This window comes from Agelaius phoeniceus, chromosome W (genome assembly GCF_051311805.1).
Source record: "Agelaius phoeniceus isolate bAgePho1 chromosome W, bAgePho1.hap1, whole genome shotgun sequence".
NCBI lineage: Eukaryota > Metazoa > Chordata > Aves > Passeriformes > Icteridae > Agelaius > Agelaius phoeniceus.
Genome location: NC_135301.1, coordinates 4,451,355 through 4,595,533, shown reverse-complemented (window position 1 = coordinate 4,595,533; position 144,179 = coordinate 4,451,355). Strand labels below are relative to the sequence as shown.

General features: G+C 42.7%; 2 protein-coding genes across 2 annotated transcripts in view; both read right to left on the bottom strand.

Annotated features, from left to right (window-relative positions):
• LOC129133652 (transportin-1-like) overlaps positions 1-20,121 on the bottom strand; it is a 23,092-nt gene extending 2,971 nt beyond the window's left edge. The window contains exons 1-14 of the mRNA XM_077193152.1: positions 20,110-20,121; positions 19,335-19,515; positions 15,749-15,901; positions 14,372-14,597; positions 13,260-13,431; positions 11,766-11,852; positions 10,903-11,010; positions 10,523-10,681; positions 10,339-10,426; positions 9,345-9,443; positions 9,039-9,134; positions 6,179-6,254; positions 5,293-5,392; positions 3,769-3,843 (exon numbers count right to left, since the gene is read on the bottom strand). Coding sequence (XP_077049267.1) covers positions 3,769-3,843; positions 5,293-5,392; positions 6,179-6,254; positions 9,039-9,134; positions 9,345-9,443; positions 10,339-10,426; positions 10,523-10,681; positions 10,903-11,010; positions 11,766-11,852; positions 13,260-13,431; positions 14,372-14,597; positions 15,749-15,901; positions 19,335-19,515; positions 20,110-20,121 — 1,632 coding nt within the window. The remainder of the gene's footprint in view (positions 1-3,768; positions 3,844-5,292; positions 5,393-6,178; positions 6,255-9,038; positions 9,135-9,344; positions 9,444-10,338; positions 10,427-10,522; positions 10,682-10,902; positions 11,011-11,765; positions 11,853-13,259; positions 13,432-14,371; positions 14,598-15,748; positions 15,902-19,334; positions 19,516-20,109) is intronic.
• Positions 20,122-40,109: 19,988 nt separating this feature from the next.
• On the bottom strand, positions 40,110-97,640 carry LOC143696582 (transportin-1-like). Its single transcript, XM_077193163.1, has 5 exons — positions 97,536-97,640; positions 94,548-94,623; positions 86,827-86,976; positions 40,799-40,905; positions 40,110-40,247 (listed from the first exon to the last, which is right to left on the bottom strand). Exons 1-5 carry the CDS (start codon positions 97,638-97,640, stop codon positions 40,110-40,112), a joined length of 576 nt encoding a protein of 191 aa, XP_077049278.1.
• Positions 97,641-144,179: the final 46,539 nt, after the last annotated feature.

Genomic DNA, 144,179 nt, shown 5'->3' with positions numbered 1-144,179 from the left:
TGAATCTCATGAAATTCAACAAGTCCAAGTCACATTGCCCATGGGAATCACATGAGGTTTAATAAGAACAAGTGCTGGTGCTACACCTGGGTCAGGTCAACCCTTGGTATCAACACAGGCTGGGGGATGAACAGATTGAGAGCAGCCCTGCTAAGAAGGACTTGGGGGTGCTTTAGGATGAGAGGCTGGACATGAGCTGGCAATGTGTGCTTGCAGCACAAAAAGCAAATTGTATTCTGGGCTACATTAAGAGGTGTGAAAAGCAGGTCAAGGTTAGGGATTCTGCCCCTCTGCTCTGGTGAGACCCCACCTGGAGTATTGCATCCAACTCTGGGGTCCCTGGCACAGAAAGGACATGGACCTGTTGGAGCGAGTTCAGAGGAGACCATCAGGATGATGAGAGGGATGGAGCACCTGTCCTACAAAGACATGCTGAGAGAGTTGGGGTTGTTCAGCCTGAAAAAGAGAAGGCTTTTGGGTGACCTAATTGCAGCCTTCTGGTACCTGAAGAAAGATGGAGAGGAACTTCATACAAGTTGTGTTTGTGGACAAAAAGCATGACATGACTCAGCAATATGCACGTGCAGCCCAGATACCAACTGCATCCTGGGCTACATCCAAAGCAGAATGGCCAGCAGATGGAGAGAGGGGATTCTCCCCTTCTATTTCGCTCTCCTGAGACCCCACCTGAGTATTGCATGTAGCTCTGGGGTCCTCAACACAAGGAAGATGTCTACCTGTTTGAGTGAGTCCAGAGGAAGCCACTAAGCTGATCAGAGGGCTGGAGGCCCTCTTCTATGAAGACAGGCTGAGAGAGTTGGGGTTGTTCAGCCTGGAGAAGTGAAGGCTTCAAGGAGACCTTAGAGCACCTTCCAGTACCTAAAGGGGGCTTATAAGAGCTGGGGAGGGACTTTTCACAAGGGCATGGAGTGATAGGACAAGGGGGAATGACTTCAAATTGAAAGAGGGCAGGTTTAGATTAGATGCTGTGAAGGTGGTGAGACACTGGAACAGGTTGCCCAGAGAGGCTGAGAACTCCTTATCCCTGGAGGTGTTCAAGGCCAGGTTGGATGGAGCACTGAGCAACCCTGTCTAGTGAAAGGTGTTTCTAGCAGTGGCAGTGGATTGGAACTAGATGATCTTAAAGGTCCCTTCCAACACAAACCTTTTTGTGATTCTATGATTCTAATGTCTTTCTTAAAGGAAAAAACCCCAACATTTCAGTTAAGGGTGACATATACAATATCGCTACGCACACAGATTAGCATAAAGTATATAAATATATATTTTATATAAATTTAAATTTACATATGTGTGCGTATGTAGTTTTAATGACTATGGTGACAGCCTAGAGTTAGGCTGAACATTTTGTCAATTGATACAGTTTATATGTTAAGATTACTGCGTTCACATTCATTTTTTTAAACCTATATGTTCTGGGAGGAAAGCTGAGCCAGAACCACCACCAGCATTTGACAGAATGAATGCCTGTCAATTTCTTGCAAAAAACAAAAGTATCCTGTGAGAGCTGTGTTTTTTCCATGGAACCTGTAGAAAAACTGTTACTAAAAAGGAAGCTATTAAAATCTTTTGTGTTTTGAAAGAACAGAGATCCACAACATAAGAGGGGGGAAAAAAAATCAAATCTACAGGTTTCAGTCTGGACCCTCCAATGTAATAAATTAACTGAAGGCTACAAAAATTGAATGACACTGTCAAAAAGGTCTTAGTATTTTAGCTCCTCTTAATAGAAAATAATGCGGTCTCTAAAGTTTTGTTTTGTTTTTCTTTTCTAAACTCAAAGGTACATAATTGTGGAACAGTCTATCATGAAAACATCCTCACAAAAAAAGCAATGTCAAAGTTAAAGCTCATGATACTGAGTTCACCCTCAACACAACTTTCTCAAGCAGAGCTGTTTTTAAACAGCATGTAGCAATAATATTACAGTGTCACAAGTTAATTTACTGCTTTTCTCCCTGAAAGAGACCTTCCACAGATTCACCTCTCTTTCCTAACCCAAAGAGTCTGATTTGGCAGCTGCCAAGAAGCTACCAAAAAAAAATCGAAGAATGTTCAGGTACAACAAAAGGAGCACTTTTAAAAAAATATCTTACAGGACAATTTTAGCAATTGAGCTTCAGTTACAGTATTCAGATATCTTGCTTTTATAAAACATGATACAATTAGGGTATATATCAGATCTCAACACTGGCAGCTCATGCACCTTTGCTCTTGGAAGGAGTATTTTCTCTCTTAGCTCTAGTGCTCCAAAACCAACAAACCAACCAACCCATCCCCCCAAAACCCAAACGCTATCCACTATCAAGAGAAAGACCTTGGGGGACTACAAAATTTTTTTCTCATTATTTCTAAAAGGCATAATTATCATTGGAAAATATGTAACTGGACTACAATAATCATGTATTCAACTAACAAAAACTCATTCCAATGAGGAAGCAATCTAAAAAAATTGTATGCCATCACTTGAAGAAAGCTTTGTCTCTGTCCTTGCTTGGCAAAAACCACAAAAAATACACTTTAAAAAGCAAGGATGTCTTTATGCCAAGTGACCAAGAAACACTGTGTCTACTTTGAATGCATTAGCTCCCACGTGGATATCCTGGAAAGAATCTGAAAAAGAGGAGCATAGCTTATTGAAGTAAGTATTGAATGCTGAAGGAGCAGGACAGAAACATGTACTGAAACTGCTTTGGACAACCATCACAGACAGCATTCTTGACTTTCTTTTAAGCTTGTATTTCTTGTTTCCTTATGCTGATGCTAGAATACTCAGAGCCATGCATTTCCTGACCTTGATATTCCTTTGAAGCTTCTCAGATATTTGGTCTCCTAACGAGGACAGTGAGATTTTTTTGTCTTTGATACTCAAGACAGGATTCCAATGTTCTAGTTCATTCTGATGCACACACTTGGCATTACTTGAAGAGGAAGTGCCAATATTGGCCCATAATTCAAGTATGTACTTAGAAATATGTTCCATTTTATCTTTAAGAGGACCATTAACTTTTGAACATACATCCTTCCTAAAACTAGAGATTTCACTTTACAACATACAAGAAAAACCACACTACTGAACAATAACAGTATCTGTGCATGAAACTGAAATAAGTTTATTTTGTTCTGGTTTTTAACTGAAGACACTAGTGCATAAACACAGTATATTATTTTCTGTCTCTGTGTGTGTTTTGTTTATTTCATACAAGGCAAACAGTCCTTTTGATTAAATTCTATTGACACTTTGTCTAGGGATGCATTCTTGGCTATATCTGTACATAAGTTTCTTGAAGACTTGCTTATCCAAGAGGAACTCTGAGGAGGGTTAAGCAGTCCCAAAAATTTATTTTCATCTGGAGCAAGATAAACAGATCAGGATACTACTGGAAGATTTTCCATTTTCAATTTTCTAGATATTAAAAAAAAAAAAATTCTTGGGGGGATGGGTCTTAAACTATACAGATCTCATTTTCTAGAAAATAAAAAAAAGGGGAAAAAAAGTTTTCTATGTGGTATAAAACCCACTGTTCTTCCAAATGCAGCCAAAACATAGTAGGCTGGACATTATAAAAATATAGGTTAAAAAAAAATCAGATTTTTTTAATGTTTTGTTTGAAAGTTTATGACTTTGCAAGAAAGCCTTCATGACCACAAATACAGTAAGTGTTAATAATGGAAATAAAAAACAAGAAAAAAAAAGGATCCAAAAATAACTACAGTTCAGATATACTGTCATACTAGAAACATTACCTTACAGAACATGTCTCGGAGATCATCTTTTGGGTTAATCCACGATGCAACAGCATCACAAAAAAAAATAAAGTCCTATAAGATTAAACAATCACATAGGTTAGGAACCTCACATTTATAGGTCTGAAAACAATGTCCAATGTTTGTTCTATGAACTATGCAGGGTATCTGATCCTAACTCACAACTGCTTTTAGTTTTATGCCTTTATTTTCTAGTTAATTCAGACAATAATGGTAAGCTATTGTATGTTTAAGTATATGGAAATAGAAATAGCTGAGTGTAGGAATACCTTTGTTTCATAGGATTTTTTATTAAATTAAACCACAGTTAAAAACACCCCAAACCAACAAACAAACACCTCTTCCCTCCCCCACACCACACTTGTCTAACTAATCCTTTCAGTACACATTATAAGTTTGAGAACCAATCATCTCAATAACAATCAACAAACTTGGGATCACACTTGCAACTTACTCTCATGTATTTTCAGTTGGGAAAAAAGCTGTTGTATTTTTTTAAGCAGAGACAGAAGTTGTTTCTGGGATACACAGAATGTGTACATGTTCAAAACTAAAGCCACCCCAAAATCACTATTTTGCTTTATCTCTGACTATACCATTAAACATCAGTCTTAATGATTAAATTGATAATGCATGTTTTTGGATAGGAACTGAGGATAACAACTACATAGGAGGAGAGCTTGGATAATGAAGAGAGTCCTTAATTGCTCCCTCCATTTAAACTGTGTGAAAGAACAAACAGACAACAGAAGAGGAAAATGCTAAGTACAAGATAAGGGATACGTGAAATGAACTGAAAAATTCAAAACAAGATTAAGGTTCAATTCTTGCATTTCAGGGAGAAGGATTCCAGGCAGAGGAGAGGGAAATTCACCTTTATTTTCCCCTTAGAAAATATTACCTTCATACAGCTTTACCTTGGAACTGCACAGACTAAAGAGCAAATCATATTCTAGAGATGTACAATTTATTTTAAAGGGATGCATCTTCCTTGTCATGTTGACTATTTAAGCAATATATCCAAAGCTGAAAGAGAATCTTCCCTGACCCAGTTTTAAGAATGAAGAGGTGGCTATTGTTTTTGTTTTGTTTCTTTTTTTAAAAGCCTAGATTGTATCTGAAAAACAGGTTTCAATATGTCAGCTTTTGTCTTGTATTTTCATACATATCATCAACATAAAAAAGACTGGTAGAAGTATCAGAATACAGTTAATCCAAGTTCATTATTGACATATTCCTTGTAAGTAAAAGACAAAAATGAATTTAACAATGCTGTCTTCCTTTCCATAAGTGATAATTACTGAAGCAGAAATCCTGAAGTATCATGATATGTATAATTTGAAATATAAACATTTTGGTCTCCTTGATGCCTAAAAAGAAGTTACAGCACATACTACTGGGAATTGACTTCAAGCTAAATATTTTTCATACTCCGTATACAGCTTTCACTAAATTTCACATGAGCAAAGAAAAAAGAAGTTAAGATCTATTTATGTATCTTACTTGGACTACTCCACTGGGGTTGACTGAGATCATGGTACATATCCCACGGAATGCTGAATCCTTTTCCTCATTGTCTCTTATGTTTCGCAGAGAAGTGCACCTAGTAAGTTGGAGAGCAAAACTTAACTAATTCTATTACTTTTTGATTCAATCAAGTCAGGACTAGATGACAGCATTTGATGGAATAAGTCACACTGATAAGATTATCTGAAACACTATTTTGAACACTTAGAAAGTTACTTGTTGCACACAGTATTTACTAGTATATTCCCATTAGGTATCATCTACAGAATCTTGCTTTCCTGTTGTACTATATAGTTAGAAAGTGTGACCTGTATTCCATTAAATACAAAAGAAACACATATAAAAATAATTATAATTATAGAAACGATCATTATTAGAAGCAGAACATATAATACTATTGCAATATGAATTGTCAGATATCACTTAAAGAACAATTATTTAACCTTTACAGCATCAAGCAAGCTATTTTATACATAACAAGTATAGAAATAGATTACTTACAGCAATTCAAGCCTCAGACTGAATTTTAAGTAAAGTAATGCACAGTTTAAATTTTAGAGTATTTGCATGCATTGTATTATCATTCTCGTGGATTTTAAAATGCTCTTTCATAGTCAAGCTTTAACACGCAAGCATGTGACAATCTTATCCCATGCATAAATTAGTCGTTAGCCACAACATAAAGAATACATGACAGTGCTACTAAAAACTCACAAACCTGATAGGACAAGATTAGTCACATGGTTGGCAATGATTAAGGATTGAGATTTTGTAACCAACTGAAAATATATCTAAAAGTGAGATAGAAGAAAGAAAGAAAGTGAAGAAAAATGAATTAAAAAAATTTTTGAATAATACACACCAGGGTCTTATAAACTGCTGTAGCATGGGGGCCACCTCTTGAGGACAAACGTAACCAAGACGACCAATTGTTATTGCTAAGGTAATGCAATCACGGTTATACATCACCAAACGCCAACCAAGACATGAGCAAATGAGGGGGGAGGAGAAAAAATAAAGAAAAAACAACAAATAACTCAGAAACAGAAGCCAACAGAATCTGTATATGATAGTAAACATAAGATTTCACCAGTGCTGTTTATTACAACCCCTTGAATAAGAGGCAGCAACATATATGGTATAGTCTCCAGGGTAAAAGAAAAATTAAAGAAGTAAATGAGAGAACACCAAAAAACACAATTTGAAATACAAAGGCTTTCTGATGTAAGTAGTCATTCTGCTCTCTTCAGAATCACCTCTTACAGTAAATTTACCTACTATACACTTCAAAGTTTTTAATAAAAAGTACTATTATGGATACTATTGATAGAAAGGAATTAACCATTTTTGGTTTTAGTATCAAGTAGTCCTAAATATTTTATTTTTTCAATATTTAGAATTCAAGATTTTGATAGGCCTACTATCAGTAAAAATACATTTATAAACACTTTTACATGGAATACATTGTGGTCTATCTAATAAACACTAAATAGATTAAACACTCTCAAAGAGACCCAAATATTTGCTTTCTTCATAATCTTGTAGGAAAATTAAAGTGGTTGCTAGTTCATAGCAAGTGACTGGATAAAATTAATTTTTTAATCCAAATATTTTTCCTGTTTAGAAAAACTTCCTCATAAAAGTTGTATAATAATCTGACTTTTGATACAAAAGCATAAAGACAAAAAAAAGTAAAACTGCTTCTCTGAATGATTAGGTATTGTGGTCCTTTGTTCTGAGGGCCAGACTGAAGATAATATCATCATGAAAGTGTGTTTTAATGGTGTTTGCTCAACTCACAAAAGATTAATCTTCAGAAAAAAGAGAAGGTGGGAAATAATGTATCAGAATTACTTGAAGCAAAATACATGAATAATACTAAAATCCAGCAGATTTATATGAAGCAAAGAAACCTATGTTCAAGGGACATACTATGCAACACTAATTAACAGGCGTTTGTGAACAGTTTCATGAAACATGCAATAAAGCAGATGATGCTTTCTCCAGTAAAAGTTTAGTGTAGGATACACTAGCAGTTTTAAATGTACCCATTCCATGAAAGCTACATGTCGCTGGTAATGTACTATTTTGCCCAGACATTATTGATTTCAAATTTTCAGCAGATCTAACACAAAACTGCATTTGAAGTGATACTTTCAAATGAAAGTGCACTTTTATCTGTAAATTCTCACAGCTAGAGTCTGTATGAGGAATAGTAATTTTTGTCAAAGGGTAACTTTTGGCATGTACTCATTATTTTCTATGCAACTATTTTACTTAAGCTGATCTCATATGTTTCCATAACAGAAATGTTTTCATAGCTCATTGCATAACAACCTACAATAGAAAACATTAATACTCTTGCACATACCAATGGCATGTAGTACAATATCCCACAAGAAACTTATCATTATACCACACTCAACATTTATTTACAGCTTTGCATCTGCATTTAAAGTAACTATTAAGATACTAAAAAAAGTCAGTGTTTGGATGCCTAAAAAAATTCTCTGCCAGTGATGGAAGCAAACTTTTAGGTACTGGATGTTTCTCAGATACAGATATTACATATCCATCAATACAGACAAAGGGGCTTGGGGGCAAGGGGTAAGAAAATTTATTTTGCTATACTATTCCATGGTGCATTTCATAACAAGCAATTAGAATGAAAATTATCTTTTCAAAAAGCAGTACCTATAATATGCCAGACAACTAGGCAATTTTTCCTTCACATTCACCTTCCATACTAAATGAGGGGATGGGGTGTGGAGAATACTGAAGGAAAAATATGCATAGAAAGAAATCCCAATTTATCTCATACTTAGCTCAAGCCCAAATGTAACGAGCACTGAATTTGCATAATTTTCAATTATGTTCAGTATAATGACTAAGCTATCATTTTTCTTACAAGACAGTTTTCAAACAGAAAAAAATCAAAATATTCTAAATTAGTAAAACAGTAAACCTGAAACTTGTTAAATTATTAATAAAGTTTTGCTGAAGTATGGAAGGTGTTCCTCATACCAGAACATGCCTTCTATAAATGCAAAAAACCAAGCCTCAGAAATTTCAGTTCAATAAGGCATTTGGGGACTGCTTCCAATTTGGAAGGCAAAGCAGATGTCCAGAACATAGAAACATACATGCCACTGTTAAGACTTCTTTTCAGAAATTTGACATTAAGTGACCAGGTAATAAAAATTATACATAATTTCAGTTATGTAGTGGTAAAACTGCCATCACAGATCTAGATTTTTGTGCATATTGCTACAAAGTAATGTTTTAAAAAAAGTGCATTATTGTAAATCCAAAGAGTTCATTATTTTTTATATATATGCCAATTACATTTGTTTCACACTAGACATGTACATACAGTACACATGAAAGGACATGCATATATTAAAATGAGTGTAAAGCCACTAAGTCTTTAAGTGTTACTGCATACATTTGTCATATTGTATACATAAATAAAATTGGAAGAATACTTTAATAGATGATAAATATAAAATGCTATAAAGGTGAGAAAGCAATAACTTTAATAATCTAGATATATGATAGATGTTTTTCTGCAAGACTGAGACTTGTAAGAGTTTCTCCAAAACAGTTGTTTTTGCTTATAAAAGCCAAAGATATAGCAATAAAATAAGTTCCATTCAATTTTTTAAAATCATTGTAGAAAAAAATTAATTCCCTTAAACATAAATTATTCAGTTTTTGGATACCTGTGTTCTCTAACAATGTCTTTGGAGTGTTGGGTCTGTTAATTATTTCTACAAGCTGGTGCAACACCATTGGAATATAATGCTGCATCTCTATTCCTGAAACAGCCAAAAAAAAAACATTCAGAAGAAAATGACCATTAATATATATAATATATTTAGATCTGGTACATTGAACTTACTGTCAAAGACAAGAATTTAAAACTGAATTTAAATTTTTAACATGAAAGCATCACTAGAAATGAAAAACAATCCACAACCCAAACAAACTATTCTAAATATGCGAATATTCAAAGAAAAAAATCTTACCCATTTGGATGGAGATTTCTCCAATTGCCCAGGTGGCATTGTTACACACAGAAATGAATTCAGGGTTTAGGTTTGTTCCCAAAATGGGCATGAAATCAGCTAGAAGGAACATTTTAAAATCTCATCACACAATACAAGCAACCATCTTGTTCTATTACTGTAAGATCACAAGGAGAGGGAGTTTAAAAAAATCATATAAGTGTATTTAAATTCTTGTAAAGCATTACACTTGAATTAACAAGAGCTGTATTTTTGCTATATATCAGATTAGTCTGGAAGATACAACCTAAGCAGATCAATGCAAATCCTTTCAAACTATGATTTAAAAATATTTCTAATAGATTTTACATTGATGTAACTCTAGAAACCTTTTTTAACCCTTCCCGGGAGTAGGGAAAGAAAAGCACACCCGGATAGCTATGTATTCAGCTGTGCTAAAAAAGAAAATTACCAAACACCTCTCCCCAAAACAAACACCCCCTTCAGCAACAAAAACAAAAAACCACCAAACACAACACCAAGCCCCCCAAAAAACCCCAACAGCCAACAACAATGAAGCCTAGAAAGCAAATCCCAGCTTTGATTAAAATGACAAATGTTATAATCTATCTTTGTGACTAATATTTCACTAAAATTAAAATTCCAAGCCTATCCAGGTATTCATAGATTCTAGTAGAGTAAAAATCCTACAAAGCAACTGTTCTAATTGAAGTGTAAGTACATCTGTTTTTCTGTATTCCAGCAAAACAGGAAGCATGTTACATAATAGAAATCAAGCAACAAGATGAATTTTTGCACTGTCTACAAAAAGAACAACACGTCTTAAAACACACAGTTTAAAGGAGAAAAGACTACAGACCCTTGCTGATAAAGGAAAACTAAAATCTACACCATGACAAGGTAACCCACAGAAAAGGGAACTTAACAATGGCTAAACCATCCTCCTATCAGTTTATAAAATAAATTAATTATTTAATATGCAAAAGAAACATACCGATGCAAGGCTTAACATGCTGAAAACATGCCTTTGTCAGATCACCTAACAATGCAAAAGAACTCTGCCGCACCTCAGGCATTTTATCCTAAAGAGAGGAAGAAAAAAAACCTGACAATTCTAGAAGTGTTTCTGATTCTCTTTAGAAAGAAAATTCTTGGATTAAACAGATTACTCATCTCACCTGCATACATTGGTACATTAGTGTCAGGATATTGCTGCAAGCCACTAGCTGTTCAATGTTGCCTCCAAGTCCTTCAGCTAAACCACTGAGTAAATCAAGAGCTACAATCATGAAATCTTTATCTGGAGCCTCATATTGGTCTGGCTGAGCATTGTGCAACTGCAACAAATAATTATGCATTTTCAAAATGAGTATTAGATTTTCTTAGGGGTATGCATAAAAGTAAAAACAATCAAACAATTAAGTTTCAGAACTGCAGCTTCATTTAAATATTCAATAATTAATACTACAAATCTCCCTGCAAACCCCTAACTTTACATAGTTAATACATTGGTTTAAGGAGATATTCTGAAAACATTGGAATAGCAATAGAAAAATACCATGGCTTGTGCAAGAGTCTTCTGCACCAGATTGACACAACGCTGGTACACAGGCTCACAGTATGGAAGAAATCCAGATTGCAAGGCAGTAGCAACTGATGACAGGCACTGAAATAAAATAAAGAAGAAGGAACAAAAGTGAGACACTTTCTTCACCTCCCCCAAGTACCCTTTACTTGTGTGTAGTAAATTAAAAGCATTTTAGGTATACTCACAAGTAACTGTTTAAGTAAAAACAACCTGGAAAGGTAGTACTGATTAGCTGAGCCAAGGCAACCATCAGCTAATTGTTATTCTCTCCTATGTATGTCAGTTGAGAAAATTTCTCAGGAGCAGCATCTTCTTCAAGGTGCCAAGACAGTTCATATGAAGACAATTACCATAATTCAGCTATCATTTTCACTAAACTTCACTATGCTGACAATGTACAAGCCCTAACATTACCCAAGAGTTATGAAACTAATTTCTCTAGAAGTGTTTTCCTGCTTCACACTTGGAAAGTACAGAGAACAGACTACATTGTCTGGTTCATACCTTCAGCCTGTTGGTAATTTTTTTAATTAAAGGACGGAAGGAAAGCAGGGAGAGAAGACAAGAACAACAGGGATGGAACAATTTTTTAAAAACAAAGAATCCCAAAGAAAACACCCAAGAATGGCAGGGAAAAAAATAATTCTAAAAGATTTCTGCTAAACTTAATAACATTTCCTCAGTTAAAAAAATTTCTCACTATTGTAATAATATTTTCTCCATAATGGGAAATACCTAACACTGACAGCATTTATAGTCACACTTCCTAGTAGGAACATCCTTAGTAGAAGAGGCAATTCCCAAAAGACACATACTCAAATTTTAACATTTACCTCCAATAAAGGGAAGAGATCTTTATCTTCATCTTTCAACATGTTCCACTTCTGGATTAATGGAGGCATTAGCATCTGAATATATTCCTGTTTAAGATGAAAATGCATCAGCTACTGAAGCATTTAATTGTATAGTAGTTTATTTCAAAGCTAGAAAATTTATATATTCTACTTTTTCAGGAAAAAAAAATATACTGCAATTCAACCTTTGTTGAAATATATAGTAGTTGAATATTAGAACTTAAATTTTATGTCTTAAGATTTTTTGCTGAGGCACATAAGTACCTTTGCAAAACAAATATTTTCCTCCAGGTTTGGCTTCAGTCTAGCAACTTTTAATAGCTGCCTGGGTTGTTACATATCTATAGGATTGACTCAGGGGCTACAGAAAATGTTTTTACCAGCAATACAATCTAGCTGTGCATCTGCCACCTGCTTTTCTCAATCATCTTCCATTGCCTTGATGCTTCAACTCTATCCCCAGAAGTTCCTGAAACCTGTTCCTCATTCAATTACTCATCCATGAAGAAAGTAATTTTCTATCCCTCCAGAAATGCGCACTTACCAATTCTGTATAAAATGTTGCATCTTCTCGGCCACTGCTGTCACAGTCACAAGGACATTAAGCAAGGCATCCCTGTAGTACTGTTGCTCCCAGAAAGTATCCAAAGAGACAACAGATGCTGCCAGCTAATGCTATGTCCAAAGATACAATATTTTAAGCAACTGAAGAAAGTACCACCATTACCAGGAGCTCCCATTTAGCTTCCTCCTGGTGCTGTCAGAAGTCTGGCTGGCCAGGGCCAGAGAGAGATTGGAAAATATGTCCTTTGACAGTGTGGAGTCTTGAATGGCAAATAAAATGCCATGGCAACAACCCAAATTGTTTTATTCTAGTTTGTCTATGTCATGTGAAACACTATAGAGAAATAAACCAAATTTCAACAGCATGCATGTGACATATATGTATATCCTATTAATGAACATGTATACGACAAAAACCCCACTACACTTGCCTGTGCTCTCTGTGATTTACTCAAAGGATTCTGTGATTTTAGATATAAAATGCACATCTATCCCACTCTTGGATAAAGCAATCTCTAATGATGATGTGCATTGATGCATTGGAAAGACACACAGAGCAGTTTAGCTATACTGAAAGTGGTTACCAATTTCTTTAAAATCCCATTTCATATCTATATATATATCTATATATATATATGTCCTTTGAGCTGAAAAATTCTGAGAGTAAGAAAAAGTCACAATAATGAAAAGTACATTTTGCAAGCCACCAAACACACAATTATTTATTCAAAATGGGGAGTATTTGTGTAGTGTGAAAATTACATACAGTCTATGTATATTACATGCAAATATTTATTATTATTGAATCCAAGATTTTTGTTTAAAAACATATAAAGCACACTACAAAAGCCACTCAACCAGTTTTTCAATATATGATGAGCGTTTCTACAGAACATAAAGTATACTCACAGGTTTATTTAGATGATGTCCTACAGAATCTGCTAGAGTTCCTATAGCATCATAAAGAATGAGCAGGTTTTTATGCTGATATTTACTAAATGCGAAGACCAAAGTGTCAAGTATATATGCAAGATAAGGAACAAGCTCTGTACAAGCCTCCTCTTCTAGAGTAGCAAAGGCACTGATGGACAAAAAAACCCACCCCAAATAGGTCAGTCAATAGCTTGTAAAAAACAAAACACGACCACCCCAAAATGCCCTAAACTACCCATTCCTGGTTAAACACAGAACTGTATTTAGTCTTTAAATTCATCCAAGGTATGTTTTTACAATGGTATTATTGAGACAAACTCAATCTATTTTGATTGAACACAAAGATTCAGCTCAAACTGTGATGAGCAAAATTAAAAAAAATTATGGTAAAAACCTTTTATGTATACATGTTACAGATCTAATCCTGCTTTATGAAGAAACTTTCTTGGCAGTCTGCTGTGCACTCCTCCCCTACACAAACTGACATGTAAAAGCTTTACTTGCTGAGCTTCCTGCACAAGTGGTATACCCATTCTATTAATGGTGTGTCCATTCTTTTTTTTTTTTTTTTAAATATCGGCAGACAAGGGACAGAAGGGAATCTTACCTCCAAGGATCTCCTTTCAAGAGAAAGGGAATATCCCTTGAAATAGTTGTAACCCAAATTTTTTGGTAATCCTGAGCTAAATATAAACATTGCTAATGCAATGATGGGATAGTTTTCCCGTATTGACCTTGCTCATAGGCCTATAAAAGCCAGATTCCTAGACAATGAAATTTCAAATATTGAAAATAAACAGGTGTGACATACAGATAATTTCTTTTTACAGCAATAGATTGTTTAGTTTGCTTTTCATATATTCTAAAAACAAACTGGACAAGAGAAAGACAAATTATCTGGTTTTGTTTTACCACAACTCAGTTGTGATGATTTCAGAAGAAGCCGAACCCACCCCAATTTAAAAGGAAAAAAAAAATACATTAGGAGCTAGAAATGGAGTTATAGAATAATCAATTAAGGCATTAAAATATTTTCCCATGAAAAAGCAGTGTCATGGATAGTACTTTTTGTTTAAGCTTTGGCTCACCTGCAGGCAGCTTCTTGTACTCTCTTGTTGCTATCCAGAATGCGCTTTAGCAACTCGGTCATTAATGGCTTCAAGTATGTGTCTGGGGGTTGACTAACTACCCAGTGTGCATAGCGACTAAGAGTCCAGCAAGTGATGGAGCGCACAAGAGCCTTTTTATTAGAGAGGCACTGAATAAGGTGAGGGATCAGCTCAGGAAGATATGGAATCATACCCTGCATGCAGCCTAGAAGGAAAAATATAGCTATTACAGTATGAGAATTAGAAAACATAATAGAGCTTTTTGTTATTTCCTAGAAGGGATATATTTTCTTCCTCTATCATGTAGTAATACATTTTGCCAATATACAAAGCAAGTCTACCTAATTTATGTTGTCCTAAAATGAAACCACACCATAAACAGTAATTAAAATCCTCAATCGAATTTACATTCATTCCAACTACATTTCTACTTCAGTGCTTCTCCAATCTCCATAAATTCTGCTTTATTAAAGGGAGTATAGCAAGAACATCCAAATAAAATTGGTTTACAAAGCTTGGAAGTCTTATGCCAGTCTACTCAGAGTGACCAAGACAACAAGCAGAGAAAGATTAGGCCTTGATAACTAATCACCATATCATTAAAAAAGATTTCTTTAAAAATTTAATTTTCTTCTTGTTTTCTCTTAATATAACACAAATACTGACCAACAATAAAAGCTGCACACTTCGAGTCAGCAAGGGCAGTAATATACTAAGATTTGCAAGAAGTACTAACTTTTACCTTGCTTGACTTGAAATCAAAACCAACAAAAATGCTTTCTAGATACAAAGAAAATATATGTTCACTAGGCACTGTAGGAAAAGATAGATAATCCAGGCATGGACCCAAACATATTCCTTCAATTTCCAAAACAGACAGAGATTATGGAAATATAGGCAAAAAGCCAAGACTGTAAGTAAATACAAAGAAATGGAAGTTAACGCATTTAAATCAGAAAGCCATCCATGAAAAGCAGCTCAGGGCACTGAAGTCGTGGGACTTGTCTTCTCCATTTCTGAAAACACTGAATGAAATGTAGATATTCCTGTTGTATCAAATCAAGGTAGTATTTAATGAGAGACCAAGAAATATATGCTACAGAGTTAAAAAGGGGAGGAATAAAAGAAATTATCTAAGTTTTTGAAGCCTCAAAAAAATGCACAGATTTGAAAATGAAAAATTAAACAAGTAACTGCAGTCATCAACCAGTAGATGTAGAGATTATTCACTTAAAAACAAAACCAAACAGCTAAGGATGCATACTTGCTTGCACAAGTAAATTCATCTAGAAGGAAACCCAGAACTGCTTTAGAACCAATAAAAATTCAGTAACCTGATATGCACTGTTGCCTTACCTTCAGCAATTGCTCCAAGAACAAGGATACCAGATTCTTTAACTACCCATTCATGATGGAAAAGCAATTCCTTCAAAAGGGGCAAGATGTGTGGCAGAAGTTCATCACGAAATACATTAGCCAGGACATCTAGAGCAGCAGCAGAACATTTCCCTGAGGGGAATTAACAATGTTAATCTTCTTATTATACAAGCAGTTGTAGTTAAAAAGTATGATCCTCATTTTAACTTCGAGCTGCCAGTGATGCCTTAAGTTCTTAAGTTTTATCTTTCATATTTTTCAGATTCTGTACTGCCTTAGTGTGTAACTCTGAACTTCATATTAAGTGTTAGCAAGTTCTCGTCACAGTTTAGTTAGACAAAACAATCCTTTTCCAGCCTGAGAACCAAGGACACCATTGCAGCTTCGGGCACAAAAAGCATAAACAATGGTGAATTGAAGAGAGCAAAGCAAGAGGATGGGACTTCATAACCTGAAGCTGTAATTGGACAATTAACCCAAATATAAATGAACCAAAACTTATAAAAGTGTGAAAACTCATGACTGGTCATCCCTCTTGTGACCATCTTAGGTGTAGCCCTGGCCAGGCTCTTGTACTGTGCCCAAGGTGTATCCATTATGGCCTTTTAATAAATACCTACTTTATTCTTTAACTCTGCCTAGTCTCTGTTCTAGGTCAGCCTCTTTAGGCATCACAAGGGTATCAGGAGGAAAGATACTTTAATTTCATTACAATACACAGGGATCCATTGTGCTCTGGTACAAAGCCATAGCTTTTAGGGAGCCATTTTTGCAGCATTTTTATAGCCACTAAAAGGACTTATACACTAGGGATATTAAAACACTCACTGACAGGTGATGTACTTTGGACCTGATTAGCATAAGAGATTTTGATAATCAGGATGCCTTGTCAAGAACAAACAGAGCAAGAAGATTGAATCAAGAGAGAAGATTGAATCAAGTTCTACAAACAAGAGATGTTGCAAAATGTATAAGTTTGTTTATATGATGATTAACCCAATCATTGTAGTAAAAAATTACTAGCCTTCCTAGAATAGTATATAAGCATATGTAGTCCACAATAAATTTGGATTCTGACCACCACCACTCAGTCTCCCTGCCTCTCTCCATCGCCAATAGACAGGAACCACACCATTATATCGCAACATTATATACACGACATAATTTCAGGATGGTGTAACACTACAAAAGAAGGAAGGTCTGTGACATGAATGCAACATACTGAAGCAATTAAGGAGAAATAGCCAAAAAATACTAGCAAGTGATTAAAAAGAAAATGTTTGACCATGACCTATGTCTCAAAGCAAAAAAAAGTCAAAATCATCAATCTCTAGAGACTGAAAGAAATTTACTGACTTTTGCTCTGAGCTAGCTCCTAATTCTGTGATGTACCTATACAAAGAACACTACTTTGAAATTTGTTTGAAAGTTTTTAAACTCATATTTTAGCACATAAAAGCTCATAAAAGAACAGCTTCAAAACATGATTCAAAAATCCTTACTCTGGTTTTCTGCTGTGGGGCTGACATGTCTAGAAAAATAATGCTAAGATGGATTTATAAAGAATGCTCATATTACAGAACTTATATAGTATTTTTTTCCAGCATATTATGATCTCAGTTCCTTGATTCAACTGAAACAAAAGTATATACAAAACGGGTAATCAGGCAAAATATACATAGCAAATGTAACATGCAAAATTCCTAAACTGGATCTAAACTACTAGTGGGCCCAAGCAAGACACAGACAGTTTTTCACTTGGGAGGTAGCAACTACTAGAACAGATAATAAATACAAAATTTTTTCTACTCTGCTTCTAGATGATGTCCAACAGGTTTGAATAAAACCAAACATGAGCCCTCAACTCAGAGCAGATCTCCACTAAAAAACAATAATAGACACCACAGACTCCCCAAGACCAGCACCTGCTGGTTCAGCTTAGACTGTTTTAGCTTTCTACTAGAGGAAAAAAAGGTGGACTCCCATATTTAATTACCAGGTCTCATTACTAACCAATGCTGCTGTGTCAGGCTGTGCTGACATTACCTCTCTGTTCAAATTGGAAGTCAAATATAGAACACTGGATAAGAAATAGGGCATACAATTCTGAAATTCAGATAATCCAAATTCTGTCAATTACAGATAACATATATCAAAACAGATTTCTTAACTGTTCTGTTCTCTCTCTTTCCTAGAGAGCTTTAGCTTCCTCATCTTCTTAACCAAAACTGTGGACCACACAGCACCCTGTCATTTCAGTTATGTTTTCCACGAAATATTGATTTAATTCTGCAATCTCTACACACAATGACTAAAAGAATAGCATTATGAATTTAAAACTATAAAAAAGATACTTTACAAAGGAAATTATATTTGTGCTTTTTGTCTTCTAAATTATAATAATAAAAACAACAGTATTATCAGTGTTAGTATTATTTTAAAATTTAGAAATGTCTCAAAATTGTTTGATCCATAAGCTTCAAGGCACATTCATCTGTACTACATCTGAACTACTGGTAATAATGGTCAGTAGTAGCATGTAGGTGGAAGAAAAAAAATCAAACACAAACCAGATATAGAGGGAAGACTGAACTAAAAGAAAGCATTATTAAGCTAACAACAATGTGTAAGATTGTATTGGATCTGGCTGAGCTGGAGTTCATTTCCCCATAGCAGCCCTCACAGCACTGTGCTTTGCATTTGGAGCTGGTAAAGTGTTGTTTACATACCAGTGTTTTGGTTACTGCTGAGCAGTGCTGACATAGCATCAGCACTGTCTCAACATTCCACCCCCCATCAGTAGGGTAGGGATGGGCAAGATCCTTGGAGGGGACACAGCCAGGCCAGATGACCCAAACTGACCCAAGGGATATCCCATACCATATGATGTCAGCTCAGATATAAAAGCTAAGGGAGGGAGGAGGAAGGGGATGGCATTCATTATTTATAATGTTTGCCTTCTGGAGCAACCCCTACAAGTGCTGAAGCCCTGCTTCCGGGAAGGTGCTGAACATCGGTCACTGATGGGAAGGAGAAAATAAACCTATTTTGCTTTCCTCTTTCTTTGTGAGCACATTAACTTTCACTTTTGCTTTAGTAAACTGCCTTATCTCAATCTACTAGTTGTTTTCAATTTTCTCTCCTCTGTCCAGCTGGTAAAGGGAGTGATAGAGTGGCTTGGCAGGCACCTGGCATGCAGCCAAGATCAACTCACCACAAAGACTTTTACTAAAGTAAACAGTAATACATGTTTTTTATTACCTTGTAGAATTAAAATTCAAACCCCAAAGCTTCTGTTGAATTGCATCTAGTAGATGTTTGCAGATCTATTGGCTATATTCAAAATATGTTTAGAGGTGGCTAGATTTTTCAATAGTTATATAGTCAAAACATCACCTGAAAGACTCCCCTCTGCCCAAAACATCAATTATATCAGCAGATAGTTCATTTTCTATTCAAAAGCAAAGCCTCAGTATTCTTATACAAAAACTCCTTTGTTTACTGTGGTTCTTGTATTATGCAAGTAGATATATTTTAAAACATTTTACACATTACTTTGACATACTTAAATTCCAGTCAGAAATAGTATCATCATCATCAAGATCATTGTCATCATCATCATCATCATCATCATCATCTTCAATACGATCTTCTTCATGTGGCTGAGCTACTGTCCGTGAACGATGAAAACGAGGTCTTATGTCCTGTTCACTATCTGGAATAGCTTCATCTTCTTCAACATCCCCCTGTCAAAAAATGTTTTATCAGATAAACCAGTGCAACCATATTGCTCAAGGAAGTTAAGAATGTAGTGCAAATTTTAGTTCAATATTTTATAAACGTGTGAAATTCACATCCCACTTGTGCTGCCTAGCTAACTAAAAATGCCATTGTTCCTGCATTGTGATACAGAATTTACCAGAAAAAATTCAGGAAAACAGAAGCAACAGAGGTAATCTCACAGAAAAGCACAAAGTACTCTTCTTGTTAAGAAATTACTCTTGATGGGAAGGAATTAGAAAGAAGAAGAGATAGAGAAATTCTAGTACACAGACACATTCTAAAATGTTGTGATGGAAAAAGCTGTGTAGTGCAAGCTAGAAGGGCATTAAAATTAATTCTGATAATTTCTTTATAGGCTGCTTTGCTGCAGTCATTCATGGGTAAAAGTATCCCAGCTCTGCCAAAATTTGGTGGAAGGGGAGAGGAGCAAAGCAGGAAAACCCACAGATTATTTTCCAACAAACATGGCAGCAGTTGTATTCAGTTTTTGGAACAGCACACCTTGCCCCAGAAAGCTAAATCTCCATTGAATAGATGGCAGACCAGATCTGCTCTACCAGCTCAACCATTCTGATTTACAAGTCAGAAGCTAACCAGATATTCTTACTGAGTATAAAAGAAAGGAATGCTTACCTTTAACAGAATAATATCAATCTCTGAATATTTCATACCATTTACCAGCACAGGTATCAGTCTACAAAGAAATATTGATACATGTCAAGAAGGAAGACCCTGGTAACTACAGGCCTGTCAGTCTCACTTCAGCACCTGATAAAATTATGGGGAAATTTATTCTGGGACTTATTGAAAAACACTTGAGAGACAACGCAGTCATTGGTCACAGCCAGCATGGGTTCATGAGAGGGAAGTCCTGCTTAACCAACTTAGTTTCCTTTTACAAGGTCACCCATCTAGATGACAAAGGGACACCAGTAGATGTGAGGATTTTTGGATTTTTAGCAAAGCTTTCAATACTGTTTCTCACAGTATCCTTCTGCACAAAATGTCCAGCACACAGCTAGAAAGGTTTATAATAGATTGAGTGAACAACTGGCTGACAAGTCAGGCTCAAAGGGTTATAGCAAATGGGGTCACATCAGACTGGCAACTGGTTATCCATATATTCCCCAGGGTTCAATTTTAGGGCCAGTGCTCTTTAATGTTTTTATAAATGATCTGGAAGCAGGAATCAAATGTACATTAAGTAAGTTTGCTGATGATACTGAAGTAGGAGGAGCTGTGGACTCCCTGGAGGCAGAAGCACCCTGCAGAGAGACAGACAAATGAGAGGGCTGGGCAATCACCAACCATATGGAGTTTCACAAAGAAAAGTGCCGGATTCTGCACCTGGGATGGGGCAACCCTGGATGTACAGACAAACAGGAGAACAAGAGACTGGAGAGCAGCACTACAGAAAGGGACCTGGGGGTTCTGGTCGATGGCAAGTTGAATGTGAGTCAGCAGTGCTCTGGCAGCCAGGAAGGCCAACCATATCCTAAGGTGCATCAGGCACAGCATCAACAGCTGGGCAAGGGAGGTGATTGTTCCACTCTGCTCTGCACTGGTGCAGCCTCACCTTGAGTGCTGTGTGCAGTTTTGGGCACCACAATATAAGAAAGATATAAAGCTATTAGAGAGCATCCAAAGAAGATGGTGAAGGGTGGCAAGGGCAAGACTAAGGAGGAGTGGGTGAGGTCACTTGGTCTGTTCAGCCTGGAGAAGAGAAGGCTGAGGGGTGACCTCATTGCAATCTACAACTTCCTCAACGGGGCCAGCGGAGGGGGAGGTGCTCATCTCCTCTGTCTAGTGACCAGTGACAGGACCCAAGGGTATGGAATGAAGCCACATCAGGGCAAGTTCAGATGGGACATTAGGAAAAGGTTCTTCACTGAGAGGGTGGTCAAGTCACTGGAACAAGCTCCCAAGAGAAGTGGTCATGGCACCAAGCCTGACAAGAGTTCAAGGAGCATCTGGACAACACTCTTAGTCATATGATTTAGTGTTAGATAGTCCTGCAAGCAGCAGGGAGTTGGATTTGATGATCCTTATGGGTCCCTTCCAACTTAAGAGATTCTATAATTATATGTCAAAATAACACATAAATAAAGCAAGCTGGTTTTCAGTTAGCTGGTCCATAATTTTGGCTGTAACCACATTTCCTCCCCCCAACAACAACAAAAGAAAACCAACACAAAAAACCCCAGACAAAAACTTAGCCTAATAACAAGTCAGCACCTTAACCATACTCCATTTCATGCAGTTCATTAATACTTTGTAATATGAAAAAGTGTTAGTTTCTAACTAGATGTAGCCAGATGGCACAATTGAGTTTTACACTTTAAAAATAGGATATTCTTCCACATGATGAAATCTATTTTGAAGTACCTTTCAGAAATTAAGTCAAAAGCTTTTAAGTAAGAATTCACACTTCCAAAATATGTTTGATAAACAAGTTAGTACGTTGGCTCTCCTGTATACCATTTGTCACTTCACTTACCTGTGGCTGAAAATTCTACCTCGCTACTCTTAAGGATGGGAGTCTAACTACATCGAGCCCTCCTATCCTTTTGTGATTACTTCAAGTATCACTTCTTAAGACAAGTCCCTGACTTTGCAGAGATCTTGACATTAGTCATCATTAGTCTTTATTAGAACTTTACTTAGTTATTAAACTGGTTATGGCCATGGGTCCCCAATGGTAATGTTGTATGGCAAAAAAAAAGGACTAGGGAAAAAAAAGTCAAGTATTTCACATATAAACACATTCACTACAAAAATTAATCCGTAAAAATAAATATATGTATTACATGCCAAATCAAGTGAATACTAAAATCACCATGGACTGACCAAGCAACAGCAACAGACTCAGTCTCTCTATATTCTGCAGCTGAGGAGTATTGTTTCTGAAGGTATTCAGACCAGCAATAATAGTCATGCATCTCAATGGCGATATGAACTAAACAAAAATTTCCCTCAAATTACAACTGGAACATGGCATTAACCTGTGTATAGGCACAGTGGCAAGAGGCAACCACACCACTGCTCTGTGGAGCAAGAGAGATTGATTTTAGTCATGAGGGCTTTGTGGTGGTGCATACCCCCCATCCTTGGGCCTGCCCTATGACCTCAGAAACTCCGGACAAATCTTGACTGAACCAGCTGAGCGGTGAAGCATCCCTTGACCGTACCACTTGGGCACTGAAGTGTCTCTGACTGTGCCAGGAGCTCTTGCATGATATAGGTGGGAACAACACTGACCATGACAGGAACATCATCTGACTGACCAAAGTGAAGAACAAGGATATGCAGTTATCCTTGTTAGCCTTGGTAAATAATTTACCTGATTCATAGCCCAAGTGAAGTGGTACCATTGTTACTGGACTTTCTAGGAAAAAAGCCCAGTAGTTACCAACTTGGGTCAGTGAGGCCCTTTGAGTTCTCCTGGACTGCAGTGGGCTGAGTCAGCACCTCCCTCTGAGTGAGGCCTCTCAGAGCTCGCAAACCCTCAAGTTTGTGATACTCAAAGGACCATCACTGATGATGAGGCCTAGGCTGATATTTCCCCCCCATTTCCATGCTCCTCCAGGTGCAACCCTTGCCTGTTGGGAAACGCAAAGGAAATAGACGTATTTCACTGAACCTAAGGGGAGTTTTTGATAGGTACATTTACACACATAGAAATAGGTGTAGACATGAGTTTACCTGTACATGTGTAAATTGATTATGGTATGAATGTTTTTTAGAGTGAATCTATAATTTAGTCACTGTTATAACTGTAATAAATCCTACTGAATAACTTTTCAAACATTAAATTAGTCAATGATTAAGTGCTGCTAAAGTCTTCTGCACCATTATATTTTGTATCCATATCCTTTGCACCCTTACCCCCTTTTGCATTCCTGGTCTCCATGCAAATCATTCTAAATTGATTCTAATCCAATTTTCCTATGTATGCTTCTTCTATGTAGTAATAGAGTGAGCCTTGCCATCAAACTCTGTAAAGTCACACTTTCACAAATACATATTAAAATTTGCTTTTTGCCAGTACCTTTGATGGTGAGTCTGAGAAGCTGAAACCACTTGTTCACAACAATTACCTTCTGAACTTTCAATGAAAGAACACTAAGTATTCAGATTAACACCCATTACTTGGCATTTCTGCAGCATACTTCATGAAGCATGCAGGAGGAATAAATTTTATAAAAAACCTACAGGAGCAAAATGGAACAAGATATTGAACAGGTTTCTAGAAGATCTTGTCCCACTTAATCTAATATAAAAATCCCCCTAAGGTTATAATCAAGTATTGTCAAATTTATATAGCTCCCTAATCAAAAAGACTTGCCAACAAACAAGTTGCTTTCAACAAAAATGACATTGAAAGATAAAAGATATGTAATGTTACTCTTATCTGTTTTACTAGAAATTTAAAAGCTTCTTAAAAAAAGCCCAAAAACCAAGGATGAAGCTGTTGTAATGTCAATGTTCATGTAGGACAGAAGAGGTTTACAATTTATACTGAGAAGGTGACTAGTATTAATATGTGTGTTGGGAAGGAGGTAGGTAGAATCAAGAACTGTGCTATCATTCTTTTGTATTTTTAGCTATAAGGAAAGGATTTAAGTAAAAACATTTTAAAACTGAAAAGTGATTTTTCGTAACATTGTTCTTCTCTTCTCAAATCCTATTCCTGTACTGCTACAGCAGCTGCTTTAATCTCCATTCTGTTTTCTAAATGCTTATGAAAAATGAAATTTGGAAAGTCCCTCCCTTTTTTTAAAAATTGCTTTACATCTAAAATGGTCATTTTTGCTGAAAATAATGCATCTCTTCTCTCCACACTTTCACTGGAAGAGCAGAATCACAGACAGAACTGCGTTAGCGTTTTCAAAAACCTTCCAAGCATATATCAAAAATTTGGTCTTCATTTACTGGGAACACTGAAGAATCTGTTTCCTATTGAAAAAGTCTTTAGTCTGGATATAGGTTATTAGCACAGTTGAAGACATGCAGATGTTCAAATCTCAAGCATGAGTGTTCAATTCCCGTTCAATCAAGGATCTACATTTTAAAGCTTATGATAATTTTTGAAACTTACAAAAAAGTTTTTTGAGCTTAAAAAACTACTGTCAGTCTGAAGAAGCATGAAAAACACATTATACATGCTTTCAAGCTTAAATTGCTCTGGCAATTGATATGAAATTGATTCCTAAATCTAAATGATCTTGTCATTTTGTTATGTCTTCATAAAGATGGGAAACCCCTGGCATGACTATTCACATAGAAGCATTGCACAGAAATGCTCACAATAGCAGTTGTCAAGAAAACATGTTCATGGTACACCAGATATTATAGGTAACGTCACATGGAAATGTTTGTTTAAGCTTAAGCACATGTTAGTATACCTTTGCCTCCATCTGATACTTAACAGGATGTTAGGCTTGAGATAAAGCACCAGTGACACAGTTTACGTTGCCTCAGGAGCCAAGTCTGAAATCCTCAAAAGTCTTTTCAGTGACCTCTGTGATACAGCCATTTTTAATATGTACAAGAACGAGCTAGAAGAAACTCCTCCCAAGCATACAGCAAGCTAGATACAGTCTCCAAAAGAGTAACCAGGAAAAAGTTAACTGAAGTTTAAGGATGACTATTTCAAAATGACTAGTTCTAATTCTTAATACTTACTTAGCAAGATGCCGACATAATACATCTTTACAAATTGGCTGTTCAGCCAAAGTCAGCCAAAACTCACAAGCCTCCAAAGCAACATTTTCATCTTGGTCCTGGGTCCTTTGAAGCATATACTACACAAAAAAAAACCACAATCTTGTATAAGTTTTAAGTGAAGAAGCTATCAACATTGCAAAGTGTGTTTGCAAAAATAAACTATGCACCCAGAGTAATTTTGTTTCTTTGGGGCAATGGGAAGAAACAGATATAAAAGACTACTTAAGGCTATAGTGAGAATAAGCTGAGACTTATTTCTCAATGCTAGATGATTCAGATTCTAAGTTTTTTCCCAGTTTAAGTGAGAACATTATTACCAAGAAACTATAGACAGAGACCCAAGATAATAAACAGTTTCCTGAGAATAGCGGGGGGATTTAAAAATTATTTTACCACTCCCCCCCTTCTCCTTTTGAATAAAAGAGTACAATTACACACTTAGTAAGATGGAAATACTTTTTATATCCAGTACCATAAAAAAGCCTCTCTTTCAAATATTGATTATCTGACAGGATGCAATTAAGTAGAACTCACAACAGGGGAAAAAAAAGTCTCACTTTTTCCAAGTATGAATGGTAATTCAGAGATTCAGTGTCAAATCTTTAAGCTTGCTGTTAAAATTTAAACCCCCTTAAAAAAAATTAAATACCTGCATAAGCAGAAAGGCTAAATACACCATGGCTACATCAGTTTCTTGTACATGACTTCCAAAGCAATTTAGAGAAAGTGCTTGCAACTTCCAAAACAGTAAGTTTTGCATTCTTCCATGCAGCTCATTTCTGAAACAGTTGGTCCTTCCACTCATTTTAGAAGCCTCATGGAAGTCCATGCAGCTACCTTTCATCACACATTGATTTAAAATGAAGAAAATAAATTCTTCAGAATACCATTTTGTTCTCAAAATTAAATAGAATGGGACAACTTATATTATCCTTATGCATTTCAGGGATGCAAGATTTGCAACAAACATCCCTTTCTACAGAACTGCATTCCTACAGGGCTGCATCCAAAGCAGCATGGGCAGAAGGTGGAGAGAGGGGATTCTCCCCTTCTATTCCGCTCTCTTGAGACCCCACCTGAAAAACTGTGTCCAGCACTGGGGTCCCAACACAAGAAAGACATGGACCTGTTGGAGCAAGCCCAGGGGAGGCCACAAAGATGCTCAGAGGGCTGGAGCTCCTCTTCTATGAAGACAGGCAGAGAGAGTTGGGGCTATTCAAACTGGAGAAGTGAAGGATTCGAGACCTTCTAGCACCTTCCAGTACTTAAAGGGGCTCCAAGAGAGCTCAAGAAGGACTTTTTACAAGGGCATAGAGTGATAAGAACAGGAGGAATGGTATTATGCTGAAGGAGGGTAGGTTTAGATTAGATATTTGGAAGAAATTCTTTACCTTGAGGGTGGTGAGGGCCTGGCACAGGTTTCCCAGAGAGGTTATAGACTCCTCTCCCCATTTCTGGCAGTGTTCAAGACCAGTCTGGATGGGGCTCCAACCAACCTGGTCTAGCAGAAGGTGTTCTTGCCCATGTGGGGGAGGTTGGAACTAGGTGATTTTTAAGGTTCTTTCCAATCCAAACCATTCTGTGATTCTATGAAATGCACTAAATTGCAAGTGTTTCCTAAAAGGTCATTATTGTGATTAAGAACTGATGGCAACAAAAATACTGCTCTATTCTGAGTTATGAACAGATTACAGCTTGGAAAATTTGAAAAATGTCCTATCCATTTGTCTGTAAACTGCATGCTGCTTCTCCCCCTGCTTCACCCTCTCTCTCTCTGGGCCTAGCTTAAAGCTACAAGACCCATTTCTGGGAAAGAGAACAGATGATGGGGATACCAGCATAATAAAGTCATCCCAGGACACCATTGCAAGCAAGGTTAATTAATACAACTGAAGTGATTTGGCATTTTTCCCCAGAGGGCTTGAAAATCAACACTTTTGTTGTATTCAGTTATTTGCCACAAAGACAAAACCAGAATGACAAAAAGTAATGTCTGTTTGAAGGTCACACTATCATTTCGTCTTTAAGCACATATTATAATATATGCTCCATGAAGTTAGATAGCAGTAGATGGAAAAGGCTACTTACACTCAGTGGTATAAGAGCCATATACAGTCTGGAAATCATAGAATGGTTTGGGTTGGTGTCCTGGTTTGAAAAGGAAGTGAGTTTTTTGGGATGCTATGGTCAAACCAATAGGTGCTCAGATTTGAATATTGGCACCTGGTGTGGCAACTGAGGACATGGATACGCCTCTGAGAACACGGGGGGTTAAAAGCAGAGAACTCCCAGGAAAACTTTCTCTTGGGTTCCATCTGTGAAAGAGGTCAGACCTCCCCTGCCCAGCTGCAGGCTGGGCGGGGGAGGGGAAGCCATGCGGCCCGGTGAGGTAGGCCGGGCCTTGGACAGAGAAGGGGTGTGAAGGCCCCTGCAGGATGGAAGAGTGGAGGAACACTGAGAGGCATCAGGCAGCCACGCCCCCCCCCCCCCCCACCAAGAGAGAGAGAGAGAGAGAGAGCTGGTGCCTGTGCTTGTGCCACCTTGAAATTTGATAGCACAGCCAGCTGAGAAGGAGAAGGGGGGGTGTGTCGAGAAGGTGCCCGGCAGGGCAGCCATGGGAGTTCTAGACAAGCAGAGCCTGAGATTTTTAACCCTTTTCTTGAATAATGGAAACGTTTCAAATGCTGATCCTCCTGGAGTTGAATGAGAAGAGAGATAGAGATGAGATAAGAGGAAATGGGCCACGAGAGAAATTGAGAAGAATCTTGGGTGGGAGGGATGATGGAGTGGCCTTTGGCTGGACTTTTCTTGTATAGCCATGGACAGAACCATTTTTCCTGTGACACAGAGACTGCATTTAGGGGGAGGCAATGGCTTGGAGCCAAGAGAGTGCAGTGATGTTATGTGAAGGAGTATGTGAGCAGAGATGACGGGTGAGGAGGGTGGTGGTGCCCTCGATCTTCAGGGAAGAAGAAGACCTCTCTTCTCAAGACCCCTCGGCCCCAGGGGGTGAATTTGGTGGGGACAGGTGTCCCAAAAGTGAGAGACTGTGCTTCTTTTTCGAACTGGGCAAAGCATCCTTAAAAGGGGAACCCTAGAAGCAGCTCTGGTCCATGTGCAGTGGTGAGAGCACTGTACATGGAAGGGAGATGTCATGATGGCAAATGTTCTCCAGGTGGTGCCACGTGTGACATGGAAACACAAGAGGTCTCAACTGTGTTTCCAGGGGAAGCCTATGGTACAAGAGGGACTCCTCTCTCTGTGATGAACTGAGAACTGATTATCTAATGGGGGTGATGGACTGAGAGTTGATGATCTGAGGGGTGGATGTATTGGAAATTTGGTGGGGGGAGGAGGAATGTTTTTTGGAAGGTTTTCATTCTGAGTTCTGTGTGCGTTTCTTTTTATACATAGTTGTAGGTTAATAAAGTTTTTCTTCTATATTCCTAAGTTGGATCCTGCTTTGCTCTAGTCCTAAACACATCTCACAGCAGACACCAGGGAGCATATATTTTCAAGGGGGCACTGGCATTGTGCCAGCATCAAACCACGACAGTTGGAAAGGACCATAAAGATTATCCAGTTCCAATCCACCACCATGGACAGAAACACCTTTCACTAGACCAGGTCGCTCAAAGCCCCATCTAACCTGGCCTTAAACACTTCCAGGGATGGGGCAGCCACAACATTGCTGGGCAACCTGTGCCAGGGCCTCATCACCCTCACAGGGAAGAATTTCTTTCTAATATCCAATCTAACCCTGTTCTCTAACAGTTTAAAACCATTGTCCCTTGTTCTGTCACTACACTCACTGATAGAATCCTTCCCCATATTTCTTGTAGGCCTCCATAGTAAAAACAGTGATACTAGTATCAAAGCAAAGTATGGGAAGAGTATTTGAAGGCTTTTAGGTTTTTTTAGCATTCTTGTGCCATACTTTAATGAGTACTTTTAATGATAAGCTAAAAAAGTGGCTTTAGGCAATGGAAATAGTTGCTTCCTGACAAAAAATTACAAAATAGCATAGGAACATTATTCAGAACTGGTTTGCATACTCTGTAACAGTGTTGTGTTAGTCTTGCTATGTCAAACCATCAAGAAAAGAATGATGCACAATGCATTAAGAAAAATTCTTTCAGCAGTAAAAGATGTCTATCTGAAAGCAACAGGATGCAAACAATCTTATTTCTTTAGCAACAAGCTGAGTTTCTGTGTTATAACTTCATATTATCAACACCCTTCAAGTAATCTCATTATGCATTGTAAAATAAAAAGTCAGGACTTCTATTAAAAAAGATCTTAGGCACCACATGCCTGGCTAAATATGCTATATGAATATACAAGTGCAATCTAATAACTGAAATCTATTAGGTCAGTCTACTTCTGATATATCCTGTTGTCATGTTCTCAGACAAAAGAAGGAGAAAAAAAAACCCACAGAGAAATACATATCTGCTTCTGATCACCTGGAAGTACATGCTCAAAAAACCCACAGAAATTGAAATTCAACCATCCCTGTTCCTCCAGGAACTTGGCAAAACAGTTAATATTAAACCTGTCTAGTTTAAAAGCATGACACTGGCCAAGACCTTCTGTCTTAGAATCACTACCAAATTATTAATATTCTTAACTACTTTAAATGTAATTCTCCATAAGCATAAAAAACCCTATCATGTGGATACCAGTTTCTTTCTTTTTAAGAATTCCTTCACTTTGAGCAGCCGCTATTAGAAGCATTCAACTTGGAGGTATTCAAGTTTCAAAAGGGCAAAACCAGACTCATTTGAATGAAAAATAGTCAGTTCTCAGATATTACACTGTCACATATTAATATGTGTGTATACAGAACTGGGCAAATCAGTAACAGTACACAATAGTCCCAAAACTGCGGAGGAAGGGGAGGAAGTCTGATCTTCAGAAAAAATTCACTACTGCTGTCTTTTGTAGAGGAGATGCCTAGTAATAGTTTTCCCAAAAAAAAAAAAAAAGGGATACAATGAGAATACAATCTTGGATCTTCTGGTTGCTGACATAATTTCTACCTGCAAAGTCCAGAAGTTCCTTACTGATTTGTTTGCTGACAACCCCAAGTTGTGTGGTGCGGTCGACACGCTGGAGGAAAGGAATGGCATCCAGAGGGACCTGTACAGGCTCAAGAGGTGGGTCTGTGCAAACTTCATAAAGTTCAACAAGGCCAAGTGCAAGGTCCTGCACCTGGTCAAGGCAATCCCAAGCACAAGTATAGGCTGGGCAGAGAATGCATTGGGAGCAGCCCTGCCGAGAAGGACTTGGGAACAGTAGTTGACAAGAAACTCAACATGAGCTAGCAATCTACACTCGCAGCCCAGAAACCAACTGTGTCCTAGGCTGCATCCAAAGCAGTGTGGCCAGCAGGTCAAGGGCGGGGAGGGGGGGGGTGGGTGTGTGTGGATTCTCCTCCTCTACTCCACTCTTGTGAATATAAGGAGGATGTGGAGCTGCTGGAGTAAGTCCAGCAGAGGCCATGAAGATGCTCAGAGGGCCTGAAGCACCTCTGCCATGAAGACAGACTGAGAGAGTTGGGAGTGTTCAGTCTGTTTCCAGTTCAGAAACCTGTTCAGAAAAGAAGGCAGATTATAGAGCACCTTCCAGTAATGGAAGAGGGGTTGGAACTAGATGATCTTTAAGGTTCCTTCCAACCCAAACCATTCTAGGATTCTATGATTGCAGGAGGGTGAAGAGTCAGAGAAGTTATCACTTATTGACAATATAAACTTCAAAGCTTTATTCTCTCTCTCTCCAAAAAAAAAAAAAACCAACCCCAAACCAGAACAAACAAACAAAAGAAAAAAAACTATCTCAAGTACCAACAAAGCCTACTTGTCCTGTGTTAGATGAGAAGATATGTGCCAGGCTTGGTGTCATGGAATTCCAGACAACACTAGACAAATACTACAAGTCACCTCAATTTTATGCCTCTCTAATGACTTTGTCCAGAAGCACAAAAAAAACCCAAACCTGCTTCATATTATCTGGACTTGGCACTTATGGAATTTGACACTGGATTATGACCCATTTGTTCTTATATGTGCATGAGAAATATTCTGATCTGTGTTCTATTTCCAGTCTAGCAAGTAGTGTATATAAAGGCTATCTAGAAACTGCCAGTGTTTCCCAGAAACATGGAAATTACAACTCAGTTGAGCAAACAAGTACCAGTTGATTGGTCTTCTGGTAGGCAAGTCTGCACTAATCTAGAATAATCAAGGAACTATCCAAGGACACCCACCTATAAAACTGAATGCAATGGCAGGCAGTTTTGTTAATAGCTCAAAGAGCATCTCAGATATTTAAAATTACATTCCTTATCCTTGCTGTGGCAAAAGAGCCAAAAAGGTGACAGCTTCACTGTGTAAACTGTAATAATATCAGCACCAGAAGGAAGATTTTTAACATGATCTCACTTGTAGTCAGGCAATGCCTGGCTGCTCCATGGTATAGCTGATCCTGGCCATTTCAGGATCAATTAATTTAAAGAAGAATGAAGAACTGCCATATGCACTGTCAAATACAATGTCATGTTGGCAATTAGCTAAAAAGAAACTTTTGCAACTTCAGTCTTGAAGGAAAATAAAGAGTAGGCAAGCACAAATGGAAAACAAAGAGTAAGCAAGCACAAAAATAACACACTTATTCTGATGTATGCTTTTAATTTGCTATTATTTCTGCAATTCCAAACATGTTTCAGCATACAATCAGAGAAATAAGACTCACCTCAACTATACTAATCATATGAGGAAGCAGGCGATCCATTCGAACTTCTAGCAACATTACCAGAGCACGACAAACATTTTTGCGTACTTCAGGCTCCTCATCACCAGCCAGTGCAAAAAGATTCTGTTGGAAAGTAATACCAGTAAAAAAGCCTCAATTCATCTAGTTCAACTTGTATTAAAATTTACATTATTGGAAAACCAAAGTATGCAAACATGTACTTCTGTACCATCCCACCCCACACTTCAGAAAACTGTATTATTTCCTAAAGACATGGTCTAGCAAATGAACTCTTCAGATTTTAATGAGTAATGTTACCCAGTGTTTTGGTCATGTGTACATTAGACACAAGAACAGTATTCCCTGATTTTTTTTTCCTTAAACATTAATTAAGTTCTGAAGCTAGAAAATGCCTTCAGAACATAACAGCAGCAAATAAAATACACCCTGGATAAGCCAAAATCTCATCCTTCTAATCCACATTCAGTAGTAGTATTCAGAGAGACCCATAATCTACTCAGTGACATGATGATCGCTGTACTGAACTCTCCATCACACATGACAGACTGCTGCCAGTACCTCTATGCAAGAAGAGTTTCCCGTATTTATTAAAAGAAAGCATTTTCAAAACACTATTTCCTTGGGCTGGGAGAGTTCTTAGACTAATTTAAGCATAAGCATGCAGAATGACTTTCAACCCATGGGGACTGAAGCTAGGAATGGGAAGCCATCAATGTGGAGTTTAGGGGTAGTGGAGGTTGTAAAACATCATTTAAAGCTCTTGATAAATTAGATATGTTATTCGACTTACCCCTCCAAGAAAATACGCACTCACCTCAATAAAAGAATCTATGTGCAACATAAGAGCTTGAGTTCTGCTGATGATAAATTGATTGACACACGCAACAGCATGAGACCTACAAATTGAACAGTTAAAATATATATATTCTTCATGTCTTAAACATTTTCTAAACTGTAAAAAGGCATCACAGACATTAGGAAGTAAATAACACCATGTCTTAGGTTGCAAATGCAAGATGTGGCTGGGGGGTGTGCGTTCTATTCCATCTGTTAGAGGTGGGGCAGTTATCGTCTGTTAATTAGGCCTCCTGTTAAAACCAGGTGGAGCAGTTTTCTTTATCTCTTCCAAGACCAATCCTCCTTCTGGGGAGATAGCTTCTGTTAATGGGCCATTGAGTGTCACTGCATGACTGATAAAATTACATCATCCCATTGTGAGATGCTCCGCCCAGAGGGAGGAGCCAAGCATTCCTACCTGGATATAATCGAAGATTTGGAACAACACCATAGGCAGCCTTTTCTCACTGGATTCCCAGAGGAAGGTCAGGCCCATCTATACTACCACTGGACTACATCCTTTCTACAGGCTCACTGTTTCAACAGAACTGCATCTATCATTCCAGGAGGACTGCAGCCACTATTTAATCGGACTGCTACCAACACCCTGACCAACAGGGTGTCAGGTTGTATTCTGACTCTGTAAGTGTTGTTTTGTATTACTGCATTTTTATTTTTATTTTTTCCTAAAAAAAGAACTGTTATTTCTACTCCCATATCTTTGTCTGAGAGCCCCTTAATTTCAAAATTATAATACTTTGGAGGGAGGGGGTTTGCATTTTCCATTTCAAGAGAGGTTCCTGCCTTCCTTGGCAGACACCTGTCTTTTCAAACCAAGACACACTGTCCAAGCATATTCTAGAGGCAGGGGGGATTAAATCTGAACATCTATATTGTTGATAGTGGAGCCCTGGAAAATGCTAAAGATAGACTTTGAAAATGTTAGGCTTTGTGTTTTCTCAGATCACTGCACCTGTGTAAGCAGTATGATAAATGATATGATTGTTAGATGTGGTGATTGTTTAGTAACTAAATATATTTATTGTATACTCATAAGAAGAATCATGAGAAACTATGTTAGAAATTTAAGGGGGAACCATGAGAAGCTATGTTTAGCTGAAATCTGTGTATACAATAGAACAATATAAGTTTAATAATTAACATGAAAGTTATATAACAATAGAGTATAAAACACGTTCACCTCGAATGTATGGTCGGAATCAGATTTGGGTGGAAACTACCCCGATTCCCAGAGCTCTTAAATAAAAAGCACCGCATATAATCGCTTATGTGATTATGTGTTTTTGAACGCTAATATTGTTACCAATAAAAATTAGTAAACCACGTTTTTAAATACTACCATATACTCCAATATATCCAATAGATAATTTTAAATTAGGTATTCAGTAAATAAGAACCATAGCATGATGACTACCTGGCACATTTGTTCCAAATAGTATGTAAGGATGGTCTTTTTCAGTATATTATGATTATCAATTTTCTCTGATATTGTTGCCAGATGAAGACTCATTTGCACCTGGTGAGCTAACACAATACTTATTCTTCAAGGACCACTAGCCTATGGAACCACACAATGTTTTCCATAGGAAGAAGAACTGGAAATCAGCCAGCCCAGTTATGCCAACTTTTACCAGTTAAACAGGAGGTCAGGGATGACTTTGGGGTTGCCAACCACCAGGGACCACCAAAAAGAACCTCAGGACAGAAAAACACATGTGTAAAAGGGAGGGAAAATATGTTAATTACTTTGGGGAAATTATTATAATACGTATGTTTCTCCTGGGAAAGCCTATGGATATGTATGTAAAATATACCATATAAACAGGAGCTGTTTCTGTAGTCAGGATGAACAATATTTCAGAGGAGCTATCCCCCTGTGCATTTGGCTAAATAAAGAATGCCTGCTTCTTAATGCTACATTAGTGTGAAGGAGTTTTATTTTCACTGATCTTTGGTAACAATGTTAACAATTCCATGCAAGTTAACATGGTGAAATTTTAGCATGCCCTTCTGTTGTAGCGTGTTTTTATACTTTGTAATACTTTGTAATAGTTTTGTTTTTGTATCCCCGTATTTTTCCCAAATGGTTTACCCCAGATTGTACCCCCCTCCCTTTACCTGTGTAATCCCTTTCCTTTGCTGAGATCATCCCCAAATCCCCACCCTGGCTCTCTGTCAATCACTCAGCATCCCATCCCCTCTATCTAGAAGTTTTGGTCCAGGATGTCGAGTGATTAACCAGAGGCTAGGAGTCAACCCCCCAAGTGTTACCCCATACACTGTCCTAAATGTCTATCCCCCAGTATCCATCCCTCAGGGTCACTTATTGGTTAGTAAAATGTTATCTACTTTCGGTTTCCACCTCCCTTTAAATGTAACCTTGGCACATCTCCCAGGGGTCTCAGCAGGAGGCCTTCTGAGGTGTAGGGGCTCCTCCGGAGCTCCTAGAATGAAACCTTGGATTAACCCCTGCTAAGTCGGCCCTTTTATCTTCTACCTACGTCTCTAGCGTCTCTTCTGCTGCAAAGGCGACTAGCCTAATTGCCTTCAGTGCCCTTGGGGCACAAGAGAGTGTGTCCCTGCTGTCGGCTGTGTTGGGGTTGCCCCCCCAGTGTCTGCTGACTCGGGACTGGCTGGGGTTCCTGAGAGGCTCCCAGAGAGACAGAGACAGCCTTCTTCATTGCTAAGTATCCAACTTTGCAAGATTTTTGCCATTTAATGAGACCAATATGCATCAGTAATATAGTTGTAACTTAGAACAAATACACACTTGCATTAGGATACATAATAAAACAATTGTGGTAGAAACAAACTTAAAGTGAAGAGCTGATTCTTTATTCCATTCCATGCAAAGCCATTGCTTACAAGTCTTTTTCATTCTCGGAGACTCAAAAGCCAAATTATATAAGTAGAGGCACAATATAAAGCTACCTTTAAAAGCCTCTGAAGATCCATTAATGTATTTTTACTAATCTAACTCCAAACATCTAGTCTCTTCAGACATTTCTTTGAAGAGAGTCTCATAAAACAGGGTTCAAAAGTTCTCTCTTCACAGATTTAAATACTGATAATATTTAAATACTATTAAGTACTAATAGTATTTTACTGACACAACTAATATTCTTCATACTTCAGTACTATGTACTGAAACCAGGCAACAGGTCGGCAGATGATCTGCTTTAAAGTTGAAACTGGTTTACCTATTTCAAAGCAAAAGCTTATCTTCCAGTGTGCCAGTTCATGCTTTGTTATATATTTTTCTTAGTGTGCATCTATTTTAGGGGAGTTTCTAAATCTTATTAAATCCCATCAAGATTTATTCCTAGTTATACGCTTCCTTTTACTCTTCACCATCTATACTAGTGCTGGCAATAACTGAGCCCTCCAAGTTGTAGAATCTTTTGATATAATTTTCAAAGAGGAGTCCAAAAACACATTTCAGAGAATCACTCAGAATGATTGAGGTTGGAAGGGACCTCTGTAGATCATTTGCTCAAGTAGGGCCACCAACAGCTGGTTGCACAGGACCACATCACAACAGTGTGAGAGACTGGAAGGATTGCTGTCTTGAAACATTTCGGGTGCATGTGTGGGGGAAGGGGCAGGTTGGGCCTTGCTCTGGTGAGGCAATGCCATGTTCCGCACACCCCACACCCCCTGGGGCGTGTATCCCAGCCCCTGCAGGGGCCAACAATCACTGGCACACTGGAGGCAATGCTCCACACCCTGCTCCTGGAGCCCCAATCTAGCCCCGGAGTGTAGCCACATTTCTCTTCACAGAGAAAAGCAAGGCACAATTCTTCCCAGGAATATTTCTGGGTTTCACATTCTCTGAACATCGGAGAATGATCAAAACAATTCCTATCTTATTTGCTGTGACTGTGTTGTGCCAAAGTAGAATGCAATATGGAGATTGTTTACCCAAAGTGATGGTGTTTTGTTTCCTTGGCCTATCAGGGCCAAGTGTGTGTGTGTGTCAGGACCGTCGGCTGACAGTCACGAGATTCTGTGCAGGTGTGTGCAGAATTGAGTGCTTGGCAGATTCAGTTTAGATGTAATGTAATATAGATGTAATATAGTATAGAACAATATAGTATAATAAAGCAATTAATTAGCCTCCTGATAAGATGGAGTCCTCCTCATCATTCCTCCCTGCCAAGGGGGTCAGCCTGTTTTGATACCAGAGTGGTCAGATGACTGGAAGTCCCACCTGGGGGAAGGACCCAGGAAAGCCAAAGAGTATTTAACCAAGGACATGAGGTGAGCACATGTTTTGACCCTACTTCTTGGAATTTCTATCAGCTGAACATTGTGGAACCAGGAGTGGTAGCTGTATTTGTTCTTTTATATATCTTTTTTTGTCTCTCTCTCCTTCTTCTAATTCCCTCTTCTTGGAGTTTTGAGTAATTTAAAGTTGGATGGGCTAAGTTAATGCTTTGAGAAGTGTTTTATGTTGATTGAATGCTGCTCTAAACTTTTGCCAAAATTCTCTGATTTTACAAAGTTGACAATAATTTTTTTTTTTGTTTTGACCCCTTGAGAATATCTTGTCAGTATTTCTCCAGTGTGTCAAACTCAGAGTACATGAACAACCATAAGCCCTTTTAAGAGTCTCATCGAGCAAGTTTTCTGGGGCCTTACAGATGGCTTTTGAATATCTCCAATGATGGGGACTCTACCACCTCTCTGGGTAACCTGTACCAGTTCTTGGTCACCCTCACAGTAAAAAAAGTGCTTCCCAATGTTCAGAGGGAACTTCCTGTGTCTCAGTCTGTGCCCACTGCCACATGTCCTGTCACTGGACACAACTGAAAAGAACCTGGCTCTGTCTTCTTTGCACCCTCCCTTCAGGTATTCATATACATGGATGATGTCACCCCTGAACCTCCTCTTCTCCAGGCTAAACAGTCCCAGCTTTCTCAGTCTTTCCTCATAGGAGAGATGCTCCAGTCCCTTTATCATCATTGCAGCCCTTTACTAGATCCACGTCTCTCTTGTACTGGGGAACCCAGAACTGGGCACAGTAGTTCAGGTGTGGCCTCATCTGGAGAGCGAGGGGAAGGATCACCTCCCATGCTGGCAACACTCCAGCCCAGGATGAGATTCAGCTTCTTTGTGGCAAGGGCACATTGCTGACTCATTTCAGGGTGTCATGGTTTGACATGAGAGACATTTATGGAAGTGATGTAAAGCTTCCAACCACTAGAAAGCTGGACATGCCTCTGTGAAAAACACATGTTAAAGATGAAAGAAACCCAGGAACAACTTCTTTTGCTTCCGGCCTGGGGACAGGTAACAGGGCCCGCCCCATCCCCAGGGGGCCGGGCCCCTCTCTGGCGGGGGGCGGGGAGGGGGGTCCAGGGGACTCCAAGCCCCGTTCTGGCCAGGCCAGGCCCCAGCAGCTGCCAGGCAGGAAGTGGGGCAAGGCTGCAGAGCCCTGGCTGGAGCAGGGCCGGCCTCGGTTGTTAAGATCTTGCTGTCAGGTCCCCTCCCCCCAGCACAGCTGAGACCAGAGGCAGCCCTGCAGCTGGAATTGAACACAGAGAAAGACCAACCATGAAGCCAATCCTGACACAGCTGCAGCTCCTGCCACAAGTTACTGGCAGGTCAGATGATCATTTGCAGGGCCCAGGCTGTTAACCCTTTCAGTGCTTGAATCCTCCCTCAAGTGAGAGAAAGGAAAAAGATGCAAGCATGTAAAGGAACAACATGAAGACATCGAGGTCAGTGAAAAAGAAGTCAAGTCCCAGATGGGAGGGATGAGGAGATGCCTTGATTTTGGGGCTGAAATCCTCTTGTAAGCTATGGAGAAAGGACTCTTTTTCCTTATAATGCAGGAAACTATGGGGAGATGAAGGGTTCAAATTGATATTGAGCAAAGGCCTCCATGTTAAAGTAAGCAGATGTTAAAATAGCTGTGATCCCATGAGAAGTTTGAACAGAGAAAGAGAGAAGAGTAGTCCTGTGTCCCCAGGAGAAGAATATCTCTGTTCCCAGGGATCAAGATGATTTTAGAAATATATAATGAGAACTTTTGCCTTTGAACAGCTCATTTTAAAACAATACCCCATAAGTTGACATGGCCCATAGACAAGCTGTGGGAAAAGCTTGTGGAAAATGGGAGGGACTTCACAATTGCAGATTTCCCCGGGCGGTTGCTAGTCATGGAAATTGAGAGCCACGAGAGTACTGTTTTTTCCTCTTGTGGAGAAGTCTCCATAACATTAACAAGAGGGACTTCCCTCCCTAAGTGAACTGAAGAAAGACTATTTTAGAGGTGGCAAACTGACTGGAAATTTTAGATTTTGTTTCTTTACATTGTCAGTGGGAAGAAAAGGTTGTAGGGAGAGGAGAAGAAGTGTTCTGAAGGGTTTGTTTTGATTCCTACTACTTTTTTTCCTTTTAGTTAGTTAATAAAATTTTCTTTATACCCTCTTAAAGTTTTGAGCCTGCTTTGCCTTTCTCCTAATCCTATCTCACAGCAGGAAGTGAGTGCATTGGTGATTGGCCAGCACCGAAACCTGCCACACTCTCTGGTGCATTGGGCCAAGAAATCTTAAAATTGGGGAAATTTTAAATTGGTGAACCAAAACCCCTACACAGGGTAAAAGCTACTGTTCTTGTTGATAAATATTAGCAATAACAAATTAATTTTGGAATTTTTTTCTATACTTCTGTTACTTTGGAGAGATTAATACTGTATTAAAGTAAAAGGATTTTGAACTGATTTAATTTGATATATCTGAAAGATAAAGAGCTTTATAAGTTTTCTTGGAGTTAAAGCAGAAAAATACTTTTCTGCAAGAACTCAGAAACCATTATCAGCAAGTGCTTTTTTACTCTCATTGCTGGAGTCATAACAAAACAAATGCAAGATAGTTCTTTCTAATCAGAATTTGAAATTTTAACCACAGCATTGAAACTTTCATAATAATATGCAAATTCTTAAAAAATAATTTGATTTTCAAAGTCAGACAGATTTTTGATTTGGAAGATGTATAAAGAGGTGAGGCTGATCTAATAACTAAACAGATAAGCATGGAAATGACCAATGCATGAAATTGCTGTGCCTTCTCACATTTGCATATGCAGGATCATTTTAAAAAACTAAGTATGTTTTAAACTGATCTACAAAATATCAACCTTGCTACTCATGTAAATAAATTTTTAACAGATAACTTTAGTATAACACCTAAACCTACCTTATTTTTGCACTGCTGTGTTTGAAGAACTGCAAGAATTTAGGTATCATGATATTGAGTGGTCGGTCCAATACATCACTATCTAAAATTTCAGCAGAATCTTCGCATATCTTCTGAAGAGCACCAAATGCACCCTGTTTAAAAACAAAATCAAACAAACAAACAACAACAACAACCAAAAAAAAAAACCAAAGCAAAAGAAAATCTGTTACTTTACATTTTAAAGTTGAAGAAAGCAACATTTCAGGGTTTTTACAGAACAGGTAATTTTAGCAAAAGATCGCAGTAAATGTAGCTAATTAACTAAGTAAATGTAAGTCAAATTAAAATAGCCTTAAGGACTTTTTATTTAAGCACTTTATATTGTCATCTGTAAGATCTCAAGCTGGATGAGTCTATAATAGCTAAGTGGTAATTTTAATTTTAACATTCATTTATTTAATCATATTTTTAAAAATGCTTAAAAGCAAGATTTTTTTAAAAATCAGACAAGATTTTTCTCCTTATAGCTTAAAACAGTTGAGCTGGTATTTATTTATTTTCCTTCATGAATACTGGAAAAAAAAAGATTATATATGTGCATACATACCCACACAAAGTACTATACATATATATAGTATCTATGAAGAAAGGCAAAAAAAAATCAAATTTACATGATAACACATTTCAAAATAAGCCTCCTTACCTCACAGGTATTGTAATCTTCAGAATCCAACAGTCTGCAAAGCTTTGGTAAGAGGTCAGGCCAATTCTGCAATTCCCCTTTTGAAGCAATGGTTGTTATCAGAATGCCTAAGTGAATCAGAGGAATAAAGGAAATGAGATCTCATATATCTTCACAGGTTTCACACCCTTTTTTCTCATTTTACTCTTCTCAAAGATCTAAGGAGTTAAGAAATTTCTTGTTTTATTAAGAGCTGTCAAGCATAAAAAGAGGAAGTACATTTAATTACAAAGGTTATTTGAAGGGCTTTGAAATGCAAAGGCAGGTTGCCCCTTCCTGCTATCATGAATGGCTCAGATGTGAGACATCAAGCACAAAGTAATTCCAGTTAAGGTAATAATCATGTCCAAACACTGCAGGGCAGGTCTGCTCTAGAGTTTACTAAAAACTGTACAAATCTTGACCTCCAGTAGAATATCCATCTCAAGTCACTCCCTCTTTATTATGATACAAAGGTATGAACGCTGGAAGCTGTCATTCAATAAAATGATAACTCATTACTAAATTATGTGTTCATAACTTTACTATGTTTACACAAAACATTAAGGGCATATGCTGATGTCCAGGTGTTAGAAATATAAATTACTTGTTGGTAGAATTGCCTTGGTGAGGTTTAGGGCTTGACATGCTTCACTGATCTCAGACCTAGAGGGAGGTTACCAAAGCTTGGGGAGAAGGATGTACCCCTGATAGTGGACACAAAGAATGCAGAATTTACAGGCCATAAGGATATTTGGCAGAACTCCCAAGAAAAGGAAGAAACTAATAAAGCCAGCTCAGCAACTGTGTTGAAATCAGCTCTGACTGGGTAAAAGGTAATTCTGGCAGGGGGAGATTGTGACCACTGACTCACAGACCACTGACCCAAGAAACCCACAGACCCAAAAGAAGAGGAAGACTGAGCATATGGACTAAATAGCATGAGAAGCAAGAGAATCATTAACCAATAGATGGTAGAATACTAATTAATAAAAGAACTGGGTAGCTTGTAGACAATGAACATTAATGCCACTGTTTGCTAAAAATGTATAAATAACATAAAGCTTTGATGATTGGGGAGCCAACCTTTTGTGGGTTACCACCCAGCTCCCTACTTTGTGCCTACTACAACAAAGAAATAGAAGTACCTCGTCCTCGGTGTGTGAATTGGTGCTGTGCACAGGGCAGAAGGCCCATGTTCAGGACAAAAATTCTAAGACAGATACCTACTAACAGCTTACACACTATGGCAGGTCATCCAGTGATCAGCTGTAGGGGTTGGCTGATTCAGATCCAGCAGAGAGGATGGCCGAAAGAGTCACTTCCATTTTTAACACATACAGAAATGCCAGGAAAAACTAATTAGGTGACAGGAATGGGGAAGGCTGCTTATAAACTAGGACTTACTATGAGTCCATTTTGCCTCAACTAATAATCTCCCAAATGAAAAGTGATGAAAAAAAATTTCCTAAGCTTTTTCATTGAGCTAATCACCATATATCCTCTTTTTTTGAAATAAAATGTTCAAATTGCTATTAAATATACAAGAATACAGAACAATATTACACAGAAACCTCCTAAATAGATGCATTTATTTCCTGGTAAGTTTGTGGGTCCTAAACATATGCAACTGTATTTTTTCAACTTGAATCCATATTTCAATGTTGGCACAAGGTTTTTTAAAACCTGTACCACACAGCACAAAGAAGTTTCACAATGTTAGTCATTTCAGAGTTTAAAAAAAAGAAAACCTAAGTAAGGATACAACAATGTGTAGTTATCATTTCATCTCCAATCACAGTCCTAAAATAGACTCTATTGCCATCTTTATCATCCTCAGTGAGGTGACTTCTGAGAATGGGATTAATCAGTTTGCTTCCATCTTGATCAAAAGGTATCAGCTTTTGTTTGGGTAACATCAGATACTAAAGACTACACATGCTGCATTACTTCTTCCCTGATGCTATTTTGATGTAGTTGCTCATCCTCCTCTCAGAACTCCAGAGATCTTATTTGTGATTGGCTCATGAGGTTGTCAGTGCTTGAACAGCAAAAATATGTATGCATCTGTGGTGATTTGGCCCTGTCTGGATGCCAGGTACCCACCAAAGCCACTCTATCACTCCCCTCCTCAACTGGACAGGGGAGAGAAAATATAATAAAAGGTTCATGAGTTAAGGATGGGGAGAGATCACCCACTGATTACCATCATAGGCAAAACAGACTCGACTTAGGGAAATGAGTTGAATGTATTAACAGTCAAAACCAGGGCAGGATAATGAAAAGTAAAACAAATCCTAAAAAACACCTTCCTCCTTCCCAGGCTTAACTTTATTCCTGATTCTCTATCTCCTTCCCCCCACAGCAGGGCAGGGAGATGGAGCATGAGGGTTATGATCAGTTCATCACATGTTTCTGCCACTGTTTCCTCCTCAGGTAAAGGAGTCCTTCCCCTGCTCCAGCATGGGGTCCTTCCTACAGGAGGCAGTCCTCCACAAACTTCTCCAGCACGAGTCCTTCCCATAGGCTTCAGCCCTTCACAAACTGCTCCAGTGTGGGTCTTTTTCATGGGGTGCTGTCCTTAAGGAACAGGCTGCTCCAGTGTGGATCCTCCATGGGATCACAAGTCCTGCCAACAAACCTGCTCCAGCATGGGCACCCCTTCCCACAAGGCCCAGGTTCTGCCAGGAGCCTTCTCCAGCATGGGATTTCCACAGGGTCACAACCTTCTTTCAGGCATCCACATGCTCCAACATGGGCGTCCTCCATAGTCTGCAGGTAGATCTCTGCCATGGGCTGCAGGGGCACAGCTGCTTCACCATGGTCTTCACTATGTGTCAGAGACTGAAATAGTTCATGCCTCAAATGCTGATATAAAGTTTTGCCCATTATAGCAAAACTGTATGAAGAAGCCCACCCCTGCCTAAAAGATGTCTGACTGGGACTTGAGACTGAAAGTCAAACTGATGATTAGAAACCCATTCTTCAGTCATCTCAGGCCCAGGGAGAAGGAAACAAATAAACTAGGAAAAGAATGAGAGCCAAACCCAGCAGCCATGCTGAGAGTCACCTCTGGCTGGGTTTGGGGTGGGGGAGACCACAGCCCACAGAAGCCAGGTTTACACAGCCTCCCCCCCAAAATGAAGAGGAAGAAGGTTTCAGGTGTGTGGGTGTAACCTCTGGTCAGAGGCAGTGAATACCCACCCTCCCTTACACAAACTGGCCCAGCTGTGGAACCCCCAACCCCACAGGCCACATCCACGGGACATTCACGTGAGAGGTAGCTGAGGGGGTGTCATAATCCATCAAAGACATTCCAAAGCACTACCCAGAGGCTTTGCACCACAGGATTGCACATGATGCAACAAATCCAGAGTCTGCTGCAAGAAACTGTTCCCCCCTCCAGGGGAAGTACCTGGACATTGCCACCTGGCCCGAGTGTATATTAACCCATTGGATTCTATGCTTTTCAGGGGGACCTTCACCCTCAAGAAGACCAGAAGAAGAGGATCAACAGGATGCCATCAGGATTTATGGAGTGGTGATACTTTCTACTTTGTCTCCACCTTACTCTCTCCCCCCCTCTCCCCCCCCCCCCAAGCTCCTCTTTCCCTATTTCTTTCTCTTCCCTTTACTTTCCCTCATATTTACTATCAAATAAAATCCATACTATTGTCACTGGCATATGGTCTCGTTTGCACCTTAATTTGGACTGAGGAAGACCTAAGTAATTTTAATAACCAGACCCTAAGACTATGGGCTGCAGGGGAATCTCAGCTCCAGTGCCTGGAGCACTTCCTTCCCCTCCTTCTGCACTGACCTTGGTGTCTGCAGAGTTGTTTCTCTTACATATTCTCACTCCGCTCTTCTCTGACTGCAATTACATCTGTGCCATAACTCTTTTCCTTCTTAAATGTTACTCCAGAGGCATTACTACCATCACTGATTGACTCAGCACTGGCCAGCAGCAGGTCCATCTTGGAGCCACTTGGCATGGGCTCTGTCGGACATGAGGGTCAAAGAAGTCACCCCTGTAACCCCACTCGCTACTAAAACATGGCCATGCAAACCCATTACAGCATCTGAAAGAACAGCTATGCCAACTTATATGCTAACAAGGAAGCCTAGGCAGGTAGCAATATTTTTACACCTAGATAGTATGAAGAGACGAGTGAGTACTGGACCAACCTCACTATTGGGACACAAACCTACAAGGATTCAATACTTAATTACTTCACACAGCAGGGTAAAAAATAGTAAATAGCAATTCTTATAATGTAAGCTTACAGTTAATCAGTTGGTACACATCTTCAGAGTTCATATATGCTTGAATAATCCTTGCCAAGACCACTTGAAGCTCAACTGTAATAGAGCTACTAATCCACAAATGTTTCCTCAAATCAAACAGTAAAATTATCAAAATGAAAATGCTCAAAATAGATATGCTTAAAATACAGTCCCTCCCCCAGCTGTCACCACCATCAAACGACCCTAAAGGTGCAATCCAAACACAGCTGTAATATATTCTCCTGAGAGACCTGTCTGATGTAGTTGCCAAGCATCTCTCCATGATATTTGAAAAGTCATGGCTGTCAGGTGAAGTCCACAGAGACTGAAAAAGGGAAATATTGTACCCATCTTTAAAAAGGGTTAAAAGGAGGACCCTGGAAACTACTGACCTGTCAGTCTCACCTCTGTGCATAGGAAGATCCTGGAACAGATTTTCCTAGAAACTCTGCTAAGGCACATGAAGGAGAGGGAGGTGATTCAGAACAGCCAGCACAGCTCCAAAGGGCAAAACCTCCCTCACCAACCGGTGGCCTTCTACAATGGAGTGACTCCATCAGTGGACAAGGGAAGGGCTACGGATGTCATTTATCTAGACTTGTGTAAAGCCTTTGACACGGTCCCCCACAAGATCCTTCTCGCTAAATTGGAGAGGGATGGATAGGAATTGGTTAGACAGTCGCACTGAGAGAGTATTGGTCAATGGCTCAGCCCCAATGGACATCAATGACAAGTGGTGTCCCTCAGGGTCCATTTTGGGACCAGGGCTATTCAACATCTCTGTCAATGACATAGTAGGATTGAGTGCACCCTCACCAAGTTTGCAGATGACACCAAACTGAGTGGTGCTGTTGACACACCTGAAGGACAGGATGCCATCCAGAGGGACCTGGACAAGTCAAGAAGTCAGCTCATGAGAACCTCATGAGGTTTAAAAAGACCAAGTGCTGGTGCTGCACCTGGGTCAGGGCACACCCCAGTATCAATACAGGATGGGGGATGAACGGATTGAGAGCAGTCCTGCCAAGAAAGACTTGAGGGTGCTGGTGGATGAGAGGCTGGACATGATTTGGCAATGTGCACTTGCAGCCAAGAAAGCAAATCATGTCCTGTTCTGCATTCAAAGCAGCGTGGCCAGCAGGTTGAGGGAGGGGATTCTGCCCCTCTGCTCTGGTAAGACCTCTCCTGGAGTACCGCATCCAGCTCTGGAAGCCACAGCACAGGAAGGACATGGGTCTGTTGGAGCCAAGTCCAGAGGAAGCCACCAAGTTAATTAGAGGGATGGAGCACCTGTCCTATGTGGAAAGGCTGGAAGAATTGGGATTGTTCAGCCTGGAGAGGACAAGGATCCAGGGTGACCTTACAGAAGCCTTACAATACCTGAAGGAAGCCTACTAGAGAGATGGAGAAAGACTATACAAGGACATGTAGTGACAGGACAAGGGGAATAGCTTTAAAATGAAAGAGGGAAAGGTTAGATTGGAGATTAGGAAGAAATTTTTTATTGTGAGGGTGGTGAGGTCCTGGCATAGGTTGCTGAGAGAAGCTGTGGATGTCCCATCCCTGGAAGCATTCAAGGCCAGGCTGGATGGAGCACTGAGCAACCTGGTCTAGTGGAAGGTGTTTCTGCCCATGGCAGAGGGGTTGGAACCAGATGATCTTTATGGTCTTGTCTAACCCAAACCATTCTTTAATTCTATTATATTCTTCTATTCTTTAGATATCTCCATTGTACTCCCCTGACAACTCATTTTGATACCAAAAAGGTTATTTCAATTTCTACTGTGACTGTGAGTGTTTAGCAGACAAACAAGGCCTGCAGAAACTGCTCTGCAAGCAAGGAGATTGGAAGATAAAGAAGAGACATCTGGCTCAGAAATCCAGCTACAGCCAAAACAAGGACTGAGTTTAGGAACTTGGGAAACATGGGAAGGGTTTTATGGTAATGGTCAAATTATAATATGCATGTAGTAACTGTATATTACCAACACACTTGTAGGAACCAGGGGGCACATTAGGATGAGTTATCTCCTGTATCACTCCAGGTGCCTGAATAAATAATGCCATCTTTAACACTAAATTGGTGTTAAGGGGTCTTATTCAACCATTTTTGGTAATTTGGTGACACTTTGAACAATCAATTAAGCACAAACTTAAATCATTACTGTCATTAAGAAAATGGAGCATTAATAAAGTTCACAGTAAAGCAAATTCACAAAGGGATGAAACAGTAGGAAAAGCAAAGAGATGGACATTTTCCTCTAGTCCAAAGTCCTTAACCCAGATGTCTGGAGAAGGAATCCTATACAGAAAGCAAGGGATTCTAAAGGTAGATTATTTGTCCTGATTTCATCTGGGATAAGAGCTCATTTTCTTCTCAGTAGCTGGTACAGTGCTGTGTTTTGGATTCAGTATGAGAATAATGGTGATAATACACTCATGTTTTGGTTGTTGCTGAGCAGTGCTTACCCTGAGACAAGGGCTTTTCAGTGTCTCATGCTCTGCTAGTGAGGACCTGCACAAGAAGCTGGGAGTGAGCATAGCTGGGACAGCTGACCTAAACTGGCCAAAGGGATATCCCACACCATAGAACATCATGCCCAGTATATAAACTGGAGATGGGAGGCTTGGCCAGGAGCTGCTGATCACTGCTTGGGTACAGGCTGGGCATTGGTCAGTGGGTGATGAGCAACTGTATTGTGCATCACTTGTTTCTTTTGGGTTCTGTTACTCTCTCTCTCTCTCCCTCCCCCTCCCCAAAATTACAAATATTATTATCAGTAGTATTATTAGTTTAATAATAACAACAAGAACAATAATAATTTGTTTAGATTATTAAATTGTTCTTATCTCAACCCATGAGATTTACCTTTTCAATTCTCCTCCCAACTTGGGGGAAGATGGGTGTGGAGGGGGTGTGAGTGAATGGCTGCGTGGTTATAAGTTGCTAAGAGGAGTTAAACCACAACAGTCTTTTTTGGCACCCAATATAGGGCACAAAGGATTAAAATAACAGATCTTAACCAGAGCCTGTTAAAACAAATTTGTTATAAGTATTTATTCTATTAGTTAAGTAGTTGCTGATCACAATGTTTTTTCATTTGCTGTTAGAGTTCCTGGGCTTTTACTCATGGGCACATTATATAATACTGTGTCATGGTTTGACCCTGGCTGGATGCCAGGCACCCATGACAGCTGCTTGCTCACCCCCCACTGCAGCTGTACAGAGAGGAGAAAATAAAATGAAGGGCTCATGAGTTGAGATAAGGATCAGGAGAGATTGCTCACTAAATACCATCAAGGGCAAAACAGGCTCACCTTAGAGATCCAAAGTAAATTTATTGCTAACAAAATCAGAGCAGAATAATGAGAAGTAAAATGAACCCTTAAAAGCACCTTCCCCCCATCCCTCCCTCCTTCCCAGTTCTACCTCCTACCCCAGCAGTGCAAGGAGGCAGGGAATGGGGGTTATGGTCAGTTTATCACCTGTAGCGTCTCCTGCTGCTCAGGGAGAGGAGTCCTCCCCCTGCTGCACTGTGGGGTCCCTCTCACAGGAGACAGTTCTCTGCAAACTTCTCTGATGTGGCTCCATCTTGCATGCAGCAGCTCTCTGCGAACTGCTGCAGTGCAAGTCCCTCCCATGGACAGTAGTACCCCTCGAACTGCTGCAGCATAGGTCACTCTTCCATGGGGTGCAGTCCTTCAAGGACAGGCTGCTCCAGCATGGGAGCAGGGCCTCTCTTTCCACAGGTCTCCCACAGGATGACAGCCTCCTCTAGGCATCCACCTGCTCTGGTGTGGGCTCCTCCATGGGCTACAGGTGGATCTCTGCATCCCTTGTGGATCCCCATGGGCTGCAGGGGGACACCACCATGGTCCTCACCACGGCCTGCAGAGGAATCTCGTTTCTGGTACCTGGAGCACCTCCTCCCCCCCTTCACTGACCTTGGTGTCTGCATGTTTTCATATTCTCACTCCTACTCCTCTCTAGCTGGAATTAAAACTGCATCCCAAACTCTGTTTTGATTTCTTCTTAAATATGTTATCACAGAGGGGTTACCACCATCTCTAATTGGCCCAGCCTTGGCCAGCAGCATGTCCATCTTCAGAGCCATCAGGGTTTGGCTCTGCCAGACATGGTGGAAGCTTCTAGCAGCTTATCACAGAAGCCACCTCTGGGGCCCCCCCTGCTACCAGGAACCAGGCTGTGCAAAACCAATACATACTGGTTTTGGTGTATGTGTTCCCTGTGAAGTAGTGGTTTCTGATATGAAAGAATCAGTGGTCATGAACCTAATCTGGTATGTGTAATCAGAATTGGGGTCCCCTATGTAACTTGGGAGATATCTTGTGGGGAAGATCAATAATTACACCTTTTATCTTTTTTCCTTGGGGATCCAACATATGGGATGAATATCTTAAAACTTTTCCTATCTTTTACCTTCAGAAGCCCTCTGGCCCTCCTGGTTGAATATACTGATTACAGTAGCATTTCAGAATTTTAAAGATTTTTATTATCCTTTGAATACCCTTGAATCCAATGTGTTCCTTTTCCTAGAAACAAGCATGGGCTTACTTATGGTTCACATCTTGTTTAGGGTTAAGCAACAAACTGTGGTCACCCCAACCCCTGTGACAAGCACTGCAGATTGAGGAAGAAGGAGAGGGACTGTAGCTATTCAAATCTTGGCAACAAGCATTGTGGCTACTTCAATTCCCGTGACAAGCAGTGCAGCCACTAAAACTCCAGTGATGGGCACTACAGCTCCTTCTGTCGCTGCAAGATGCATTGCAGCTATTAAAAATCTGGTGATAAGCATTGGGGCCACTCAAGCTACTTTAACCCTTGCGACAAGTATTGTGACTGCTCAAATCCCAGTGATGGATGCTACAGACAGACTTCAACAATGGGAAGTGCAGCTGAACCAGAGAACCAACCTACACTGGTATCAGTCACCCCTATACACAAGAAGAAATGCACAAAAAAATCATCTTGTTTAGTAAAGTGCAAGGACGGCAAAGCAGGGCCATCACAGGAACAGGAGGAGGTAGAAAAAGACCACTTCATCCCTATCCCCGAGTGAGCTGCAGAAGATGAGAAAATATTTCAGCCATCATCCCAGTGAGCGGATTACCACCTGGCTACTCTGATGCTGGGATAATGGGGTTAGCAGTTTGAAATAAGAGGGTAAGGAAGGCATGCAGCTGGTATCACTTTCTATGGAAGCAAGCACTGACCTTTTTGCTGTGGGTTTGCTGAAGGCCAAAGAACAACAGGTGCTGATTGCTACCACAAAAGTGCACCAGAAGCTATATGGCACTAAGACTGTAACTCCCATCCATAAGCTGATTAGTGAACTGGAGAGCCAAGGAGTGATCAGCAGGACCCTCTCACCCTTTAACAGCCCCATATGGCCAGTGCGAAACTCTAACAGAGAATGGAGGCCAAGAATAGACTACTGTGGCCTAAATGAAGTCATGCTGCCTTTGAGTGCTGCTGTGCTGGACATGTTGGAATTACAATATGAGCTAGAGTCAAAGGCAGCCCAGTGCTGCCACAACTGGTATTGCTAATATATTTTCATCAATTCCTCTGGCAACAGAGTATAGGCCACAGTTCCCTTTCACTTAGAGGGGTGTCCAGTATACCTGGAATCAACTGTGCCAGGGGTGGAGACACAGCCCCATTATTTGTCATGGACTGATCCAGACTGCACAGGGTGAAGCTCTGGAACACCTGCAATACATTGATGACATTGAGTGGGGCAACACAGCAGAAGAAGTTTTCGAGAAAGGGAAGAAAATAATCAAAATTCTTGTGAAAGTGGGTTTTGCCATAAAACAAAGCAAGGTAAAGGAACATGCACAGGACATCCAGCTTTTAGGAATAAAATGGCAAGTTGGACATCATCAGATCCCAGTGGAAGTGATTAACAAGATAACAGCGATGTCTCCACCAACTAACAAGAAACACAAGCTTTTTTAGGTGTTATGGGATTTTGGAGAATGCATATCCCAAATTACAGCCTGTTGTCAGCCCTCTCTATCATGTGACCCAGAAGAATGATTTCCAATAGGGCCCTGAGCCAGGACAAGCCTTTGAACAAATCAAGCAGGAGATAATGCATGCTGTAGCCCTCAGGCCAGTCAAAACAGGGCAAGATGTAAAAAATGTGCTTTATGTGGAGATTCTCAGTTCAGTCGAAGAAAGAACAGAGATAATTTCTCCCAGGCTGAGCCTGGGAATCTTAAGAGGAAAGAATTAAAACAATTATTATCTCTCTTTCTGAAACCATTGTTTATAGTTATGGTTTTCCACAGTGTGCTATTCATAGCGCACCAATAGTGTGAGATGTTTCTACTTTGAAACCAATCAAGTATCACCTTAGCAAGTCACATTATAAAAAGACCCGCTACTTTCAAAAAGTTAGCCTTCAGATCCACCTGAAGACTGGAGTCTTTCTTTCCATCCCTGACTCAACAGCGTCACTTTATACTGCAGCTGGGGAGAATGGCCCTACCTGGAACCTCAGGCAGAAGGCACCAGGAGAGACTCAAGATCGACCCCTATTATTTTAGGGTTGGGGATACAGAGAATCTGAAGCCCACTATACTCCAACTGAAAAGGAGATGCTGGCAGCTTATGAAGGTATCCAAATCACTTTGGAGGTGATTGGCACTGAAGCACAGCTCCTCCTGGCACCCCGATTGCCAGTGCTGGGCTGGATGTTCAAAGGGAGGGTCTTCTCTACACATCATACAACAAATGCTACATGGAGTAAACGGGTTGCACTAATCACACAAGCTCACATATGAAACCCCAGTTTTGTATTTGCTGGGAGTATCCCAACGAAGGCAGGAATGATGCATCTGACTTCATGTTCTCAGAAGGCTAATTTATTATTTTATAATACTATATTATAGTAAAGAATACTATACTAAACTATACTAAAGAATATAGAAAGGATATTTACTAAATGCTAAAAAGCTAATAATAAAAAACTCATTACTCTTTCCAGAGTCTCGACACAGCTTGGCCCTGATTGGCCAAAGAGTCAAAACAACTCACACCAGAATGCAATGAAACTATCACCGGTGGGTAAACAATCTCCAAACACATTCCAAAGGAGCAAAACACAGGAGAAGCAAATGGGATAAGAATTGTTTTCCTTTTCTCTGAGGCATCTCAGCTTCCCAGGAGAAAATCCTGGGTGAAGGGATTTTTTCAAAGAATGTGAATGCCACACCCTAGTGATCCAGGAATTTTAGAAGTGATCATGGACCGGCCAGAAGGCAAAGATTTTGGAATATCACCAGAGAAGGAGATAATACATGCTGAAGAGGCCCTATTGTATAATAAATTAACAGAAAGTGAGAGGCAATATGCCTTGTTTACTGATGGATCCTACCATCTTGTGGAAGAGCATCAGAAATGGAAAGCAGATGTATGGAGACCCCTACATCAAGTCTGAAAACTGCTGAAGGAGAAGGTGAATTGAGTCACTGCAGAGGTGAAAGCCATCCAGGTGGCCATAGACATTGCTGAATGAGAAAAACGGCCAATACTTTATACTGACTCCTGGATGGTGACAAATGCCCTCTGGGGGTGGTTGCAACAATGGAAGCAGAATAACTGGCAGGGCAGAGATAAAGCCATCTGGGCTGCTGCACCATGGCAAGATACTGCTGCTTAGGTAGAAAGAACCTGGTTGTGAAGGTGCATCATGTAGATGCACCAGGAGTCCAGCCACTGTAGACCCAAGAGTCTGGCCACTGAAGAACATAAGAACAACTAGCAGGTGGATCAGGCTGCTAGGATTGAAGTGGCTCAGGTGGATTTGGATTGGCAACATAAGGGTGAATTACTTCTGGCTTGGTGGGCCCATGACACCTTGGGACATCAAGGAAGAGATGCAACATATAGCTGGGTTCATGATCAAGGGGCGGACTTAACCATGGACACTATTGCACAGAGTATCCATGACTGTGAAACACATTGCAATTAAGCAAATCAAGCAGGTAAAGTCCCTCTGGTATGGAGGATGATGGCAGAAATATAAATATGGGGAGGCCTGGCAGACTGACTCTATCACACTCCCCCAAACCCGTACAGCAAGCACCATGTGCTTACAGTGACTGAGGTAAGTCCAGGGGTGATTTTAAGATCAGGCTGAACAGGGGGGTTCCAGAACTCAGGGACACTTGAGCAGCAGCCCAGAGCCCCATCAGGACCCAGAAGTGCATGACAGCCAATCAGAGGAGGAGGGGGCAGAGACAGGATCACCATGGGAGTTTTAAATGGGAGCAGGAATGACCTGGAGCAGGCAAACAGGGGTGTGGCACAGTAGTTTGTGCAGGCAGGGCAAGCAGGTGGGATGTGCAGGAAGGGCTCCTCTCCAACCATTTGGGAGCAGCCAACAGAGTGTAGTAGTAAGGGACAGGCGTTCGGAAGATTTCGGGCTGTGACGGAAAATTACAGGAATCCTTCTGCCCCTCTCCCCATAGATAAGGATCACCCTTGGAATCTAGCCAAACAGGTAGCCCCCCTAACCTATGGATGCCAGTAACTTTCCACTCCATACTAACCCTAGAAAGTATAGCCAAACCCCTGACGTAGACAAACCCCTTAGTCCATAAATACCCTTGAGACCCCTCAATAAACGCCTTTAACCGTCCACCACATTGGTGTTAGCATCCGTTATTGGCCCTGAAGGATCCCAAGGAGGAGATCGCCGTGCTGGACTCTGAAACCAGGTCACCGCGGCCTTCACAAGAAAGCAACATAGTGGTGCCGAAACCCGGGATGACGAGTCCGGGCGATGGGGGTACTCCTGGCCAGGGGACAGCATCCACAGCGCCGGAACGACTGTAACGAAGCAGGGGGACGCCCCGGGACCCGCGATTCGTATGGAAGCGATAGCGAAGGTCGTAAGTTTGATACATATGCAATGGGGAATCAAATGTGAACTCAGGAACTTTAATCTCGCTTTAACGAGACTCCTCGAGCTCGGAGTCATTGACCGACCCATAGATATATTGCACTCTGAGGCGTGGCAGAAATGCACTGTCGCGTTAGCAGAGGACACAAAAGCCACAGGCAGCAGCAAAAGCCTGAAAGCGTGGGGGAAGGCAGAAGCAGCCCTACGCAAAGCATTAGAAGAACGGGAGACGTGGAACGCTGCGCGTTCCTGTCTGTTAATCACGCCACAGCTGGGGGAGGGGGCGATAACGCGAACCCCTCCTGGTGGCGACCCGATTGAAAGCGGGGAGACGCGGGGGCCGGGCGCATCCCATCCCTCCCCGAGCCCAGAGCCCCCGGAGCCCCCGGGGGACCCCCTGACCCTTTCGGGGGACCCGCCGGGGCCCAGACCCCCTCCGGAGCCCCCCAGGGTGCCCGCGGGCCCCTCGCCTATCCCTTCCCCGCCGATAGCCGACTTAGCGCAAGAAGCGGAGGGACGCGCGCGGTCCTTTTGGGAGGGATTGGCGGCAGAAGCCCGAAATATCGAGAAGGCAAGCACGCGGGCGGGTGGCGGAGGGGATCCGCCGCCTTTCCCGTTCGAATATGGCGCGGGTGGCCGAGAAGAGGGGTGGAGCCCGTCGGCCCGCGGCGGGAAGAACCGGGAGACGTGGCCAGCCGCGGACATGCATGCGCAGGAAACCAGCGCTGAGCCCATGCCCGGCCGGGAGCCGTGGATCCCAGCAGACACGCATGCGTGGGGGTGCGACAGAGGGCGGGCACTCGCTCGGGAGCCGCGCCCACTGCCGCCACCATATATGGGAGAGATCCCTCCCTGCGGGAGGCAAGGCGAGCCCAGGGGGCGGGAGCGGCACCGCCCCCGAGGGGAGGAGCGGGGCCGAAGCCGAACAAAATGGCAAGTGAAACCGGAAGTTCATTGGCAGTCGACTTCCGACTCTGAAGGGAGCCACAGCTCCCCAGACTGCCCTGCGGAGCCCACCGAGTCCAGCAGCGACTCGGAAACAGAAGAAACAGAATCAATGCGGTTTCGGACGAAACCAAATAAAACTTTTAACACAGCCGGGAACCAGCCCCAATACGAACTCACCGACTGGGGTAAAATCAAAATCGAATGCGCGGAATGGGCGCCCGCAGCGTCGGTGCATGCCTTCCCGGTGAGAATCACAAGACCCCAGGGGAACCAGCAAAGAACGTATACTCCCGTTAATTCCAAAGACATCCAGACAATAGTAAAAGCTATTTCAGAAAAAAGAATTAACTCAGGGGTGGTTTCCACTCTCGTAGATGGTCTTTTTAGCAATGATGATTTACTCCCTTTTGATATAGTGCAAATAAGCCGTATGCTTTTTGAGAGGGAGGGGACGTGCGGGATTCAGCCCCCTCCCGCTATGGATGCGAGACGGCCCATCTATGCCAACCCACAGTGGGGCAGGGGATCTTCATACCCTATGCTCCCACAGGCAAAAGCACGCAGAAAGGGAGAAACATGACCTACCCCAAAGCCCTGCCCACAAGGGTCACCGACGTCCCGACTGGCGATGAGGAAGCCTTCCAGATAGGCTGCTCAGCCAGGTCAGGCTCAGACCCAATCCTTCGCATGTTAGAAGCTACCTTTCTATCCCTGAATGAATCTAACCCTAACCTAACTGACTCCTGCTGGCTTTGCTATGATGTTAAACCCCCCTTTTACGAAGGAGTCGCTTTAGATATCCCCTTCAGCTATTCCACAGCCGATGCCCCTCGCCAGTGCAGATGGGACACACCCCGCAAAGGAATTACCCTGAGTCAAGTCACAGGTCAGGGCAGATGCTTTGGCAATGCAACCCTAGCTAAGCGGAAAGGCGACGTCTGCACCGAAGTAGTTGAGCCCGACAGGAAGAATAATAAGTGGGTAGTCCCATCCGCATCTGGGATGTGGGTTTGCCAGAGATCTGGAGTGAGTCCCTGCGTGTCTCTTGCCAAATTCGATAACTCTAACGACTTTTGTGTTCAAGTTCTGATCATCCCTAGAGTCCTGTACCACTCAGACGAAGAGGTGTACCACCTTTTCGAAGAAAACAGCCGGCTCCACAAGAGAGAAATATTAACAGGTATAACTATCGCAATGCTGCTCGGCCTAGGGGCGGCTGGAACGGCAACAGGGGTCTCAGCCCTAGCAACTCAACACCAAGGACTGTCCCAGCTGCAGATGACCATCGATGAGGACCTACAGAGGATCGAGAAATCCATTTCCTTTCTAGAAAAGTCAGTCTCCTCGCTCTCAGAAGTGGTCCTGCAGAACAGGCGAGGACTGGATCTCCTGTTCATGCAGCAAGGGGGCCTGTGTGCTGCCTTGAAAGAGGAATGTTGTTTCTACGCTGACCACACAGGAGTCGTCAGAGACTCCATGGCAGAACTCCGAAACAGACTGGCTCAGAGACAGAAAGACAGGGAAGCCCAACAGGGCTGGTTCGAATCCTGGTTCAATCAAACACCATGGCTAACCACCCTAATTTCTACCCTAATAGGTCCATTGGCAATGCTGCTCATAGCTGTTACCTTCGGGCCATGCCTGCTGAACAAGCTAGTCTCATTCGTTCAGGCCCGCCTAGAACGGGCTAGCATCCTGTTCGTGGGACAGCAACAGTTCCTGTGAATCCAACAGGGAACACTGCCAGTCACCAGAGACTTGCCTGGCAGAAACTTACTCAGGTTTCCCAAGACCCTTTTCCCTAGTCAGATCTCAACCTCCTACCTCATTTCAGTGCCTATGTATAGGATTACCTCGTTCATTTGTGAAAGGGGGGGGGAAGTGTAGTAGTAAGGGACAGGCGTTCGGAAGATTTCGGGCTGTGACGGAAAATTACAGGAATCCTTCTGCCCCTCTCCCCATAGATAAGGATCACCCTTGGAATGTAGCCAAATAGGTAGCCCCCCTAACCTATGGATGCCAGTAACTTTCCACTCCATACTAACCCTAGAAAGTATAGCCAAACCCCTGTCTGACATAGAGAAACCCCTTAGTCCATAAATACCCTTGAGACCCCTCAATAAACGCCTTTAACCATCCACCACATTGGTGTTAGCGTCCGTTATTGGCCCTGAAGGATCCCAAGGAGGAGATCGCCGTGCTGGACTCTGAAACCAGGTCACCGCGGCCTTCACAAGAAGGCAACAACAGAGGCAACAAACAGACTCAGTAGCTGGTGAAGAAGAGCACAAGAGATCCTTTCAGCCCCAGCCTTATTAGCGTACTAGTGTAAGCTTCCTCAGTTATGGCATTGACACACTGCAGCACTCATTCCCCTGTAGCTGCTGGACTCACTGAACCAGCCATGTCAGAGGCCTCCAGACAGACACACCTGCTGATGGTAGACATAGCTCTCCAGGTCACAGGTTGCTAGGAGTGCCTGATCTCTTTGTGCAAGGCTGGGGCCAACAATCATTCCTTTTGCAGAAAGTATGCTGCAGTTGACGAGCTGAGTCACCAGGTCAAGGAGCTACAGGAGGAACTGAGTAGGCTATGTAGTATTCAAGCAAACAAGCAGGAGACTGACCAGTTATTTTCAAAGACACTACAGTCTCATGACTCTTGGGACTCTTGAACCTCCACTGAAGTGGAGAAGCAGATGGACTCAGAACCCTGCAGGATAATTAGTCAAGGGTCAGTTGAAGGTTTGGAAGCAGGTCACTGCACATACCAGGAGGAAGGTTCCTCTTCCTCCTGAAAATTTAACAAGTAGGACTGGCATCTTCTACAACAGGCATGAGGCTCTGGAACTAGAAGGCCAGTCAACTGATAAGGTGGACAAAGGTCCTTCTGGGATAGAGGGACCTCCTAAAAAAGCACCACCTGTACCCTGCATCATGACCTCTGTTAAGAGGAAAAGAAGGGTGGTTGTAACAGGAGACTCCTAAGGGGAATGGAGGGCCTGATATGCAGACTGGACCCAACTCACAAGGAAGTCTGCTGTCTCCCAGGGGCTTGGGTAAGGGACATTACTGGAAAACTCTCCAGTCTAGTAAGACACTGATTATTATTGGTTGTTCAAGCCAGCAGCAATGAAATAACAAAGAGAAGTCCAAGGGCAATCAAAAAAGACTTCAGGGCCTTGGGAAGATTGGTTAAAGGATCAGGAGCACAGGTAGTGATTTCCTTGATCCTTCTAGTAACAAGGAATAGCATTGATAGGAATAGACAGATCCATTAGGTCAATGCATGGCTCCAAGGCTGGTGTTGTTGGAAAAATTTGGGGTTTTTTGACCATGGGATGATCTATTCAACACCAGGTCTACTGACACCTGATAGGATGCACCTGTCTCAGAAGGGAAAAACAGTTCTAGCACAGGAGCTAGTGGGGCTTGGTGACAGAGCTTTAAACTATCTTGGAAGGAGGAAAGGGACAAAACCAAGCTTGCCAGTGATGAGCAATGGAATAGTGTGCCAAAACTTGAGAAAACAAGCACAAATGGGATCCCTCAATATGTTTCAGGTGTGATATTCACATGCCCTCTGAACAGAGAGAAGCTGTGAGAGAAGCAGAGAAAAGAATAATCAAAAAAAATCTTATCTCATTTGCTGCACCTGTGTTTGTGCACATGTGGAATGTATTGAAAGATTATTTACCTGAAGGAATTTTATAATTGGATTCTGCTGAGGATTGTTTTGTTTCCTTGGCCAATCAGGTCCAAGCTGTGTCCTGACTGTCAGGAGACAGTCACAAGCTTTCTTGAGTATTCTTTAGGATTCTTTGTAGTACAGAGATAGTGTAGTATAATGTAAAATAATATAGTTTTAATAAAATGAGTGTTCAGCATTCCAAAGCCTTGGAGTCAGATGCTAATCATTCCCAGATTTGGGGTTGCCTGATTTTACTATATTCAGGAGGTGTAGGCTACAATGTAACACACCTGAAATGTTTCTATACCAATGCACGCAGCATGAGGAACAAACAAGATGAGCTCGAAGCTTTGGCCCAGTCAGAGATTTGACATCATTGGTATAAGTGAAACCTGGAAGGATGAGTCCTGTGATTGGAGTGCCCTGATGGATGGTTACAGACTCTTTAGGAGGGATAGGCAGGGCAGAAGAGGGGGAGGTGGGGGATGGCATTGTATGTAATAGAAGGGCTGGAATATAAGGAGCTTGCAGTTGGAAATGGCACAGTTGAGAGCCTCTGGGTAAGAATCAAGGGACAAACAAATAATGCAGATGTCATCATGGAAGTCTAATACAGACCTCCTATCCAGGACGATGACACTGACAAATTATTCTTTGAGGAACTAAGGGACCCTTCCAAGTCAACTACTCTTGTCCTTAGGGGAGACTTCAACTTGCCAGATGTTTACTGGGAACACCACACCGCTGGTACAATGCAGGCCAGAAGATTCCTAAAACACCTGGATGAAAACATTATGGAATAGGTCCTAAGGGAGACTACTCAGAAAGATGCCCTCCTTGTCAACAGAGAGGATCTCATGGGCAAAGTGGAGATTGGCAGTTGTCTTGGCCACAGCAACCATGAAGCGCCCAAGTTTAAAATCTCTGCTGACAGGAGGAAAGGTTCCAACAAAATCTCAACTCGACATGAGGAGAGAAGACTTCAGGATGCTCAGGGAACTAGTGAGTAAAGTCTCGATGGAAAAAGTTTTTGCAGGTGCTGGGGTCCATCAGGGCTGGTCACTTTTTAAACATCACCTCTTAAGGGCACAGGAGCAGGCAATTCCCAAATGTCAGAAGTCAAGCACATGAGGCAGACAGCCAGCTTGGCTGAGCAGGGACTCTTGGAAAAAAGGCAAAAAAGGGAGGTATATGGCCAGTTGAAGCAAGTTCAGATGACATGGGAGGAATACAGAGATGCTGCTTACCACTACAGGGAGAAAATTCATGTGGCCAAAGCTCAACCCGAGTTGAAGCTGCCAGAACTGTGGACAGAGATGTTTAATGCATTCTTTGCCTCTGTCTTCAACACTGATGATGGACCATGGCAGTCTCAGTGCCCTGAGCTGAAGGACCACGACTGCAAGAATTATCAACTCCCAGTCAACCCTGAACTTGTGTGGGATCTGCTGCTCCAGCTGGATCCCTACAAATCTATGGGGCCTGATGGGATTCATCCAAGAATCCCAAAGGTGCTGGCTTGTGTCATTGCAAAACCTCTCTTGATGATTTTCGAGTGCTCTTGGGAATCCGGAGAGGTCCCAGCTGACCAGAAACTGGATAACATTGTCCCAATTTTCCACATGGGCAAGAAGGAGGACCCCAGAAACTACAGGTCTGTCAGTCTCACTTCAGAACCGGGTAATATAATGGAAAGGATTATTCTGGGAGGTACTGAAGAACAGCTGGAGGCCAACACAGTCATCGGTCACAGCCAGCACGGCTTCATGAGGGGAAAGTCCTGCTTGTCAAACCTGATTTCCTTCTATGGCAAAGTAACCCACCTAGTTGATCCAGGAAAGCCAGTAGATATAATCTTTTTGGACTTCAGCAAAGCTTTTGATACGGTCTCTCGCAGGATCCTTCTGCACAAAATGTCCAGCTGAATAATCATATTACGTGATGGGTGAGCAACTGGCTCATGGGTCATGCACAAAGGGTTATAGTTAATGGGGTAACATCAGACTGGTGGCCGGACACTAGTGGCATTCCGCAGGGCTCCATTCTTGGCCCAGTTCTCTTCAGCATCTGTATTAACGACTCAGACACAGGCCTTGAAGGAATACTAAGTTTGCCAACAACTGTTAAATCCCTTGAAGGCAGGGAGGCCCTGCAGAGAGATCTAAACAAATTAGAGAGAGGTGCAATCACCAACCGTATGAAATTTAACAAAGATGTGCCAGATTCTGCACCTGGGAAAGGGCAACCCTAGTTGTGTGTATAGACTGGTGAACAAGAGGCTGGAGGGCAGCACTGCAGAAAGGAACCTGGGGGTCCTGGTTGATGCAAAGTTGGATATGAGTCAGCAGTGTCCTGGAAGCCAGGAAGGCCATCTGTGTCCTGGGCTGCATCAAGCACAGCATCACCAGCCAGTCAAAGGAGGTGATTGTCCCACTCTTCTCTGCAGTGGTGCAGCCTCACCTTGAGTCCTGTGTGCAGTTTTGGTCACTACAATATAAAAAAGATGTTAAACTATTAGAGAGTCTCCAAAGGAGAGCCACGAAGATGGTGAAGGGTCTGGAGGGGAAGTCGTATGAGGAGTGTCTGAGATCACTTGATTAGTTCAGCCTGGAGGAGACTGAGGGTAGACCTCATTGTTGTCTTCAACATCCTCACGAGGAGAAGCGGAGGGGCAGGAACTGATCTCTACTCTTCTGTTACCAGTGACAGGACTTGAAGAAACGGCATGAAGCTACATCAGGGGAGGTTTATGTTGGATATTACGAATAGGTTCTTCACCCAGAGGGTGGTCGGGCACTGGAACAGGCTCCCCAGGGAAGTGGTCATAGCACCAAGCCTGACAGAGTTCAAGAAGCTTTTAGATGATGCTCTCAGGCACATGGTGTGGTTCTTGGCATGTTTGACACAGGGCCAGGACTTATACTCAATGATCCTGATGGGTCCCTTCCAACTCAGCATATTCTATGATACAGTGGTGGAAGCAACCACTAGATAGCAGGAAGCATACTCTGTGCCCCATGCCACCACTTGGAATGCTATCCTGGGGCTTGAAAAGCAAGTCTTAGGGTGACACAGTACCCCAGAAGGAATTGAATCAGACAATGGAACCCATTTCCAAAACAACCTTATAGACACTTGGGCCAAAGAACATGGCATTGAGTGGGTGTATCACATTGCCTATTATGCACCAGCCTATGGAAAAATGAAATGATGTAATGAACTGTTAAAGACTACACTGAGAGCAATGTGTGCTGGGACCCTCAAACATTGGGATACACATTTGCAAAGGCCACCTGGTTAGTCAACACCAGAGGATCTGCCAATCAGGCTGGTCCTGCCCAATCAAAATTTTTACGTACTATAGAGGGGGATAAAGTTCCTGTAGTGCACATTAAAAACATGCTGGGGAAAACACTCTGGGTTATTCCTACCTCAGGTAAAGGCAAACCCATCTGTGGGATTACTTTTGCTCAAGAACCCTGGAGCACTTGGTGTGTAATGTGGGAAGATGGGGAAGTCCTGTGAGTGCCTGTCAGGACTTAAAGAATGCAGTTAAATGGTCTCAAAAACTTTCAAAGGAGGAAGTTCCTACAAGAGGAACTACCACAACAAGAACTTATGATAAACTCAGGTGGCAAACAGGAAGGTGTTAATTTCAGGCCTACGTGGAGGTGAAAGGTTTGGAATTAGCTCACCAGACAAAATTCCACTGTGCAGACTGTGGGAAAAGCGTAGACGGCAAAAACAGGAAAATGCCAGGCCTGGTGAGGCAGATCTGGGTAACCTATTCAAACAAAAATTCCCACCATGGCAAACTGTGAGAAAGGAAGCAACTGCTTATACACATGCCATCCAAAGTTTTGGGAACAGTACATACACCTTGTGGATACCCTGGACTTGTACTGTATAAAAGTGGTACCTCCAGAAGAACACTCAGGGGACCCCCACCTCTGAGAAGACCAGAAGAAGGAGGGCCAGTGGGATGCTGCAGGGGCCCATGTTGTGGTGACTATCTTTCTACCTAATCTGTCTCTCTCTTTCTCCCCTCCTCTTTCTTTCTCTACCTCACATTTACTCTTAAATAAAATCTGTACTATTGACTTTGGCATACAGTCTCATCTGCACCTGAATTCAGGCAGAGGCCTCTTAATAATTGGACCCTAACATTATTTCAGGAGTGGGATCATAACAGCGACTCAAAGAGAATTTGATTTTGGATGAGAATAGCCAATGAATTAAATTCTATTATGGTAATTTCTGTATAACACCGTGTATTATCACCTCTGTGGCAGCTGTATGTGCATCACCACATTGAACATGTCACAGCATAGATCTTCACCACTCCAAATTTGGGGATCTGAACCCGACTTCCCTTCAATCACCATATTAATGAAGAATGAACTTGGAGAAAACTGAATGAGCACAGCGGTGGTGGGAACAGAACTGGCTTAAAGACACAACAATCCAACACCACACATGATCTTCCCTACCTCAAAGACTGTTAAGTCAGATAGAGGCCAAGGTCATGGACTAAATCATAGAATCATAGAATCGTTAAGGTTGGAAAAGATATTATAGATCATCAACTCCAACCATTAACCCAACACCACCACCATGTTCACCACTAAACCATGTCCTCAAGTGCCATATCCACATATTTTTTTAACACTTCCAGGGATGGTGACTCCATCATTTGTCTGGGCAGCCCGTTCCAATGCTTTACAACCATTTCAGTGAAAAAATGTTTCCTAATATCCAATCTAAACCTCCCCTAGCACAACTTGAGGCCATTTCCTCTCATCCTGTCACTTGTTACCTGGAAGAAGAGACTGACCCCCACCTGGCTACAATCTTCTTTCAGGTAGTCGTAGAGAGCAATAAGGTCCCCCCTCAGTCTCCTTTTTTTCTAGGCTGAGACCCCAAGCTCCCTCAGCTTCTCCTCATCAGACTTGTGCTCCAGACCCTTCTCCAGCTCCGATGAAACAATTGAACTGCTAGCTCCTAAAGTGGAAGAGGTTCCAGAATTAAAAATGAGACCCATAATTAAGACCAAAGTGTTTGAAGGATCTCAAGGTCAGGAGGAACATGGTCAGAACTACTCCTTGGGACCTCCTGCAATTGGCAAATCTACAGGAAAAATATGGACAATAACCAGGGGTGTCAGAAACTAAGTATTTATGGAGACTGAGCCTCTCGGGGGGAGACAGAATATTGCTGGATGGAAATGAAGCTGACAGATACTGGGGGCCAAGAGTCTTATTATATCTAGGACCTGAGCCTACCAATCAACCCCATTCCATAATCAGCAGGGTTGCATGTTGGGCAGGAGGAACAGATGTTATGGAAAGAGGAGAATCAGCTTCCATACCCATACAGTCAGCTAATGAAATTGCCACCACTGGTACAAAGGCAGGTTTGCCTCTGGGAAGTGTACAGTTGTGCAAATGGAGACACCAATCTCTGCAGAGGTGTATCCTAATATATTAAGACCTCTGTTGAGAGGAGCTTCAACATTGTTAAAAACTTATTTAGTGGGGCAATGAGATGAAATTAGAAGAGATGTAATGCATAATGAAGCATTGCAAGATCCCCAAGCCCTGAGATGACCTATCCCCATGTGGGAAGGACTCTTGCATGATATAAACCACACAAAGAAAATAGGCTAGGAAACTCATCACGGAGAACAAACTCAGGCTATTGAGAGGAGCTCAACAACTGAAATGTGAACATACCCCACCCAAGATAATAGAAAGATCAAAAACCCCAGTTCACTTCTGGGAAGAGTGAAATGAGCTGTGGAGGATGGCATTGACTTTAGGTATTTCCTTTGCAGCTCTGAGGGGACAACCCACTGCAGTAATAGCAGACTTAGTCAAAGTAGTACAACAAGGGGGAAACACAAAAAACAAAAACCTTCCACAGGAAAACCACTGTCCATTCCCCCCCAACCCTTCTGAGACAACAGAAACACAAAAAGGAAACAACTCTTGGGCCTCATCAGTGGCTCATTATAACCTATCAATGGTCTTATAAGGATGGGCCCCATATCTACTTACTAGTAGGACCTAGAAAAGAAACTTTGAATTTTCTAATTGATATAGGAGCCCAAATATGTCTAATCACCTCCACAGATGCTGAAAAACTAAACTTAAGTTTTGAAAGGAATAGGGTCCATCTACCAGGATTTAATGGACAAAGTATTATATGTTATACTGCCAAATTACACTTATGGTTACCTGGGGAAAACTGATGACCTCACACACATTTGCAATTTCAGACCATGAAGAAAATATTTTAGGACACAATATTCTTAAAGGAAAAGTTTGGCAATTGTCAAATGTGAATGTTTGGTTATTTGGGCCTGCAAAAACTCCAAATAGTAAATTTTCTGGAGAAAATAGGAAAATGAATCTATTAAAAATGTCTCCATTTTTACCTGGTTCTACTGCAACTAATATCAAACAGTACCCTGTTTCCCCTGCAGCCAGAGAAGGGATAAATTAAGTAATTAAGGATATAGAATACAGGGGTATTTTATTTAGGACACACTCCCCATACAATTCTCCTGTTAGGCCAGTAAGGAAATGGGAGCTGATGCTTAACTACTGATTATTGGTGGCTGAATGCCAACACAGGACCATTCCCTGCAGCAGTCACAAACATTGCTAGTCTCACTGCTACCCTGCAAGTAGCTGCACCTAAATGGATGGCAGTTTTAGATGTAAAAGACATGTTCTGCATGGTTCCAGTTCAGGAAGAAGAAAAGCCCAAATTTGCATTTACTTGGGAGGGGACATAATATACCTTTAATTGCCTACCCCAAGGCTATAAGCATTCACCCACAATAGCACACAATGCTCTAGTTAAATTCTTTCAATAAATAGAAATCCTGGGAGGGGTACAAATTTATCAATACATCGATGATGTGCTGATAGGGGGTGAAGGGGAAGGTTAGGTAAGATCAACAGCACAGGATATATGGAATAAATTAAATGATGAGGGGATAGAAGTGCTCTCTGCTCAATGCCAAGGCCCCTCTAAGGAGGTAAAATTCCAGGGAGCCTGGTAGATTTCTGGTCAGGCTGTAATCCCAGAGAAAACCATTACAAAATTGGATGCTAAACCCACCCTGACTACTAAAAAGGAACTTCAAAAGATCATGGGTAGTTTAGGATATTGGATAAAACATGTACCTGGATTTTCTATAATAGTGAGGCCATTGTACTCAGTAATGAGGAAAAACCAGACCACGGGAGTGGCTTGATAGTCACAAACAGGCTAATAGAAGAATTAAAAGCATATCAATCACTAGGACCAGTTCATCCCAGTGATCCTGTAACAGTTGAATGGGGTTTTGCTGAACATGGGACTTAATATGTTCCAGAAAGGCTCTCATGGACCCAAATAACCAAAAGGGTTCAGTTTCACAGCATTAAAAGATACTGAAAAGAGATCCGCTGTCTGGGAAAAGGGATTATTGTCTCTGACCCGAGCCCTCAAACAGGTAGAGAAAATTCAACAGCTCCAACCTGTGCAAATCCGAGGACCTTTTAACTTGTTAGCCAGTATTGAAAAAGGCAATGGTCTGCCTAATGGGATTACACAAAAAACAATGGTACACAAATGGTATGTGTATTTCTCAGGACTCACAGATCAGATGGATATAACTAAAGGACTGAAAAAACCTACAAAATTGCAGATACCTGTGACCCCAGATATGCTGGCTTTGCAACAGCCATATAAGCCTAGTCCTATACAGGATGCTCCCCCATTAACTTCAGACTCTGAAGTTAGATACCTGGTTCACTGATGCCTCAGCCAAACATATTGATGGCAAATTAAAGTACAGCGCAGTTGCTCTTAACTTTCAGACAGGAATGGAAGTAGAATAATAAGATATGGGAAATGCACAGGTGGAAGAATTAAAGGCTGAGCTGCTTGCAGTAAATGAGAAAGAAAGGACAATATAAGTATGACAATATGAATGAGATGAAAGGTTACCCTCTGTATTATATGAGATAAATAACTGATATGAACCAATGGGTAGTCCTGTTTCATGAGCTTTCTTGAGCATCATATCTCTTGAATCAAGTTCAAATGATAAAATTGAAGCCTTTTAGGAGAATTTAAAATTAGGCCAACCAGTCATGGTCAAATTACCCCAAACTGGAATTGTACCTATGACTCTAAGGGACACTCAAGCACCACTAGCCTGGGTGGCTACTGACTCTAATGGTCACCAACACAGAATCAGTTCCAGATGGGTATTTACCACATTTTCAACTAAGGAAACTAACCTGTCCCATCTGGTGCATCTGCTGAGATATACATTATTTTATTTTACAGGTCAATGGCTGCTATTGGTCATCATCCTGATAGTAACACCAGGAACGCTACAGTAGATACTAATATCCTCCAATACACTTGGAGGCCTGCTTAAGCATGAACTTGCAGCAAACAAGACAGATCCCACGGGCCAGTATGTATCTGTCTACAAAGGTCCCCCTACAACTGGTACATGGTGGTGTCATGCATTAGTAGAAGTCCTTTGAAAGTCTACTAAAGACACAGCCAAATAGAAACACAAAACATGGAACATCACCAGCTTGTCTCACCCGAAATCTAAAGGACTGCAAAGTGAAACAGAAAAACACAGTTTTAATTCATTATGACATAGAAGCTGAGTATATATCCTGGAGTGTAAAAGGGTGCCTAGCATTCCTTCCACGAGTGCCACCAAAATTATCAAAAAGCCTGTAAAACTGACCCCAAACATCTCACTGGTTGGGCCCTATGCAGTCAAATTGGTAGGACAACACATATTGTCTAATCCCTCTCGGTCTTGTCCTGGGTAACCCAAAATTATTGTATTCCATATCTATCTGTGTCCAAAATTGTAAGTGTTTCTTTAAGACCTGGCAACATTTCTATTACCAAAAGAAAATCCATCCTTAGATGAAATGACTGATGCATGTACTAAAGTTAGAACTGAATCATATAGCATGGCTTTGTTAGCCAACTCTTTTGCAACTGCTGTGAGGTTGTCACGCCAATGTTATAGATGTAGGCAACAAGGCCACATTCCCTGCAAGTCCAACTCATTGGAGACACACCAAAAACAAGGAACTGTGCCTACAGTAGGAAACTGTAACTGATGTAGAAAACCCGGTCACTTTGCCAAAGACTGTAGGTCTAAATTCCACATTGACGGACAACCTCTCAGGGAACAGGGAAACAAGAACAAGAGTGTGGACGGTAAAGTGTGCACAGACACAAGCACCTTTCTGTCCCCCAGTGCGAGCCTATGTGACCAGCTCACAGGGAGAACAAGATGCTCAGCTGGAATAGATATTTCCACAGACTGCAATAACTACAGACTCGTTAAAAGTGCATAAAGTTCCCCTTGAGACCCATGGGCCTATAGGGAGAGGGTTGAGTGCACGATTGTTAAGAAGATCAAGTGCAGCGTTGCAAGGTATTTTTGTTCACCCAGGTGTTATAGATGCAGACTAGACGGGACAGATATGTGCCATGGTATCAACACCTACTCCTCCTGTGACCATCCCAGCAAAAACTCGCATTGCCCAACTCATTCCTTTTAAGTCTTGTGTTCCTAAAACAGACCCAAAGCTGCGAGGAGACCAAGGCTTCGGATCGACAGGAAAACCTCAAGTGTACTAGACTCAAGTAATTTCTGATTGAAGACCAAACATAGTTTGTACACTTCAAATGCCTCAGACAAATCCGTCTCACATCAAAATTTGTGAGATGATAAATACTAGAACAGATGTTACCATCATATCTGCCAACACATAGCCTCAATCATGGCCTACCACAGCTGTGAGGTCTGTTGTTGAAGGCCTCGAGGATACCACACAAAGTTACTTAAGTGGTAAACCTCTGTTAAGAATTCAGAAAGACAGCCACAATTCGTCCCTATGTTACTACTGTGCCACTGAACTTGTAGAGAAGAGATGTCTTAGTGTGAAGAATTCAGGTAGGAACAGATTTTTAACAGGGGCCACTGTGCTGAAGAGCGTAAAGCATCCTACATTGGCCTTGAAGTGGCTCACTGAACAGCCCATGTGAGTTTATCAGTGGCCCCTCGAAACAGAAAAACTAAACGCCCTTAAATTCCTAGTTCAGGAACAATTAAATCAAGGACATATTGAGCCATCAAGAAGTCCATGGAGCACCCCTGTGTTTTTAATTAAAAAGAAAACAGGTAAATGGAGATTACTCCATGAGTTAAGGAAAATTAATGCAGTTATAGAAAGTACGTGTGCTTTACATCCTGGAATGCCATCCCCAGCTATGATACCTGCTGCCTGAGACATTTTGATTGTCGATTTGAAAGATTGTTTTTTCACTATTCCCTTACATCCTGATAATATCCTAAAGTTTGCATTTACAGTGCCCCCCATCAATCATGCAGCACCAGTCGAGCAATATCAATGGAAGATGCTGACATAGGGTATGAAAAATAGCCCAATAATTTGTCAATGGTATCTTGCACAGGCACTCTCAATCGTGAGAGAACAATTCCCAGGAGCATACTGTTATCATTATATGGATGACATCTTGATAGCAACCCCAACCAAAGAAGGCCTTGTGCAGATTCAGCCAAATTTGAAGCAAGCACTGCAAGAGTTACGGTTGCAAATTGCACCAGAAAAGCTGCAGCAGCAACCCTCATGGAAGTACCTGGGAGTTAAAATAGTAGATCAAACAATATAGCCGCAAACAATTCAATTTTCAACCAAAGTTCGAACCTTAAATGATGCACAAAAACTTTTGGGTATCATCAACTGGGTAAGACCTTACTTAGGGTTAACCACCCCACAATTATCACCTTTGTTTAATATTCTCAAAGGTGAGCCTGAGTTAACCTAAGGAAATTATTCCAGAGGTGAAAACCGCACTTGAAACAGTAGAGTGGGCCATAACGAACAGACAAGTTTATCAAATATGTCCTGAAGTTTGTATTACAGTGTTTATTGTCATTGTTAATTTACATCCTACAGGAATCAGTGGTCAATGGGACACTCAGTGGTCTGACCCACTACACATTTTAGAAAGGATCTTTTTGCCCCATCAACTTAAAAAGACATCACCTACTATTTTTTAATTAATTGCACAACTAATTATTAAATGCCGTCAAAGGTGTTTGCAGCTGAATGCTAAAGATCCCTCAAAAATTATTACACCAGTACAAGAGGAATATTTTGAATGGTGCTTTGCAAATAGCACAGCGCTATAAAGTGCTTTACAAAACTTTACAAAGCAAATTACTCTTGAGGTTTGACTCTTGAGGTCACACTTATCACCCAGTCACAAACTCTTGCAATTAAGTGAGACCACTGCATTGTCTCTGAAACCACTAAACCATCGCACACCCCTGAAAGGTCTCACGGTTTTTACTGATAAGTCTGAGAAAACAGGAAAAGCCATCCTGACCTGGAAAGATAACAATGAATGGCAAACACTAGAGGGTCCCGATGGTAGATCACCTCAGCTACTTGAATTACGTGCTGTAGCCATGGCTTTTCAACGTTTTCCTCATGTTCCTTTAAATATTGCAACTGATTCTGCTTATGTTGCAGACATCACACAACAATTGGACCGAGCACTGTTAAAAGAAATTGATAATGCTGCACTATTTGAATTGTTAAAAAATTTGTGGCATACAATCCAAGTCAGAACATGTCCCTATTATATATTGCATATTCGGAGTCATACAAACTTGCCGGGCTTTATTGCAGAAGGTAATGCCCGAGCTGATTAGCTATCTAGCCCTGCCTGGACAGCGCCACAACCAGATATGCTAGCACAAGCAAGAGCATCACATGCCTTTTTCCATCAAGGTGTTCGAGCCCTACAACGACAATTCCTGTTAACAAATACAGAGGCATGCAATATTGTTAATACTTGTGCTGACTGTCAAGGCCACATTGCGCCACTGCAGATGAGAGTTAACCCCCGTAGTCTGCAAGTCTTACAAGTTTAGCAAACAGATGTCACACACGTCTAGGAATTTGGTTGCCTAAAATACATGCATGTTTTAATAGACACTTTTTCATCTGCTATATGAACCTCAGACCACACTGGAGAAAGAAGCCGCGATGCTATCGCACATTAGCGATAAGCCTTTGCTGCCCTAGGCATCCCTAACACTATAAAAACTGACAATGGCCCTACATATGTCTCACAGAACACTTGACAATTTCTACAACTCTGAGGTGTGTCACACCACACTGGTATTCCTCATTCCCCTACAAGACAAGCCATTGTTGAGCATGCCCATAGCACTTTAAAGCGTATCTTTGGAAAACAAAAAGAGGCAATGTGTGGTGAAACCCTGCAGAGTAGGGTGGCCAAAGCTTTGTATATGCTGAATCATCTCACGATATTGCCAAACTCCCAAAACCCTGTTATTTTAAATAATTTTTTATCATTACAGTCCTCTAGTGATGTCGAGTTGCTCAAATCTAAGGTACTGGTAAGGGACCTCATTACCAATAAATGGGAAGGTCCTCGGGACCTTGTCACTTGGGGGTGCAGGTATGTCTCTATTTCCACAGATTCATTCAACAGGTGCTCGGTGCATACATCCTGCTCTACCCTCTGCTCTGGATCACAACCAACAATGCCTCCCTGATGGTCCCACAGCAGACGCCGTAGAACAGTAACCAGAACAACCTTTTGCACCTGCTGTATGGAAATATGGAACCTTAATGTGGTGGTTTGATGGGAAATGTGTTTTCTGGGATGTTGTGGTCAGGCCAATGTTCAGATTTTAATAGTGGCATCTAGTCTGGCCATTGGGACATTGGATCTGCCTCTGAGAACACAGGGTTAAAAGCAGAGCTCTCCCCTGGGAGGCTCTCTTGGGTTTCCGGCGGGAAAGAGTTTGGGTCTCTCCCCCGGCCTAGCTGCTGGCTGGGCAGGGGGAGGGGAAAAGCCATGTGGCCGGGAGAGGTAGGCCTGACCCCGGGGGTGGAAGGGTGGAAGAGAGAGAGAGAGAGAGACACCGGGAGCCATTGGGCAGCCCCCCCTGGGAGACACAGAGAGAGAGAGAGAGAGCCGGTGCCCAAGACTGTTACCTTGAAACTTGATAAACATGTGCCTGTGCCGGCAGCACGGCTGAGAAGGAGATGAAGGGGGGGGGTGCAGCCGGCCACTTGTAGGAGCTTTTAACCCCTTTTCGGACAATGAAAACTTTACAGAACATTAACCTTTCCTAGAAGAGAGATAGAGGGGAAGATGAAGAAGGAAATGGGCAAGTGTGAGAGAGGTCTGGGCAAGTGAGAGATGGTGGAAGAATAGAGAAGAATCCTAGTGGGAAGAGATGATGGAGTGGCTTTTGCTGGACTCTTTTTGTATAGCCATGGACAGAACCATGTTCCTTGTGATACAGAGACTGCATCTAGGGGAAGGCAATGCCTCAGAACCAAGAGGGTTCAGTGTTGGTACCCCTCGGCCTCAGGGGGTGAAAAATATGGGGGGGACAGGTGTTCCGAAGGAGAGACTGTGCCTTTTTTGGATCGGGACAAAGCATCCTTAAAAAGACAACCCTAGAAGCAGCTCTGGTCCTTGTTCAGTGGTGAGAGCACTGGACATGAAAGGAAGAGGTCACGATGGCAGATGTACTCCGGGCGGTGCCACGAGTGACACGGAAACACACGAGGCTTCAGCTGTGTTTCCAGGGGAAGCCCATGGTACAAGAAGGACTCCTCTCCTCTTGATGAACTGAGAATTGATTGTCTGAAGGGTGGTGCTGGACCAAGAGTTGGTGATTTGGGGAACAGATGTATTGCATTGGAAATTTGGTGGGGGGAGGAGGAAATGTATTTGTAAGGTTTTCATTTTTCCTGTGTGTGTTCCTTTTTATATATATTTGTAGTGTAGCTAATAAAGTTTTGTTTTCTTTTCTTTCCTAAGTGGGAGCCTGCTTTGCTTATTCCTGGTCACATCTCACAGCAGAAACCAGGGAGAGGGTATCCTCATGGGGGTACTGGCATTGTGCTAGTGTCAAACCATGACACTTTGGAATGACAATTTTCCTATGACTTCACTTAAACCTCAAGAGTCAAACAACTAAAAGACATTAGTAGCAGAAAGACGTGAAACTTTTAATTATACACCTGGAAGACCAAACTGAAACAAGAAAGCAAAGTGTTTCCTCGGATAGTTTTTTTAATTGACTTGTTTAAAACAAAAAATTAATGAAACTTCCTTAAGTTTGAGTGATTCAGTTATAGATGTAAATAGCCTGCAGCATGCCACCCAGTGAAATTGTGCTCTTACTGATCTTTTTTCATTAGCTCCTGGACATGGTTGTAAAAAATTTGGTGATGTGTGTTGTGGGAGAGATTTTAGATCAATGGCTGGAAAGGTTAGGCTTGTCAAGTTGGGTGAAGAGCCTCATTCAAACTGGGCTAATCACCTTTGTGTTATCATAATTGTTTTACTGATTGTGCCGTGTTTGTCCTCCTGTCTGCGAAGGGCCTGTAGAGGATGACAAGGACTGCCTCTGTAGTTGAAAAACAAAAAGGGGGAACTGTGACAGCTATCAGCTGGCCTGAAAGCCTCACAGGCACAAGTAACCCTGACCTTAACTCAATCAGCCTATACCTGTGATAGAAAGGAAACATCTTTGGGAGAGAAGGCATTGAGAGGCAAAGGGACTTGGCTGCAGAGAACAGACGCCAGCCAATCCCTGATGAGCATGTACACAGGCAGCTATTGGTCAGTGAACTGGGTGGCACCAAGATTCTAGCCAATCGGGGTCAACCATATAAATGCAAGTGGTGAACAATAAAGTTTTGCTCTTGCCACATGAACCTCAGAGCATCGTGTCGTTTCTGTCTCAACTGTGACATTGTCTCTCCACACATGGTTGACTGAGGGTGCCATCTTGGGGGGAAGGGTTTGTCTGCCATTTTCCCTTTGTCTTTCAAGCCACGGCGCCATTTTGAGGGAGGGGTTTCGCCACCATTTTGTTTCTCTTTGATCCCAGGGAGTTAATGAGATTTCACAATTTTGTATATAGTGATCATTTACTGTTATTTTTTGCCTGTTGCTGTTTCATTTTTTAGTAAACTGTTATTTTTTCATTTATATCTACTTGTATTCATTTCTCCTTATTGGTGGAAAGGAAATGGTTAAAAATAAATGGGAGGTTACTAATTTTGGAGTGTTTGTCCCCTTAAATTGTCTTAAACCAAGACAGGTCTTTAAAAAAAGTAGAAATGTCCATGCAAACTGATGTTACAGCTATCAGACCAAAGTGTTTGCCTTTTATACATACCTCTTCTCTTCGACAGTATGCCAGGCTGAACAAGAGGACATTAACTTCTTTTAGGAAGGATGTAACTGGTATATTTTGAACTGGGATGGGGGTATTAAACAGCATTGATCTTGAAACCCTGGCTAAAAAGTTAGTTACAACCATTAATGATTTGAGTACTATAGAGCAATCTTTAGAGTCCTCCTTATCTGCTTTAGGAAACACTAAGAGGTTCACTTCAACTTTCTTTTCTGAGACAGAAAAATATTGAAATGCTGATAATGAATTACTGGCTGATGCTTCAGGAATTACTCAATGTAATGTGTCTAACACTAAGCTGCATCCAAGCTCACTTATGGCTACAAACTACCAGTGCTGCAATAATTAGAGAATGAGGAAATGGATTTTTTACTTATTGAAATTTGAAAGGTAATTTGGGACAATGTAACTAAATTTCAGAGGGAATTTCAATCCTGGGGGTCTTCAATCAGATGTTACTATGACCCAGTCGCTAATAAGTCCACAGCTTTTTTATGGACAATAAGAAATGCTTCAGTGTATACCTAGCCTACTTCCGGCCAGGACAGAGTTAATTTTTTGCAGTAGCAGGGAGGGGGCATGGTTAGTGCTCAGAGGTTATTCTATACCACCTCTGGTCATTGCTAGGGGAGGGGAGAAAAAGACTTGCTTCAGAGGGGTTGAGAAAACTTAGTGGGTGGAGCAGTCCAGTATTGTTTATTGTCAGGGGCTTTCTATGTAAATAGTTTCTTTTTCTTATACCTTTTATTATTAATATTGTTGCTGTTACTGTTGGTTTTCTTATCTCATTGCTGTTTCAAGTAAATTGTTCTTATCTCAGCCTGTGATCTTTGTCTTTTGTGCCTCAAATTGGTGAGGGAGGGAAGCAGCGTGTGGTTTTAACAGGAGTATTACATTTGAAAATAACATTCCTAAACCACTACAATACCATATACCAAATCATTACACTGGGACTAAATCACAACAAAACCATACTCTATCCATTGCAACACTGAACATAGGCTTTCAAAAACAATTCCACACACACAGCAAACAATTGAGGTAGATGCTTGTATGGTGAGAGTGTGACAGGGACATAGATGTTAAAGTAACATTTAAAAAGCCCAAGATACCTGTTTAGAAGCAGAACAAAGCATTTGTCACTTTGAAATGTACTCCGACAACGATCCTGAATCTGTCCAGGTATACATAGGACAAGGATGTGCATGTTTAAGAACCCCTTGTGCTAACAGTAAATAACACAAAGATCCAGCTTTCTAACCACTCCAATCTATGAATTCGTAACTTTATTAACATAGCAGGATGTGATGTCAACTATTTCCTACAAGAAACTGTGTTCTAGAACATATACAGCCACTTTATGTTATATGACACTTTGTCTCCAACACTTAATGGAATGGACATTACCCTGGTCAAAAAGCTGTTGGAACATCCTGATCTACACAAACTAGTAAAACAACTGAAAAGGGAAAGTTGGAAAACACTAATCACTGTCCCAAATGATGTGGAAAAAAATACATCATGTCCTAGAGCAAATAAAAAGGGATGGAGAACATAGCAAGTGGGACAACTTGTTTGGATGCTGTTGGGAGGAAACAGGTAAAAGCAGAAGAATGGTGAGGAGGATGGTAGATTTGCTCAAGGGACCTTGCAGCTGGGAATGCCAAGGCCCGGAGAATAACAGTGCAGGAAACTCCATGTATTATGTCTACTGCTGTTTATCCTCTGTCTGTTATGAGAAGTAGAATCTCTGTGTAGAGATAACATAGGTGTTTGGAGAGACTTGGAGACCCTCTCACAGACATGCTTGAGCTCACAGTCTTAATAGATGGAAGATCAAATCTCAGAGGTCATAAAAAGCACAGAGGAGATCACAGCATAGTGGCAAACTACGTGTGTGTAGGTCCTTGATAAATGGGTGCAAACAGCAGCTCCATCACCCACTAGGAAGGACTGAGTCTGACAGTGCTGTGTTCCTACTTGTGTGTCTCCACCCAGGTGTTGCTTCAGGATCCTCCACTTAGTGAGATAATGAAATAAATTTATTTCTTGCATTTCAGCTGTTGTTTTGTGGTTGTTCTGGCCACTTCCCTGTGTCAACTCACACATTTGCCATAGTCAGCAAGATCCAGAAAAAAACATGCTATGGCTAAGGAAAAAGTCAGGCACTGGGGAGGCTGTGATGATGACTCTGCATGTTCATGCTCTTATTAAGAACCCATCATGGGATTCCAAGGAATGGGATGGAAATATTTGGACAGGGTCCTCAGACTCCGAGATTAAGTTTGAGCCAGACTCATAAAATCAGGAGGTCCTAGAAGCATGACCCCTTGTACAAATGGATCAGATGGATGGAGGGGTACAGGTCACACGGACCTATACCCCAAAAGAGTTATGGGAATTTTTAGAGACCTAACAGCAGAAGAGTGGGGAGACAACACTGGCATGAATTTTACAAGTTTGGGACAGTGGTTCTGTGTCTATTCACTTATTAGTGGATCCAAAAGATCTATTAACTCCTATAGCCACTGATAATAAAATCCAACAGGGGTATGCTCAACTACGGAATATCAGGGGTCCTGATGGATGGGATATTGTTGCAGCTACGTTGCATCAATGACTGTGTGCAGCGGTTTTAACAACACACGCAGACACTGCTGAGTTAGTGTCATGCCTCAGAAACTGGTGTACAATGGAAAAAGGTATTGGATCACTGCAGCAGGTGGGGGCAGCTCATGCACTGACCACAGGATCTAATCCTGACAAAGTAGCAGTAACGAGAAGAATTAAAATACCATTTGTGAAAGGGGCACTTGATGAATTGAAACCCCTGATTGTATCAACAGTCATGAATGCTACTGGTAACATAAGTGCCTCAACAAATGCCTTGATGAATATTGGGGCTATGGTCTCAGAGCCAGCTGTGCAGGTAGTAAGAGAAAATAAGCCAGCAAAGCTGAAGAGTCACCTCACAGGTGACAAGGAAACAAATGTGGAACAATCTTGTCCAAGCCAATGTTCCACAGTGTCCTGGTTTGAGACAAATTTGGGAGGAAACTTCCCAACAGGGTTGTCTCCTCTAAAAGGCAGATGCCAGCAGATCAGGTGATGGGGGATCATAAAGTCACCCCAGGACACACAGTCAGAAATAGATGGAATTACAACATCAGAAATATTTCACCGTTGGCAAAAGTTAGCACCTACAAAAAGAAATAATCCCACCACCACCCCTCCTGCCACCTCAAAGCACTGCATCTGCTGACAAATGTCCCCCTACATTGCCCCTGCTGCAGCCTCTCACCAGGGGAGGGACCGATGCCCCTGTATTCTTCTCACTATAAAGTAGCATCTGGAGGGACTTTGCATGTGTCTGGTGGATACAGGCGCAGAAGTTACTGTATTACATGGTGATAGTGCTCCTAATGAAGCTACTTCCCAGATCTGTAGCTTGGGAGACAGTTCCACCCCTGCCCTCCAAGCTAAGGTTGCTTTAACAATAGATGTCACCCCATTTGTCATGAAGTTGTTAATTTCCCCAATTAAAGAATATATCTTGGGCAATGGTGTGCTAGCAGGCCACACTGTTGAAACACTGAATGATCATTTTTGTTTCGTGACTCCACAAGTGGCATTTGCCACTTGATCTATAACTGTCTTGTGTGGGGTCCTGAAGTGGGTTCCTGTTGCGCTGTCAGTGCCTGCCAAGGTGGTAAATGTAAAGCAGTATCCCATTCCAGGGGGGGAAGAGGAAATTACTCAAACAATTCAGGCCCTCCAACAAGTGGGAATCAGAGAAACCATGACTGCTTTAAACAACCCCATTTGGCCTGTTCGAAAATTGGATGGCACTTGGAGAGTGACTGCTGATTACAGAAAATTGAATAAAATCACCTCTCCCCACCACTTGCAGTTATGGTACCAGATATAGAAAAAATCAGGAAAAATATACAGCCCTGAAAGGTGGTAATGGATCTTGCTAATGCTTTCTTTTCAATAGCTATTGTTTCAGAGACTCAGGATCAGTTGGTCTTTACCTGGCAACAAAAGCAATGTATACTTTTCAGGTATTGCCTCAGGGATGTAAACACAGTCCCTCCATTTGCCACCAGATGGTGGCAGCTGATGTAGCACTGTGGTCCGGTGCTGTCACTGTTCACCATTATATTGATGATCCATTGATTATGGTGCAGTCACAAGAAATTGAGGCAGATGCTGAATTGCTGAAAGCCTGCTCACAAGACCGAGGCTGGGCAATTAATCCATAGAAAATACAGGGCCCTAGTACAACTGTACAGTTTTGGGGACAGTTTGGCATGGGCAGCTTAGAGAAATACCAAACACAGTCCAGCAAACAGTCCAGCAATTCCCTGTACTGACCATGGTGAAACAACTGCAAGCTTTCCTGGGACTTTTAGGGTAGTGAAGAACATTTATTCCACATCTAGTGGTACTGATGCGCTTTCTGCAGAAATGGACTGGGAAGAAAGATGTTTGGCAATGGATCAAGAAACAACAAGAAGCCTTTGATGCCTGAAAGAATTCTTTGATTGAGCATGCCCAATTATACACTCCTAGGCAAGGAAATCCTTTTGAACTAGAAGTAACAATTCTAGATGACCATCTTGTAAGGATTGTAGCAGACAGCTGGGCCAAAAAATCAGAAAGAACCCATAGGATTTTGGTCTAAAGTATTACAAGGCTCTGCTACACATTATGCCCCAATAAAAAACCAAATTCTAGCTGTAGTTTGGGCATTGCACAAAACGGAAAGAATCATAGGCCAAGATAATGTGACTGTACACACACCCATCCCATTCATGGGTGGGTAACTGATAATTCTGTTGAGGCTCACATAGGGGTGGCCCAGGCAACCACACATTGGAAATGCAAACATTATTTACAGCAACGATTTTTACTGTGGAAACTGCATGTAACCACTCCACATGCCACCTTTCTGGGAACTGTGCCCGCCCTGGGGGAATCTTCCCCCCCCTTCCCCCAGAGATCTCCCTGTATCTCCTGTGGACAAAGCACCCCCTTAGGACAAGTTAACAGAAGAGCACAGCAAAGACGCCTGGTTTACTGATAGAAGAGCACAGGAAAGATGCCTGGTTTACTGATAGAAGAGCAACATACACGGCCACTGGACAGAGACAATGGAGAGCAGTTACATGTGGTCCAGTTCCAGGACTCATACTATGGCAAATCAGTGTACAGGCATCTAGTCAATGGGCTGAGTTGGTCACAATGTCCCTTGCCATCTTGGAAGGGCAAGTATATTACTTATACACTGACGGTTGGGTTGTATACAAAAGCCTCACAATGTTGTTACCCTGCTGGGCCTGAGACGATTGGCATGTACAGAAATACCCTGTAATGGGGGCAGATATATGACAACAAATTTGGCAACATGTACGAGAACATCCCTCAAAAGTAAGACATGGTCTCAGCCAATTAGAAGGATTACTCGAGTCACAAAATAATAGGGAAGTAGATGATACAAGCTATGGATGCTTGTGGACATCAGTCAGCTCTTACAGCATGCACTTATTGTCCAGAACCAAACCCCTCTGCCATTACACGTATATTAGACATTTGAACATAACTGCACTTACTATTTGTAAATAGCTGCATTTAAGGCCATTATATAGGCCCTGGGGGAAAATAAAGCAGGGACAGTGGACTTTGACTACCTGGCAGGTTGCTTGCCCCCATCAAGGGGGTGGCAATATGTATTCACTGCTGTAGGTACAGTTAGGATTGCTCTTTGCTAATGCCATCAAATATATCAACCAACACAGCACGACTAAAGCATTAGAACAACTCCATCATCAATGCAGACCTCCTCATCAAATAGAGTGACCAAGAAACACACTAGAGGGGATGTAATGTCCAAGACGGTGCTCAAAGCCTGGGAATAGATTGGCTATTCCACATTGCCTATCAAACTCAAGATAATGGACTGATTGAAAGAATGAATGGGATGTTGGAAGGAACAACTGAAAAACTTAACCAGTACTAAAACTTTAAAACAGTGGAGTGCACACCTTACAAAAGCAGTTTTTTTGTTAAACAACTGAAATATTCATAACCAAATGCCCTATAACTGCATCAGGTCACCTCCAGTACTAAACATGGTGAGGATTGAGGTTCTTCCAGATGGTATCTCTCCCAAAATATCAACTACAGGGAAAATGGAATTGTTTGCACCAATGGATTGTGTGGTGGGACTAGAGTCTGTTAGTGTAGATATAAAAATTCATGTAATAACTGTCACAAATGAGTGTGTTTGAGATTGCTTAAACCCCTGACATTCCAGTATGGTTCTATACTCCAACTTCTCCCCTTATGCTACATCCTCTGTTAATATCAGATTCTCGAGTTTTGTATTTCAGATATCTTCAACAACTACCAGGGCTTTATCAGGAGGACAGCGCTGGAATTCTGTTATTGGTGCCGTGAACCCACCATCAAATTGAAGTTTGGTCTGAAAAAGCGTAAACCAAACCTCTTCAATTTGTATGGGCAATCAGCCCATCTCAACCTACCAGGCCTGGAGTAATTTTAGCTGAAGGAGCTGGGGCAACAGTATATGTATTACTGGAAGGAGATGACACTCCTATTTTCCTTCCTTACCACAGGTTGGTTTGTCGTGCTTTGAAGACTTGTATGACATGCACATACTCTGGATAGATTTCTGCAGGTTTACTATATGAAAAATTGTGTGTGGTAACTTTTTTCCTTTTCCTTCTCCAAGTAACAAATATAGAGCACCTGGGGTATGCCTTCACCTAAGGTTTAAATTGGACATCAAAGGCAACTGTTGCCCTGTATGTGGAAGTAACGGCACTACAGCTGGTAAGCTCGCCAGCTCGCCAGATCAGTTGCTGATGACCTACCTCCTGTCTCAACACCACATACACTGTTCTGAGTTTGAGGGCATGTGCTGTTTCAACATGACTGCTGAATCAGCTGTATTGAGAGGAACATTTGACATCAACAGGACTTCATTCATTCACTAAGGCAACCTATTGGTGGTGCCTTGCAAGCTGAGTGGTTTAATTCTCCAGCAGGAGGACTGGGACATTTACCTTAGACCATTATTTATTCCTTTTTTTCTATTTGCTCCATTAAGTGCCTCTACAAATTACCCTTTTCTACACTTCCAGCCCCAGTGGCAGTAGTCTTTTGAGAGAGGGGGTAGGATGCTGTTGGGAGGAAACAGAAGCAGAAGAATGGTGAGGAGGATGGTAGATTTGCTCAAGGGACCTTGCAGCTGGGAATGCCAAGGCCCGGAGAATAACAGTGCAGGAAACTCCATGTATTATGTCTACTGCTGTTTATCCTCTGTCTGTTATGAGAAGTAGAATCTCTGTGTAGAGATAACATAGGTGTTTGGAGAGACTTGGAGACCCTCTCACAGACATGCTTGAGCTCACAGTCTTAATAGATGGAAGATCAAATCTCAGAGGTCATAAAAAGCACAGAGGAGATCACAGCATAGTGGCAAACTACGTGTGTGTAGGTCCTTGATAAATGGGTGCAAACAGCAGCTCCATCACCCACTAGGAAGGACTGAGTCTAATGGTGCTGTGTTCCTGCTTGTATGTCTCCACCCAGGTGTTGCTTCAGGATCCTCCACTTAGTGAGGTAATGAAATAAATTTATTTCTTGCATTTCAGCCGTTGTTTTGTGGTTGTTTTGGCCACCTGCCTGCATCAACTCACACAGATGGTCTCCAACCACAATGGGCATTCTGGACTTAATGTTACAACTTGTTATTGTAATATTGTTATTAATCGGAATCTGGTTTTTATTAGTAATCAGTGTATATATGTGTCATGGTTTTGCCTGAGAGACATTTAAGGAAGTAATGCAAAGCTTCCAACCACTAGTAAACTAGACACATCTCTGTGAAAAACACATGTTAAAAGACTAAAGAAGCCCGGGAACTTCCTCTTTCCCTTCCTGCTGGGAGCGAAGTAACACAAGTGGGCGACCCTTACCATGGGGCCAGGCTGGACAGCCCTGCTCCGGGGCTGGACTCCCTTCCCCTGGGCCCCGGATAGAGCTGTCCTTGCTAACATCTAGCTGCTTGCTACACCCCCCCCCAGCCTGGGACCCAGCCAAACCCGCTGGACCCCAGGAGCAGCCCCGGGTTGGCGCTGGGATTTTACCCCCGGGTTGGCACTGGGATTTTACCCCAGTAGAAGTTGCCCACAACAGTCAGGCAGGGGGAAGGAGAAACCACTACCTCCCCCCCCTCCAAGAATACTGCTGCTGCTGAGTTCTAGCCTGGCTGATTAAATCTGAGCCACCCCTCCAGCCACAGCTCCTGCAGTCTATAGCAGCCAGCCCAACAAGTCAGGTTGACCATCTGCAGGCTCCAGGCGACATGTTAACCCTTTCAGTAGTTCGATCCTCCCTCGAGTGAGAGAAAGGAACAAAATACAAGCATATAAAGGAACAACATGAAAACATCATGGTCAGTGAGGATGAAATTAAATCCCAGATGGGAGGGATGAGGAGATGCCTTAATTTTAGAGCTAAAATCCTCTTGTAAGCTATGGAGAAAAATACTCTTTTCCCTATAACACATAAAACTATGGGGAGATGAAGGGTTCAAATTGATATCGAGCAAAAACCTCTATGCTAAAGTAAATAGATATTAAAGTAGCTCTGATCCCATGAAAAGTTTGAACACAGAAAGAGAGAAGAGTAGTCCTGTGTCCCCAGGAGAAGATGATTTCTGTTCCCAGGGATGAAGATGATTTTAGAGATAGATAATGAGAACTTTTGCCGTTAAGCAACTCATCTTTAAAACAATACCCCATAAGTCAACATAGCCCATGAACAAGCTGTGGGAAGGCTTGTGGAAAATGAGAGGGGCTTCACAATAGCAGATTTCCCCCAGGAGGCTGCTATTCGTGACCAAATTAAGAACCATGAGAGAACTGTTTTTCCTCTTGTGGAGAAGTCTCCATAACATTAACAAGAAGAACATCTCTCCCTAAGTAAACTGAAGAAAGACTATTTTAGAGGTAGTAAAAAGTTTTGTTTCTTTACATTGTCAATGGAAAAGAAAAAGTTGCAGGGAAAAGTGTTCTGAAGGGTTTGCTTTGATTCTTACTACTTTTTTTTCTTTTAGTTACTATTAATAAAATTTTTATTATACCCTCTTAAAATTTTGAGCCTACTTTGCATTTCTCCTAATCCTATCTCACAACAGGAAGTAAGTACGTTGGTAATTGACCAGCACCAAAACCTACTACACTCTTTAATGCGTTAACCAGAAAATCTTAAAATTAGGGAAATCTTAAGTTGGCAAACCAAAACCACTACAATAGGTGTGGTACCTAATCCAACAAATAAGGATACTTCCAGAAGTATATAAATGGAAATAACAAGTGTTTCTTTTGCCAAAATCGATAGCTAACTCTGTATTATGCTCTGTTTAATATTTCTGAATAAATTCCAACTGATTTTGATAATAACTTTGTGTGTAAACATGTAATGTATAATTATAAAATAGCTAATACTATCAAACCACATGAGTTAAAATAGTAAACCTTAGGGGATTGATGTACCTAAACATATTTAAGGATAATGTACATATATGCAGTGGATGCTTTTATAGCATGAAGGCAAGAGATACCTGCATTACTATTTAAAGACACAACAATTGACTGAAGTCACATGGTAGAGTGTAGCAGGATGCTCTGCCTGGAATGGGAAAAACAACTTGAACAATGTCTTATTTGCAAAGTTATCAGAGATAAATGAAGGAGGGGGAGTCCTGCTGCTTTTGGTGTTGAACAATGCTGAAACCAGTGTGACTCATCAATCCCAAAGTTTAACACCCTGATAGTGAGATGAAGATGTGGCAGACCTGGTAAAATACCCAGATAAAGGAACAAATTATACTACTGATAATTTATCTAAAGCTGCTGAGCTGACAAAGCTGGTCTGGAGACATATGACTGACAGTCAATCACTTTATACTATAAAAGTCCAGTCCCAAATTTTAATGCCAGGGTCTTTAAACATACCTCTCCTTGACGTGTATCTGTGGAGATTCCTCCCTTAAATGGGGACACTTCTCAAGGTTGCTCCTCGAGGCCAAGTAAAAGAGATTTGCTCAGGATCATTGGTATGAGTGAGTAACATCAATCTCTACTTAACTGTTTTAACTAGCTTTAATATTGCTTCAAAATAGTACACTATACTATACTAGACGTTATAACTCCTATACTGTGCAGTAAATAATTCTGATTAACATATTTTTGTCTAATCATTACCATAATAAGTCATATATATATTTATATAAATACACCTGGTTTGTCAGCCTTAATCCTGCAGGATAAAGTTCTATAAAGGTTCATTTACTCCTATATAATCCTTTAGACGAAAACTGTTAACCAAGTCTGGGGCTAAGACTGGATCCAGCTGCACCTAGGCTCCTCTCTCTGAGGAGTTTTAGAAAGCAAGGCGGTCCTTTCTGCACCTCATTACTCAACCAGAGGGCTTCTCTAATAAACTTTGTCTGAAACTGTCCTACTTTGCCACAAAACAGCCACTCTGCCCCAAGCCTGTAGCACTGCATGGAGTTGCAGGACCTGGCACTTGGAGTGAATGAACTCAACAGACTTACAGGGTCCATAGTCCATAGACTAAGGGAGTATATGTGTGTGTATATCTATCAAAAGACAGGTGATGGGGAACTGGGAACTGTGTGACCTGGCATGATGTAAATGGTATGGAATTAGAGGAGGAAAATGTTCTGGTTTCTGCTGGGAGAGCTCGTTTTCTTCTCAGTAGCTGGTACATTGCTGTGTTTTGGATTCAGTATGAGAATAATACTGATAACACACTGATATTTTGGTTGTTGCTGAGCAGTGCTTACCCTGAGACAAGGGCTTGTCAGTGTCTTGTGTTTTGCCAGTGAGGAGCTGCACAAAAGAAACCAGGAGGAAGCATAGCTGGGACAGTTGATCTTATAATATATATTATAAAGTAATTCATGCTTAAGGGGAAAATGTATGAAATAAAAATTGTAAACGGAATCTAACATCCAACGAGCCTCTGACCATGAGCAACCCGGAGACAGATTACCACATTGGAATTACAAAACTCCTGGTGGCAGCAGGAGAACAATGCCTCATTTACTAATAAAAGAACGTGGCCAGCATGGAGATGGGCTTCCTCCGGAGCCATCAGGGAACACCCAACGACGACGATCATCACTTGGTAGATATCATCAATCAAGATAACCGAAGGCGCCAAGGAACATACATCTGAATACACGACTTCCCCTGACATGATCAGCGCCTGCCACTACCCAGGAAACAGCAATTGTCCAGCCCTGCACAGTGAAAAGAAACCTTCATACATATGTGGGGTTACAAAAGAAATCGGGACACCTCTGCCTCAGGCATAAAAAACTGTACAAAACAGCCCCGCTGGAAACAGCATTCGTGAACAGAGGGGGATCCGATGATAGAGGTTGGATATAGGTTCACCCAGCGCTGACCCTGGGCTCAACGCTGTCTCATTGACTGTGGTTTTTGAGGACCGTATTTTGGTCGCAAAAATAAAATCTTTTGCATTTATTGATTTGGCTTTCTTGTTGATCATTTATAACAATCTGAACTGGCTAAGGGGATATTCCACACCATAGAACATCATGTCCAGTAGATAAACTGGGGGGAGTTGGCTATGAGGGGCCAAATGCTGCTCAGGGATGTGCTGGGCATCAGTCAGTGGGTGGTGAGCAACTGTATTGCGCATCACTTGTTTCTCTTGGCTTCTGTAACTCTATGTCCTTCTTGTGACAATTATTAGTAATATTATTTGTATAATTTTATTATTGAAATTATTATTTTGTTTCAATTATTAAATTGTTCTTATCTCAACCTGATTCTCCTCCCCACTGGGGGGACAGATGGGGGAGTGAGCAGGCATCTGTGTGGTACTTAGTTACTTAGGGGTGAAACTATGACATTATTTTAAAACAGAAATCAGCTGACACAGGCTGAATGCCTTTCTGAACTTGCATCCAATCCCTGTTTTTCTCTACTGTACTTAAATATACATTAATTTCACTTTTTCTTCTAGTTTTTGGAGTGGACAAGGAAAATTACAATTGCAATAATTGGGGGAAATCATATTCTCAAAGAGCAGACAGAAAATCAACATTACCTAGAAATAAGTAAAAATAACAAATATTCATGTTATGGAAGAGATGTACTAAACCACAGGATTTAGGAAATAAAAAAAAACAACCATACAACAAAAACACTTGTAGCTGGTGTTCTGATCACCACACATTATCTACTGTTTTCTGACAGAAGCTATTTAAAAAACATAAACTCATTATGTTAATGTATGTAACATCTGGTGTAATGATTCCCTGAAGAGGTGTGCATATGGGGAAGCAAAGAGGAAATCCACAAACAGAAGTGTTTTACTAATGCAAGTGGATTGCTGAAATAATTCTGAACTCAGAACCTTTACCTTACTCCTGTTTTTGGTATAAAAATTGGCAGCAAGCTGAATTTTAGAAGATTCAAGTAAACTTATGTTCAGTCACATTTCAAGAGATACGAACAGAATTGCTAATTCAGTTTTAAGAAAATAGGAAAGAAAAATATATTTGTATATCCACACTGAAGATTAATATCAGAATCAAATCATGATGTAGTTGTGACAATTATCAGAAGCAAATAGGTTTAGGAGTTTAATAACTCTCACTAGCACAGCTCTCACTTATATCAGTAACATTTTCAGTGAGCAGAATACAGTAATAAGAGTAAACTTACCTACAGTAGCTCTAATTAAGGGGGAGGAATCACCAATATTGTTCAAACATTCACTTTTAATGAAGTCAGTTACTCCATTTGGAAAGTTGTGAAAATGCGCTTTTACATTATTCTTCAAGATGAGACCACTCAAGGAACGTGTTGGCTCATCTGCAAGAGAAAATAATTGTGTTTATAACTTCCATCAGTTCTTAGGATAAAGCAGATTTGCAGAACAATGCAACAAGATCAAAGCTTACAGTGATAAATATTAATCTTTATTTCCTTATCCCTCCTTCCAAATACAACCATCAATTTACATAGCAAAGTTTTTTAGAGTTCACTTGTGAGCAGATTCATGTTTAGTTCTTCAACCAAGGGCATAAGTAACTTGGTATTATTTCTGAAGCATGCTGAAAGTGAGATGTGGATGTTCTACATAGAAAGGATTAATTTATAGTATAAGAAAATTAAAATTTAAAGTTTACAACAATCCAAATCAGCCTATAAAGCTAATTTTAATCAGCATTTTAGCTTTTGGTCAGTTGTGCACCCCCAGCCTACCTACTGGTGGGTTGGTGTGAGAAGCAGAAAAGGCCTTGGCTCTGTGTAAGCCCTGCTCAGCAGTAACTAAAACATCCCTGTGTTATCATCATTTCCAGTACAAATCTAAAACACAGTCCCATATCAGCCACTGTGAAAAAAATTAACTCTACCTCAGCCCAAACCAGAAGAGAAGCCCTGATTTTAGCAAAAAGTAAGGATGTTTAAAGTTCATTTGCACCGAGTTACAGTTTACACACAGATCTATTATAGGCCTTCAAAACTATTAACTGCCCAAAGAAATATAAGAAAAATAAGAGATATAACTTTCAAATATAAAATATTTTAAAACCAAGTTAGTGCATCATAACACAAGGACTCTTATCATACCCATGATGACTGACTGAGGGCCATTAAAAATACTTTTGAGTGCAACCGTTGCTAGTTGAACAAAAATGGCACTTTTAAAAAGAGGGGTTATTGCTAAAATTAATTTTAATCAACTGATTATGAGTTCCAAAACCAGAATGCTGTATACGAGTATTAGAACAAGATTTAAAAATATATTTCAGTCTTCCTGTCTTAGGTTGGAAATGGGGGTGTGTATTCTATTCCTATATGTTAGAGGTGGGGCAGTTATCTTCTGTTAATTGGGCAGTTTCTTGATCTCTTCCACAATCAATCCTCCCTCCGGAGAGATATCTTCGGTTAATGGGCCATTGAGTGTCACTGCATGACTGATAAAATTACATCATCCCATTGCAAGAAGCTCTGCCCAGAGGGAGGAGCCAAGCATTCCTATCTAGATGTAATCAGAGATTTGGAACATCACAGGGAGCCTTTTCCCACTGGATTCCCCAGAGAAGCAGCTTTCCTCTCCACTGGATTTCCAGAGGAAGACCAAGCCCATCTACACCACCACTGAACCTTCAGAGGAAAACTACACCCTCCTACAGGATCACTGCTTCAACAGAACCACATTTGTCACTTCAGGAGGACTACAGCCACCATTTAATTGGACTGCTACCAACACCCTGACCCACAGGGTGTCAGGTTGTATTCTGACTCTGTCAGTGGTTTGTTTTCTTGTTTGTACTATTGCATTTGCGGTTTTAATTTTCCTAGTAAAGAACTGTTATTCCTATTCCCATATCTTTGCCTGAAAGCCCCTTAATTTCAAAATTACAATAATTCCGAGGGAGGGGGTTTACATTTTCCATTTCAAGGAAGGCTCCTGCCTTCCTTAGCAGACACCTGTCTTTTCAAACCAAGACACTTCCTCAAGAAGCACTAATTTTCATTCTCTGTAACTATAAATATTGATTTACAAGCATCACTCTTACATAGAATTCAGTAACTTCATAAACTAGGAATCCACCTGATGCATATATATTTAAAAGACTTCTATAACTTTGCCTATACTACAGGTTTTAAATACCTACCACCTTCTAAACAATGTAAAAGTTCTTGCAAGGCACTGCATTTCAAGGGCCAAAAAGTTTACTAGGAGAACAGATTTACAATTTTAAATAAAAATACCAAAAACTAGATGAGCAGACATACCTCTGTCAACTACAGAATGTGGTTATGAGATGTGACAAGTATTATTATCATTATTATTATTACTTAGGAAGTCAAATAAAGTAATTTTATAATTTTGCTTAATATTTTGAAGACGTCAATAACAAAGATCAGGTGGAGAATATCCTAAAGGAGGACATTCTTACTTGAACTCTTGATCAGTCTCAGGTTCACCTGAAATGCTCTCTGAATTCAAGGTAAAATCTCTCCAATTATTATTACACTAATTTAATATGTCCAATTATTATTCCCTTGCATATCTATAATCCACTGATTGGTATGCTCATATTCAAGTAATCCAGTCTTCCATAAGCAGTTATTCAGAATTAATGTTGTGTCTGGCCAGGAAGTAAGCCAAAGGCATTTTCCTTTCATTTACACACTATTTACAGCCCTTGCAAGCCACAATGAAAGCATTATTTTTAGCAGCCACAGTTGGACACAGAATCACAGAATCATTTAGGATGGAAAGGACCTTTAAAATCATCAAGTCTAACCATTAACCCAGTACTGCCAAGTCCACCACCAAACCAAGTTTTCAAGTGCCACATCCACAGAGCTTTCAAATCCCTCCAAGGATGGCGACTCCATCACTGTCTTGGGAAGCCTATGTCAGGGCTTGACAACCCTTTCATAGCAGAAATTTTCCTTAATACCCAACCTAAACCTCCCCTGGTGCAACTTGAGGCCATTTCCTCTTCTCCAGTCACGTGTTAACTGGGAGAAGAGGCCAATCCCCACCTGGCTACAACTTCCTTTCAGGTAGCTGTAGAGAGTGACAAGGTCTCTCCTGAGCATCCTTTTCCCCAGGCTGAGCCCCCTGAGTTCCCTCAGCTGCTCCTCATCAGACTTGTGCTCCAGACTCTTCCCCTGCTCCATTGCCCTTCTCTGGACATGTTCCAGAACCTCAATGTCTTTCTTGTTGTGAGGGGCCCAAAACTGAACACAGTACTTGAGGTGCAGCCTCACCAGTGCCACGTAAAGGGGAACAATCACTGCCCTGGTCCTGCTGGCCACACTATTTCTGATACAAGCAAGGATTCCATTTACCTTCTTGGCCACCTGGGCACACTGCTGGCTCAAGTTCAGCCACTGTCAACCAGCACCTCCAGGTCCTTTTCCACAGGGCCACTTTCCAGCCACTCTTCCCAAGCCTGTAGTGCTGCAGGGGGTTGTTGTGTCCCAATGGCAGGACCTGAAGTGCGGCCAGGATGAAAAATTATGGCCAAAGCCCTCTCTTGCAACCCTATAAACAGCAGTCCAAAATAAGACCCTTTGAGCTCTCTTGGCCCACAGCAGCTGCAACCAGCAACCTCCCTGAGTGAGACCTCTGAGACACAGCGAACTCTTAAGTTTGCTATTCTCGGAGGATTGCCAAAAAACAATAAGTCCTGGGCTGATGTGGATGTGACAGCCTGGTCAGAGAGCAAGAAAACGAGATAAGTTTTCTCACAGCGGACTTGTGAGACTTTTAGGGAGTTGTAGAGAAAGGATGATAACTTGTTATTATAAACAACCTGCAGGTGGTGTTTTCCTATTCTCTGTTTTTCTGCTCTCATCAAGGATTGTTTGGGAGAAAAGTGCTTTTGTTAATTAGCCAATCAAGTGGAATGCATCTGAACTGTCTATAAAAGAGAAGAGTTTTTCACATTAAAGCTGTTGTTGTGCAAACCAGCCTGCTTGGAGTCTGTGCCACTTTCTTACTCGATAGTGACAGGCTGATACCCTCCACTCCTCAAGTCTTGACCCTTTGCCATTGACAAGATGCAAAGGCATCTGAAGTGAGTGTTTCAATACCTTTGAGAGGAATTTTTCACAGATGCCTTGTACAGACTTGTCATGGTTTGACGCTAGCGCAATGCCAGTGCCCCCATGAAAATATATTCTCCTTAATGGCTGCTGTGAGATGTGACCAGGAATAAAGCAGAGCAGGCTCAAACTTAGAAATAAAGAAAAAAAAACTTTATTAACCTACAACTATAATAAAAGGAACACACACAAAATTCAGAATGAAAAAACTTCCAAAATATTCCTCCTCCCCCCCCAGTTTCCACCCAGGCACAGTGAGACAAAATCTTAGATTCTCAGTCAAGTTACCATCCCTCAGATAATCAACTCTCAGTTAATCAAGGAGAGAGGAGTCCCTCTTGTACCATAGGCTTCCCCAGGAAACACAGTTGAAACCTCCTGTGTTTCCATGTCACACGTGGCACCGCCCAGAGAACATTTGCCATCGTGACATCTTCCTTCCTTCCATGTACAGTGCTCTCACCACCGTTCATGGACCAAAACTGCTTATAGGGTTCCCTTTAAGGATGCTTTGCCAAGTACCAAAAAAGCAACAGTTTCTCACTTTTGGGACAAAGGTCTCCCCCATTTTCACTCCCCCTGGGGCCGAGGGTCTTGAGAACAGAGATCTTCTTCCCTGAAGACAGAGGGTACTACCACACCCTCCTCATCTTTCTCTGTTCTCTCCACTCCTGCACTTGGCATCACTGCAGCAGGTCACTCTCCTGCACTGGCAATCACTACAGCAGGTCACTCTTGGCTCAAGCCATTGCCTCCCCGTAAATGCAGTCTCTGTGTTACAGGAAATTGGTTCCATCTATGGCTATGCAAGAAAAGTCCAGCCAAAGGCCACTCCATCATCTCCTCCCACCTAGGATTCTTCCCCATCTTCTTCTGACATCCTTCACTTGCTCAGACCTTCACCACACTTGCCCATTTCCTTCTATTTCATGTCTGTCTCGCTTCTCATTCAAATCAAGGAGGACTAGTGTTTCGTAAAGTTTTCACTGTCCAAGAAAAGGGTTAAAATATCAGGCTCTGCCTGCCCAGAACTCCCGTGGCAGCCGGGCACCTTCTCGCCGCAAACCCCCCCCCTCCCCTTTCTCCTTCGGCAGTGCTGCCAGCACAAGATATCAAATTTCAAGGTGGCACAAGCACAGGCACAGGCTCTCTCTCTCTATCGGGCAGGGGGGGGGGCCTGCCTGATGCCTCTCAGTGCTCCTCCACCCTTCCATCTTGCAGGGGCCTTCACACCCCTTCTCTGTCCAAGGCTCTGGCCTACCTCACCCCGGCCACATGGCTTCCCCTCCCCCACCCAACCCGTGTCTGGGCAGGGGAGGCCTGACCTCTTTCACCAACCCAGAACCAAGAGAGAGTTCCCCTGAGAGTTCTCTGCTTTTTAACCCCCTGTGTTCTCAGAGGCATATCCATGTTTTCAGTGGCCACATCAGGTGCCAATATTCAAATCTGAGCACTGATTGGTTTGACCACAACCTCCCAAAAAACTCACTTCCTTATCAACCTAGGACAAGACTCTATATCTGTGTCCATATGCTATAGCAAATGTGGAGGAAACACTGCTCTCTGAGATTCTCAAGTACTTTGGATTTGTAAATTACACCTGTAAGAAAGTTACTGTTGTGCTACAGTAAATCCTATATGAATCCTTTGTTAAATTGTTTAAGTTATAAATAAAGTTAAATGCTGTTAAGGTGCTGTCAAGTTTAAGTTAGGGTAAGTACTGATAAGTTTAAGAACTGTTAAGTGCTGTTGGGCCTTTAGGCCATATTAGTTTTTATCCTTACCCTTTTTATCCTTTCATCTCTCCCCCACCCCACCCTGATAATTTTGGAATTATTTCAGTTTGGATTGATTGACTGGATTTTTTTTTGTTTGCTTTTCCTCTGTGTGCCCTAATCATCTAGTTAGTAGAATGAACCTTGCCAATGAAGGTTGTTGTGCTTTTTCTTTTATTTTAAACCTGTTTTTACTGATACCTTTGCCAGTGATTCTTTAAGCAATATTAAAACACTCATTCAATTCATGACACAGTGGGAGCACTAAATTGGAGAGTACCATTCCTAAGCCATGACAGCCTTATTTGGTGCCCAATGTGCAGCACAAAGGCTTGAGATAACAACAGATCTGACAAGAGAAGGTTGGAAACTAATTTGATCTAACCATTTGTTGTATTAGGTGTGGAGCCACTGGTCACAGTTGCTTGGTCTGTTTATGTGGGTGTGGTGCTGAATCCTGTGTATGTTCTCGTATATGCTCCTTGTGGTGCTCTTTTTCAGAGCAGGGAGAGGGATCAGGATTGCTTTGCTGCTGTACCATAGGATATCAGTTTATGACATGATAACATCAAGTGCAATGAAGATCAATTGGGATGTGTATTCAGTGTTGCTCTCCTGCCCCGGCCTTGGGTGCTACCTTTGGGAGTCCATTAATAATTGTACCCATCCTCTAGGGGGAACAGGGGAGGATGATTTTCCCCAGACTTTACCCCCTTTTCCTCCTTCAGGCCTGTTCCATCAATTTTGGGGAATTTTGAATTCCCTTTGGATGTTAAGGAAAGCATGTTCTTGCTGCTACATCTGCCAGGTCTCCTCAATGCAGTCCACACCATGTTTAGAGTTAAGAAAAAGGTTTCTAGGGAGGTTATTAAAAGATCTGCCCTGAGGGTGGATAGTCATTACTGATCATTACCAAGGAATTGCCTGAATTTTCCAACTGGGAGAGGCTACACTATGCCATAAACAGTTTGTACAAATGTCCATAAAAATAAGCCAACAGTAAGAAACTACATTATTTTTAGAATTAAGGCTTCAGAATGAAGATTCTACAGACATTATATTTGGACAACTCTAGGATGTGATTGTGTGGTTTCAGATAGGGTAGAGTTAATTTATTCTCAGTAGCTGTTACAGTGCTGTGTTTTAGATTTAAAATGAGAATGGTGTTGATAACATGCTGATATTTTCATTTTTTGCTAACTCATGTTTATCCTAAGTCAAGGAATTTTTTCTTGTCTCATGTTCTGCAAGTGAGGAGGTTCACAAAAGAAACTGGGAGGGAGCACAGCTGGGACAGGTGACCCAAACTGACCAAAGGGATATTCCACACCACAGAATGTCATGCCCAGTATATAAATTGGTGGGAGTTACCCAGAAGGGTGGCCGATCTGGGTTTGGGAAGGGGGGTCTGGCATCAGTCAGCAGATGGTGAGCAATTGCATTGTGCATCACTTGTTTCTCCCTTTTATCATTATTATTATCATTTACCATTATTACTGTATTTTACTTTATTTTCAATTATTAAACTGTTCTTATCTCAACATATATAAGTTTTACTTTTGATTCTCCTCCCCATTCCACCAGGGTGTGGGGGAGAGATGGGGATTGAGCAAGCAGCTGCAACAGTAATCTTCTAAATATTTAATAGATTGATTACTAGGGAGATCACAATCACAACTGGATTTAGCAGCATGTTTTATAATGTGTATAGTCATGATTCATCACCATGACATGCAAAGTTATTCCACAGTTTCACTGTAGTCTGATAGAAGAATGATGCTCCCACATTTTTTGAAGATTTCATTGGAATTTTAGAATGGTATCTCTTTCAAGATTGAGACTACAAGCACCATGTTATCAGATCTTTTTCCACAAAGATTCCCAAGAGGATAAAAAATTCTTCTATGTGACTATGGAGATCAACCCACCAGCACACTGAGTATAAAAATCAGTTTCCTTTTTCTTTCAAGCTAAATAAAATAATTTTTTTAAATAAAAAAATAGAATAAACCAGTCAATATCCCAAGAACTTACCTTCAGACTTCAGCTTTGTAAGAACAAAAATCAGGTAGTTGTTGAAATCTGGATACTGATTGAGTTGTTCTAGTTTCTGAAGAGAAAAACTGTTAAGGAAATTAAAATCTTCACACACAGCATTTATAGCTTTCTGAATACTATGATTAAGTGAGCTATGTACTACTGCATCATTTAAAAATGCTATGACTATAAACTCACAACATACAGGCTATGAACACTTTAAAAACAATTTCTGTAATTTTCATACTGAAGCAGTAGCTCTTTAGTTATGCTGAAATCTGAGAAAAGAATCCAGGAACACAGAAATTCCTCCCCTCCCCAAATCCCCTACATTCCTCTGCACAGTTTTAGATTTCAAAATTTGCACTTAAAAGTCAACAAAACCTAAAGAATCCACTGAGGCACAATCACATAATACATCATTTTTTACTCCACAATAAATAAAAGCATTTCAGCATTAAAATACAACTATGATGATTTTTATAAGCTAGTCACTTTAATATTAGTCATATACATTTTGATGATGCTAACTAGCCAGTCTGAGCTTTCAACTGCAAGAAGCTGTTTCTTTGTAAATGCCCAGATATTTGTACAAAGAAGTTCATGTTTATCCATGGTCTCTTTAAAAAAAATCCTGTACACAAAACAATTTTCTAGTGACACCTCTCTGAAAAAGCATCTTACTAGCAATACCAACCTCTTTACTATGTTCTCTGGGGCAACTGCAAGAAGAATTATTATGTTTCTGAACAATTAGAAGGTACGTAGCTGTTTTTCTAAAATTTGTCATTACTTTTGCCTCAAATTTCTACGTATTCTGCCACTGCTTGCCTAGAACAGCATTCTGGCATTCTCCTTGTATCTTGTTCTCACACCCTGGTATTAATTACTAGTATGCTCAACAATATTTTATGTCATAAGCATGCAGTTACCAAATATACTAGATATCATCAGTATGGCAAACAATGAAGACATTTAGCAAAAAAATTATTTTTAGAATTAGTAGGATTATTTGCTTCATAGGCATTTATTTTACTTGCTGTACAGCTAAAGCTCTAAATATTCAAAATTGCTAAACCCTGACCATACATAATGATGTTGACATTGATGGGCCTTGCACTGATCAAAAGCCAGATACCATTATTTGAAGCAGACCTTTAAAATGCAATTTTACATGAAAGCTACATTATAATCACTGCTGCTATAATCACCTTTGTATTTGAAATACTAAAGAGCACCTGTTTAAATCTGGGGCATTATCAGAACATATCACCGAAGGGGTATAGGGGACAGACAAAGGTTGACACAGAGACTCCATCGTCAGAAGGCATGAAAAGGCACTTTTTATTAGAAATTCACAGTTCTTATAGAAACAATGGTGGACCTAAGACCTGATTGGCCTTTAGGAAACTTCTCTCACCTATTGGTCAAGAAGGGACAAGTCCTTCTTGTAAACATTTTTGACAAACAGAGATTGCCTACCAGGTGCAGAGATTGAGATAGAAATTAAAACAATTACTTTCTCTGAGCTTTCTCACAGCTTCTCAGGAAAATCCTGGGAGAGCTGTGTCTCTCTCTGTTCAGAGAATATGTGATTACCACAAGAACACTTAGCGACTTCTGTATAGTATTTTTCATAGGACTCAATACCATCTTAGGAATCTGAAATACAGCTGCAAAAACAAGGTGAAATCTACCTTCACCTTTCAGGTAAGAACAGAAGCCTTCCAAGGTTTGACCACATCTACTAGGGAAAAGCCAAGAAGTCGAGCAAATTTGGCTTCAAGCTAAACTCCTAACACAACATACATACGTATTCTTACCTACATAAATGTTTTGTTGCCTTTTGTGAAGACTTTCAAGCAAATGCCTTAAATAAAAAGAGATCAAGATGCTAAACTCATATTCTTCATAGGAGGATATCCTTTCAGGACTTCTAGATATTTTAAAGCACCTCTATAGTTAGCTTAAGGAACAGGAGACAGTAGATGAGAGCTTTATTTTTCAAGACTTATGCTTCTACTAGACTTAATGTGAAATTTTCCTCTTTCAGTCTTTGGTCCTTAAAACCTTGCTATTTCATCACTTCTACAGTCAAGAGAGACCTGAGGGGGGAACAAACAACTCCACACCCAAACAACAAACCAAGAATCCACAACACTAATGCAAAATGTACTGCAAAGCTGCACAAGCCACATAGGGTAGATTTCACTCTTCCTGTAAGATGTAAAAAGTGTAACGAACAGTATTTCAGGCTCAGGATTCTAGGCAGAAACATCCTCACAACACAGCAAAAGACGGTCAGAGCCAGCAGGTCACGGAGAGCGTGCAGTCGGCTCCACCAGGAACGCTCCTCCCACCAGCTCTGGCTTTTGCCGTGAATCCTAGCGCTGGATTAGTTTAGGAAGCCCCTGCTCACCCCTGCTTTGCTGCAGGGGCGACAGCTACCCCGCGCCACATCATCAACTCTGCCTGGCGAGCAGAGGACCCCCCCCCCCCCCCCGCTCCGGCCTTCTCGGTGGGATATGCAGAGAATAAGGGCTAGGTGCTGGCAGAGGCCCAGCATGGAGTAATCTGGAAAGGTAGCAGATACCAAAGCAGCCACAAAGGAGTCAGGGCTTTAAAAATTAAAAAAAAAAAAAAAAAACAAAAAAAAAACAAACAAACAAAAAACCAAACAAACAAACAAAAAACACCAAAAAAAAAACAAAAAAACGAACCTTGGCTCAGGGCTCGCAACAGTAGGCCGCCTTAGCGGTTCAAATGCCGCGCCACGGCCACCCGCTCAAGCGGAGGCTCAGCCCACAGAGTTCGCTGTGGCGGCTCCCCGGAAAGGCCCGGCCGCCACCTGCCTACCACAGCACTGGTCTGTGGCCGCGCTGCCCCCTACCCAGAGTCCCCAGCCTCCCTAGCGGTCGCCCGGACGGCCGCAGCCCCGCTCTGCCTGCTCCGCCCGCCCGCGGTGTAGGCCTCGACCAAGGATACTTGTTGAACGGCTCTCTGCGTGGTGGTGTCCGGAGACTGCGATTCCTTGAGCAGCTGCAGGATCTGTAGAAGCCCCTGTTCATCAGGCTTCCACTCATACTCCATCTTGGCTTGCTGGAAAAAAACATCAAACAAGAGGGCGCGATTAGCGGAGCGGCAGGCCCCAGGAAGGAAGGAAGGAAGGAAGGAAGGAAGGAAGGAAGGAAGGAAAGAAGGAAGTGAGGGAGGAAGCAAGCAAGCACGCTAGCTAGCTGGCTGGCGGCATGATGCCCGGCCTGCTCTCACCCGAGCCCGGCCCCACAGGACAGCACTAACCTGCTCCAGTACACGGACTGAGTCACGGCGATCTCGCTCTAAGAGCCGCCTTGCGTCCTCCTGGGTCCTAGCGCCACGCACGCCCCGCCCGCCAGCGCCGCCGTCAGCCTTTCCCCTGTGCGTTCCACACCGTCAGGAGCCTGGGCGCGACAAAAGGCGAGCCCCTCAATTCTGGGCGGGGAAAAACGGGGTACCTTATCCACAGCCCTTCCCCACCACCACCCGAAACCAGAGAGAACGCTCCGGAAGCCCCAACAAGCAAAGGGTGAAGCAGAGCCTCCGCCCGGCCTCCTCGGGACAGCTGCGGCCACGCACCCGCAATACCTGTCAGAGACCTAGGAGGCTGCAGCCCACGACGAAGTGGGGATGCGAATGCAGACCGAAGAGTTAAGAACGTGGTACCTGCTTTGCTGTCTGCTTTACTTCCACATTATTTAGTTTAATGATGGATAGATTTCATAAATTCTCAATATCACGTGTAAAGAGGAAATAAGACCAACTACACAAGAAGGGGGGAAAGAAAATACTTTGAATACCTAGTGTATCTTATCCTTAGCGTCAAAATATATCAGAGGAAATTTCAGGTCAAAATTAGCAATTTTTGTGTATATGGAATAGAATAGTTCAGTTGGAAGGGACCTACAATGGTTTTAGGAAAAAAAACTTCACAGAAAGTGTTGACAAGTATTGGAACAGGCTGCCCAGGGAAGTGGTAGAATCACCATCCCTGGAGGGATTTAAAATACATTTGTGTTATGTATATATATATATATATATATCTCATACATATGCTACTGGGCAAAATAAGAACATACACTGATTAAAACTGGTCTAAAATATGAAAATCAAAACCAGTAATTACTTATCCTTTTACAATCTTATTTTTAGTCATTGTGTTTGTAATCATCCTGCTAACATTCCCCTTTCAGTGAAAACTTTCTGCTTGCTCTCCTGTGGCACAGTACTCAATATGAGTGTCACACACATGCTGCACATCACAGCCTTAACAATTGTTCAGAGGCACCGAGGACAGGAAACATTAGTGGTTCCTAAGTGTGGCCCTGGTAATGTTGTGTGGTTCCTAATCTCACCTCACCAATGCTTTCAATTAAATCCATATTTAAGTTACAGTCAGCTGTCCAGTCTCATGCACTAAGAAGTGTCCCGGAGACAAGTATCTCTAGGTGCTAAGAAGTCTCCTGGGTGAGTAAAGGCTTACCAGTTATTAAGAAAGGATGGAAACAAAGGTTTATATGAAATTTTTGTGAGCAGTCCCTCTAGTACAGAAAAGTGTCAAGCAAAGAATCTAGGTTAGCCAGACTCAGGCCATTAAAACCTATGCTTGTGTCTCACAACCATATGAGCAGGAGAGTTCTCTGTAGTGATGCTTGCACAGATGGAACAGATGAAAGGTGAGGTCCAGCAAAACAAGGAAGTGCTAATTTGGGTCTCATTACCTTGACTGCTGCCTTGCCAGGCAGGCTGTAGAAATTCAATGATCTTTGACTTTTGGACCCCTATCAAATTTGGTTGAAATTGATTAGAGCTTCAAAAGTTACTATTCAGAAATGATGACACAATAATTACATCTGTCAAATTTTATCAGGAAACCAAGTGCACTCGAGAAAAAGAAGATTAAATATGGAAAACAAGAACCAGAAAGGAAGGTTGAGAGAACAGGAAAAAGCAGGAAGAGATGCAGGCCATGGATCCATACCTAAGAAAAACTGACATAGGTCTTCTTTCCATTAACATGACCAGACTTAAATCTTAATAAGATCTTTCTGCGGTGGAAGATAAAAAAGCCTACAAATCAGAGTATGAATGTGAGCCTCTACTATTAGTGGGGACATCAAAAAGCTTTAGACAATCATCCTCCAGGGTAGGTTCCTCCTTAGGCTACATACAGGATCCTTTACCACTGGGTGCTACTCAACATATATAGAAATCAAAGCAGGTTCCAGCCAAGATCAGCATGAGGGGGTGTGGCCAAGACATTGTGTTATTCATTAACACCTTACATCATTGCTAGAGGTAGGCAAAAGGGACTCTCTCAACTTTTGAGAAGGGCGTCCCTTTCAAATAGAACAAAGCATGGTGGGATGGGGAACTAGTCAGCCATTGTTCATTGTCTCAGGGTCTATGGTGAACATTTTTGCATGTGAATCATTCCCTTTTTGCATACTTTAGTTATTAACATTGTTGCTGTTACTTTTCAGTTTTTTATCTCATTGTTTTTTCTGGTAAATTGTTCATATCTCAACCTGTGACCTTTGACTTTTGTGCCTCTAATTCTCCTCTCCGGCCACCTGCAGGGAGAAGGGGGGAAGAGGGGAGAGGAAGCCAGCAGCAGTGTGGTTTGGAAAGTCTCGGTGTGAGAACTTAATTGGGGAGTACCATTCCTAAGCCATGACAGCCTTATTTGGTGCCCAATGTGCAGCACAAAGGGTTGAGATAGATTGGGCATTGTAATGGGCTGCCCAGGGAGGTGGCAGTCACCGTCCCTGGAGATGTTTAAGAAAAGACTGGATATGGCACTTAGTCCCATGGTCTAGTTGACAAGGTGGTGTTAGGTCATAGGTTGGACCCAATGATCTCAAAGGTCTTTTCCAACTTATTGATTTGTGATTCTATAAATTATCCTTGGAATATAGGGTGATGGCTGGGTTTCTGATATCGTGAGGCCTGGCAAATTGACTACATTGGACCACTGCCACGAACACTCCAAGGCAAGAGCTACATACCATGGTAGAGGCAACAACTGCCTGGCTGGAAACACACCCTGTAAACCATGCCACTGCTCAAAACACTATCTTAGGCCTTGAGAAACATTTTGTGGTGACATGGTACCCCAGAGAAAATCGAATCAGACAATGGGACTCATTTTCAAAATAACTTTATAAACTCTTGGGCAAAGAAACATGGTATTGAGTGGATATATCCCATCCCTTATCACCCACAAGCCTCTGAAAAGATTGAGAGGTATAATGGATTGTTGAAGACTATGTTAAGAGCATTAAGTAATGGGGCATGGAAGCACTGGGATACAAATTTAGCAGAAGCCACTTGGCTGGTCAACACTAGGGGATCTGCTAACTGCCCTGGTCCTGCCCAAACAAAACCCCTACACACTGGGAGAAGATAAGGACCCCATACTATGCATATGGAAGTGGCTGAGGAAGTTGGTGTGGATTTCTACTCCCATGACAAATGGCAAACCCATTTGTGGGATTGTCTTTGACCAAGGACCAGGGCGTAATTTGCTGGGTAATGCAGAAGGATGGGAAGACCTGGTGTGTGCCTCAAGGCAATTTAACCTTGGGGGGAAAATAATCTGTGTGAGTTTTATGCTGCAGGAAGTAAAGTAGCAGGGATGACATGAACTGATGAAGAATTAATTTTGTAAGGAGCAAGGAGAATGTGATACCAACCCAAACCGGGCTGGTGCCAGTGCCCAATGATCAATTGTGGTGCTTCTCCTGTCCTGACCACCCATCCTGATGGACTGGAGCCCAAGTCATGGATCTGGAGGGGTGGAAGAAGCCCATGAAAAAGGAAAATAATATCTATCTGTGAAAGAACAGGGGATAGTAGTTAATGAAAATGTACAAACCTCTATGTTGGATACAGAGATGGTTTAAGGATGTAGTTTAAGTTGTATGTGTAGGTAAGAAGGGATTCCAGTAATGAGAAATAAATACAAAGGATCAGCTAGACAATAAATGTATATATATAAAATTATGTGAGTTCTAAGTATGATGCAAATGCTATGGAATAATGGGTAGAGATTGTATTGGGTCCTGCTGAGCTGGAGTTCACTTCCCCCTAGCAGCCCTCACAGGCTGTGCTTTGCATTAAGAGCTGTAAAGGTGTTGATAACACACCAGTGTTTTGGCTACTGCTGAGCAGCACTGGCACAGCATCAGCACTGTCTCTCAGCATTCCCTCCCCATCAAGGGGCTGGGGGTAGGCAAAATCCTGGGTGGGGACACAACTAGGCCCGCTGACCCAAACTGACCAATGGGTATTCCATACCATATGATGTCAGCTCAGATATAAAAGCTAAGGGAGAGAGGAGGAACCAGGGGGTATTCGTTATTCTACAACATTTACATTCCAGAGCAACTACTACACATGCTGAAGCCCTGTTTCCTGGGAAGTGTCTGAATATTGCTCGCTAATGGGAAATAGAGAATAAACCTTTTTTTCCCTTTGCTTATGTGTGTGCAAATTTTCACTTCATTTGCTTTAGTAAACTGCCTTATCTCAACCTACAAGTTGTTTTCTATCTTATTTTCTCTCCCCTGTCCCACTGGGGAGTAATAGAGCAGCTTGGTGGGCACCTGGCTTCCAGCCAAGGTCAACCCACTAAACTACTAAAGGCCACGTCTTCAAGGGGAGGCTAGTGATGAAGTCTTCTTGCTCCAGTTACAGGAGGCATTGCACTTGCAGGCTCTTGTCCTACTGAGAGACTTCACCCTGACATCTGCTGGGAAATGAGCACGGAGAGCTGTAGGCAATCCAAGAGACTCCTGGAATGCATGGAGGATAACTTCTTGAACCAAGTAATAGACAGCCCTACCAGAGGAGATCCGATACTGGATCTGATGGTCACCAATGTAAGTGAACTAATTGGGGATGTCATGACTAGAGGCAGCCTGGGCTGCAGTGATCATGCACTGGTGGAGTTTGTAGTCCTGAGGGACAAGGGTCACATAAGGAGGAAAGTTAGGCCCCTGAACTTTAGGAAAGCAAATTTCCAGCTCTTAAAGGAGAAAGTCAGTAGGATCCCCTGGGAGACTGCCCTCAGAGACAAGGGAGTGTAACAGGGCTACCAGATTTTCAAGGACATCTTCCATGGAGTAAAAGACCTAGTGAACCCCAGGGACAAGAAATCAGGCAAGGAAAGCAAGATGCCAGCATGGCTGAGTTGACTTGCTGGTCAAAGAGCAAGAAGTAAATGCACAGGCAGTGGAAGAAGAGACAGGTACAATCAGAAGGGTCTAGGGATGCAGTCCAGTTGTGAAGGGATGTAGTGAGGAAGGCCAAGGCAAACCTGGAGCTGAACTTGGAAAGGGACAAGGCCAGCAAACTGATAACTACAGACAAGAAGGCTGACGTACTCAACAACTTTTGCCTCAGTCTTCAATGGCAACCTCTCTTCCCACACCTCTCAAGTGCATGGACAGAAAAATGGAAACTGGGGAAGCAAAGTCCCTCCAACTGTAAGTGAAGATCAGGTTCATGTCCACCTGAGGAACCATTACATACATGTCTATGGGATCCAATGAGATGCATCCCAGAGTTCTGAGGGAACTGGCTAATACAGTTGCCAAGCCACTCTCCATGAAAAGTCATGGCTTCCCCTCTGTGCCTGAGAAGATCATGGAACAGATCCTCCTAGAAGCTCTGCTAAGACATATGGAGGACAGGGTGATTCGGGACAGCCAGTACAGCTTCACCAAGGTCAAACCTCCCTCACCAATGTGTGGCCTTCTACAACAGAGTGACTACATCAGTGGACAAGGAAAGGGCTATGGATGTCATTTATCTGAACTTCTGTAAAGCCTTTGACACGGTCCCCCACAACATCCTTCTTGCTAAATTGGAGAGAGACATGGATTTGATGGATGGACTGTTTGGTGGATGAGGAATTTGTTAGACAGTCACATCCAGAGGGTAGTGATCAATGGCTCAGAGTCCCAATGGACATTGTTGACAAGTGGTGTCCCTCAGGGGTCCATATTGGGACCAGTGCTATTCAATGTCTTCATCAATGACAGACAGTGGGATTGAGTGTATCCTCAGCAAGTCTACAGATGACACCAAGCTGAGTGGTGCAACTGACACACCCAAAGGACAGGATGCCATCCAGAGGGACCTGGACAAGCTTGAGAAGTGGGAACCTCATCAGGTTCAACAAGGCCAAGTGCAAGGTACTGCACCTGGGTTGGGGCAACCCTCAGTATCAGTACAGGCAGAGTGATGAACGGATTGAGAGCAGCACTGAGGAAAATTACTTGGAGATGCTGGTGGATAAGAGGCTGGACATGAGCTGGCAATATGCACTGGCGGCCCAGAAAGGCAATCGTATCCTGGGCTGCATTCAAAACAGCGTGGCCAGCCATACGAGGGAGGGGATTTTTGCCCCTCTGATTTTGAGACCCCTCCTGGAGTATTGCATCCAGCTCTGGGGCCCCCAACACAGGAAGGACATGGACCTGTTGGAGCAAGTCCGGATGAGCCCACCAAGTTGATTAGAGGGATAGAGCACCTTTCCTATGTGGAAAGGCTGAGGGAGTTGGTGTCATTTAGCCTGGGAAGAAAAAGCTTCATAGTGACCTTACTGCAGTCTTCAAGTACCTAAAAGGGCAACAAGAAACCGGGAAAGGACTTTTTACAAGGGTATGGAGTGATTGGATAAGGAAGAATGGCTCCAAACTGAAAGAGGGTAGGTTTACACTGGAGATTAGTAAGAAATTCTTTACTGTGAGGGTGGTGAGGCCCTGCCACAGGTTGCCCAGAGAAGCTGTGGCTGCCCCATCCCTGGAAGTGTTTAACACCAGGATGGATGAGCAACCTGGTTTAGTGAAAGTTGTCCTTGCCCATGTGGGGGAGGTTGGAGCTAGATGATCTTTATAGTCCCTTCCAACCCAAACCCTTCTATGATTCTATACATTTACAGTGTCTGGTTAAAAAAAAAAAAAAAAAAAAAAAAAAAAGTAGTACATGAGAGTATAATTCTTACTGTGTTCTTAGTTTTTACTTTCTTCACTCATTTCTACCAATTTTCTTTGAAAAAGCAGTCTTACAACTACATCTATAATACCAGCTTTGAAGCAGTATTGAATGAGCGTAAAGGAACGCACAAAGTAAAGCTATGTTACTTTTTCTACACAGAGAGATTGCTGTTGTGTAGATGAACAATCAGGTAAAATTTCTTGGTGACTAATGCAGCCTTAAATAGACATTACAAGCATTACCAGTCCCCATAGCAATTATTTTATCTCATTTTATGTCAAATGCAGCATTTTATGTGATGCCTAAAGATTTTTTCCTTTATATCTGTAGCTTTATATATTTTAATATATAGATGTATAATTTCTAACTCTTTGTCACTTTAGCATAGTAGCTGCACTTTCTCACATATTATGCTAGTTTATTGGAATTCTGTTTAGTCTTGCTTTTTAGGCTAGCAAGGACGCTGTTTTCCACTAGAACTTAGAAGACATAACAAGAAAGCCCCTGGAATAACTCCAATGGGGAAGAACCTGGGGGGAATTTACCTAACCAACTCCTCTTCTAATTGGATAATATTTGCTAGATATACTAATTACCTAATCTTATAAAATTGTACTAATGTAATTCCAGATGCAGTTTTCTCCATATTGTGTACTGGAAAGCTTTCAAGTAAAGGCTTGCTTTTATATTATCATTTTAACACTGTTTGGAAAAGTTCTGTGTTCTTTCCAGGCAACATACACCAAAAGAAGAAATGTTAAAAACCAAAAATTAAATTAAAAGTAATTATTAATTCAGTTTTGAAAATCCACATAAACCTAAGGAATTTGAACACATGAAAATATATTTTAATGAGCATTTTCAATGTAATTTTTACTTGAGTTGTAAGTTTTCAATATTCTAGGCATTTAAATACTCTAATGTATGTTTGTGAAATATATCAGAATTGTATTTGAATCAGAGAGGATCCCTAACTGTGACTATAGTCTAAATAGCTAGAGATGTTAAATAATTTCCTTCAAATGTGACCAATAATGCAACTAATAAAGAACAAATGTTTCAAAGTTTTTAAACGGTTGTGGTTTATTTCTTCCCCAAAGGTAAAAGAAATATAAATAGTGGGAAAAATCTAATTTTAAATAATTAAATTTACTTTAAATGCACAGGTCATTTAAGAACTTTAAGGCTATTTTAATAAAAACCTGTTGCAAATACCTTTACCATCTCTACTAAACCAATTTGATGGCATTTCACACATTATCTTAGTGTTAAAATAATAGTGAAACCACTACATGAAACTTAAAGCTATGAAGAGTTGAAATCACATTGACAGCTTAAATCATCCACAGAGAAGAGAACAAATTATTTTTCAGTCCTATATAACAGTTGTTATATATTATCATGATTCAGAATCTGAGCTTTTTTTCCCTGCTAATGATTCTACAGTCTTCACCTCAAGGCTAAATTTACTGACGAGCAGCATTATAACATACTTTCTGCCCTTTCTCAGATTTTATGTAGAAATTCTCCTTTGGTGCAATGTTCACCGTCGCCTTGAGTCTCTCTCATAGTTCTCATTCTCCTTCTATCTGCCTCTTGTAGACCATTTATCTTTTATTTTGTAATTCAGTTGTAAGCCATATGCAAAAAAGACTGATGCGTTTTTACACTTGCCTAATGTGTTAGAGCTTTAATTCAGATGTAGAGCTTCTGGGTACTACTGCAATTTAAATATTAACTAAAAAAATATTATACTCAATTGCAAAAAGGTTTGGGCTATTTTCTGCATGACATGGCAGCCAATCTTTTTTAGTTCTTGGGGGCTTTATTTTTCTATTTTTTAATTCTTTTAAATCATCTTCAATAATAATTTTGAGAATTTGACAATGCACTAGATTAAAAATTACACCCCTAAATTAAAAATCTCTTTTGTAAAACTTGGTCTTACCATCATTGCATACCAGTACAAATAATATCAAAGTTTTAGGAGACTCCCTTCTGAAGGGAACAGAAGGTACCATATGCAGATCAGACCCACTCCTTAAGGATGTCCGCTGCCTCCCTGGGGCATGAAAGATGTGAAGAGAGAGCTTCCTACCCAGTACAGCCCTCAGATTATTATCCAGTATTGATTTTTCAGGTAGGCAGCAATGAGGTTGCAACAAGAAGTCAGGGCAATCAAGAGAGACTTCAGGGCATTGGGACGACTGGTTAAGGGATCAAAGGCACAAGTAGTGTTCTCCTCTATCCTTCCAGTCACAAGGAATGAGGAAGGAAGAATCAGGAAGAGGCAGCAACTCAATACCTGGCACCGAGTGTGGTGTCACTGGCAGAACTTTGGGGTCCTTGATCATGGGTCAGTCTATACAACACCAGGCCTGCTGGGTTAACCTGTCTCAAAGGGAGAAAAGGATCTTTGCACAGGAGTTAGCAGGGCTCATTAAAAGAGCTTTACACTGTCTTTGAAGGAGGAAAGGGATAAAACCAAGCTTGCTACAGGTAAGCTGGGGGAAGGGGTGGGGGGGAGGCATGTGACTGAGGGGTGTGCTAGCAAGGTCCTTTGCTCTGCCATCTCAGTGGAGGTAGGGAATGGAGATCTATGTGGCAGCAAAGACACAGGGGTTATTGATTTATCAGAAATTATGGAAGTGCCTGAAAAGAATCACATGGGAATGAGGGCTTCTCCCCCTAAAAAGATGGCCAGATCAATAGCCCAGCTGAAGTGCATCTACACCAATGCATGTAGCATGGACAACAAACAGGAGGAGCAACAAACATTGCACAGCTGGAAAACACTATGATATAGCTGCCATCATGGAGACATGGTAGGATGACTTACACAACTGGAATGCTACAATGGATGGCTATAAACTCTTCAGAAGGGACGGGCAAGGCAAGAGAGGCAGCTGGGTAGCCCCTGTATGTTAGGGAGCGTTTTGACTGTCTAGAGCTTGCCAGTGCTGATGAAAGGGTCACGTGTTTATGGGTAAGGATCAGGGGTGAAGCCAACAAGACAGATATCCTGGTGGGAGTTTGTTACAGACCACTCAACCACCATCAGGAGGCAGATGAAATATTCTATAAGCAGCTGGGAGATTCCAACTTACCAGACATCTGCTGGAAATACAACACATCAAAGAGAAAACAGTCCAGGAGGTTCCTGGAGTGTGCAGAACATAACCTCTTGACACAATGAGAGCCAACTAGGGAACTGCCACCTTGGACTTCCAAAGGACAGACTTTGGCCTGTTTAAGGGCCTGGTTGACAGAGTCCCTTGTGAGGAAGCCCTGAAGGGCAGAGGGGTCCAGGAAATGGTTACTGACCTGCTACGCCACTTATACTCACAAGTCTATGGGGCCAGATGGGATCCACCCAAGAATACTGAGGGAGCTGGCAGAAGGGATCACCAAGTCACCTGCAATAATTTACCAGCAGTCCTGGTTAACCAGGGGGGTTTCAGGTGACTAGAGGTGAGCAAATATGATGCCCATATACAAAGTTAGCCAAAAGGAGGATCTGGGGAACAACAAGCCTGTCAGCCTGACCTCTGTGCCAGGGAAGGTCATGGAGCAGATCATCTTGAGTGCCATCATTCAACACGTACAGGACAATCAGGGGATCAGTCCCAGCCAGCATGGGTTTAGGAGGGGCAGGTCATGCTTGACCAAACTGATCTCCTTCTATGACCAGGTGATCCACTTAGTGGATGAGGGAAAGACTGGGGATGTGGTCTATCAGCTTCAGTAAAGCCTTTGACACTGTCTCCCACAGCATCCTCCTGCACAAGCTGCAGCACATAGTTTGCATGGGAATACTGTTTGCTGAGTTAAGAACTGGCTGGATGGCCAGACCCAGTGTGGTGGTTTGACAGGAAATGTGTTTTTTGGGATGCTGTGGTTGGGCCAATGGATATTCAATTTTAATATTGGCATCTAATATGGCCATTAGGACATGGATCCGCCTCTGAGAACACAGGGTTAAAAGCAGAGCTCTCCCCTGGGAGGCTCTCTTGGGTTCCGGTGAGGAAAGAGTTTGGATCTCTCCCCCTTCCAGCTGCTGCTGCTGGGCGGGGGAGGGGAGCCATGCAGCTGGGTGAGGTAGGCTGAGGCTTGGACCGAGAGGGGAGGTGAAGAGGCCCCCGAGGATGGAAGGGTGGGAGAAGTACCAGGAGGCATCGGGCAGCCCCCCCAAGAGAGAGAGAGAGAGTACAGCCTGTGCTTGAGACTATGCTACCTTGAAACTTGATAACATGTGCCGGCAGCATGGCTGAGAAGGAGAAGCGGAGGGGGGGTGGAGGATGCAGCGAGAAGGTGTCCGGCCGCTGTGGGAGTTCCGAGTTCCGGAGAAGGCAGAGTCTGAGTTTTTAACCCTTTTTTTGGACAATGAAAACTTTGCAGAACATTAACCTTTCCTAGAAGAGAGATAGAGATGAAACGGAAGAAGGAAATGGGCAAGTGTGAGAGAGGCCTGGGCGAGTGAGAAATAGTGGAAGAATAGAGAAGAATCCTAGTGGGAAGAGATGATGGAGTGGCTTTTGCTGGACTCTTTTTGTACAGCCATGGACAGAACCATGTTCCTTGTGATACAGAGATTGCATCTAGGGGGAGGCAATGCCTCAAAACCAAGAGGGTTCAGTGTTGGTACCCCTCGGCCCCAGGGGGTGAAAAAATATGGGGGGACAGGTGTCCCAAAGGAGAGACTGTGCTCTTTTTGGAACGGGACAAAGCATCCTTAAAAAAACGACCCTAGAAGCAGCTCTGGTCCTTGTTCAGTGGTGAGAGCACTGGACATGAAATGAAGAGGTCACGATGGCAGATGTACTCCGGGCGGTGCCACGAGTGACACAGAAACACACGAGGCTTATCTGTGTTTCCAGGGGAAGCCCATGGTACAAGAAGGACTCCTCTCCTCTTGATGAACTGAGAATTGATTGTCTGAAGGGTGGTGCTGGACCAAGAGTTGGTGATTTGGGGAACAGATGTATTGTATTGGAATTTGGTGGGGGGAGGAGGAAATGTATTTGTAAGGTTTTCATTTTTCCTGTGTGTGTTCCTTTTTATATATAGTTGTAGTATAGTTAATAAAGTTTTGTTTTCTTTATTTCTAAGTGGAAGCCTGCTTTGCTTATTCCTGGTCACATCTCACAGCAGAAACCAGGGAGAGGGTATCTTCATGGGGGCACTGGCATTGTACCAGTGTCAAACCATGACACCCAGAAAGCAGTGGTGAACAGTGCTACATCCAGCTGGAGCCAGTCACTAGTGGGGTCTCCCAGGGCTCAGTACTGGGGCCAGTTCTGTTTAATATCTTTATCAATGATCTTGATTAGGGGATTGAATGCACCCTCAGTAAGTTTGCAGACAATACCAAGTTGAGCTGGAAAAAGAGGTTGTAGTCAGGTAGGGGGTTGATCTGTTCTCTTAAGCAAGTGAAAGGACAAGAGGAAACCGTCTCAAGTTGTGCCGGGGAGGTTTACACTGGTGTCCTGGTTTTGCATGGGAGACATTTATGGAAGTGATGCAAAGCTTTTACCCACTAGAAAACTACATGCCTTTATGAAAAACACATGTTAAAGACAAAAGAAACCCGAAAAGTTCCTCTTTCTTTTCTGGCTGGCAGAGAGGTAACACGGCTGGGTGGCCCCTGCCGCGGGGCCGGGGCCCCTTTCCCGGGGCACCCGCCGGACCCCCCCCATCGGTGGCCAGGCAGGAGAGGGGAAGCCACAGAGCCGGGCCAGGCCATGACGGCAATTGCTAACATCTGGCTGCTTGCTACAGCCCTGCCCCTCCCGGCCCAGGGCCAGCTGGGCCCGCTGGGCCCCAGGAGCAGCCCCGGGCCGGGGCCAGCTCCCGAATCCCACCACCATGGAGATTGATTCGCCCACAACCACCCGGCAGGGGGAAGGAGAAACCACCCCTGCACCTCCCCCCCCCCACTTCCTGGAGTGCTGCCGCTGAGTTCTGGCTTGGCTGATTAGATCCTAGCCGCCCCTCCCAGCCACAGCCGTTTTGCTGCAAGCTGCCAGACAGTCAGGTGACCATCTGCAGGCCCCAGGCGACATGTTAACCCTTTCAATCCTTCAATCCTCCCTCGAGTGAGAGAAAGGAACAAGATGCAAGCATGTAAAGGAGCAACATGAAGACATTGAAGTCAGTGAAGAAGTCAAGTCCCAGATGGGAGGGATGAAGAGATGCCTTGATCTTGGAGCTGAAATCCTCTTGTAAAGCTATGGAGAAAGACTCTTTTTCCCTATGTAATATATGATAGAGATAATTCATGCTATTAATGTATAAAATATTGTAAGATCCAAACTATGTCTTTTGACCACCTCAGCCGGGAGCAGTGTCTTATTCATATTCATCTAGTTTACTGACACGTTAAGATAACATCGGGTTCTTTAACGTAAGAATGGAACCTTCCTGGGTGATAATCACTGGCTTCCCTGGGTTGCCAGGACCACTCAAGAGTGATTTTCGCCTCAAAGATTATATCTACCACAATGATTAACAGGCGCCACCCTGTTACATGTGAATACTGACTTCTCCGAAGTTCTTTGACAACATCTAGACACCTGGATTGGACTTTTGTCTAACTCTGCACATGTAAAGCCCCGGTTCTGCATGTGAAGGGACACAAAAGAACATTCGGTCATCTCTGCCTCAGGCGGAATAAACTGTATAAGAACTCACTGCGCAAAGCAGCATTTGTGAACAGGGAGAGACTCTGACAGTCGGGGGTCAGATCCGTGTGTTCACCCAGTGCCGATCCCGGGTTCAACGCTGCCCTTGGCTGTGGTGGTTTTTGCCAATCGAAATTCGGTCTCGCTGCCAATTTAATAAATCATTGCTAAATTTTCTTATAACTTTGGCTTTCAATTTGATCATTTATAACACCTATAATGCATGAAGGTATGGGGAGATTAAAGTGTTCAAATTGTAGATATCAAGCAATGGCCTCCATGCTAAAGTAAACAGATGCTAAAGGAGCTGTAATCTACGAGAAGAGTGAAGACCCTGTGCCCCCAGAGAGAGAAGAAGACCTCTGTTCCCAGAGATGAAGATGATTTTAGAGATAGATAATGAGAACTTTTGCCTTTGAACAGCTCATCTTCAAAACTGTACCCCATAAGTTGACATAGCCCATAAACACAGCTGTGGGAAAAGCTTGTGGAAAATGGGAGGGACTTCACAATTGCAGATTTCCCCGGGCAGCAACTATTTGTGACAGAGCCATGAGAGAACTGTTTTTTCTTGGGAAGTCTCCATAACATGAACAAGAGGGACTTCTCTCCCTAAGTGAACTGAAGAAAGACTATTTTAGAGGTGGTAAACTGACTGAAATTTTAGGTTTTGTTTCTTTACATTGTCAGTGGGAAGAAAAGGTTGTGGGGAGAGAAGTGTTCTGAAAGTTTTGTTCTGATTTTTATTACTCTTTCTTTTAGTTACTGTTAATAAATTTTTCTTTATCCTGATTTAAAGTTTTGAGCCTGCTTTGCTTTTCTCCTAATCCTACCTCACAGCAGGAAATGAGTGCACTGGTGATTGGCCAGCACTGAAACCCACCACACTCATTGGTGTACCTCCCAGGAAATCTCAAAATTGGTGAAATCTCAAACTGGCAAACAAAAACCACTACAATTGGATATTAGGAAAAAGGGTTATCAAGCATTGGAACAGGCTGCCCAGTAGAGTGGTGGAGTCACCACCCCTGGAAGGATTCAAAGATGTGTAGATGTGACACTTAGGGACACAGTTTAGTGGTAGGCTTGGCAGTGTTAGGTTTACAGTTGAACTTGATGACCTTAAAAGGTCTTTTCCAACTTAAATGAATCCATGATTCTAAGAAAGTTGTTCAGCATGGTTAAGACCAACACTGAGTTTTAGTATTTCTTCAGAATTTCCAAATTGAACTTCAAAGTGTAACTGAGGAAAGCAGAGTTCAGTCCCACACATACTCATGACTAAATTAGCACAATATCAAAGAACACATGTATAATAACCAGTTTTCCCTAATATACACTTACCTAGTATAAACAGGACAGACTTCACTCAAGTTCAAAATACAAATAAAATTGCTTGCCTTCATTCAGGTTTTCCCAGATGCAATGCTGCAGTAACTTCATCTATACAAAAGTGTGACAACAGTGTTATGAATTTTATTACCTTAAATTAATATCCTCCTTTGGAGGACCCAAGGATTAAATTGCAATGAAAACATTACACTGCATATGACCACTTTGTTAAATTTCCTTTGACCTTGAGGTATCTCTTGTAATCTGCACAGAAGATGCTACAAGGGATGTTCCAGGGCCCAAAATCACATACTATAGCATATTTTCTATAATTTCTTCTAATAGATGTCATGTTTTATCACAGATATCAAATTCTTCTATACTGGGCAATTTCTGAAATGAACATCTCACTTCCTTATTTATCACTTTATCACCAAATCTCTCAATTCTAACACTTCATTCTTTCTGCTATAAACCTTAGATAAAACAAGAGCATCAAGAAAACTGGATGAAAAATATAAATTTGTCACCCTCGAGCCAAGAATGATACAAGAACAGACGAGAGACCAAATTGCAAGAGGATAAAAAGAAGCTTTAATACAAAGGACTCTCCGGCTTATATAGACCGATACGATACATTCTGCTTGATTGGCTAGTTAAATAAAAACATCTTTCTCACACACCGTCCTTGAGAAGAACAGAAAAACAAAGTGGAAAAACACCACCTGCAGATTGTTTATACTAACAAGTTATCACATTCCTACAACTCCCTAAAATTCTCATGAGCCACTGTGAAAAATGATTGCCATTTCTCTCTCCCTGACGAGGCTGGCATCCACATAAATTAATTCTCACTGCTGCCAAATTGATAAATCTTATTTTCTATTATTGTTTTCCCTATATGTAAAAATCTAAGTATCATCTGTTTTTTGTGAAAATACAAACTCCGATAACGAATAACTCACAGGCCAACTTTCAAAATTTCTATCATAGTATAAACTCAACTTGTATAACCTCAGATAATTTATGATATAGTTATTTGTTTTCAAGGGTATTCTCTTTCTCTAAAAGTTCAAGAAATAAGTGTGGCAAAGAAAGTTTTAAAGAACCCTTATGTCCAATTAAATCTGCATTACTGCTGAATTTGGAAACATCCTGAAATATTGTTAAGGGTTAGAATTTTTCCCTTTTTTTTTTTCTCCCGTTTGTTGCCTAGGAGATGGTGGCGATGGGTGCTTAAGAGGAACAGGAGATATGCTGGGGGAAGGAGCGGGGCAGGGGTGTGGTTGGTTTCCCTCCAGGTTGTGAAATGGACTGTAGCAGGAACTTCGGAGCAGCAGGCTAGAAGAGCAGATGCGGGCACAATTTTCTCTTGGGAGGGGCAGGGATGCTGCAAGATTTTGGCTAGGGGGTGAGGGGATGGGCTCGGCTCCTCACTCTCTCGCTCTCAGATTGGAGAGGAGACGGCCAGGCTACAGTTGCTGTGGGAAGAATTCGCTGCCACTGAAGAGCTCTGTCTTTTACTGCTTCTCCTACCATGAGCGAGGCTTTGCTCATAAGAGTGGCCGTTGAACTGGGATCTTATCAACACCCGATCTTACTGGAAAGGACCCTCGCCATCTACTCAGATGTCTCAGGGGAAAACCTGGGACCCCTCTCTCCTCCACAGGGCTGTCTCAGTGCCTCCCGGCTGTTTGCGGGATCCCAGCTGCCACTGCCCAGCCCCGCTGATTTTCTGCTACTGCTTTGGGTTTCTTGCAACACTTTAACCCAACACCCCGTGTCCGCTTAACCCCCACGGCTCTTGCTGCAGCTGCGGAGTTTCTGCTACATTTTGTTTGCCACCCCAGGTGTGCCCACATCTGCTGTTCCGGCCTGCTGCTCCAAAGTTCCTGCTACAGTCCATTTCACAACCTGGAGGGGCACTGAGACCAGGTCCCTGTCCCCCATTCCCCCCCCTCCCCCACGAGTTTGCAAAGGAAGCCCCTTTTCTCTCTCCTGCCAACTGATTCACCATTACCCATGTGGAGAGGAGGCTGCGCTCACGCCACAGCGCCCCCTGCAGCTAAAGGGGGAATCATCACACTTGCCCTGCCGAGTTGGGAGCCAACATCGCCCCTGCTGGCCGTGACCGTAACTACACCAAAAGGAAAAGCACTTGGCAGCCCAGAGAAGCCTGTTGTCAGGTCTGTTTTTTTTCTGTTTGTTGTTGCCATTTGTTTGCCTTGCTATACATACATACATATATATACACTAGTAAAGAACTGTTATTTGTTTTCCCATATCTTTTCCTGAAAGCCCTGTAATTTCAAAGTTATAATAATTCAGAGGGAAGGGGGTCACATTTTCCATTCCAAGGGAGATTCCCACCTTCCTTGGCAGACACCTGTCCTTTAAACCAGGACAAATATGCTTATCCAAAGCAAGACCTACAAAAAGACCCTAAAAAGACAGCCTCTGCTATCTTATTTGCTTATTTTTTAAAAACAGGGAGAGTTCCACCCCAGTGGATCTAAGGTTATCCAAGCCTCACTATGCTCCATTTGCCCTCTTACATAGCATAAAAGAAACAAAGCAACAGCAGTAATCTCAATGCCTGCCAATTTTTAATCTCATGTCCAGAGATAAAAGTCCATAATTTTAAATGGAAAACTATTAAAGCATGGAACATCATATATTCATTTTTTTTCTTATCTAAAAGAAAGCTGTCTTATTTTTGAAACACATTTTACAACTATTAATGAGAGATTGAACTCAGTAGTGGTTACATGCAAGATTCTCCTCTGTCTCAAAATTCCCTTCTAAGTATCATCTTTTTCAATCCACATTTTAAAGGATTGCAAATGTAAGTAGCAAACAAATCAAGCATGTCTTGAAATATACACTCTAAATGAAGGAAGCTGTGAAAATACTGCCAATTGTGCTTTATTTAATTTTCGTTTGTTATTTTGATTCTGTGCAATCACCAAGAAATTAAGAGAATCATTAGAATGGAGAGTGCCTAACTTAAAATATGCTTCCTTGCTAAACTGAAAGATATATTATAAATTGCAAAATATATTACAAGTACTCATTGGCTCAGAGAACAACTTTAATAGGGTATTCTCCAGAAGCAAAACATTGTGTGAAATTACAGTGCTTTACCCAGTTTTTAGTCAAGAAATACAAGACTTTTTATAGTATTTTCTACAGATAGGAGGACTTTGAAAGGGAAGATGTCAGAAGATGTTTGGTAATGTGACCAAATGACCAACTGGATTTTTACACATCAAAGGTTAAAGGATTTTTAAATAAACAGATATTTGAAGATGTGACACCCAAATACACACATTTGCACTGTGCAAGAGAAAAACACAAAACCCTAATTTTTTTAACCAATCATTTCCTCTCATCACTTTGTCTACCTTAATTCCTTTTCCATGGAGCTCCAATAGCATGTCTCTTCAGACTCGTGTTTACACCTAGTGCTGACTAGTCTCTCACATAAGAGTGAAGAACGTAATTACATGATTAGAGTGTTCTTGTTAATGCAATTGGTTCCCATGTGCTCAAAAGGTTCATTCAAACCCGATCTTCTTTGTTTTTAACTACTTATGGACCTGAGCCAACAACTGAAACTTTCACCTCTTATGTCAACTCCACTTGCCTACATTACATCTAACAGAATGCAGTAAAATCCCTCCTGATTTTCAGGCAGCTAGCTCAGGGCTTGATGCACAAGAAAGTTATATCAGTTTAGCTTAAACTTGCTTATATGCCGATTTTCAAGATCCCGTGTGGAACGATTTCTTTAAATTTAAGGCTGCCTTATGTCTGGGTTTTTTTTTAAGGAATGGACTCAAGCTCAGCTGATGTGAAGCAGACTGAAATAAAGGCGTCTATTTGGACTTCTGCATTGATTTAGCTTATTTGGTTTAAAAATCAGACCTGTGCTTTTTATTCTCCAATGAGAATTACTCTTGTCTCTCCACAGTTGTCTGCTACTGATTTTCCTTGTTTCTCTATAAGAAAGGTGGCCAAACTATAGTGCACATACCACTCATGTTTGCTTTGTGATATGCTCAATCCTGAAATGAGCCATGGCTCCTGGCTCTCACTGCGTTTACACAGAGTAACTACCTACTAAATCCTATAAAGGAAGGCTCTGTAAACACAGGAACTACTGCAGCCACCATCTGCATTCAACAACAATGAACAGCTCTGCTGCCTCCCGGCAGACCTGCACTTCTAGTTCAGGATATAGAAAGAGGATTGAAACATGGTGAAGGAGGAAGACCAGGATTAGGGTGATGGCATACACACAGGGGTAACTAAGGTTCCACTTTGTACTTGCTGGAAGTAAAGATTCAGGATTTGAACATGTGCAAGGGGAAAGAACGTGGCTGAAGTGAAAAATTAGAGTAAACTTCTGCAGGTGCATGAATGGATGGGGAAGGTGAGTATGAGCATTGGACTGCAATCCTAGATTGCAAGACAAGAACATCCAGTAGGAAAGCTGGGAGCAGAAAAGCCATAGATGAGATTCTGGTTTTGTGTGGTTAGAAAGACATGTTACTCTGGATGCCAGAAGTTACTAATGATGATCATATACCTCCTAACTAGGTTTGGAAGCCCCTGGTCTGTGCTACCTCACCATAATTTCTGCAAGTATTTCCTTTTTGGTTTTTAATAGAGTAACAGTTTCCTTGCATCTTTGTACCTACTTACATACTATTTCATATTCTCCAAAAAACATTTTATCTTGCCTTTTCCTCTGCCGTTATATTTAACATCAATCAATTATTTAAATCAATGCCCTTAATGGTAGCTTCTACATAAGCAGCATATTTTGAATGTTTAAGGGATTGCACAATGACTTGTAGAAAATGTTATATAAAATTAATTTAACAGAGGACTAATTTAACAGTAACTTTATCCTCAAGGCTCAAAACCCCCAAGTTTTCTTAACATGTTAATTTTGTTTGACTAAAAATGTACATATACACAAACAAAATTTCAAAGCATTCAGTACGCAGAAAATCAACAGTGGTTTTTTTAAATTGATTAAGTTACACTCTGGAATCTGGTCTGGAAAGGGAAACCTGAAGGCTAAAAGTGATGTTTGGAAATTTATTTCTATAGCATTAAAAAATGCCACATTCCATGGTCTCCATGTGCACATTCATAAACAGATTGTTATGTACACTGGTTTATCATGTATATGATAGATCTCATATATAAACCAAACAACACTGGGTCTACACAAATATATATCTACCAATTAAATATTTTTAAAATAAAATTTCAATACTAATTACAGTCTTGATCCTGAGCCCCTATAGCTTCTGTATATTATACACATAAATACATATTCGTTTTTTCAATCATCATATAGATATGAAATCTATCAAAATATATAGAAAACCTATCCGAGCTATCCAAGTCAAGCTATAAAATAATTTAAAGAAGTGGAATAGGTAACAAAAATATTCTGTTACATGTACTTGAATGTTCAAAGAACCTGCAACTGAATTAACTAGTAAAATTCATTTATCTGGTCAAATCTACTCAAAGTTACAACATAATTAACACATGAAAATGATGGTAAAAACAGTCCTAGCCCTTTCAAAAAAAAAGCCAAGAAAAATCCTCCCCCTGTTGCATATCACTGACACAATTCTACTGACAATGCTTTGATTGGTGCAGAAGTTTCACAAACCTGTGATCCAAACTTTTATGACAGTGACAATGCAGAGTCTACAAAAGATCTTTATCAATGAAACACTTCAAAAATAAAATCTCAGTATTCATTTTAGCCCTGATCTTCAGACCATACAGATTCTGAATATCAGCTTTTATGAAGGAGGATTATACTTGGTCTTCTGCCACTCTCCTTTGTAGCTATAGCATCTTGGTGTGCCCAAACTGGGAATAGGAATTACATTTGATGGAATTAAACTCTATTCCAGATCTGACAATCTGCTGGACAGCTCTGTGTGTACCTATCACCTGATTATAAGATAATTCAGTCCCTGGTGTTGCTCTGATTTACAACATGAACCTAAAATTAAGCACATATATCGGTTCTCTTGAATATCTGCATACAAGCACTCCCTAAACTGAAATCTAAATAAATATACTAGAAAAAAACATATGCCAGATAATCCAATAAGTCTACATTCATAAACCCACCAATAATGTTATTTTTACCTTCTTGCCACAAGGCATGCTTGGCTCAATTTAGCAGTTGTGCTTACATTTATATCAATTTCAGAAGTCTCTAAAGTCTGTTTGACTGCCTATATCCAATGGTAAAAATGGTCCTTAGTCAATATTAATTCTAACCAGAGCCTTCCACCTTTAAGACAGAGTAAACGGCTTTTTAACCCTGTTTTTGCAGGATCATAATTATCCCTTTTCATTATAGTGCTTTGAGCATAAGCTAACTAGATATTTTCACAGAATGGATCAGGTTGGAAGGGACCACAGTGGGTAATCTAGTCCCACCCCCCTGCTCAAGCAGAGTCATCCTAGAGCACATGCCACAGGATTGCATCCAGACAGTTCTTGAATATCTCCAGTGAGAGAGACTCCACAGCTTCTCCAGGCAATCTGTTCCAGTACACGGTCACCCACACAGTAAAGAAGTTCTTCCTCAAGAAAAATTTTGAACAAATACACTCTAAATTAATAATGATCATATAAAAACTATTCTTCCCAACTGTGAGCAGCTTTCCTCCAACCTCCCACATATAATGCCAAAATAACTACAGTTCACGCAGCAGATGCAAAGTGAAGACTTTTAGAAACAGACCACAAACAGTTATTTTTACACACATGAGATTCTTCATTAGAATCATAGGCTCACTTCGCAATTCTAACAAAGGCTCCTTGTATGATCTTGGACATGCAATTATTTTTTCTGTTTGATTACTCACAAATTAATGTTTTGTTCAATTACTGTTGTAAGGATTTACTAATATCTGGGAAATATTTAAATACCACATTAAGGACTACTTAAACAGCCAAGAAGGCAAGCAAACAAGTTATGAACCTGTGGTGGTCAGAGTGCATAGCAGAACAAGCCTCACAGTAGGAAGATCTCTTGGGTCCTGAGCGCAAATTCAAGGGAGTGGAATTACCTTCACAGCAAGGAAATAAAGAGCTTGAAGACTGAGCAAACCATTTATGCCAACCCCAAAATCTGTTTGTGCCTTTTGTACAGTCACTCCACAAAGGCTTTACGAATTCCATCAGCTATTTCCATTAAGCACCTAAACTAACAAGCTCCCCAAGGAAGCAAACAAACAAAAGTACAAAATAATTACGGAATTTCACTCCTTTCGAATATTTCTTAAGAAAAAAGAAAACAAAAAACAACAACACCAAAAAACCCGAAAACCCACCTAGCCAGACCTGGTTAGCAGAGGCCCTCTACAGCGCAGAAAAAAAAAAGGCAGGAAATATGGACACTTTCTTATATTCCCCAGGTGACTTTCACCGCAAGGCTGCGGGGACGACACCATCTGTAGCACTGAGAGGAGCCGAGGGAGCTGGAGAGGTGGGTGGATGCCCGGTCCTCCCCCATCATCCAATCCATCCGGACGAGACGACACAGCCCGCCAACCACAGCGGGTAGAGAGGGAGCAGCCTAGGTCCGGGTCTGCATGGCTCCCCTCCCAGCGGCGGCGCGAAAACCCATAACGGCTGCCGGGCCCACGCCTAGCTGCCCAGCTATCCAACCGGCCAGACTGCCGCCCGTAGGCATGCAGGCAGTGGCTGCCGGAGATGGGACGTCCCAGCCCGCCCCTAGTAGCCCAAACACCTACCCACACCATCCCAGACCCCGACGGCAGAGAAGTAGCGAGGGAGCGAAGCAGACAATCCTCTGCCTCCACAGCTCAGTGCCAAAACCCACTAACGCTTCTAAAATGGCTGAACAAAGGGAACCTCGCTCCGTTGCCACCACCCCTCCGATTGGCCGGGGCGGGGCTCGGCGCGCGATGCAGGGCGGGGCGCCACTTGCCGGTCACCGTAGCAACGGCGGCCTAGTCTAGGGTCCGTGGCCTCGGGTGTGATAGAGACGGCAGTGAAATGGCCGCCCGGCCCCACCCAGCCTTTCAGCTCCGGTCCCCGCCCTCAACTTCTCCCGGGCTCCCACTTGAGAGGAAAACCACGCTATGAAAAGCTGGTGTTCATAAAGGAGACAGAGGAGTCCTGCAACTTTATTCGAATAAAGGGAGAATCCACTGGGGCATACCCCCGTGGGGTTTCTCTCTCGAGGCTTCGGAGAACACAACCTCCTTTTATTTTAAACTCCCGGCCGCATGTTGCCCTCTTCCTTTCCCCATTGCTGAGGTACAAGGAGGAAGCTACAGCCTTTCCGAACCGCCTACTGATGCCCAAAACTAGGCAAGTAAATAAAACTCTACAGACAGCTACAGAGCAGGTATTTGTTTATTCAGCGCTGGTAGTGAGGGGGATCTCTCCACCAAAAACTCATTCAATCTTCTTTAGCCTTAAGTTACATTGTAAAAGTCCTTCCACACAACGTCATGGGAAAAACGAGGTTCACTTTCCTGGTAAAATTTTGAAAGTTTCATAAAAAGACAGTAGGAGACAGAAATAAAGCAAAGGGTTAAAAACGGCCAGGTGCTTGTCATTCAGCTGTGAAAAATGCCAATCACTTGTTTTTAAAATTTTAAACGTTTAATAATAATAAAATGGTAATTAAAATAGCAATATAATTAGAATAATAAAAATTTCGACAATTTGGATTAGGACAATATGAGTCAATAGAAACAAAGAGTTACGTACCTCTGGGCAACATAAGCCTGAAAAAGGACACACGCTAACAGAGGGTTAACCCTTAAAAACAACAGTCTGTTGCATATTCATACACCTCATACATGATGCATAAATTCCATTCAAATAAAGGATTCTGTCTGGTCAGTGTCAGCTTCTTCCTCTTAATCCTAACGGTGTCTTCAGAGATGAGCGAGGTGGGAAGAAGTTAGTTTCTTCTGACAAGAGAGCAATAAATTCTTTTTCTATGAAAGATTTAGGTGTCCTGTGGCTGCTATCTTGGTGTGAGTCCTTTCTTTAAAAAAAGTATCTTACATAGCATAGTTTCTATTTTAACATTATGTTATAATCTAAAACTATATTTGACACACTACTTAAGAAAATTAATACAGCATAACTTTCTAACATAACACATATAATATTCATTTTAATATTTGCAAAAAGCCAATCATAAAATACACATTTTTCACACAGCCAAGAGCACATGGTTATCTTCGGAGATACCTCTTAAATACCTTTTCCCTTACATCAGCCTGTTGCATATTCATAGACCCTTATGCATAGGACACTTTTCCCCAAACTAGTTTACATGTTCCAAGAACTGTTTAGCATATCTTCTTCTTGGGTCCACCTTTTTAGAGCATGCGTATTCCTTGGTTGTGGTTTTAGTCCATTCTTATCACCTCCAGTTTTTGGGCCTTGGTCCACACTGTCTTCAGACGGTGAGTACTGACAGTTGGCATATCTGTAGCAGGTGTCCTCATCATATGTTCGTTGGATGTTATCCCATCCAAACAGGCATTTTAACACAAGCATACTTATATCAGCTATTTCACTACAATGTCTAAACTTAATTAACAACAGAAATAAAAACTATATCTTTATAAAAAAGTTACTTTAACACCACACATATAAAAACCATTTTAATATTTGCAAAAAGCCAATATTACAATATGTATCTATAACAGTCACAATTACAACATAGCATACTCATATTTGCATAAAGCTGTGTCATAGTTTTACAAGTTTGTTGTTTCTGTGGTGATAGTCAGTCTTCTGGTGGTCTTTTGATGAAGGCTTCTGTAGTCTTCTTCATGTTTGAACTTTTTGCCTTCAGTGCATGCCTGTCACTTCTTGTTTTTCAGTCTAACTTGTTTTTAGCTAATTTTGCAAGTTCCTTTAAATCTTGCTATCTTTCTCTTGGTTGGTGCTTGTTTGTTGCAGTGTGTTTTGTTAAGTTATTAGGTTGGTTTGTTCCATTCCCCTCCTGTCTGAAAATGGTTCTGCCCCAGTTCTCCCTTCCCGCCTTTGGAGCTGTCTTCCTGGCTCCACCTCAGCCAACAATGTATCCCCTAAACTCTGCCCTGGTTTCCCTGGAAACCCTTGTATTTTTTCTTCTGATCCCTCCCCGGTACCCCGCCAATCACTCTCACTCCCCACCCTTACTGCTAGAATGTTCCAGCAGGGGAGTTCGATGGTTGGCTGAGGAACCGGGGCCCCTCCCCAGAATGTTTCCCGTTGGTGTTGCCCACATGTCAATCCCTTGGACCCCACTCCCCACTGCACCCCCATTGGCCCAATGCCTGGCACCTCCCTTGTTCTCCCTACCCCTTAAAACTTGCTGTCACCCCCTCCCCCCGTCTTCTCCTGTCGGTCCCTCTGGGATTCATTAAAGCCTGGATTAAGCCACAGTTGGAGTCCGCCGTCTTCTTTCCGCTGGTTGCAGCCTTTACTAGACTCCGTCCTGCACAAGGTGTGCCTACAGCCGCAAGCTGGGCACTGCCTTAGGCGCTATCCCGAAGCCAGCTCTCGGGAGAAGTGCCCCCTCGTGCTGCTAGCAGTGCTGGAGCTAGCCGGACGCTGACAATTCAGACCACTGCTGTAGTTCTTGGTGCCCAACGTGGGGCCCGAGGACATCGCCGGACCCTGCGGATAGGATTTTTAATTCCACTGGCCGCCGGACTACCCCTGTGGGAGCAGACCCCTTTTTGATGGGTGGCACTCCAGGGAACTGGGGACGGCAGCTCCTTGCACCCGAGGAGTCGTCCCTGCAGCGGAAATCACCACCCTTGGATTTCTTTTAGCCCTCGCCGGGATTGGTGAGCATTTCTCTCTTTTCCCTGTCTTTCTAACTAATTTGTCCCCAAGTGGACCCTCTCTCCTTTCCTCGCTACGCAGCTCTTTCTCGGCAGGGACCGGTGGGGGGCTCTTTCTTGTTTTCTTTACTCATTCTTCCCGGGTGGTGTGCACTGCGAGCCGCAGATTTTAACATCTTTCACCATGGGTGCACAGTTGTCTGCGGCACAGAAGACAGCTTCTGCCCAAGTTGTGGGGATCCTTTCTGGGAGGGGTTTTGTTGTTCATAAAAAAGTATTAAAAAAGCTAGTGAAGTGGATATTTTCCCAATTTCCTGACGCTTCCTCGGAGCAGTTTTGTGACTTCCACTTTTGGGACGCAGTTTACAGCAAATTACAAAAGGAAATTAAATCCGGGGATTGCTCTCTAGCTGAGATCAATTATTGGGTATTCCAAATCAGGCTAGTGTTAAGATCTTCGAAATTGGGAAAAGGTTCCACGAGTTCTACTTTGTCCCCTTGTTCTCCCTGCCCTTCCACCCCTAATGCTCCTTCCTCCCCTGCTCTTCCTAAAGCTGGGATCTTGAGAGGAGCAGCTCGCCCCAGCACGGCGCAGGGTGGCCACCATTCCCCTGGCTGCTCTCAAGGCTCCCAATCCCCCCACCCGAGGAGTCCTGGCCAGACTTCTTGGGGTTCTTCCCACTCCCCTGCTACCCCAGTTCAAAAAGCCCCTGTTAATACCCCAGTTCAAAAAACCCCTGTTAAAACCCCAGTTCAAAAAATCCCTGTTAAAGACCCCTCTGTTCAGTCTCAGCTCCCTCCACAAGATGGCTCCTGTGGAGCCCAAGATGGAGGGGGCCACATGGTCTTTCCCGCCTTTTCTCCTTCTTTATCCCAGAACCCCCTCCTGTCCCTCAACCCCTCCCAGCTTCCCTCTGCCCCTCCTCCCTTGTCGGTCCCTCCCACCCCTCCTCCCTCTTACTTAACCCCACCCCCTGACTCCTCCCTTGGGGCGGGAACTTTGACATCTGTGTTTCCCGCCCAGCTTGCCCAGTCCTCCTCCCACTCCTTTGGCCACTCCCCCTCCTCTCTCCCTTCCGGTTCCCACGCTCCCCCTTCTGGTTCCCACGCTTCGGCGTCCGGGGGAGGAGGGGTGGGAACCCCTGAGCCAGAGCCTGCTCCTATTCCATCAGCAGCTCCAGTTACTTACCATCCAGAAGGGGAGAGAGGAGTGGTGGCTCAGTGGACTCCCTTCCCACACCATCAGATTAAAGAGCTCTGTAAGGCCCAAAAGGATTTCTCCCGGGAGAGTGAGTACTTCCGGGGGATCCTGAAGGCCACAATAGCAGGGCCGGAGCTCACCCCTAGTGATCTCAGAACCCTTTTCTCCTGTCTTCTGAACCCAACTGAATTATCTTTATGGGAGACAATATGGAGAAAGGAAGTGGTAGAAGTGCTACCATCATTGTGGGAAAATCCCCGTGCTGGGCGTGACTCAAATGGGGAGATGATTTCAATTGATCATATGTGTGGCATGGGGAATTGGGCAGACGGGCACACTCAGGCGAGGGTCATTCCTCCTGAGGCATTGCGGGAAAGCAGTAAGGCGGCAGAAAGAGCCTTCCTGAGATTACCATCAACTGCATCCCCCATTTCCTACTCAATAATTAAGCAATGCGCAGATGAACCGTTCATTGTATTTGTGGAAAGGCTTCGCAAATCTATTGAGTTGCAGGTGAAAAGCGAGGGAACCAGAGCGGAGCTCTTAAAGGAGGTGGCCCGTACTAACGCCAATCCTGCCTGCAAGGAGGCTATCCTTAGCCTCCCACCAGATCCTCTGCCAACCCTGCAGCAAATGATTGAAGTCTGCGTGCACCGGGTCGCCATAACAGCAGGAGACCCGGACCAGAGGGCCCGCATGCCACCTCGCCGAACAGCTGCTGCTGCTGATACCCTGGATGATTCCTTAGTAGACGCCACTCCTGTCAACGACCACCCAACACCCCGATCTGCCCCAGGACCACATGGGAAGGCAGTCTCCCCGTGCCACCTGTGCGGCAAGCTGGGGCACTGGATGCCAGACTGCCCCCTAAGGCGGGAGTTCATGGATTTTAAAAGGGGGAAATCACAGAGGGGGAATCCCCCACAAAAAAACTAAAGACTGAGCGCAGTCCCCCCCTGCGCTACGATAAAAATAAGGCGGGTTCAATAACATCTTGCGGGGAGGGAAAAGGGGGAGAACCGCCTGTGCCCAATGCTATTTTCTCACCAGACTTGACCTGTTTAGCCTGTCTTGAGCCTCAGCCTATTCTGACCACAACATCTAAATTTGCTTCCTATAGGTTGCAGCTGACTCAACCTCTGCATCTAAGAAACACTGATTTCCAGCTGGTGACCGTGTGCCCAGAGTGCCCCGGCCAGTGGAGACGGCTTGGACGTTGTGGGTATGTCGTTGTTGGAGACACAAAATTTACTCCACTCGAGATCAATGTCATCCTGGGTTTGTTGACAGCTGACCCAGGGAAGTTCTCGATGGGGCTGTACTGTGTCCGCCCTCCCCTCTTCCTCCCCAAAGGCCAAGTGGTGGCTCAAGCCATCCCAGTGCCAGAGTTGAAGCTGTGTCCAGAGCTACTTTCACCATCTCAACAGAACACCCCTCCAACAGTAGCCTGGGCTCAAGTCTTGGGGAGAGAAAAGCCCCGGATTACTTGCCAGCTCTCGAGGGGAGGGGACCACAGATCAATCAGAGGTCCCCTGGACACAGGGGCAGATGTGACAATCATTCCCTCTCGGGAATGGCCGTCACATTTGGAACTGCAGGACGTGGCTGGGCGCGTACAAGGTGTTGGGGGTATGCAATTGGCCCGACAATCCAAGAGCGTCATCCAAATTTGGGGTCCGGATGGGCAATTGGCGTCAGTACGCCCATTCATTTTAGACTACACGGAACCCCTGTGGGGGAGAGATCTCCTCGCCCAATGGGGAGCCAGAATTGACCTCCCGACAGCTCCCCAGGTTTTTCGAGCGGCGGCCACTGAAGAGCGCTCTACCCAGAAACTGAATTGGAAATCAAATGAACCAGTATGGGTAGAACAGTGGCCGCTCAACAAACAAAAATTGAAAGCGCTCAATGAGCTCATCCAGGAGAAGTTACTTAAAGGAAACCTGGTGGAGTCCATGTCAGCTTGGAACTCCCCAGTGTTTGTGATTAAAAAACCTAATAAAGACAAGTGGTGGCTCCTTCACGACCTCCGCAAAATTAACAACATCATTGAAGACATGGGATCTCTCCAACCAGGGATGCCGTCCCCAGCGATGCTCCCACAAAATTGGAATCTGGCTGTCGTAGATATAAAGGACTGTTTCTTCCAAATTCCCTTACACCCTGATGACGCACCACGTTTTGCCTTCACGGTTCCTTCCATCAACCGTGAAGCCCCAAGGAAACGCTACCATTGGCGTGTTCTTCCACAAGGCATGAAGAACAGCCCTGTCATCTGCCAGTGGTATGTGGCTTCCTTGCTGTCCCCAATTCGTACAGCCGTGGAGGACGTTATCATCTATCACTATATGGATGACATATTAGTTTGTGCTCCGACCGATGACATACTTGCCCATGCGCTTGACCTGACAATCAATGCATTGATTGCTGCAGGGTTCGAGCTCCAACAGGACAAGATTCAGCGGATGCCACCCTGGAAGTACCTGGGTTTGGAAATCACCAAGCGGACCATTGTTCCGCAAAAATTGGCTATTAAAATGAAGGTAAAGACCTTAGCGGATGTCCATCAACTGTGTGGGTCTTTAAATTGGGTGAGGCCTTGGCTAGGCATTCCAACCGAAGACCTAGCCCCCCTTTTCAATTTGTTGAAAGGGGGAGAGGAGCTCAGCTCTCCCAGGTCACTCACCCCAGAGGCCCAGGCAGCATTGGAGAAAATCCAGGAATCCATCTCGGCCAGGCAGGCCCACAGATATCAACTGGGTCTGCCATTCAGGTTCATAGTTTTGGGGAAACTGCCACACCTACATGGTATGATCTTTCAATGGGACAAACCAGTTAGGGGCAAGGACCAAGGCTCGAGAGACCCTCTTCTGATTATAGAGTGGGTTTTTCTCAGTCATCACCAGTCCAAGAGAATGACACAGCCACAGGAGCTGGTGGCAGAACTCATCCGCAAAGCAAGATCGCGGATCAGGGAGCTTGCAGGCTGTGATTTTGACTGCATTCACATTCCCATTCAATTGCGATCAGGCCAATTCAAAAAGAAAACCCTTGAGAGGCTGCTTGAGGAAAACGAGACACTACAATTTGCACTGGACAGTTACACCGGTCAAATTGCTGTTGATCGGCCGGCCCATAAATTATTTAATCAGGACGTCCAATTCGCATTATCAATAAAAAAGGTTCAGAGTCAAACCCCTCTGAAAGCCCTGACCGTTTTCACTGACGCGTCCGGAGCATCCCATAAGTCCGTAGTGACTTGGAAGGATCCTCAAACTCAGCAGTGGGAGGCTGATGTTGCTAAAGTGGAGGGTTCTCCACAAGTAGCTGAGTTGGATGCTGTCGTCAGAGCCTTCGAGAGGTTCTCTGAACCATTCAATTTGGTTACAGATTCTTCATATGTCGCAGGTGTAGTGTCCAGAGCAGAGAACGCAGTCCTTCAAGAGGTGTCTAACATACCTTTGTTCAATTTGCTCTCAAGGTTGATTACTTTAGTCTCCCACCGAGAGCAACCTTTCTTTGTGATGCACGTCAGATCACACACTGACCTGCCGGGGTTCATTGCAGAGGGCAATCGAAAAGCTGATGCCCTTGCTGCTGCAGCCCAGATGGCCCCACTCCCTGACATATTCAATCAAGCTAAGATTAGCCACCAGCTGTTCCATCAGAATGCCCCTGGCCTTGTTCGTCAATTCCAACTCACGCGAGAGCAGGCCAAGGCAATTGTGGCTACATGCCCTCAATGCCAATCCCATCAGCTTCCGTCCCTCAGCTCTGGGGCAAACCCCAGAGGCTTGTCTAGCTGTGAAGTGTGGCAGATGGATGTGACTCACGTCCCCTCTTTTGGCCGGCTCAGTTATGTTCACGTCTCTGTTGACACTTTCTCCAGTGCTGTCTATGCTTCTGCCCATGCAGGGGAAAGAGCAGCAGATGTAAAAAAGCATCTTGTGCAGGCCTTCGCTGTTCTGGGCATCCCTAAGGTCATCAAAACTGATAACGGCCCAGCGTACAAGTCCAGGGAGCTAAGGAGCTTCCTGCAGCAATGGGGAGTAGAGCACAAGACCGGCATCCCCTATTCCCCGACAGGCCAAGCCGTGGTAGAGAGGACCCACCAGAGCCTGAAAAGGGTACTCGAACAACAACGAACGGCTGTGAAGGTGGAGTCCCCTCACGTCCGGCTGCCAAAGGCACTCTTTACCATCAACTTTTTGAACTGTTCATTTGATAACTTAAATCCCCCAATTGTGCGGCACTTCAGTCACCATGAGCAGCTGCACCTAAAGGCCAGGCCTCCAGTTTTAGTCAAAGATCCGGAGACCTGGAAGACAGAAGGGCCATACGACCTGGTCACCTGGGGAAGGGGATACGCCTGCGTATCCACCCCCTCAGGTTTAAGGTGGGTGCCATCAAAGTGGGTCAGGCCCTTCCTCCCTAAGTGGTCAAGACAAACTGGCAGTGTGGCACAGGTGGAGGAGGTCTGCTGGAGAAGGAAGCGGAAACCCTCCTATTCAAACCTCACCCCACTCTGAGGGCAGAACCAAACCTCAAGCTTTGTTTTGTTAACTCTGTTCTCTTGCTGTTTTAGTTATTCCCTCCGGATGGCTCCCTATTCAGTTATGTTCCTGCTGGCCATCATTCTGTGGCCCATTATCCCACCTGCGAGCCCGTGGATCATCCCCCAGCCAAGGGCCAACGTTTAGAGAACTCTCGCCAACGCCCTCGGCCAAGAACACATTTGCCTCAGTATGGCATCAGCAGAGGACCCGATGTCGACCTGCCTCGTGGGGATCCCTCTCTCTCCCGGCGAGTTGCCCTCCCCTTTCAACTCCTCCCTTGTCCCATTCGTGACCCAAACCCTTTCTCACCGTAGGAATCCCAGCGATGTCTGGAGGGACGGAATCAAGGGGCTGGCCCCTTTGACCTCCGAACCTCCAGAACTGGATTTGCTTGGCTCCGCTAATGCCTCGCTTTGTTTTCTGTTTTGGTTTTCCCCAGTCCCCTGGGACAGCAGGTATACTCATATAAAACCAATAAAGAATGAATACATTGCTGCCCAGTGGTGTGAGACGGCCGTTAAAATACGCATTGCATCCACCCTGGGAAGCAAGCCACTGTCCCTACCCCGGGGAATTTTCTTTATTTGTGGAGACCGAGCGTGGGCAGGCATCCCCTCTCACCTGGTCGGAGGTCCTTGTACTTTGGGTCGGCTGTCGCTGTTTACACCCAACCTGACCAAAATTAATGATTGGAAGGTGAAAAGAGCCGCCCCGGAATCAGTCCGGTCCAAAAGAGACCTTAAGGATCTCGATCCGGAGTGTGACTGAAATTATCCATTGGTCCAAGCCAAAAATTGTAGCCGTCACCTTGTTTTTACCTTGGGTGTCGGTGGCTAAGTCACTAGGAGAATTGGCTCGCCTAGAGTGTTGGATTGCTAAGCAAGCTAATCTTACATCAGCCACCTTATCAGACCTCCTATCAGACGAGGAAATAACGAGGAAGGCAACGCTCCAGAATAGGGCAGCAATTGATTTCCTGTTGCTTTTACATAACCATCGGTGCGAAGAGTTCGAGGGCCTCTGCTGCTTGAACCTATCATCCCGGGCCGAGGACGCGAGAGCCTCCATTCAAAAAATGCAGGACATGGTCCATCGGATCAAGCAAGACACATCGGATTGGCTGGGGGACCTTTTCAAAAACTGGGGCCTCTCTGGCTGGATCGGCTCGATCTTAAAGACAGCTTTGCTAGTCCTGTTGGTTATACTGGCAGTTTCGGTTGCGTCAATGGTTGTTTGGAGATTAGTTAAAGGACTTTTGGTTGACATCCCCCCCTAATGTTAATCAAGTGTCGGCCGAAGAAGAGGGACAGTCTATTGAGTTACAAGACGCTGAAGACTTACACATGGACTCTGAACTTGAAGGTCAAGACCCGCAAGATGTGTGTTAAGCCTTCACTTGATTTTTCTTTTTTTTTAAATGAAAAAGGGGGAGATGTTGCAGTGTGTTTTGTTAAGTTATTATGTTGGTTTGTTCCATTCCCCTCCTGTCTGAAAATGGTTCTGCCTCAGTTCTCCCTTCCCGCCTTTGGAGCTGTCTGTCTTCCTGGCTCCACCCCAGCCAAAAATGTATCCCCTAAACTCTGCCCTGGTTTCCCTGGAAACCCTTGTATTTTTTCTTCTGATCCCTCCCCGGTACCCCGCCAATCACTCTCACTCCCCACCCTTACTTCTAGAATGTTCCAGCAGGGGAGTTCGATGGTTGGCTGAGGAACCGGGGCCCCTCCCCAGAATGTTTCCTGTTGGTGTTGCCCACATGTCAATCCCTTGGACCCCACTCCCCACTGCACCCCCATTGGCCCAATGCCTGGCACCTCCCTTGTTCTCCCTACCCCTTAAAACTTGCTGTCACCCCCTCCCCCCGTCTTCTCCTGTCGGTCCCTCTGGGATTCATTAAAGCCTGGATTAAGCCACAGTTGGAGTCCGCCGTCTTCTTTCCGCTGGTTGCAGCCTTTACTAGACTCCGTCCTGCACAAGGTGTGCCTACAGCCGCAAGCTGGGCACTGCCTTAGGCGCTATCCCGAAGCCAGCTCTCGGGAGAAGTGCCCCCTCGTGCTGCTAGCAGTGCTGGAGCTAGCCGGACGCTGACAATTCAGACCACTGCTGCACTTGTTATCTCACTGGCTTTGCTATCTTGCTTGTTTTACCTGCACATCTTGTTACAGTATTACTTGTAGTTAACCTTTTGTTGCATACCACTTAGGATTCAATACCACATATTCACCGCCTTGAACATGTATCATCATTTTCCCACAAAGTTCAGAAGTTCAGGTTATCTGAGTTCTGCGGATCCACCCGAAGTTTAAACCGTCTGGGCTCTGCAGTAGACTTTACATGAACTCATTTGTCTACCACCCTAAAGTTCAGGAGTTCAAACTGTAGTCAAACTGTCTGGGGTCTCTAACAAACTTGGGCAGCCCTAGGTTGGCAGAGACATTAAGACCCATTTCAAAGACATTAACACCCATTTCTCCTAAAGACCCTCACCCATCCAGTTTTTTGTAAAGACATTAGCACTCATCTTTCCTATTGCTACAGGAACGCTCTTTACCCTTCCGGTCCTCTGCTTCCACATGGCTCACTGCTGGACACATGCACACAGGCCTCACAACCAGGTGTTGCCTCATGCCTGGAGATGGGGGGTAGATTATGGTGCTAATAACACCAAGGTTGTGGGTTCAATCCCCATATGGGCCATTCACTTAAGAGTTGGATTAGATGATCTTTGTGGGTCCCTTTCAACTCAGAAAATTCTGTGATTTGTCCCCCTCAGGGGCACCCACACACAGTCAGTCCCCTGTCTCCCAACATGTCACCACCTCTCTCAGAGGCACTAGCGTGAAGGGTCACCAACCACTCAGGAAGCACGTTCCTGCTGCAAAATGTGTAACATGTAAAATTTTCTTTAAAAAGGATGTTCTTTATTCTTTGAATATTTTCAAGCCTAATCAACAAGAAGGGAGATTTAATCTGTGAAACAGAGATCAGCTAACAAGCTCTAAGTGATGCCCATGTGTTTAAAAAACAAATTGCTTGTTGGTAGAATTGCCTTGTTGAGGTTCAGGGCTTGACATGCTTCACTGATCTCAGACCTAGAGGGAGGTTACCAAAGCTTGGGGAGAAGGATGTATCCCTGATAGTGGACACAAAGAATGCAGAATTTACAGGCCATAAGGATATTTGGCAGAACTCCCAAGAAAAGGAAGGAACTAATAAAGCCAGCTCAGCAACTGTGTTGAAATCAGCTCCAACTGGGTAAAAGGTGTTATAGATGGATAATGAGATGATTGGCTCTTGCAATTAAGGGATGAATATTGTCTGAATATTAAGAGAAGCTTTATTGATGTATAATTATGTTACTATAGTTTGTTGTTTAGATGTCCTCTGTTCTCCTCATAGTCCCCTTTTTCCCCCTCTGTATTGTTGCCATCAGACAGCCTGAGTCATCTAGGACAGGTAGAAAGAATGCGTGTACAAAAGCTTGTTGCTGGGGGAAGGGGGGGGGCACAGCATGACAACACCTGACCATCCAATCAAGTTGCAAGAATGCAGTCTCCACCAATAAACATCAAATAAGAGTTGACTGACAGACTTTGGGATGGCCCAGGGGGAGGGGCCACAGTTGGCTGATGTAACCCCCAGGGGTATAAAACACGAAGCATTAATCTTGAAGATGAGCTAGTGATGTGGTAGGCAGCTGTGAGGGAAGCTCCCATATTGTAAAAGCAGGCAACCCCAATGTCTGGGAAGAATGATGCATCTGACTCCATGATATCAGAAGGCTAATTAATTACTTTATTATACTATATTATTCTATACTATATTACACTATATTACTCTGCATCTAAACTGAAACTGCACAAGAACTCAACTGCACAAAATCTTGTGACGGTCTCCTGACCGACCATCAGGACAGCTTCCAGAGATTGGTCAAGAAAACAAAACACTCATACCAGAATCCAATTACCAAACCCCTTCGGGTAAACAATCTTCTATAATGCATTCCACTTGTGCACAAACACAGGCGCAGCAAATGAGATAAGAATTGTTTTGATCATTCTCTTCTCTGCTTCTCTCACTGCTTCTCTCAGGTTCAGAGAATGTGAATCTCACACTCCCAGGCCTGTTTTTCCTTATTTAGTCCTTTTGCTGTAATTTTTGTTAAGGTTGAATAAACCTTTTAATTTTTTTAAAGTGAGTAGTCATTTCTCTCAAAGGTAATTCTGGCAGGGGGAGATTGTGACCACTGACTCACAGACCACTGACCCAAAAGAAGAGGAAGACTGAGCATATGGCCTAATTAGCATGAGAAGTGAGAGAATTATTAACCAACAGAGGGTAGAATACTAATTAATAAGAGAAATGTGTAACTTGTAGCCAATGAACACCAATTCCTTTGTGTGCTAAAATGTATAAATAGTAAAAAGTTCTTATAGCTGGTGTGCTTGATTTGTGGAATACCACCAGGAACCCAGGCTTGCACAACTCTGAAATAAATAATCAATGTCTCTCTGTCTTAGGTTGCAAATGTGGGATGTAGCTGGGGGTGTGTATTCTGTTAAAAATGACCAGATAATATTGGCTTTTGCATTTATGGATTAGCTTTTGCATGTTGTTATTGATCATAAGTATCTAGATATGGTACAAATTATAACTTTTTAGCTGCTTGTTAATGTAATATAGAAGCACAGACAGATGACTCTTCAACTAATTAAAGTTGAAAAGAGGGTATATTTATTGCAGCGCTGGACACATGCAGAATATTTTCCAAAGGTATGCACGAAGAGTCACAGGCTCTGGCTCTCTACTTATCCAAAAAGGTTTTACATATTCAGATGGTTTCCAAGATGCCTAATACATTATTATTATCTGTCCCCACTTCGTATTATAATTAGCTGAATGTCTATCATGGCTGCACAATTGTCCTCTTTAATTGGGTCAGTGGGCTCTGAAATGGGTCAGTGGGTTCTTTGAAGAGGAAGTAAGACGTTTTTCCTCATGGTAAACTCTTCACCCATGTCAAGTAGGCTGGGCTTCTTGACCTGCTGGTCACAGTCCAAACCTCCCCTCATAGTTCGATTATTCTTAGAAGCCAGTTGTATTTATAGTTCCTGCCCTTTTACAATACTTCATGTATCCCCTGTCACGCCTAACTTTGCTTCAGTTATCCCCACCTGGTATCAATTAATCTCCTTGTTAAGCTCTAATCAAAATGTATGATCTTTGCTAACTACATTTCTTACTTAACCCCTTAATTCATTTAAGCTCCTAATTAAAATATATTGTTTTCACTATCTTAGCTGCATTCCTAGCTCAACCCCTTGACTCAGTATAATACATCAGCTTAAGTATGTACTGTATTGCTCATAGAAATAGTAGTGTGATGAACGTATTGTACTATAGACCTTAGCAAAACATAAGATGTGAAAAAGCTTTTGTGTAACTAAGAAAACAGTGCAAGACCATCCACTGATTGACCCATCCAAGTGATAAGATAACAGTAACACAAGACAGAGCACTGGAGGAGACTGGGGGAGTGTCGGGTTCGGCTGTCTGTCTCTGCCCCGACACGGGTAGGGTGGTTCTTGGGTGGCACGCGTTTCAAAGGACGAGTCTGGACTCTTCAGCTTTTCGGTCTTCAGATTGTTTATTATTTCTTATCTACAAAATTTTCTGTCTGCCCAACAGAGGTCTGATCTGCAAGCAGTCACAGGCACTCTCTGACCACCCATGGGGCGGTCATGTCTTTTTATACTAAAATCTACGTGCATAATATTTACCTTTATTTCCCAATACTTTTCACCCATGTTAGCAAGTACACCTTTACTATAAACCAATCCCCAAGTGCCAACATCATCACAGGAGATGGAAGACAAGAAGAAGAAAGAAGAAGGACGAGACACGCCCTGATCCCTCCATCTTGTCTCCATAACCCCCCTGTACCAAAAACCTTAAAGTCTATATTTCACCCTCTAAATGTGTCTCTTTTACACTTTTCACTCTAAAGTGATTCTCATGCCCTCAAACTCTTGTTACTTCTGTGGAGGGATCAAAATCAAGCCACCAAACACTCTTGGCAACATTCCAGGATTTTCGAGACCCCCCCCCAAGGGTTCTCCTGGCATCTCTGGACATCGGGAACGATGTGCTGAGATCCCACAGGGGAGAGCTTGTTAACTCCTCTTATCAGAAAAGTGTGAAACAACAGGGATGAAATCACGGGAAGGAATAAAATTTATTGACTTGATCTCAGGATGTCATACAGATAAGTCAAAATGGAAAACCTAAACACAAAGTAGACCCTGCAACATCAAAAGCTCTTGGGAATGTTTAAATAATGTATAAGCTAATGAATATACATGTAACCCCAACAATGTAATCATATATAAAGAACATGATTTTAAGGGGGTTTTTTGTGCTCTTTGGCCGTTTGTCAAAAGCACGCCAGTGCTGGAAATATTGTCCTTCTTTTATCCTATTATTATTAAAATTTTAAAAATTCTAAGGAGTGAACTCTGTTTTTCACAATTGTATTGCCATCTGTTAGAGGTGGGGCAGTTATCTTCTGTTAATTAAGCCACCTGTTAAAACCAGGTATTGTGGCAGTGAGGGTTTGATGTTATTCTCTCCCTGAAGTTGTTTACCACCTGTTTTCCCACCTTTTCCCCGTGGCAGTTATGATAATTCCAGATTCTTCCCTGTCTATCCTCCAAAATCCTGCCCCTACAGCCTGTCATAATTTGCTACAGCCCTTTATCCAGAAGATTTGCTGTCAGTTATGATATTTCTCTTCTCTCATTGGTATGTACCTTTCCCTTTCCATTTTTTATTGGTATTATCTTTACATTTGTTCCCCCAGACCCCTCCTATCTAGCCCTTGATTTGTTAGACGGTCTCCTCCTGGGAATCCACCCCCCCTCCATAAAAGCCGCTGTTTTTCTTTGTTTCCCGCTCTTTGCTGCTGCCCCACCCGCACCCGCACGGTGCTGCATCACCTGCCCTGCTTCTGTGCTGCGTTGCAGCCTCCGTGCTACTCCCGCCACAGGAAAGAATAAAGGCAGCTCAGAGAAGCAAGCAGACCTTCCTTTTTCCTTTGCCCCGGTCCTTCAACGTGGGTCCACATTTATCGGCCGCTCCTGGCAGTCCAGGATCCCAGCCACTGGCCGAACCACGATTCTGCCTGCCGGCGGCAGAGGTGGGGCACGGCCACTCCTGGTGCGCATGCTGAAAGCAAAAGGAGATCGGGGCGTGCGAGCACCTGTCCCTCCCGCAATCGGGACGCAACATCAAGGTGGGGTGGTTTTTCTTTATCTCCTCCACAACCAATCCTCCCTCCGGAAAATATCTTCTTTCGATGGGCCATTGAGTGTCACTGCATGACTGATAAAATTACATCATCCCATTATGAGATGCTCCGCCCAGAGGGAGGAGCCAAGCATTCCTACCTGGATACAATCGGAGATTTGGAACACCATAGGCAGCCTTTTCCCACTGGATTCCCAGAGGAAGACCAGGCCCATCTACACCACCACTAGACCTTCAGAGGAAAACTACACCCTTCTACAGGATCACTGCTTCAACAGAACCACATTTGTCACTCCAGGAGGACTGCAGCCACCATTTAATCGGACTGCTACCAACACCCTGACCAACAGGGTGTCAGGTTGTCAGGTTGTATTCTGACTCTGTCAGTGTTGTTTTGTATTACTCCATCATTATTTTTTCTAATAAAAGAACTGTTATTTCTACTTCCATATCTTTGCCTGAGAACCCCTTAATTTCAAAATTATAATAATTTGGAGGGAGGGGGTTTACATTTTCCATTTCTGTGGGAACTCAGCACATCACTCCAGATGTCCAGAGTTACCGAGAGAACCCTTGGGGGGCTTGGAAATCCTGGAATGTTGCCAGAAGCGTTTGGTGGTTTGATTTTGATCCTTCTAAGGATGTGACACCTGTTTGAGGATGTGAGAGTCACTTGGGAGTCAATGGTGCAAGAAAGATATATTTACAGAGTGAAATACGGATTTTAGGGTTCTTGGTACAGGGGGGTTATGGAGACAAGATGGAGGGATCAGGGCGTGTCTCATCCTTCTTCTTTCTTCTTCTTGTCATCCATCGTCTGTGGTGATGTTGGCACTTGGGGATTGGTTCATGGTGAAGGTGCACTTGCTAATATGGATGAAAGGTATTGGGAAATAAAGGTAAATATGATATACGTAGTTTTTAGTATAAAAAGACACAACCACCCCGTGGGTGGTCAGAGTGCCCTTGGCTGCCTTGCAGGTCAGACCTCTGTTGGGCAGAAAGAAAATTCTGTAGATAAGAAATAATAAACAATCTGAAGACTGAAAAACTGAAGAGTCCAGACTCGTCCTTTGAAGCGCAGGCCGCCCCAGAACCACCCTACGCATGTCTGGGCAGAGACAGACAGTCGACCGGACACCTGGTGTCCCTGGGTGGGCGCCTGGCGGGCACCCGCTGATCCCCGGTGGGCTCTGGTGTGCACCTCTCGCAGAGGGGCAACCTCGAAGCTCCGAGTGGGCAGCTCCCGAGCTGGACTTGTTCCCAGGAGAGCGCTGATAACTCCTTGGGAAAGCAGCCAGAGGAGTCTGAAGAAGCAGCAGCCACTGAGAACATCGCACTCCACTTCTGCCGAAGAAGGTTCGTAGCAGAACAGCCCAGATCGGAATCAGAAAGGCGCCTCTGAATCCATCTCCTGTGACCTGCGGGCCGGTGACCAGGAGCCTTCGGACTGCTCTGACGACAAATTCAGTGAGAAGGTCAAAAATTAAGAACATGGGGGGTGTACTCTCCCAGGAACAATTAGAGATTTTGTCTGACTTACAAAGCGTGGCAGACACACATACTATAGGGATCCCAAAGAAAAAGTTTAAAGAACTGTTGGTATGGGTGCGGTGTAATTACCCGTACTCAGAGGCGCATCTGTTGTTTGAAGTGGGTTTTTGGCAGGAAATTAATAGGCACCTCTATCTCTTAGCTACGAAGGATGATAAGACAGCCTTGAAACTGCTGTCTTCTGCAAGAATTATGTTAGAAGCGACCTCAGCTCAGTCTAGGGGGTCGGCCAGGCAACAACTTGCTATAAATCCCACAGGGGCGGAGGGAGGAGAGCAAGGCTCGAAACGGAGATTGGCTCTGATCCCAATTGGCCCGGGGGAAACAGCTCCCAAGGAAGGGGAGCAGGGAGAAATGTCATTGCCTTCAGTCCCACCATCCCGAAAACCCAAGGGACCTCCAAAACGTCCTGAAACCCCAGAGAGTACAGGGGCTTCAGGCTCCGACTCAGGCACAGACGACACCATTCCAATCCCAGACGAGTTAAGGTTTTCTCCCTGCGAGATTGAGGAGATGGGTCGCTCCTTAGGACGCTAGCTGGTGGGAGGGGCATGGAGGCAATGGGGGACACGGGTTCTGGTGTGGCTTTTGCGAGCGCAGCGCAGAGGGCAGCGGCAATCTCAGCTGGCGCAGTGCCAAAAGTGCGCGCGAAGGGCAAGGCTTGCGGGACATCCGGGGAGGGCTCTCAAACCGACGCGGCAGCGTCAGACACGGGCAGTGAGCATGGGGCAGCTGCAGGGCTCCAGCCGGCTACCGTAGGGAGACGCGAGGAACGCGCGGTGATGATGACAAACCCGGAAGTCGGGACGCGGAGATCGTCCTGAATCGCGGCGCGAATGGGAGTACCGCTAGGGGGAGGGCTGCATGCTCCGGCAGGGGGTGTGGATACAGCGTCAGAGGAGGAGGAGAGAGGGTCAGGAACGGATCCTAGGGAGGAGACTTCAGAGGCGGAGCGGGACGGAGACGGTGACGTTAGTTCAGGGGAGGCAGGAGGCGTTCCTGAAGGCGCGCGTGCGCGAAAAGTGCAGGCAGAGCGCGGTCGGAGGCGGGTCCGATCCCCTGTGATGTCTCGGGAGAGGAGGAGGGGCCATGCTCAAGATTCGACATCCCGGGGCTCCACCCCCTCTCCAATCCCAATGCCTTCGGTTTCAATCCCTGTGGTCCAAACCTCTTCCAACCAAGGGAGACATTCACGTATTCAACCTCCACTGTCAGCTCAGTCAACAGCCATGCAGACTCGGTCTCAAACACAATCGCAAGCATTGCAGTCTGTTGAACAGGAGCCGATCGAGTTCGTGCCATCATCATGGTCGTCCAGGCAGATGACAGCGCCACCTCATGGGGGGATGACCGCAGTGCAGGACATGCCAGGCCTGTTCGACAGAGCCACAACGCCACCTGCTGGCGAGACTGCAATAATGCAGCGATTTTTTCCAACAATGTATAAAAAGAAAACTACATCGAAGAAAACAACAACAACAAAACAACAAATGGACAATCCTTCGTCAACTTCGGGATCTCACGAAGTTGAAGACAATTCAGATGGAGTGCAATCACAAGGAGAAGACATGATAGGAATCACAGCATCAGAAGGAATTCCGGCATGGATGTTTTCGGCAGCAGAAGCAGCAAAAAGCCTTCTGCATTCTTTTGATACAGCAAGAAGAACACAATCACGAGAACCTCAAGTTTCTTTTTTCGATTTGGGAGTGAGACCAAAAACCTCAAAACAAAGAATGTGGAACAAAGAATCACCAAGGACTTCCACGATTCCACTGTGCATGCAACTACATGGGGTTTTCAGAGGAGGAAGAAGAACAGCCAGTGGAAACAACGAACTGGAAAAAAATTAGAAAAACGTTGGCAAAAGTAAAGGATTTGTTTAAAGGATCAGGAGATATAATAATGCCAGTGACATATGATGCACAAGGTCAAAATCTGAGGTGGGAAATGTTGGGTCATGAAGTAGTCAAAGACTTAGCAAAGGCCATTCAGAATAATGGGCTGAATTCACAATTCTTCCAACAGCTCCTGAGGGGGACATTCAATATGTATGACCTCACACCATATGATATCCGAAGCCTTGTGTCAATGATTCTCACAGACACACAGAGTCTCATCTGGGAAAGAAGATGGCGAAGATATCTCACAGAGTTGAGAACCAGCTATCAAGCTGGGCCAAACGCAAATCTCACAGAGGCACAGTTGGCAGGAGATCCTCCAGATGACAATCCAGCAGAGCAAGCAGCACGACTTCCACGACGAGTGTTGAATGACATAAAGTAGCGCGCAGAGCGATCTTGCAGATTGCTCCAGCGGGAGTTCCAGACATCCCATTCTCATGCATCAGGCAAGGTCCCATGGTATCATATTCGTCATTCATAGATCGACTCTCGCAAGCTGTGGACCGACAAGTGACTGATGAGGCAGTGAAGAGACGTCTCATGGAAAGTCTAGCCTTCGGCAATGCCAACCCGGATTGTCAAGGGGTCATCAGTGCAATGCCAGGACAGCCATCCTTGGCAGAGCTGGTGGAGGCATGCAGCAAGGTGGGAACACCTCAGCATGTTGCGTCAATCGTGAGGGATGAGCTGAGAGGAGAATGGGAAGAACAGATAAAAAGACACTCGGAAAAACAGACAGAAGACAAGGTGTTGGAAAAAATGCTGGAAGAAGTACTTAAACAGCAGAGTAAAGTTCTTGCAACCATCCAGAAAAAGAACAATCCGTCACGAGGACAATGCTACAAGTGTGGAGCGTTTGGGCACATGAAGAAGAATTGTCCACAAGCGCACGCACAAGTGCAGATGCAAAAACCAGAAAAGCCACTTTGTGCACGATGCGGAAGAGGAAGACACTCTGTGAAAGAATGTTATTCTCAGACGGACGTGGAAGGGAATCCTTTACTGTATCCGGGAAACGGGAAAAGGAGCGTGCCCACAAACCGTCAGCGTGTGGTGACACAAGTGATGGCGGTGACACAACAGCAAACAGGACAGTCATTGGAGAACATCAAGCAGACGCCCTCAGCAAAATCTTCAGCTGATTCCCCAGCGACCCAGACCTCCTTCCACCAGGAGCACAGTGCACACTGGCAACTTCCAAATTAATTTGCTTTCTGGATGAAAGTCATGGGGAGATTCCAACAGGTATCCGCGGAGATTCATATAAGAGACGATTTTCTAATAGTAGGACAAGATAAAAGCAGCATCCTTGGACTCATTGTTTATCCAACAGTTGTTTCAGCGGACAAAAATATGGAGTTGACAGTTTTGGCAAAAGCTCTTCGTCCACCGTTGACCGTGGCAGAAAACACTCAGATCGCGAGAGCTTTCGCCTTGCCACCACATGCCATTGAAGAAGTCATGTCAATTTTCGACGAGGAAGGGCTTCCTTTGAAGGAGCATGTTGAAATACACACTACATGGATAAAGCACATAGGTCGAGACCGACCCGCACTCACTTGTCAGTTGACTTGTGGAGACAGAAAAATAGCGGTCAGAGGCATGCTCGACACAGGAGCGGATGTCACAGTAATATCTTACATCTTTTGGCCTCTCAATTGGAGCTTGATTGCGCCCTTGGGATCTCTCTCAGGCATAGGGGGAGTTTCTCTCTGTCTGCAGAGTGAGAATTCCATCATTGTCACGGGACCAGGAAACAAGATGGCGATCATTCGTCCTTTTGTTGTGCAAAAGCCAATCACAGTTTGGGGACGAGATCTTTTGGCACAATGGGGCACGAAGATCGAGGCGGATTTTTAGTAGGGGTCACTGCAGCACTCGCCACACTGAAGTTGACTTGGAGAACGAATGATCCAGTCTGGGTGGATCAGTGGCCCCTGGAGCGAAAAAAGTTGAGTGCACTGAAAAACCTGGTCCAAGAACAATTGCAGAAGGGACACATCAAGCCAACAAACAGCCCTTGGAACTCTCCAGTGTTCGTCATCAAAAAGAAGCTATCAGGCAAATGGAGGCTGTTGCACGATCTCAAGAAGATCAACGAAGCTCTCAAAGACATGGGACCGCTTCAGCTGGGACTTCCATCTGTTTCAATGATTCCCAGAGATTGGCCGCTTGTGGTCATTGACCTCAAGGACTGTTTCTTCAGCATTCCACTTCATCCAGATGATGCTCCAAGGCTTGCCTTTTCTGTTCCAAGTATTAACAAGGAAACACCTCTGCAGCGGTACCATTGGGTGATTCTTCCTCAGGGTCTCAAGAACTCACCGACAATCTGCCAAGGGTACGTGGCACAAGCTTTGTCACCAGCGCGGAAGAAATTTCCGAAAGTGAAAATCATTCATTACATGGATGATTTGCTCATTGCGGCATCAACACAACAAGAGCTGCAAAAGGCTCGTGACTGTGTGATTGCAGAAGTGCAAAAGGCAGGTCTGGAAATCAGTGTTTCAAAGATTCAGGAGGTCACGCCTTGGAAATATCTAGGGTGGAAGATCTCGGAGAAAATGATAAGACCTCAGAAAATGGAGATGAGCACAAAAGTCAACAATCTGCATGATTTACAACAACTTCTAGGAGAGATCAACTGGATGAGATCGATTTTGGGAATCACGAACAGCTACATTCCAGCGTTGCTCGATCTCTTGAGAGGAGACACAGATATTTGATCTCCCAGGACACTCACATGGGAAGCGAAGAAAGAATTGGAGAAAGTTACGGATGCTATTCAGAAAAGACAAGCACATCGATTCGTTGAATCGTTGCCTTTTCACTTGGCAGTGCGGGGAAAGAAAACACAATTCCATGGTTTGATCTTCCAATGGGATTCATCTCAGAGAGATTCTTTGATAATCATAGAGTGGATTTTCTTACCACACAGGCCTCCAAAAACAATTCTCACAGATCTGGAGATGGCAGCACAGATCATCATAAAGGCGAGAACAGGGTTGCTGACAATGGCAGGACGAGAATTCTCAATGATTCATTTACCTTTGAAGAAAGATTATTTAATCGCATTGTTAGCCTTTCCAGGAACCTGCACAATCAATTTTCTGCAGCACAAAATGTTGCAGTCACAGATATGTTACAGAGCAAAGCCAAGAATAAGTGAAGAACCTCTGGACGGGATCACAGTGTTCACTGATGGCTCAGGGAAGACACACAAGTCAGTGATCACGTGGATGAACTCAACGACAGGGGAATGGGACTCAGACTTGAAGACGGTTCAAGGCTCTCCACAAATTGTGGAATTGGCAGCTGTTGTCCAAGCATTTCAGTTATTCCAACAACCTCTCAATTTGGTCACGGATTCCGCATATGTTGCGGGTGTGGTCAGACGATTGGAAGGTTCGCTCTTGAAAGAAGTCAGCAGCGAAGTTTTATATTCATATCTGGCAAGCATGAAAACATTGCTAGAAAGCAGGGAACAAGAATATTTAATCACTCACATTAGAGTGCACACAACACTTCCAGGATTTCTAGCCGAAGGGAATGAATGCTCAGGCAGACAAGTTGACAATGCCCATTTCACAAACACTTCCGGACATTTTTGAGCAGGCAAGACTGAGTCATGCATTTTTTCATCAGAATACACAGGCGCTGATGGAATTCTTTTTGTCATACAAAAACTCAGGCCAGGGAAATCATTAGTGCTTGTCCAGATTGTCAGCTTGTGCAGCCACCTGCTTCCACAGGAGCAGTCAACCCAAGAGGACTGCAAAGTCTTCAACTGTGGCAAGCTGATGTCACAAAATATCCATCATTTGGGAAGCTCAAAAATGTTCATGTTTCAGTAGATACATTTTCAGGAGCAGTCTTTGCTTCAGCACATGCAGGGGAAACAACAGAACACGCTTGTCGACATTTTCTGCAAGCATTTGCATCATTAGGTGTACCTCAAGAAATAAAAACAGACAATGGCCCAACATATACAGGCAGAGTGCTTGACAAATTTCTGAAAAGATGGGGTGTCAAACATACATTTGGTATTCCACATTCACCCACAGGTCAGGCAATCATTGAAAGAACACATCATACCCTGAAATCCCTTTTGGATAGGCAAAAAAGGGGGGAGCCAGAGGTGACACCTCACATGAAGTTAAACAAAGCATTGTATGTGTT

Excerpts from the sequence above, each read along its gene's own strand:
- LOC143696582 (XM_077193163.1), bottom strand. The coding sequence starts at position 97,640 with ATGGAGTATGAGTGGAAGCCTGATGAACAGGGGCTTCTACAGATCCTG. Across the intron at positions 94,624-97,535 it reads CGCAGAGAGCCGTTCAACAA|AAACTAGAACAACTCAATCA; the intron begins GTATCCTTGGTC and ends TTTTCTCTTCAG. Across the intron at positions 86,977-94,547 it reads TACAAAGCTGAAGTCTGAAG|ATGAGCCAACACGTTCCTTG; the intron begins GTAAGTTCTTGG and ends TTTCTCTTGCAG.